The 141499-nt window shown below is 40.9% G+C and overlaps 11 protein-coding genes and 2 long non-coding RNA genes across 17 annotated transcripts in view; 7 read left to right on the top strand and 6 right to left on the bottom strand.

Annotated features, from left to right (window-relative positions):
* Positions 1-210: 210 nt before the first annotated feature.
* LOC108267490 (low-density lipoprotein receptor-related protein 8) lies at positions 211-33478 on the bottom strand. 2 transcript variants are annotated; one of them, XM_053681155.1, is made up of 18 exons: positions 33315-33478; positions 32534-32653; positions 20276-20398; positions 18853-18972; positions 13710-14102; positions 11853-11975; positions 11635-11757; positions 10451-10570; positions 10123-10248; positions 9175-9346; positions 8392-8619; positions 8059-8177; positions 7773-7912; positions 6589-6730; positions 5022-5174; positions 4495-4743; positions 3687-3755; positions 211-2817 (listed from the first exon to the last, which is right to left on the bottom strand). In XM_053681155.1, the coding sequence occupies exons 1-18, from the start codon at positions 33379-33381 to the stop codon at positions 2519-2521; spliced, it is 2886 nt and encodes a 961-aa protein (XP_053537130.1). In that variant the 5' UTR covers positions 33382-33478; the 3' UTR covers positions 211-2518. The 2 variants fall into 2 exon arrangements, with proteins under 2 accessions (XP_053537130.1, XP_053537129.1); XM_053681154.1 differs by having other exon boundaries at positions 18853-18975.
* A 3109-nt stretch (positions 33479-36587) lies between these two features.
* On the top strand, positions 36588-39864 carry LOC108268280 (doublesex- and mab-3-related transcription factor 3). The gene is made up of 4 exons (XM_017473141.3): positions 36588-37127; positions 38495-38703; positions 38928-39051; positions 39779-39864. The coding sequence occupies exons 1-4, from the start codon at positions 36671-36673 to the stop codon at positions 39835-39837; spliced, it is 849 nt and encodes a 282-aa protein (XP_017328630.1). The 5' UTR covers positions 36588-36670; the 3' UTR covers positions 39838-39864.
* An 870-nt stretch (positions 39865-40734) lies between these two features.
* Positions 40735-44996, bottom strand: ebna1bp2 (EBNA1 binding protein 2). Its single transcript, XM_017473140.3, has 9 exons — positions 44817-44996; positions 44045-44128; positions 43788-43963; positions 43475-43598; positions 43213-43302; positions 42950-43025; positions 42754-42844; positions 41980-42145; positions 40735-41263 (listed from the first exon to the last, which is right to left on the bottom strand). Exons 1-9 carry the CDS (start codon positions 44889-44891, stop codon positions 41216-41218), a joined length of 930 nt encoding a protein of 309 aa, XP_017328629.1. The 5' UTR covers positions 44892-44996; the 3' UTR covers positions 40735-41215.
* A 65-nt stretch (positions 44997-45061) lies between these two features.
* On the top strand, positions 45062-59981 carry cfap57 (cilia and flagella associated protein 57). The gene is made up of 22 exons (XM_047156718.2): positions 45062-45597; positions 46598-46908; positions 47618-47877; positions 48205-48367; positions 48930-49082; positions 49167-49306; positions 49492-49657; positions 50096-50209; positions 51068-51280; positions 52230-52403; positions 52843-53004; positions 53410-53565; positions 53869-53962; positions 54775-54965; positions 55976-56149; positions 56242-56400; positions 57103-57246; positions 57530-57646; positions 58358-58492; positions 58568-58711; positions 59273-59399; positions 59540-59981. Exons 1-22 carry the CDS (start codon positions 45441-45443, stop codon positions 59722-59724), a joined length of 3639 nt encoding a protein of 1212 aa, XP_047012674.1. The 5' UTR covers positions 45062-45440; the 3' UTR covers positions 59725-59981.
* A 407-nt stretch (positions 59982-60388) lies between these two features.
* On the top strand, positions 60389-62521 carry LOC128633050 (transmembrane protein 125). The gene is made up of 2 exons (XM_053681630.1): positions 60389-60626; positions 61455-62521. Exon 2 carries the CDS (start codon positions 61481-61483, stop codon positions 62084-62086), a length of 606 nt encoding a protein of 201 aa, XP_053537605.1. The 5' UTR covers positions 60389-60626; positions 61455-61480; the 3' UTR covers positions 62087-62521.
* A 719-nt stretch (positions 62522-63240) lies between these two features.
* LOC108262064 (cilia- and flagella-associated protein 57) lies at positions 63241-70319 on the top strand. 2 transcript variants are annotated; one of them, XM_053681632.1, is made up of 7 exons: positions 63241-63405; positions 67415-67558; positions 67842-67958; positions 68670-68804; positions 68920-69063; positions 69625-69751; positions 69892-70319. In XM_053681632.1, exons 1-7 carry the CDS (start codon positions 63397-63399, stop codon positions 70074-70076), a joined length of 861 nt encoding a protein of 286 aa, XP_053537607.1. In that variant the 5' UTR covers positions 63241-63396; the 3' UTR covers positions 70077-70319. The 2 variants fall into 2 exon arrangements, with proteins under 2 accessions (XP_053537607.1, XP_053537606.1); XM_053681631.1 differs by lacking the exon at positions 63241-63405 and adding an exon at positions 67136-67204.
* Positions 70320-77615: 7296 nt separating this feature from the next.
* On the top strand, positions 77616-78751 carry tmem125b (transmembrane protein 125b). Its single transcript, XM_017471503.3, has one exon. It carries the CDS (start codon positions 77711-77713, stop codon positions 78314-78316), a length of 606 nt encoding a protein of 201 aa, XP_017326992.1. The 5' UTR covers positions 77616-77710; the 3' UTR covers positions 78317-78751.
* Positions 78752-78821: 70 nt separating this feature from the next.
* LOC108267270 (uncharacterized) lies at positions 78822-84189 on the top strand. Its single transcript, XR_001813046.3, has 3 exons — positions 78822-79654; positions 82293-82350; positions 82514-84189. It is a non-coding gene; the product is annotated as an uncharacterized LOC108267270 (long non-coding RNA).
* Positions 84190-87951: 3762 nt separating this feature from the next.
* On the bottom strand, positions 87952-95830 carry LOC108268078 (putative ferric-chelate reductase 1). Its single transcript, XM_017472764.3, has 11 exons — positions 95705-95830; positions 95321-95412; positions 95035-95226; positions 92327-92431; positions 91975-92134; positions 91250-91356; positions 90530-90706; positions 90127-90240; positions 89495-89621; positions 88431-88580; positions 87952-88302 (listed from the first exon to the last, which is right to left on the bottom strand). Exons 2-11 carry the CDS (start codon positions 95408-95410, stop codon positions 88241-88243), a joined length of 1284 nt encoding a protein of 427 aa, XP_017328253.1. The 5' UTR covers positions 95411-95412; positions 95705-95830; the 3' UTR covers positions 87952-88240.
* Positions 95831-100048: 4218 nt separating this feature from the next.
* On the bottom strand, positions 100049-107691 carry LOC108267713 (putative ferric-chelate reductase 1). Its single transcript, XM_017472058.3, has 11 exons — positions 107551-107691; positions 107192-107283; positions 106808-107008; positions 105467-105562; positions 105024-105189; positions 103773-103870; positions 103381-103560; positions 103168-103269; positions 102949-103081; positions 101967-102071; positions 100049-101732 (listed from the first exon to the last, which is right to left on the bottom strand). The coding sequence occupies exons 2-11, from the start codon at positions 107279-107281 to the stop codon at positions 101689-101691; spliced, it is 1215 nt and encodes a 404-aa protein (XP_017327547.2). The 5' UTR covers positions 107282-107283; positions 107551-107691; the 3' UTR covers positions 100049-101688.
* A 15892-nt stretch (positions 107692-123583) lies between these two features.
* Positions 123584-127856, bottom strand: LOC108267715 (uncharacterized). Its single transcript, XR_008396684.1, has 6 exons — positions 127806-127856; positions 127516-127607; positions 127116-127322; positions 126666-126757; positions 125481-125646; positions 123584-123666 (listed from the first exon to the last, which is right to left on the bottom strand). It is a non-coding gene; the product is annotated as an uncharacterized LOC108267715 (long non-coding RNA).
* Positions 127857-131366: 3510 nt separating this feature from the next.
* Positions 131367-139293, bottom strand: apol1 (apolipoprotein L, 1). 3 transcript variants are annotated; one of them, XM_017472062.3, is made up of 14 exons: positions 138942-139293; positions 137653-137777; positions 137295-137369; positions 136852-136932; positions 136711-136773; positions 136508-136567; positions 135772-135831; positions 135624-135683; positions 135285-135335; positions 133886-133948; positions 133766-133805; positions 133598-133649; positions 132998-133451; positions 131367-132839 (listed from the first exon to the last, which is right to left on the bottom strand). In XM_017472062.3, the coding sequence occupies exons 2-14, from the start codon at positions 137659-137661 to the stop codon at positions 132312-132314; spliced, it is 1596 nt and encodes a 531-aa protein (XP_017327551.1). In that variant the 5' UTR covers positions 137662-137777; positions 138942-139293; the 3' UTR covers positions 131367-132311. The 3 variants fall into 3 exon arrangements, with proteins under 3 accessions (XP_017327551.1, XP_017327550.1, XP_047012676.1); XM_017472061.3 differs by having other exon boundaries at positions 133886-133951; positions 138942-139292; XM_047156720.2 differs by lacking the exon at positions 135772-135831 and having other exon boundaries at positions 133886-133951; positions 138942-139292.
* A 761-nt stretch (positions 139294-140054) lies between these two features.
* The window catches only part of LOC108267718 (adiponectin), a 3695-nt gene continuing 2250 nt past the window's right edge, over positions 140055-141499 (top strand). The window contains exon 1 of the mRNA XM_017472063.3: positions 140055-140249. The gene's annotated coding sequence lies outside the window, so the exon portion shown is untranslated. The remainder of the gene's footprint in view (positions 140250-141499) is intronic.

Below are 141499 nucleotides of genomic sequence, written 5' to 3' on the forward strand. Positions count from 1 at the left end.
GTGTGTGTGTGTGAAGTGATGATTCCAGATAAAGGAGCTGAAAGAAAATGGAGGCAAGACATCATTAATGTATGGCTTCAGTGCACACGGTGTGACATTGTTAAATCCGTAGCACCATCACATCTTATTAATTTTACAGTCAATAGAGATTTCTGTGAGACGCTCGAGCGAAAGAAGAGAAGACACGCGGCTCTGAATGTTTTTTTATAACAATCCACAGAGAGAGAGATTAAAGAGAAGCTTAAAGAGGAAATGCACTGAGATTCAAATAAAATAAAAGGAGAAACGTACTGAAGTAAGGCACTAAAACAAGAATGTTCATTAAAATAAAGCTGCTGCACAAAATAAGTGAATAAATGCATTAGTAAGAAAGGGGGAAAAAAGAAGACACAAAACAACAACAAACATCAATAAGAAGACAAAACCTTTGGAACATACTTTATATTTAAGAAAGACCTCATTGTTTTTATACAAATAAATTAAATGGCCAACGTCATCTAAAATCTTATGTACATTTACTTTTTTACACAATCGTATCAAAATTATTTGTATGAAAACTTTTACAGTAAGTTCAGCTTTCACACAAACAGGCGCACACACTCTCTCTCTTTCACACACACACACACACACACACACCCATCCATGTTGTGAATATTTGATGGAGAGAAAAAAAAAAAAAACTATTGTTTTATCCCCAAAGTTCTAAATTCAGATTGTGTAACTCCCTGAGACAATACTGCACACTCCAGTCCACACGTGAGGTAAAGAACCTTGTGTACTTCCTGTTTCCTGTAAGCAGGTTTCACCAACACAACACACGGAGTGTTCCACTGACTAATAAACAACTTCTTAGCTTCATTTTATTACAATGCTAACGTAGCAGTTGATGCAGCGCTGATTTTCCCTCCTTTACTGCAGTCTGGAAGAAAGGAGAAATGAGTGAGACAATAACAGAGCGAGAGTGAGAGAGAGAATTCACTTCGACATTGATAAATTCGAATGTCCAAAATGCGACCTCAGGCTGAACTAATTGTCTTTAGGGTGAGGGTTCTATACCCCCGCCATCTGATTACCATAATGGACTGTTCCATCCAGTAAAGCTGAAGAAGCCTTAGTGAGTATCAGAGGCAAAGGGTGTGGCTCTCTGTGTAGCAGTGTGTACTAGTGTTGTCAAAACTCACAGTTTGAGCATCGATGGTTGCTGAGGTCAGAAATAACTGCCTTATTGTTGTTGCTGCTGAAATCTGAGTCACTAAGGCTCAAAACTAAATAAATAAATAAATAAAATAATAAAGTACAAAACGTAATTACACACATAATGTGATAAAATGAAAACGTGCTCGGAAATGTTTGCGAAATTTCCTTTTTTCTTTAACCAGACGTTTTGTGATTTAAAAAAAAAAAAAACTTTATGTAATGACTACTTCCTGCAGCAGCCTGCTGTTGCATAGGGTTTTATTATTATTTATTATTATTATTATTATTATTATTATTATTATTATAAAAAAGTAACATTTGGCACGTTTCCATGAAGACTTTCATGTTTATCATAAAACTTCCTGTCTTTTTTTCCCTTTACAACGTATTGCGATGATAAAAACAGAACAGACGAATTCTGTGACGTCATCGCGACGTGCATTCAGCCGACGCCCTCTTTGATTCATGTGCGTCGAACAAGAGCACAGCTAAAACTCTCATTTACCAACAAGCATCTCTGCGAAAGAGCGCGCAGAACTATTTTGTGCGATTGCAATTTTGCCGATTCAGGTAGTTTATTGCAAAAAAAAAAGCAGCAACGTTTTCAAAAAGCTGCAGCAAAATCAAGTGATTTTGGCCGCAACAATCACAAAAAAACAGCAAAATCCTGTACGGAAGTATAACTATTGACTCGCTGTCTCCATAAACACGAACACCTGTCTGTTCTGTCTCAGCGAGAAACAACATGTACACGACGGACAGCGAGTGAATTGATGTTTTTATACATAGTTATCTTTTATCACAGAGAAACTAAAGTACGATTATATAAAAGATTTTAAATCACTGCGCTTTCAGGAAGTGTCTGGGACACGACCTCAGTGTTCTCGCTATCTGCAAAACGTGCACTTTTTTGTTTTAGGAATATTGGATGTACAATAGCGGTATGTTGCATAAATATTCTTAAAACTCAAAATAATACGGTGTTAAAGTCCTAAACATGAAACACTGATATTTTCTGTGCATCAGTGACAGTGAACCGCCTCTGTGCTCAGCTAATTTAATTATTTATTTGCCTTAGCACTTTCTCTGTCTCTCTCTCTCCTTCCTGAGTAAAGGAGGCGGGGTTTCTGCATCTCTACAGCACTGCGTCTAATTGCATCTTTACATTACTGCTTCCTTTGAAATTCATCATTCACGCATCGGATCGTTCGAGATGTACACGCCCCTGCTACGTATGATCTAGGGGGTGTACAAACTTTCGACACTCGGCCACAGCTTGGTGTCTCGTCACGCACTTTAAACATCGAGTCCTTGCCGCCTTTCACTTGGCGCTGGTGATGGTGGGCGGCTCCGTGTACCAGTGCGGGACTGGATCCGTGACGGCACCACCCAGAGGCAGGGCGATGAACGGTGGACACGTCGCCGTGCCGACCACAGGCACTGGGTATGGTGGGTGGTGCGTGGCGAGCCCCTCGCTCCTCCCGATGTGGATCTCGTCCTCCTCGGTTTCGCCGGTGCTCTTCCGGTACACTGGGTTATCAAAGTTCATGCTCTTGGTGCTCCTGAGTCTCCAGTTACGATAAATCAGACAGGAAGCGGAGAGAATCAGCACGAACGCCACTGCACAGACAACAGGAAGTGCACATGAATACAGGAAGTGCATGTAGCCACAGTGGTGCTTGAAATTTTGTGAACCCTTTAAAATTTTTTTAAAATTACACTTCTGCATTGATATGATCCAAAACATCACCAGATTTTCACACAAGTCCTAAAAGTAGAAAAAGAGAACCCAATTATAAACATAAGACAAAAATATTATACTTGGTTGTGTATTTATTGAGGAAAATGATCTAATATTACATCTCTGTGAGTGGCAAAAGTATATGCACCTCTAGGATTAGCAGTTAATGCAGGTGAAATTAGAGTCAGGTGTTTTCTATCATTGGGATTTGTTTAATCAGGTTTTCTTTGTCTACTTTTAGGACTTGTGTGTAAATCTGGTGATGTTTTAGGTCATATTTATAGAGAAAATGTAGAAAATTCTAGTAATATTAGTGTATTAATTGAAGTTAGTTAAACTGCAGCACTTTGCGAGTTAAACACTCAGAAGGAGTACAGTACGAGACACTGAAAGGTTCTGTCTGACATCTTGAGTAAAAAAAAAAAAAAAGATTTACTTTATTATATAATTTTAATAATGTTATAATGAGGACCAAGACTTTATGAGAACCTTCTTCTGAATCGTATCATTCCAATATCTTTATTATTATGTTTAAACGCGCGAGAGTGAGAGAGAGAGAGTGAGAGAGAGACAGGGAGATGAATGGATGATCATTGATCTGCAACTGTGGTGTGAGAGAGCGGAGGGAATTTACAGGCAATAAAGAGAAAAGCAGTGTCTCACACACACACACACACACACACACACACACACATAGCGTTCAGTGCACTAAAAATAATCTGGTCAGCAGCTCCTGGGGGGGACGTACCAATGGGAATTCCAACTCCGAGCACAGCCACGGGCACACTGTGTCCAAGGAGAAACACCCCGTTTCCAGCTAGGAGAGAGAGAGAGAGAGAGAGAGAGAGAGAGAGAGAGAGAGAGAGAGAGAGAGAGAGAGATATGAAGAGACAGAGATGCAGAAAGAGATAGAAAGAGGACGATGAGTAGAAAGGCAGTTAGACAGAAAGAAAGAGAGATGGAAAAAGAGATGCACAGAGAGATGGCGGGAGAGAGAGACAGAGAGAGATACAGAGAGCAGGATGAGGAGGAGAGAAAGGTGGAAGAGGATAAGGAGAGAGAGAAGTTGAGAGAGAGGGAGAGGATAAGGGGAGAGAGAGAGAGAAGTGGAGAGAGAGGATAAGGAGAGAGAGAAGTTGAGAGAGAGGAAGAGGATAAGGGGAGAGAGAAAGAGAGAAGTGGAGAGAGAGGATAAGGAGAGAGAGAAGTTTGGAGAGAGGGAGAGGATAAGGGGAGAGAGAGAGAGAGAGAGAGAGAGAGAGAGAGAGAGAGAGAGAGAGAGAGAGAGAGAAGTGGAGAGAGAGGATAAGGAGAGAGAGAGAAAAGTTTGAGAGAGGGAGAGGATAAGGAGAGAGAGGGAGGATAAGGAGAGAAAGAGAGAGAGAGATTAACAGACTAAATGTAATAAAATGGAGTGAGAGTAAAATGAGCTTGTAGTGTTTGTCATGTTTCATTCTCACAGTGTTTTATATTCTAGCTTTTAAAATGTCAGGTTACCATGATGACACACACACACACACACACACACACACACACACACACACACACACACTCACAGTGATGGGACAGGTTGTTGGTCTCGCCTATAGACGTGCTCAGCAGCACAGTTGGGATCGGACTGGACTCTGCTGTGATGTTCAGCATGGGCTCTGATGGAACCATCTTCTCCTGAAAGGTCACGATCTCTGAACTCAACAAGACTTCTGAGGTCACCATGTCCACTCCTGCCTTCGTCACAGACTCTGACTCCACGGTGCTGTTTGGAGGAAAGCTGGCGAACGTTGGCGCGACTGTGACGTTTTGAACTGGAAGTGGAAGACGTTACAATAATTATTATTATTATTATTATTATTATTAGGATTTCTCACATTTAACACACAACAGCCATTAAACAGGAGCGCAACATCATAAATAAAGAAATAATAAAGTCCCCGTTACTATAGAAATGATAAGGTACTACAGCGAGTTTAATAAACTTGTGCTACTCTGTAGACAATTAATCAACATTTTCTGACCAATCAGAATGCAGATGGTGGCCACAGTGTGGCGATGTAGGCTAGTTAGAGGGTGTGTGAGGACTCACTGGGGACACACACTCGCGTGTCCGGACTCAGCTCTTCGCCGTTGGGACAGGCGCATGTGTATTTGGGTGAGTGATCGCTGATCTGAGGAGCGCGCAGGCACAGGAAGGCACAGCCACCATTACTCACGCCAGCCAGGTTACAGCTATCTGCGGCTACACACACACACACAGTTAAACTTAAACACTGTAATGCTTGAAAAAGCACCTTACATGCACCTGCTAAACCGGTGTGAGCCTGTATTTACACATTTAACCCTCTTATGTTTGATGAGAATTGACGTGTGTGTTTCTCAGGCACACATTTATATGAGTTGTATTATTTTTTGTTTTATTAATATTTTCATTTACTCCGTTTTTAACTCTAGTTAAGTTTTTGCTAAGGTCACGTGAAGTTTAACCCAACACTGTCTGTGTTATCAGCTGTTCATATTCACTTCTTATTCTGCAAATAAATCACCCAAACAGCATAAACTGTAACCTTCGTAGCTTTATTCATAGTGCTGTCCTTTTGAAGAAGAGCAGAGCAGCGCGGCGCTATAATTAGCACGTAAAGTCTTCCAGCGTTATCGAGTGTTCAAGCTGAGATGCAAATCAAGCTGCTGGAAGATCAAAGTGAAGAATAATTTAAATAATATTACCGGATCAGCAAGGTTCAGCCGAAAGGGTTCGGCCTGCACGGACAGATTGTCGCCACCTGCTGAGCTGCCTCTTAACACCTTCAGGACTTCAGGGACGACTCTGTGCCGTTATTTGACCTTTGAGAAAGTGAGTCTTCCGGCTTCTGCCGAGTTCCACTCACCTTCGTCTGACTTTCCTGTTTCTTTCCTGTGCCGCAGCAGCAGGAGCTTACAGAGATCTGTAGAAGGTGATCCGGGTCACGCCACCAATTAAATCGCAGGGTTTGAACTCCTGACCTGCTTCATTATATCCTCTATAAAAATACAGCAGTGTCACGGCGTCGAATAATACATCACTCTTACCTAAGTCTGTTAGACTGGGCATCTATCGCCAGCTGCGCTGAAACACACATACTGTAGGAAATAGAACGTACAGTGCAGTTGCAGTATTGGGCACGATGTAATCCAGACTGGATTATAAACCCGAAGATATTATATATTACACACAGTACACTAAAGCAGCACTTAATGTACAACATTGTTAATTGGTTAATGTTCGACCAGATTTGAACATTTTCAGAATGAACTTTAGATAAAATTATGAAAATAGTGATACAAAAGTCCAGCGTGACCTGTAGTGAATTAGTGTTTCCACCATTTTTTTAAATTAAGTAATTGGAAATTATTATTTTTTAATTTACCAATTTTTTAATGATTGGTAATTAAAGTAATTAGGTGATTAAATAATTAGCAATACTGTAATTGGTAACTAATTTATTAATTGGTCATTACGTTATTGATAATTAAGTAATGGGTAATTAATTTAAGTAATTAAGTAATCGGAGAACGTCTCTGAGAACAGGGAGCCGGCGCAGAATAAAGGATGAGATATTTGAAAGACATGTTGTGTAAACAGTAATAAACGGATGGATAACAAGACTCCACCGAACCTTGGGGCTGACTCAGCTGGTGGAACACCACTATATCGTGCGGATCTTTGAGCCGTTCAGCGAGGCTGGTTACATCCTGCCCAGTGAGCCTGTTCGCACTGTACACGGCCCCCTTCTCACGGTCCGTCCAGTACACACGATCCTGAACAAAAGATCAGAGACAAGATCTGAGAAAGTAAATGGAGACGAGGTGAAGTAACGAGCAGCAGCAGCTACGGTGCATCGAACCTGAACACGGGCCACGTCTCCTAATGCCGCATTCATCCGGTTCATCTTTTAGTTAGCAAGTTATTATTCTCCAAACTAATCGATAAGGATGTGACTATCAACAGAGATTTTAGGAAGGAAGGAAAGAAGGAGACCCTCAGGGGGTGATGCGAATCAGACAACTGATTATTTAAGGTTCATCCCTGAATGTTTTTTATTAGGAGTAATAATATGACTCAGGAGCTGAACTACACCACCACAGTGTACTGCGGGATTAATCATCACTTGATGACCTACTTATCATTTAAGTCCAGGAAGCACATTGACATAAGTCGGCTTAACGCTGTACGAGTTCGAAATCAGCGTCGGATTTAAAGGCGTAAGAGCCGCTACGACGCTCGTCTAAAATCCACCAATAGGAGGACGGCAAACTCTCAGGACTGTTACAAATAAGGTAAAAACCATGGCAATAAATGAAAAACGCTCACTCTGAAGAAGGTTTGTGTTTGTGCGAGCCTGTTTTCCTGAATCATGTTTGAAGACGTAAGTATTAATATTTTTTGGGTCTATCACCACACAGTCTGTTGTAGAGTTCAGAACAGAGTTTATTGAGATTCTCGTACAGTCCTCATCATCGCCTCGATCGCTTTAATGAATAAATCTACAGGGGAAAACGTAGACCAGTTCCTTTAAACAATGTGAAAGAACGACTGAAGTGTCACCACAGACTCGGACGAATGGCTGTAATTTGATGTGGCTCCTTTGTACAGAGACTCTCGGAGCTGTCGGATCCTTAAATGCCTTTTACACTCAAACGCCGTCGTAAAACTCCAAGTGCCTGGACCCACAGATGCAATGTTTCTCTCTGTCTCTCCTCATCAGGTTTTCTCCTCATTGCTGGTTTCGACTTACGCTGGGCTTCGATCGGTACCATTCGTCCCGGGAACATAAATCAAGACACACACACACACAGTTACCTCGAAGACGGCGAGGGTGTAGGGATGGCTGAGTCTCTCGCTGGAGGACAGGATCACTCTGCGCTGAGCTCCGTTAAAGTCCACGCTGGAGATCAAACGTAGCTTTGAGTCCACCCAGTACAATCGTTTCCCAACCACATCTACACAAGAACAGACACTAGATCAGACTTGGTCAGAACTGTAGCAAAAACAACTGCAGCAACACCAACGGGACAAAAACGAACCCAGATGAACCTCAAGCAGGCGCTGTAGGAGGTAAACAGCTGATAGTGTGTGTAGCTCATACCCAGCGTGATGCCGTTGGGCCACTCGATGCCCTCGGACACCAAGACCTGTCGGTCCACTCCATTCATCCCCGCCTTCTCTATCTTGGGCCTCGATCCCCAATCAGACCAGAACATGAATCTGAGGAGAAAACAAAAAGCAAACATCAGAGAGTACATCATGTGCTTGTTGTGAAACTGTTTTTTTTTTTTTTTTTTTTAAACAGAGAACATTTTAATGTAAAAACAATTGTATGCTTGTTTTTACTACTGTTATTTTATTTTGTGGAGTTACTATTAATAATAATTAATGATAATCCTATGCGTGAAAGCCGTTAAAGCACTTTTTCTCTCACCCTTGCTCTGGAGCCACGGCGATGGCCCTTGGTTCAGTCAGATCGGTGTGGATCAGGACGCGCCTCCTGCTGCCGTCAGACGAAGCCACCGAGATGGTGCCGTGACCAGAGTCGGTCCAGTAGAGGTTGTGCTGGACCCAGTCTAAAGCCAGACCCTCTGGGGAGAGCAGCTCCGAGTCGATCAGGGTCATGTGATGGGCCGGGTCACTCGCCTCATGAATGTAGGCACTGAGTACGTTGGGGGTAAGGGTATATTCGAGTTAATCGTTAGTTAAAATGACTTCTCGTTGTATAATACATTTAAGTAGCAGTTACTTCTATTCTCATAAAGGCTTCATTACACATTTATAAGCACTTAAATTATTATGGACTCACACAGGAGAACAGATTAACTGTCTAGGGTCTTAAAATTCCTTAAGCAGATAAATCCTTCCTGACATAAACAAGTCACATTGTAATTTTGCACTAAGCTTGTATTACAAAACACGCAGCTTGCTCTTCTATTATTAAATACATCTTTTGGAATAAATAAGAATAATATGTACAAGATTTGTAATCCACTGATGATGCGAAAAATAAAACAGTATAAAAATCTGAGCTCTTGTGGCCTCCTGCAGTCCTGGGATTTGAACTCAAACCCTTCTGATCACTGCTACACAAGCTGCATTGCTGGGCAACACTTCTAGAGAAGGTTATTATAATTCATATAAGCGGCGTACACCTTTATTCCTTTGGGGATTAAATACAGGGACGTGAGCGTTTGAGAGTTGGGGGTCGGGTCACCTGTAGATCTTGCGCTGGAAGCCGTCGCTCCAGAACATGCGGTTGGCAGCGACATCCACGTCAATGGCCACGGCGTTTTTCTGAGTGGGAACAACCTGCGTGTAGTCCCGCTTCACCAGGTCGATGCGCCGGATCTCGTGGCGGTTAGTGAACATCAGGTAGGGACTTTTTCCTGCACGGCACACAACAAAATGGCGTCCAGCTCATCGTATCTATGCCGTTACATTCCTGATACTGATTGGTCACAATTTCATATAAAAAATTTCCAGCTCGGTTTAATTGCGGATTAACACGCTCGTTCCAATACTTTATTGATTCTACGGCGAAGTTTTATTTGATTTTATGGAAGGAGTCTCCAATGACAGAGGTAAAGCTGTAACTTAAGTTTTCCGACTTCTTCAGGACAGTTCTTTGCGGTTTCTCGCCAACATGACAAGCTGTTTTTTTCTTCTTTCAACTAAATAAATAGATAGATAGATAGATAGATAGATAGATAAATAAATAAATAAAGAGGCTGCTGAAGGAACGACTGTTTACAGCTGCTGAAACGTAAGCAAGAACTATCCTGTAACTATAAACAGTTAAAAAGTGTGACTTATCGTTCGTTAATGAATAGAAAACTAAACGGTGGAAAATTTGCAGTGTTGTAAGAGGAATAAAAACACTGAGATGCGTGGTTATGGGTAAATAATGAACACACACACACACACACACACACACACACACACAGGATTACTCAGAATTTATTGCATCTACGCTGACTGATTTAATTTTGATCTCTGGTTGATTGGATTGGTCTGATTAGTGTGGGCGTCCAGACTGCAGGCTCAGGCAGTTCAAGGCACGCTGATGCAATGACTAACTCAGCATCTTTTACAGCTGCTGTATCTCAACCTGAAAGCCTGCGACGTCTTCCGCAGTCAAGGAGCTGAAATGACTGATTCTCACCCTCGGCTTTGCAGGTTCTGCTCACAGGGTCCGTCTCGTAGCCCAAGTGACACTCACACTTGAAGTCTCCTTTGAGGTTGATGCAGATCTGACTGCAGGCGTCCGGGTTCTCACACTCATCGATGTCTGTAAGGAGAAACACACACACACACACACACACACACACACACACACACACACACACACACACACACACACACCTTTTTCTAATCCCTGCCGCTTATATAAAACCGTTATGTACAAATGTTAGAATTAATTTGGACAAAAATGAAAGGGATGAAAATATGTTTTACGTTATTACTAAGAGTGTTTTATTGATAAATTTCACCTCCACATGTTCTTTTATCCAGGAGTTTGTATCCGGCAGGACACTGACACTCGTAGCCGATGGGTCGATCCACACAGATATGAGAACAGCCTCCGTTGTTCATCGTGCATTCGTTTAAACCTGCAGATAAAAAAACCCCCAATGTACTATAAAAGTATATCACACTTTTAAAGCGTCTTTCATACAGCACACTGATTGGTTGGTGACGGATCAAGATCGTCTCAGATGTTGAGAGAAACACACACTGTACTGATGCGCGTTTTGTTGCTTCTAGAGCTTGAGGCTTGTGGGAAGCTCTGTGTGAATCCCAGTTTAATGAGGCAAAGGAGAGCCTGATGATGAGATGGCTTTCTTTTTCCTTCCTTTTTCTCCATGCAGTTCTTCAATCTATCTCTCTTTCTTTGGCTCAGGGTGAGGCGCGAGCCAGGTGTTCATTATGAGGAGTTGGCGTCCTGACAGTAAACAGGGAAATGAAGGATCAGGGCTGGGAGGCTTCGGGGCCGCCATATGTCCCACATTGTGAATGAATGAGAGAGAGAGAGAGAGAGAGAGAGAGAGAGAGAGAGTCCAGGAGTAAGCAGTATATGGAAATGTGACGTGCTTTAAAATAAGAGCAGGAAATGTCCGCTCTTCACTCAGTCTCCCTGTGTTTATCAGAAGAAACCTGTTTGACTCATCCTCAACTTTACTGAGATATTTGATTCAAATAATTAAAGGGTGTTAGTTATTATCAATATTACATTATTATTAATAGGGAATTAATGTTCAGATGCATTAAAACATCTCATTTGACATCTCGATTCCTCTAACTTCCCTTTTATGAAGAAGGCGTGGCCTCTGTGCAATTCGGTTCTACTGAAGGGGGTGTGGCCTCTGTGCAATTCAGTTCTACCGAAGGAGGTGTGGCCTGTGTGTGCCAGTCCCAGTGAAATAGGCGTGGCCTCTGTGCCAGTACTGCATAAGCAGGTGTGGCCTCTGAGTCAGTCCTACATAAGGAGGCGTGGTCCATGTGCCCTTCAGTGCCAGTAAAGGAGGCGTGGCCTCTGTATCTTGATGGTTTTGTGTTATTGATTGGCTGCAGTTTGATGGTTTTTATGCGCAGAAACATTTTACACAGCACTAGTTCTACACTTTTGCTCTAGCTGGCTGCAGGCTCCTAACTCCCCCCTTCTAAAAATCCTCACCGCATTCCCTCTTGGGCTCGTCCGATCGGTCCTTGCAGTCCTTCACATCATCACACACCTTTGCTCCGTCGATACACTCTCCGTTTCTACAGAGGAACTTCAAAGGTCCTTCACACTTTGTGGCTGCAGAGAAGAAGACAAAAAGAGACAAAAAAAAAAGTATTAAACACAAATGATTATAGCCATTACCACACACCCACACCCCCACACCCACACACCATTAACACAGCCAGCCTCATCACTCCGGTCGAGACAGTCGAAGGCTTTATTGCACTGCTTGATGCCGTGGATGCAGGAGCCGTCTCCACACTGGAACTCATCAGGCCGGCACGTCAGGAGAGCTGCAGACACACACACACACACACACACACACACACACACACACACACACACACACACACAGCTTAGAGCAGGATACACACACGCACACATTTTTCCCCTGGAGCACACCATAATCTTACACTGATAATCAGAGAAAACATCAAAGAGAAGGAAATTAGCTGTGCATTTAAGGGGCTTTTTATCGTAACAAGCAGCAAGCAAATACGCTTCATTAAATAAATGAATTAACAAGCAGCACTTGTTTACACACACACACACACACACACACTCTAGGAGAGAAATGACATTAATGACTTAATAGCACATTTTTTCCATTTTCGAAGAGTTCATTATCTACAGGACATTTGACACACTTGGGCTATACATACATTTAATTTTCTTCCTCTGTTTCTGTCTCCTGTAGATCGCTGTTTATCTGTCTGTAGCGTTCACAATCAAACCCATCAATCACGTGAAAATAAAAATGATTTTACTCATGTTAGGTAATGCTTGTATTATTGTAGTCAAGACCCATTTAAGACCAAAACCCATATCTACTGAGGACCAAGAATTTTAATGACCAAGACAAGACCAAGCCATCACTACCAAGACAAGATTAAGACACATAATGTACCAACCAAGACCTAATACAAGACCCAGACTAACTCAGACCAAAAACAAGACCTATACCAACTAATGCAAACACCTAAAAAGCCATACCAACCAAGACCATAACCCATATCAAACAAAACCAAAACCTCCAATGCAATACATACCTACCAATACAAAGACCAAAAACCATACCAAGGCCAAGGCATTTAATGATCAAGACCAGGGCAAGACCAAAACCAACACTCTCAAGATCAATACCCATATCAACCAACACCAAGACTAAAACCCATACCAACCAAGCTGATTTAACTTTTTTTTAAACTACATTACTCCTTTCCTATTAATTCCTACATACACTTTAGCAAGCATCTAAAACTGCATATTATTCCTTACAGCAGCTATAGTCAGTTTCTTAAACGTAGAAATATAAACCACATCATCAGGTTCACCTTGCCACTAAAAATAAACGATAGGAAAATTTCACACTTCAGTGTGTGTGTGTGTGTGTACGGTGACTAATCCCCGCTCTCTTCCCAGTCTCTCTCAGCACTTCATCTCAAACCCACATGGTGCAAGAGTGGTGGGTGAAAATAAACCTCCCCTGCAGGCTGATGTGACCTTATCTACAGCTGCTTCTGGAGCCCTCAGTCCTGTTCTCCGCTACTCGTTTGTAACATTTATAAACAAACCGAGAGCTGAATGAAACGTCCAATCCATCACGTGTACGTTTCCCGACAGACGTCTCTGAAGCCAATCGACTGAGCAGAGACACGGAGCGCTCTGCCGTGTCCCTGAGCACCTGATAAAAGCACACAGCAGGAAATTCCTGCAGGTTATACAAGTGCACACTTTACAACACATCAATCAACTCAACCCACTCCTGTGCTTAGTCATCTCTGTGAAGTTACACAACGGCTGCAAGAGAAATGAATAAAACCTACATCAGTGTTCGCGCTGGTTGATGTGAACCTTAAGCACAAATTAAGTACGGTAAAAAGAGTAGAAGAAGGAAAACAGCTCATCAACGGTCATATTGGTGGACTAGCCAATCCTAGCGCAGGAGGCAGAATTTATCAGAATCATGAATTCTTTACAATTTCTCGACGGCGTAAAGGAACAGAATATCAGACTCTGTGACTTACGGCAGTCGGACTCGTCCGATCTGTCCATGCAGTCCGGATCTTTATCGCACCTCCATGCTAGCTTGATGCACTCTCCGCTCCCACAGCGGAACATTCCGGTGCCACACTCGAGCTTGAGACTCGTCGGCGGTAGCGTTCGCCCGGCTCCGTCGCCGCACAGCCCCTCCCATTCATCCGATCCATCAAAGCAGTCTGGGTCTCTGTCGCAGGTCCAAGGCTGCGGAACGCACTCAGAGCTGTTACAGCGGAACTGAAGCGGGCCGCACGATGGCGGGGAACACTGCTCCTCATCGGTGCCGTCACCGCAATCGTCATCGCCATCACACACGTACGCCGGAGACATGCACTTCAGGTTACGGCACTGGAACTCTCCGGTAGCGCACGAGCGAGCGTCTGTGAGGAACAGAGCAGGGGTTCCAGGTTTAAAATGTCACAAATTAGCTTTTAAGACGGCGCACAAGGCAACAATTTACTCTGGAGAACATATTAGTTAAGTCTAAAAAAAAACTTGGATATCGCTTTCCATTACGGTTCTCAGAACCAACATGAATTTTACTGCAACATATGTTAACATAAATAAAGAAACGTGGTTGAGTGCTTGAATCTGATTGGTCAGAAGGTTCTGTGCAACAGCACGACTCGGACGGTAGCTCCAGCTGTAATGTGAGCAACAGGTTTCCATTAATGTGCTCATTTGAATACGTTATCGTTTCTATAGTAACAGCTCATACACGGCGATGTGTATGGCGGATGGATCAGATTTTGCGGGAACTAATAGCAGGAGTGTGGAAATGGAGAAACGTCAGACCGCACGCTCCACACGCATAGGACCGGTCCAAGGAACCGTTCGAGCCGATCGTTTGGATTTGTCGTTTTGTCGAGAAGTTGAGAAGATCTCATGCTGCTTTGTTGCTGAAATTGTGGTGCCATGGTGCTCACGTATACGTAGATGATGAACGGTCACCTGTTGCTTTGAAATTTGAGACGGATATAAATATTCCTTCTTCAAAAGTGATGGGAAAACACAAGTCATTAAAGGAAATTGAAGGAAAAAAGAAGTCTGTTTATGGTTTTCGTTTTTTTATGTAACAGGTTAAAACATATAAACATTCGGTGTACTAGTACTAATATAACAACATTTCAATGGATGTTACTAGACTTGAAATTAATTACGACTATTCACTATTCTCTTCGTCTCATTTGCATATTTTATTAGTCAACATTTTGTCTGTTGCTTTTATGCTACATCATGTATCAGTCTACGTTTAATTCTCCGACTCTGGAGGCAACATCAGGATTCAACTCTGTGACAGCTGCTCCACTCAGATCCATTCAACGGAATCTATGAAATCATTACAGAGAACATGGAGATAACCACAAATCTCCTCACACAACGTAAACATGACCACAAGTTGAAACCGGTGCCTGGAGATCTCTCGGATTTTGTGCCGCTGCTTCACCATCACTGATTCAAAAAAAGGAGACGTGGTGTCTGAAAACCTTCCGACACGTTTCTTCTCTCCTCGCTCTGCCGTAACGTAAACACGTTGTGGAAATGCTCCGGTGGATGAACAGCTTCATTAGAATAAAAGGGTGCTGCATGATGAGATTAGTCAGGAGGGAGCTTATAACGGCGTGTAGGAGGAAGCGATTATCCTCACCGCCGCTAATCTGAAATCTGACTCTGCCGAGATGCCTCATTGATCACGCTGCGGCACTTGGAGCTTCGGCTAGATCCAACGATCACGCAGAGTAAAGGAATAGAATACAGCGCAATATTTCACACAGCGTGAGGGCTGCTGCATCTATTAAACCAGTGGTCACCAACCCTGTTCCTGGAGATCTACCTTCCAGAAGACTTGAGCTACAACCATAAATGGCGTCTACCTGACCAGCTAATTATTGCCTTAAGAAGTTCTTATCAAGTAAAGCAGGTGTGTTAGATTTTAAAAGGAGATGAAACCTGCAGGAAGGTGGATCTTCAGGAACAGGGATGGTGACCACTGCATTAAACAGTAACTTCTCACATAACAACTTCAAACAAAAGTCTAAGACGAGTCCAAGAGCGCTTTCAGGAGCTTCGAGTCATGACCGACTGATCTACCATTTGTTAGTTAGCTATTGTGATCGCTCCTCTTCGTGGTGCTCTGATGACCTAGCTCAGACACCTGCAGTAACTTAAGCATCTTAATGATTACATGCTCTTTCATGTTCTGCTCGGAAAGTGTAAGCTATTAGCTAGGCAAACTAATATTGCATCTTCAAAGGAGCTAGTTAACGAGTTAGCTTAGGCATCAAGATGAGCAACCTCGGTGCTGGACGTGTCAGAAAGTGCATGCGCATCCTTGAGGCTTGGCTAAGAGTTTCTGAGATTGCTGACGAACAGGTAGAAATGTCAGTCACCTCATCGACCACGCCCTTTTAATCATCATCATCATCGAATTAACTCGCAAATAATTTGTGGAGATGTAACTCAAGTTTGAACCATCTCCGTTCAAGTCCGTGGGAATATGTGGGGTTAAATATTGCACTGCAGCCAGCCACTAGAGGAACTCACAGACGTTTTGGCTTCACTTCTTTGATTTTGCTATCTTTTGCTGTTGTTATCCTGGATGGATACGAGTTAGTTCTCTGAGATCCACAGCAAGGTGATGAAATGTTCTGAACAGCTGAGATGAAGCCATGAAGCGTGCTATGGCTGGAAGGGGAGCAACGTGACCTGCAGTCTCAACATGTTACCTTCTCATAGTGCTGCAGTGGGTCTTTAAATGACAGCTAGGAGAAAGTGTGTGCGTAGGTGTCAGAACAGAGTGTTCTGGTCTTATCCGCACAGTACCACACACACACACACATTTTGACAGCAGCTTAGCACAACTGACTTCGCGCTTGACCTGTTTCTTCAGTATTAGTTCCTGTTTACACCACAGCACTGATTGGTCGTCAGGTGTTGATTAATTCTTTATAACAGCAGCTCCAACAATAGTGCAGGCTTATATTAATGGGCTCGTTTGAAAACTTTACCGTTTCTATAGTAACAGCTCGTTCACAGGGACTTGTAAAGCGAGCGCTGCACATAAAGATTTTTTTAAAAAAATCTTCAGGACACTTTCTTCTAAATTTCGACGTGTGCAAGGCATCACACAGGTATATACACAGCTTCCGCCTACTACACACCCTGTTTAACGCAAATCTGGACACACTCGTGAATAATTCATCAGGTGTGCGACTCGATTATCTCTACGCTAAAGAGAGACCGACTTTTTTAACATTTCTAATTACACAGCGTCGATGGAACGGAGTCAGAGCTGCAGTGGATTAAGTTTCTGATCAAGCGCTACATGTAAACTCGGGGTGTGCGGGTGTGCACGTGTGCGTGTGTGTGTGTGTGTGTGTGTGTGTGTGTGTGTGAGATAAATCGAGGGGGTAGAAGAGAGATCATTTATCATTTAAGAAATAACCAAAAGAGAAGTGAAAGTTTTAGCACCCGGGTGTCACGTTTTGAGTTGTTGTCATATTGATAATGAGACGTGTAATTACAAGCTTGGCTCATGTTTAACAGATGATCAGGAGGACACTGTGTGTCATCATCACACCATCATAATGTCTCACATCATCTGAGTCACTAATGCTGCACTGCATTACATTTACCCATGATTCACTGCTGCATAAGTCAGGCTGTATTATGAAAAAGATATATCTCTCTGTAATAAAGCAGTACAGTACATAGGTTTCCATGGTGAAAATCGCAACAGGCCTATGACTTTAGTTCTGTTCTAGCCCTGTCTCCATTTCACTGGTTTGTTATCTGATTGTGTTCACCTGTTCTGTAGTAGTTCCAGTTCTGAGTATTTCCTGGTTTGGACCCTCGCCCGTTTCCTCTCGTTTATCCTCGTTCATTTCCGGTCTGTGTTTTCAGCACCGCTTTGGAAGCCGACTACGATTCTTCAGTTTTTAAGACTTAAAATGACGATATGAGAAAGAGATAGAGAAAGCTAACCCAAAGAGAGTGAGTGAGGGATAGAGAAATAATCTAGCACAAAAAAGCTGACCTAATGAGCGAGTGGGAATTTGCTACTTTAACCAGTACCAGGGCAATCTGCATAACTTAACTTTGTTTTATTTTAAAGGCTTTCATGACATCCTTTTATGGATGTCAACTTATTTTCATGAAAGTTATTAGTATAGAGATGTCAAAACATTTACTTTACACTTTAAACTTTTTTTTAAAACATTTTATTTGTATTATATATTTAATTTTAATATGTTATAACGTTTTCCCCTCGTTTTACCAAAGTCATTATTAACATTTCATCTCCATTACTTATTTATTTTTAGAATTGTTTATACTAAAACTTAATTTCTATTACATTTTCTCCATTTCCTGCTTCTTTCTTTATGCTACTGCTTATCTGTATTTTTTTTCCTTCAAGGCACTTTGAGATACATGTTAGTGTATGAAATGATGAATGTTATTTATTTAGAACATCATTTTTATTTATTTTTTAATGAGAGAAAGAAAGAGAGAGAGAGAGAGAGAGAGAGAGAGAGAGAGAGAGAAAGAGGAGATGTACAGCAGCATGACAGGAGGAAAGCACGTGAGAGAGGGAGGAGTTTGACTCTTTCTCTGAAAAGTAGGACAGGACAATGCCACCATTTTGCCAGGAAAACCCTGAACACCTCCTCCTACATTAACCCTGTTTATCACTGACCTTCAGCTAAGGAGACAAGGTTGTGGAGCTTCTCTCCATCTTTGATTAATTAGCTGCTATTAATCGTTTTCCCCAGCATCAGAGTGTTATGTTATCATCAGACGTGTCTCTTCTCTGGTCTGTGCGCTGAAGTTAGAATATATTTCACAGATTTGATAAAGGAATCGTTTACATTTCTGCTCATTGTCCTGTTGTGTGATGATCTTGTAAATTAAAACAACGATTAAAAAACAGAATAAATACTAAATAAAATCTTTAATATTACAGATTGTTAACAATTATTTCCCTTTAAACAGATTTTTATAACAAAAGTTAATTAATTAATTAATTAATTAATTAATATTTGATTTCTAATATATTTCTAGTATTGTGTTTGTTATAAAATCAGTAGAGGAGAAATAAATGAATATAAATAAAGAAGTAAAGTGTCTGACCGGCGGCGCAGTCTTCTTCATCCGCTCCACTTTCACAGTCTCTCTCTCCGTCACACCTCCACCCTGGAGACACACACGTCCCTCTGCAGTCAAACTTATCTGGAGGACACGTCTGTTTCACTGCTGAGGAGGAGAGAGACCACACACACACGCTTAATACACAACAATATCTGTCCGAAACGGTCATGTCATGGCAAACTAGCAACTCTATTTCCCAGAATGCAACGCAAACTACAAACATGGCCAACAACAACTACAACTCCTAAAATACACACAGACACATTCACGTTCTTTATACTGGTTCCGATTCTGCTTTGCACTTAACTGATTATCTGTCTTACTTGCTCTAGTCTGTGTGCCTGATCGGTTAACCTCTGCCTGTCTTCCTTGTTTATTTTGCCTTGCCCTTACGATTATATTCCCTTCTATTAAAGCTCTTAACTGCACTTGTATCCGTCCTTAACCTCATTACATGACAAACACACACACTAATGTTTGATACAAAACATCTATCTCAAACTCTCACACACTATCCTTTAATACACATCTGTCTGAAACACACACACACACACACACACACACACACCCCTCTGAGAAACACATATGTATCAGTAGATGAGATTTTTTCTGTGAGTGGACAGCATGCACAGAGTGTAAGCATAAATCCGAGAGAGAGAGAGAGAGAGGAAGAGGGTGTGGGAGGAGGAAGCGAGTCTGTACGAATGAGTGAGTGATTAAAAGAGATCGAAGAGGAGAGGAGGTGCTGACCGGTTACACTGCAGTGCTGCAGTGCTTTTTAGCTCCTAATGAATAAAATAAAAAAATAAAAAAATAAATAAATAGATAGATAAATAAATAAATAAATAAATAAGCAAGCAAACTCATTCCTCTGGATAAACAGGTGACCTTTAAAAAAAATCTCACCTTCAGCACCATCCACTGTCTCGGCTCTTTTCCTTTATACCTCCTGTATACTACACACCACTACGGTTTCTCTGGTGTGTGTGTGTGTGTGTATTTGTATCTGAGAACTGTGTATGTTAGTGTGTGTTAGTGTATGTGTGCTCTGAACTCATCTCATGGTGAGAGGGAACACACTGAGATGGAGAGTTGTATCTCTGAGGTGAAACACGTCGTCACCATGGAAACTGAGACCTGTTTTTTCGTGCCACTAAAGAACTCGAGTCATTACTGAACCTACAACTGTATCATTACACGCCGTTAATAATAATAATAATAATAATAATAATAATAAATATACTGTCTAATAACACACAGCTTTATAACATTTTCTCTGATGCACAAAAAAATAAATAAAAGACTAAAAATTTAAATAAACAAACATTTTACATGTTAACACACATCTACAACTCCCCAAAATGGAGTGCACTAGGTGGTGAAGTGCACTAGGTGGTGTGCTTACTGCAGGTGGACTCGGCCTCGTCTGATCCGTCTGAACACTCGGGTTCTCCGTCGCAGAGCCAGCGGCTGGACACACACTGTCCGTTCTGACATGCAAACTCCGCCGGGTCACATGTGCTTTTCACTACACACACACACACACACACACACACACACACACACACACACACACAGAGTGAGAGAGAATAAACATTACATACATGTCAGCTCTGTATCCATTCCTGTGTTCTAGGTACAAATCCATCAGTGATAACTGCATGTGATTGGTCATGTGACATGGTTTGTAGTTCGTTGGCTTGTTAAGGATTATGGGAAGTATGGTTCATCTTGTAATCCAACTTCTACCTTTTTTAAATATTTACCTATTTAAAGATTATGAGGATTTTACAGAAGCTATGGAGCATCTCAGATATTCAACAATCACCACTGTGTAAACTTCTACAGCAAAAAAAACCCTGTTTCTGTCTCTCTCTCTCTCTCTCCACCCAACTGCCTGTCTCTCTCTCCATCTGTCAGTCTCCCTCTCCCCCCATCTGTCTGTCTCTCTCTCTCTCCCCAACTGCCTGTCTCTCTCTCCATCTGTCTGTCTCTCTCTCCCCCATCTGTCTGTCTCTCTCCCCAACTGCCTGTCTCTCTCTCCATCTGTCTGTCTCTCTCTCCCCCATCTGTCTGTCTCTCTCCACCCAACTGCCTGTCTCTCTCTCCATGTGTCAGTCTCTCTCTCCCCAACTGCCTGTCTCTCTCCCCAACTGCCTGTCTCTCTCTCCCTCCATCTGTGTGTCTCTCTCTCTCCCCAACTGCCTGTCTCTCTCTCCATCTGCCTGTCTCTCTCCCTCTCTCTCTCCCCATCTGTCTGTCTCTCTCTCTCCATCTGTCTGTCTCTCTTTCCCCAACTGCCTGTCTCTCTCTCCATCTGTCTCTCTCTCTCCCCCCAACTGCCTGTCTTTCACTCCATGTGTCAGTCTCTCTCTCCCCATCTGTCTGTCTCTCTCTCCCCAACTGCCTGTCTCTCTCTCCCTCCATCTGTGTCTCTCTCTCCCCAACTGCCTGTCTCTCTCTCCATCTGCCTGTCTCTCTCTCTCCCCAACTGCCTGTCTCTCTCTCCATCTGCCTGTCTCTCTCTCTCTCTCTCTCCCCATCTGTCTGTCTCTCTCTCTCCATCTGTCTGTCTCTCTTTCCCCAACTGCCTGTCTCTCTCTCCATCTGTCTCTCTCTCTCCCCCCAACTGCCTGTCTTTCTCTCCATCTGTCTGTCTCTCTCCCCATCTGTCTGTCCCCCTCTCTCCCTCCAACTGCCTGTCTCTCTCCCCATCTGTCTGTCCCCCTCTCTCCCTCCAACTGCCTGTCTCTCTCCCCATCTGTCTGTCTCTCTCTCTACCCAACTGCCTGTCTCTCCCCCAACTGCCTGTCTCTCTCCCCATCCTTCTGTCTCTCTCTCTCTCTCCCCATCTGTCTGTCTCTCTCTCCCCAACTGCCTGTCTCTCTCTCTCCATCTGTCAGTCTCTCTCTCTCTCCATCTGCCTGTCTCTCTCTCCCCAACTGCCTGTCTCTCCCCATCTGCCTGTCTCTCTCCATCTGTCTGTCTCTCTCTCCATCTGTCTGTCTCTCTCCATCCTTCTGTCTGTCTCCCCAACTGCCTGTCTCTCTCTCTATCTGTCAGTCTCTCTCTCCATCTGTCTCTCTCTCTCCCCCCCCATCTGTCTGTCTCTCTCTCCATCTGTCAGTCTCTCTCCCCAACTGCCTGTCTCTCTCTCCATCTGTCTCTCTCTTTCTCCATCTGTCTGTCTCTCTCTCCCCAACTGCCTGTCTCTCTCTCTCTCTCTCTCCCCATCTGTCAGTCTCTCTCTCTCCCCATCTGTCTCTCTCTCCCCAACTGCGCCTCTCCCTCTCTCTCCCCCCCCATCTGTCAGTCTCTCTCTCTCCCCAACTGCCTGTCGCTCTCCCCCCAACTGCCTGTCTCTCTCTCTCTCTCTCTCCGTCAGTCTCTCTCTCTCTCCCCAACTGCCTGTCTCTCTCCCGAACTGCGCCTCTCTCTCTCTCTCTCTCTCTCTCTCTCCCCCCCCCATCTGTCAGTCTCTCTCTCTCTCCCCCCATCTGTCTGTCTCTCGCTCTCCCCAACTGCCTGTCTCTCTCCCCAACTGCCTGTCTCTCCCTCTCTCCCCCGCCAACTGCCTGTCTCTCTCTCCATCTCCCCCCCCCATCTGTCAGTCTCTCTCTCTCCCCAACTGCCTGTCGCTCTCCCCCCAACTGCCTGTCTCTCTCTCTCTCTCTCTGTCAGTCTCTCTCTCTCTCCCCAACTGCCTGTCTCTCTCCCCAACTGCCTGTCTCTCCCTCTCTCCCCCGCCAACTGCCTGTCTCTCTCTCCATCTGTCTGTCTCTCTCCCCAACTGCGCCCCCCCCCCCTCTCTCCCCCCATCTGTCAGTCTCTCTCTCTCCATCTGTCAGTCTCTCGCTCTCCCCAACTCCCTGTCTCCCCCCCCCCCAACTGCCTGTCTCTCTCCCCATCTCCCCCAACTGCTTGTCTCCCTCCCCCAACTGCCTCTCTCCATCAGTCGGTCTCTCTCTCTCCCCCAAACTGCCTGTCTCTCTCTCCATCTGTCTGTCTCTTGCTCTCCCCAACTGCCTGTCTCCCCACCCCCCAACTGCCTGTCTGTGTCTCCCCACCCCCCAACTGCCCGTCTCTCTCTCTCTCCCCATCTCCCCCCAACTGCTTGTCCCTCCCAACTGCCTCTCTCCATCCTTCTGTCTCTCTCTCTCTCTCCCCCCCCCCCAACTGCCTGTCTGTGTCTCCCCCCCCCCCCAACTGCCTCTCTCTCTCTCTCTCCATCCGTCTGTCTCTCTCCCCATCTCCCCTCAACTGCTTGTCCCCCCCAACTGCCTCTCTCCATCCTTCTGTCTCTCTCTCTCTCTCTCCCCCCCCAACTGCCTGTCTGTGTCTCCCCCCCCCAACTGCCTCTCTCTCTCTCTCTCCATCCGTCTGTCTCTCTCCCCATCTCCCCTCAACTGCTTGTCCCCCCCAACTGCCTCTCTCCATCCTTCTGTCTCTCTCTCTCCAACTGCCTGTCTCTCCCCCCCGCCAACTGCCTGTCTGTGTCTCTCCCCCCCCAACTGCCTGTCTCTCTCTCCATCTCCCCCCAACTGCTTGCCCCCCCAACTGCCTCTCTCCATCCTTCTGTCTCTCTCTCCCCCTCCAACTGCCTGTCTCTCTCTCCATCCTTCTGTCCCCCCCCCCAAACTGCCTGTCTCTCTCTCCATCTCCCCCAACTGCTTGCCCCCCCCAACTGCCTCTCTCCATCTGTCTGTCTCTCTCTCTCCCCCCAACTGCCTGTCTCTCTCTCCATCCTTCTGTCTCACTCTCCCCCCCCCCACAACTGCCTGTCCCTCTCCCCATCTCCCCCCAACTGCCTCTCTCCATCCTTCTGTCTCTCTCTCTCCCCAACTGCCTGTCTCTCTCTCCATCCTTCTGTCTCTCTCCCCCCCAACTGCCTATCTCTCTCTCCATCTGTCTGTCTCTCTCTCTCTCCCCATCTGTCTCTCTCTCCCCAACTGCCCCTCTCTCTCTCTCCATCTGTCAGTCTCTCTCTCTCTTCATCTGTCTGTCTCTCGCTCTTCCCAACTGCCTGTCTCTCTCTCCATCCTTCTGTCTCTCTCTCTCTCTCTCTCCCCCAAACTGCCTGTCTCTCTCTCTCTCCCTCTCTCCATCTGTCTGTCTCTCGCTCTCCCCAACTGCCTGTCTCTCCCCCCCCAACTGCCTCTCTCTCTCTCTCTCCATCCGTCTGTCTCTCTCCCCATCTCCCCCAACTGCTTGCCCCCCCAACTGCCTCTCTCCATCTGTCTGTCTCTCTCTCTCCCCCCAACTACCTGTCTCTCTCTCTCTCTCTCTCCCCCGCCAACTGCGTGTCTCTCTCTCCATCTGTCTGTCTCTCGCTCTCCCCAACTGCCTGTCTCTCCCTCTCCCTCCCCACAACTGCCTGTCTCTCTCTCCATCTCCCCCCAACTGCTTGCCCCCCCAACTGCCTCTCTCCATCTGTGTCTCTCTCTCTCCCCAACTGCCTGTCTCTCTCTCCATCCTTCTGTCTCTCTCCCCCCCCAACTGCCTATCTCTCTCTCTCCATCTGTCTGTCTCTCTCTCTCCATCTGTCTCTCTCTCTCTCCCCGACTGCCCCTCTCTCTCTCGCTCTCTCTCTCTCCATCTGTCAGTCTCTCTCTCTTCATCTGTCTGTCTCTCGCTCTCCCCAACAGCCTGTCTCTCTCTCTCCCTCCCCACAACTGCCTGTCTCTCCCCCCCCAACTGCCTGTCTCTCTCTCCATCTCCCCCCAACTGCTTGCCCCCCCAACTGCCTCTCTCCATCTGTCTGTCTCCCTCTCTCCCCAACTGCCTGTCTCTCTCTCCATCCTTCTCTCTCTCTCTCCATCTGTCTGTCTCTCTTCCTCCTCAACTGCCTGTGTCTCTCTCCATCTGTCTGTCCCCCCCCCAACTGTCTGTCTTTCTCTCCATCTGCCACCCCCCCAAGTGCCTGTATCTCTCTATCTGCCTGTCTATCTCTCCATCTCTGTCACTCTCAGCCCATCTTGCTCTCTCCATCTGACAGTCTCACTCTCCAACTGTGTCTCTCTGTCTCTCTCTCCCTTTCTCTCGGCCTGTCCCTCATCCCATGTGACTTTCTATCTCACTCTATTTGCCTGGCTCTCTGTTTGTCCATGTCTCATTCTGTCTCACTCTCTTTGCCTCTCTCTCTTTCCATCAGTGTTTTTCTCTCATCTCTGACAGGAAGCCATGTTTGTTGTCCTTCCTCTCGAGCAGGTGGTGAATGAATACGCGACTTGAAGTAAAAAACGAAAAGCTGATCAGAAGTTCAGACCAGTCCCACTGGTGCTGAGAGCAGCTTACACAACATGAACAGAGCAGGCAGTTCGCTGAGCTCGCGAATGCTATACGTGTAATTAGCGTTAATGCCGCTACGTTTCTTCACGTGGAATTGGGGGTGTAATTTCACTAGCGTGACGGTGTCATGCTCTCCCCTGTTAATTTAACATCACCCTCACGACATCGTTTACTCACTGATCCTATTCCCTCCGCTTTCATTAGCGTACGGCGAAGTCGTTCCATCGCGCTGCCTTCGTTTCCGGGCCCTGAAGCGTTCTGCTTGATTTTCTGCTTTCCATTTAAGAACGGAAAGCAGCTGGTTCGTAACAAGGTGTTCTAGAGAACCGAACCAGGTGTGTGTCCTCCATCTCATTCATATTCAAAAATAAACTTACACTCGTGAAGAAAACGTATTCAGTTATCATAGTGTTGTAGTTTAACCTCAGAAACAGAGCAGCGGGATGAAGGGAAACGTCACCGTGGTCGGTTCAGTCTGTCCGTTACAATTTACTGGATAATCAATATTCAGTCTCTCTGGGAATTTGAGGCTTTCACTCAGGAAATGACTCCATTAAGGGAAATAATAAACCAGATGTGTCGAATGTATCAGGGGATATTTATTTTAAAAAAGTTTCATTTCAATCCAAAAATGTCATTTATTTTCAGAAAACACAACTTTAATACTGTGGACACTAACACTGTGGACAGATTTTGTATTTAATTAGGGGGCCAAGCACCAAAGGTGTGTAAGTAACCTGTTGTAATTGTATGTTTTTCTTCTTCTTCTTATTATTATTATTATTCCACAAGAACGTCTACAGCTGTTTATAGAACGCTTCACATGCTTTTTATGAAAGTTGGTCCAGTGATGGAGGACAGCCTCAGCTATCTACACACCAATGTTGGTGTATGCCACTCAAGCACTCTAGCACCACCAACAGAGCAAATTTGTACATGTGTTTTCAATAGCAACTCTGCAGCACAGTATAGAAATTCCTCTGATTCTTTGGGTCATTCCGAGTTCAGCGTATACGATGATGCTCATTTCTGACATTTGGATTTTTTTCCCAACCATTTCATACATTTTTAACATGTTTATTTCCTGTTCTTCTCTGACAAATTTTGTCCAATCTTGTTAAATTGTCCAAATTTTCACGAGACTGAGATGAGACGAGTGCATCCATAACATGTAAACGAATTTGACAGCGATGTCACCAAAGTGGGGGCAAGTCATAACATACTCAGACCAAACTTTGTAGACAACTGAAATCATTTATGTCCTCACTCCTGAAATATTTCAGGAAGTGAGGAAATTTCTCAGCAAAGCATTCATGCTATCTTATGGACATTAGTGGATGGACAGCTCTGGACTATGTTTTTTGGGCTTTTTTGGTTACAAATAATGTGCGTGTGTTGCGTTAAAGCGAATCATTTCCAGTGACGAGCTGCACGAGTTTAACATTTAGCTACTAACTAAGAGCTAAAAAAGTCAAGAGAGCTTAATTTACTATTCAGATTTATAATAAAGCGAACATTAAAAATTCACCCATTATTTAGCGAGCTGTACCCTGAGGGAAGATTACATGAATCGCTCAGATTGCAATTGGCTCACGCTCCACATCGTGGGCTCTCTGAACAGAGATGCTTTAATATTTCTCTGGCTTTCTGTGATTCAGCATGAACAAAAGACACGTACACAGTATACACAAACCAACACGGAATATCCCTACTCTTTCAGAATAAATGCTGCACTCCTGCAATAATCATCATCATCATCATCATCATCATCATCATCATCATCGTCCACTCGACCTCCATGATGATGGAGTAAATAAACCGTGGCCTCTGTGTATCCTCTCTGAGCGAGATCTCACCCGGCGCTGCGTTAAACCCGATCTATTTATATCTCTGCACTAGTCGGATCATTTCCTCGCTCTCTCTCGGATGAATGAGAATGAAAGACGACGGAGGAGGTTTTAAAATAATCCTGAGATGATATCTGGTGATTATGAGGACTCATGGACACACATTAGAGTTTTCGAAAACGCTGTGCTGTTGTGGTGGAAAAGTGTTCGTTTTTCAGATGGGACACCTTTCCGAACTTACGTAAGCTGGAATTCATAATAAGGAATTCTTTGCGGGCAGTTAGAAGTGATCATGTTGGTTCGAGGAGCTCCAGTTTTCCCCGCAGCACCCATTACATCTCGGCCAATTAGCTAATTGTGATGGTGAATTCGGCTTGCTAGCTAAGAATTCAACAGGGTTAGCAAACATGCCGAATTGATATCGCGTTAACAAACCTGCGTATCTCACATAAAATCTACTAGATGTCTAGGTCACGTTCTTACTGAGGAGTTGGCCATCGTGGACACGTTTATCTAGCTGAAATCTTTTTGTTCGTCTGTTTGAGCAGCACCTCAGCTTTTAAACACGACTTTTCAAAGTCCTCCACATTGTAATTACATCGTGAACGCAAACAGACACCTCTCTCCAGTATAAACGCTCAGGTACGTTTATGCTAGGTCAACACTGACAGAACAGCAAGCTATAAGGATCTTCTAGAGATACACCATGGTTCAGCCTGATTTATTTTAGCAGTAATCCATAATAATAACTAGGTAACATTTTAGCTAATGTATAAAATTCCTGACTGATTCTTCAGTCAGATTATAATATTACTATAATGCTATAACTAGTGAATCAACTAGCTTACTAACCAAGGTCTCTTTTAGAGGGGTCTATAAAGACCTGCCCTTTCACGTTGCTGTTTTTTTTTCCAGATTAGTTGATGTTGGGGTTTTTTTTGTTTTTTGTTTTTTTTGGGGGGTGCTGGTGTGTTTTGTACTTTCGGACCACCGTAGAGATGAAGAAAGAAGAAGCAGACGGTGGCAAGAGAGAGAACAGAATGTCAGGGGATTACAGCGTAAGGGAAAGGTCAGCTTTTTTGTCGAAAAGCTACAGGATACAGATCCGCAGACGCTGATAAACTGACCATGAATCAGGAATCCGTTAGCGAGGCTGAGTGGGAAGCGGAAGCCTCGGTGTCTCATGTCCTTCTCACCCAGAGGTCCGATTAACCCGGCTGAACAGACGAGCTAATGAAGCGTGTGAATCTGGACTGCGGAAAATAAGACTTGAACGCGTCTGCTGACGAAGTGCTGTCTGTTCGCTCCCTCAGAAACCATTTGGATAAACTTTCCGCTGTGGTGTTAAAGGTGTTATGAGCGTGACTAACATCTTCATTTTTGTTTAAATGCTAATAACAAGATTAGCATTGCAGAAGAGTTTGCGTGTGTTTTGGAAAGCATCCGTTGAGATAATTATCATATCAGAATCCTCGAAGGCATTTCTACCATACACAACATTCAGGTCTGCTTACAAACTGACAACATAGTGTTGCATCTTTAAAAACCTGTTATAAGGAAGAAGAAGAAATATTTTACACTCAGAAAGAATACTATTTAAGTACAATTCTAGACCTTTCAACATCAAATAAGCTGCTTCCAGTCAGTTTGTAATTAATTTTTTTTTAAATAAATGTAAACAAGATGACGATATTTCAGAAACGTGTCTAATTTAAATCATAATATGGATATTTTATTGTCGTATTGCTCGGATCTTTTCATCTCCCGACTCCCTCAGCTCAAACGTACAGCAGACTTTAAGCCGTGTGTGTGTGTGTGCGAGTGTGTGAGATAATAAGAGCGTGTGAAGCCCCACAGCGAGAGTCGCTTGGACAGTCGCCATGTTGTAATGTGTGTGTAACCTGCTGCTCTTAATAGCTGGAAATCTACCAAGTGGTCACACGGAGTACAGGAAGTGTGGTGAGACGTATTCATCACACACACACACATACATACACACACACACACACACACACACCCACACACACACACACACACACACACACACAGCGTGGCCAGAAAGTGGTCTAGCTCTTGAATAAGCTTGCAGGTGGAAAGGTAAGTCTGTGGGCGGGGTTTTGTTTGAGGTGTGTTTAGTCTACAGACATGGGGTACTAGAGCAAACAAAGTGGAAGTAGAAGTGCAGACAGTGAGCCTCGTTTATCGAGCTGAATACGAACAGATTCATTTGTGAATAGTTTGTACGAGCACTTACACGAGAACGTCACACTGAAAAACGCTGCCGAGTGTCCGCAGAAGACGACGTAAACCTCGACTTCAGGTCATATAACCTGCGTGGATTACTGCACTTTTATATCTGAAACATACTGCAGGTTTTTAAACTCTATTTTTAGGATGTTTACAGCGTTTAGCCGACGCCCATATCCAGAGAGACCTATGGTACAGAAGAGCTGTGGAACACATCCTCATGCTAGTTCACTTGCTCAGAGACCAAGAGCATCATCCAGAATGTTTAGTGAAAACCAGGCACTTTATTTTATTGGCATTAATAAAAGAAAACAAAAAGTAAAGAAAGCGAGCCGACACACAGCCATGAATTAAGACGAATAAAACTAATTCATTTATGATTTAAAAAAAAAAGAAAAAAGGCAGTGTATAAACGGAGGACAGACCCAGTCTGTGTCTGTGCAGAGCCGTAAGATATACACAAACACCTCAGCTGATGGAAGATTTAGCGCTCTTATTTTATTATTATTATTATCATCATCATCATCACCACCAATATTAAAAATTAACGATTATATTTATTGGCCTAGAAGTGAGGCAAAATAACTTCCACTTCTGTTTTTCAGCCTTTACCCTGATCGCTCATTTCATGCTCCCAGCTCTTTGTGCACATTACCTTTTATGGAGTTTTGTGGGCGTCACTAAATGCAAATGAGCTGCGTCAGGAACACGATATGCACTTAATGGTTGATCAAAACACGTTTACACACAACTTACTACAGCCTGAGAAAATCACATCTCCATTTCCCAATGCCGAAATTTTTGTGGGGTTTCTGAGACATAACAGACTGTCATGTAAACAACTGTTTTTAATAACGAGGTGAGAAGCTGAACTGTTAAATACTCCAATGTAACCATTCCGTAATCAACAGCCAAAACCACTGATTAATAAACATGCTTATCTTAAAAGGTCTAAAGTTAGGGTTAGTTAATGTAACTAACTGCTGCCGTCCAGCAGATTCGAGTTTTATCAGGGAGGAGAAGATCACGTTATCCAGTGAAACTAACCCCGCCCGAATAGGACTGACAGAAGACATCTGCTTGTATTGACATGCAAAGTCTTTTCCCCTTCATTAAGAATGCTATTAGTAATCTGATGAATATTCATGAGCATAAGGGGTCTGCCATATGAATGGAAAAAGATTCTACAGAACATATTTTAAAATGTTTTCAGAGTAAATAAAAAAGTGCTTTAGATGTGTTTTTCATGGAAAAGACAAACAGAAGCTTTAAATAGCGACGTAGAGAATTCACACACGTTACGAACGAGGTCTCCAGGCACTATAATTAATCCTGACAGAATTATTTTTTAAAAAATAAATATATAATCTCAGCATAATGAAGTGTTCTGATTAAGTTGGGAAGATTTCCGCTCTTTTGTTTGTTTTTGTTCCAGACAAACGTAGACCGCGTGCTCCAGAGAGGCAAGAAGAGGACGTCTGAGGCCAAGTGTAAAATGACACCTGTCATGATTATCGCTTCACAATTACCCCGAGGGCAGGAGGAAAATGAGATAGACGTGCAACACAAAAAGAGAACACATAGGAAAATACTCTCTCTACTCATCACGTGAATCATACGTGACCCAGGAGTGATAAAATCTTAATCGTACCCCAGAAATGTCGAATGTAAAAGAAGCTAAACAGTTGGCGCCGAGCTAAACGAGTGCCAAGCGAATGCCAAAGCCATTACCATGACGATTAACGTGATGAAACTCCATTTAAATGAGACAGCATGTTTAACCTTGCTTTAAATAATGGCTGAAACCAAACAAAACTAACGTTTTATCTCCGGATAAATCTATTTTATTTTAGCGTTCTCAAACTTTTTAGGCAAAACTTTTTAGGCAAACGATCCGAAACGGACATGAATCTCCCCCCCCCCCAGATGTGTAATACAGAACTACTGTAACATCTGAAAATTTTACAATAACTAAATAATCACAGGTTTTCTCTTCAAACATCCCACCGCGATCGTCTTGACTGCGGTAATGATCTGCGTCTCAAATCGAACACCCCGACCTCACGTTCAAAACTGTTTACAAACCTAGAAAATTGAGAACACATAAAGCTTTCGGTAGGTTTCAAAGTGACTTCAGAGCTTTTTAAAATTAAATACACCAACTATGATAAGAAACCTGGTTAGCATTAGTGCTCAATAACGCTCTAGAATCGTGCAAAATTTTAGCGCGATTTGAGACACAACGCTAGCATGTTTAGCGGAGGTAGACGAACGGGGAAATCTGTCTGTTCGACACTAAAAAAAAAACTAAAAAAAACACATACGCTGTTCATTTAAACGTGGCGTGCCTGACTGTCACGCCTAGCAACGGTTCAAAAATATCAGCAAAATATGTCTTCAGTGTTTCTAGTGTTTACGTGTATAATAATTACACGAAACAATTTTAGAGAAGATTGCGAGTTTGTCTCGTGACCCGTCCCGTTTGTAAAAATCAACCGACCCCTAGTTGGGGAAATCAAAGCGGGAATTTACATCTCGTACAGGATTCCCTATCATGTTCTTATGAATAAACGGAATATTACGGGATTGCTTCATGCGACTTCAACAACAACAGGATTTCCTCAAATGTTTTGCATTAAAGTTTCGTCGTTTTGTTTACTCTGTCCGGTCCGATTAGCGAATCGATGACATGGATGGTTTAAAAGAGGCGTGAACAGCGAAAAAGACGTAACGCTTAACGACACTTCGAATTCGATTCACGTCGTGGTGTTAAAAGGTCAAAACGCACCAACCCATGTCCACTTTCATTATTGCGAGTTACAGCGTTACACGCGCCTGAGCTGAGGTCGTCGAGCGTTATGATATTACAAAGAGCTGGACACACCCCTGGGAGCGGGACATATACTCGTTCTAGAGTTTTATTGGATGAACACAAGACTACTACAGGATGAGTCATCAAAAAAAAATTTTTAATTATATAGAACATATTTACTTAGGAGTGACGCAGTATAAAATGGAAATTGCTAAACTATATTTTCTGTATTTATTTATTTTTCAACATTAAGTGACAATTACAAAACACCAGTTCTCATTCCCAGGCCACGCCCAGATTCCTGCGACTGATTGTCAGTTAATTAATCAACTAATTAACAATATAATGCGCTTCAAAACGAGTAACTGAACAACATGCCTGAGGTTAACAGGTACTACGCAATCAGGATAGTCCTGGGTAGAGACGTAATAAGGTTAATTGGGTCATTCTAAGATTTTCCGATACTTACGACAGTCTTCCTCGTCGCTGTTGTCGGAGCAGTCGTCGTCGTCGTCGCATCTCCATATAGTCGGGATGCACCTCTTGTTCTTGCACTGAAACTGTCCGTCCTCGCACTCCGTTTCGGACCCTGCTCAATTCCCAAATACAAACCGCGTAACAATATATATATTTGTTTAAAATCAATCAATTAATTAGTGAATTAAAAGGCGACCCGGGTAGTTTTTTTTTTTTTTTAAATTATGTATTCAAACGCGAACGCCGGCGCACGCGCGCAGTTACGGCGCGAGACCTTCTCCATTCCACTACATAACGGCTTTAGCTAGCAGGCTAACGGTCACAATTTACCTCAGGAGCTCCGACGGAACCCGGTGAAGCCACACTGCACGCGATATCGTTTTCTTAATAAAAATGTCATGTCATGTTACGATATCTGTTCAAAATGAATAAAAACATTAACGCGTATGCTTAATATTTCCGTGGAGAAATTCTGAGAACAATAACGCTGAAGTGTCAAATCACGTCAGGTGCACAGACCCTGATTCAAACTAGCAATTTAACGCGCAGCTATATATATATATATATATATATATATATATATATATATATATATATATATATATATATATAATAAATGTATAAATATATATATATAAATGGTTGAAATAGATTTATTTTCACCATCACGTGCACTACAAGAAGCCCCCCCAAAAATCCCATCTTTTATATATTTATTTATCCATGTTTTACAAATCATAATTTCTTTTTTTTCTGTTGCCATGAAAACGAACCTTTTCCGAAATAAGGCTGCGCGGTGAGCAAGTGGAAAAATATTATTCGTCCTAATATGGTCCACATCGCGTTTTCACAGCGTTCATCCACAAAACAAAGGGAGAAATCCCGGATAGACCTCCGTCTCCTCCACCTTTTTTTTTTTCTCTCACTCTCTCTCTCTCTCTCTGCCAATTTGAAGCAGTGACGATTACACACGTGGGCGTGGTTTCGCACAAATTCTAAATTTCAACGCCAAACGGTCGAATCCCAAACAGTACCGTGCTCACTTCACTAAGCGCACTACGCAAGTATAAATAAACCCCGCTTATACACCCTACATAGTGCGCTATTTATATGTGTGTGTCTGTTTGAGTCGCAGCCATGAATAATGTAGAGTGTGATTACTGCTCACAGGAGGTTCTACTGTTAGTGTTTGCAGGGAACATTTCTCTATAATCCACATATAATCCTGCAGTAAAACTGTAAATGAGGTAGAGATGTACACAACTTCACTGTAGTTATTTATCAGCGTGGACAGGGATAACCACACTTTCCTGATCAAATTAAAGATCATGTCGTGCTTTATTTCACATTTTCACATAAGGACATTACCAAATATTTCTTACAGCTCTACTGTAAATAGTACAGTTTATTAAAGCAGTCTTGTCTTCATCTGGCATCTGAAGTTAACAAAAACTAAAGTTAATCTTCAACTGGAATGAAATAACAAATAACATGGGCTAATTCAAATGAAAATCTTTTTTTTTTTTTTTTAATTGTATACCAATTATAAATACTGGCAAACTGATATAAAGATAAGTAGCAGGTGTAAATTAATTTCATTTAATCGGGTAGATCTGGAGTCTGTTTCCTTCTGTCCTGTCTGTTTAGTCCAGAGCTGTCTCTTCTTTCTTATCGTGTCTGCCCTATCCTGTCCATTTCTCCTGTCTGTTACATTCTGTCCTAACCTCTGGTACCCTTTTCAGAGTGTATAAACATGTTACGGAGATGTTTGCTATATCTTAATCTTGCAGTGTTGTATGTTTATTTACTCTCCTATAAAGTCTCTCTGTCCTAACCTATCATCACTGTCCTAACCTGTTCTCTCTATCCTGTCCTCTGTCCTAACCTGTCCTCTCTGTCCTGTCATCTCTGTTCTATTATCTCTGTCCTAACCTGTCCTCTCTATTCTATCATCTCTGTCCTACCCTGTCCTCTGTCCTAACCTGTCCTCTCTGTGCTGTCCTCTCTGTCCTACCCTGTCTGTTTTGTCCTATCCTGTCCTCTCTGTTCTATCCTGTGTGTTTTGTCCTCTGTCCAAAACTCTCCATTATAATCTCTATAACTTCCTGTTATATCTGTCTTGCATGTCTTGTCCTGACCTGTTTGTCACCCGTTTGTTCTTTCCTGAAGGTTCTTCTGTTCTGTCCTGTTGTGTCTTGTCTGTCCTCAGCTGTCTGCCTCATCCTGTGATGGCCATTATATCTGCCTGGTCAGTCTTTCCACTCTGTTTTGTTTTGTCCTGTCTGTTGTTTTTTCCCTAGTCTGTCCTGTCTTATCTGTCCTGGAACTTCAAAGCAGCATGGATCTGGCTGGGAAAAATAAAGAAAATGAATTTGTCACTAAAATGAAGGCAGTAAATTCTGAGCTCTGATTTGATTACAGGGTAAACAGGGGGTTGGGGAGAGCACTGAGCAGCTGAGAGCTCCACAGCCAGAACATCATACATCTGGATTTGCTCACCTATCAGTGCTCTGGAGTGTTTATTATTCCAAGTGAAAATGCCACACTCTCATTCTTTACACATCACTGCCCTTTAATGTTAAGGTTTACTACAGTGGACAAAGTCCCAGGCTCAGCTAATTGGGCTTCAGAAATAACTAAATAAATAAACAGCCAACTCCTCCTTCCCTTTGCATCAACCATGCAGAAAGTACAGTCACGTGCAAAAGTTTGCACACCCCATGTTGTTTGAATGGATTTTTTAAAATCATTTTTATTTATTTATTTATTTATTTATTATTTTATTTATTTAGTTATTTTTACGAAAATCAACTATTTAAATAAGTTTAAACTTGACCTGAAATGTGTATGGCGTAGTGTATGGTGTCTGGCAAATGTTAGTCCCTTCATGAAAACTGTCGAGGATTTGCTTTGTGATAATAAAGGAATATCTGTGAAACCTAACATGCTGGATAAGCCTTGTTGGTATGAATAAAATTTTAAGGTTATATTTTGCACATAACTTGTCTTATTAAATGTGTATAGAGAAAAATAAAAAAGAAGAATAAAGCATGGAAGGATGTAGAAGAGATCATCTGTGCTTTTGGTGAGTGTACTGTACGTAGCTAGTACAGTCCACGAAGCTAGCACGAAGCCAAGCACCATCCATCTATCCATCCATCTTCTATACCGCTTATCCTTCCTTCAGGGTCACGGGGAAACCTGGAGCCTATCTCAGGGAGCATTGGGCACAAGGCGGGGTACACCCTGGACAGGGTTCCCACGAAGCCAAGCACTCAACATCTAAATCAAACTTAAATACGTTTTAAACAGAAGGGGTGTGTACAAGTCGTGTAGTGGGCTGTAGGCTACACATCTCTCATCGAAGCTAAGAAAAAAAACAAGCAGGACAGGGCACGCCCACAAGCTACAAAAGCTGCCTTTAAAGTTTCATAAGTTTGTGCGGGGTCGTAAATTTGCAGATCGTAACTACAGCACGGTGTTGTGTGTTTACGTGGTTTTAAATGGGAAAATGGGCACTGCAAGAAAACTTTAATCTTTTCGGGGGAGGGGGGGGGGGGTTGTATCATCAACGACAAGACGTTTGTTTTTGTCCTACTGAAAGAAACTACTGAAAGAACTGAACCGTTACAGTGCGAAATCGTCAGGGATTCGTTGAAAAATACGAGTTCCTGGGTAGTGATTTCGATATTATCGTGCCGTTCACTTCACAATTACGATTTTTCTGACAGGCGGCAAAACTAGCGACACTAATGACTTGTGGCTGTAGGGTGAAGGTACAAAAAGTACCCTTGGTACCCTTTTCAGAGTGTATAAACATGTTAAACATCTCTTAATCTTGTAGTGTTGTATGTTTATTTACTCGCCTATAAAGTCTTATTACTTTTATTTGTGAGGCCCCATGGAGCTGGAGGCCCCATGGAGCTGGACCCCCCCCCCCCCCCCCCCCCGGGAATTACAGAATTTCAATATTCCCACGCGCAAAAAAAAACAACAAAAAAACGCTACATTGTTTGCTCTGACGTCACATCTCCTTAACCGTCGCCTGACTGAGTGATTGTTAGGTCGCTTTAAAAATTCGATCCACCATTAACGCTACTGTTTCATGCTTATTAAATAATTCATTTAAATGGAAACCGTTTCGAGCCAGAGAGTCTCGCGGACCCCGAAGTGCGCGCGATGCCGCAATCACGGCTTCGTAGTGGTTCTGAAGGGTCACGCAGGCCGCTGCCGGTTCTCGCAGTGCAGCTGCTGGAAGTGCACGCTCATCTCCGAGCGCACGAGGATCATGGCGAGGCAGAAGGGGATCAGAAAGGGTCAGCGCGCGCAGGAGCGCCAGAGACGCGCCGCCGCCGCCGCCGGTGAAAATGGAAACGGGATCGGTGCCTCCTCAGAGGTATCCGGCGCCACAGAGCGCGTCACAAAGAGCGCGGCGCGTGGAACGGACACGGAGGACAAAACGTACACGGAGTTCGAGGTGGCGGTACCGGAGGCGAGCGGCGCGCGCGATCCGACTACAAGTCCGGAGATCCCGCAAAACTCCTCTGACCAATGGAATGGAACTCAAGATAACGCGATTTTAAGAGGTAAAGAACATTCTGAAGTAAATTACATATCTAATAAGGTCTAATCTAACCAGTTAAAAAATAACAATGCTAATAATAATTGATTAGAAGATGGTTGTGTAACGCACGTGCGTGTTATAAAAACAGCTAGCATAAAGGCTAGTCAGTTGAGTGAGACCTGCTAGCGACGCTTTCTTTTACAAAAAGTGTCAAAGAAAAAAACGTTTACGAGAAGTGCATGTATTTATGAATACTTATATTTTATACAACTTAATCTTGTTTAAAATTATTATTAATAATAAGAATAATAAGTGCAATCCTGTTTAAACATGATTCCTTAAAAATACATGATTAAAAAAATATTATATTTCAAAAGCAGGAGCATTAAAATACTTTTAAAAAAACATGAAAAGTGTGATTGTGACGTTAAAATCGTAAAGAATTTCAGATTTTCTGGAGTTTTGCTTTTTTTTATTCGGCGTGGTCACTGTGGAATGGAATAAGTTTCAATGAATAATTTCCTGAATCAATACAAATAAATCCTTTTAAATTAACTTTATCTAAACCTAAGAAATGTCATTCATTTTTCTTTTGTGATTTTTTTATACATTATTATTTAAATAATATATAAATTATTCTATAAATATATAAATTATTATTATATAAATAATAATAATAAATAATAACAACAAATTAAATAAATTAATTTGTTAAATCGTCAGAATTCACACATGTTCAATAATATTTAATCAGTAATATTTCTTGAAATAATGTCTCATTTTTTTGAGTAGATCCATGAAATATATATTTTTTTCTACAGAGCAGTATCGGGGATAAGAAAAAAAACCTTGCTAATTAAAGTTTAATAAAATCCAAATTTATTATTAAAAATATAAAAATATTAATATATGGGATCAAGCCTGAGGGTGGAAGTAAAAAATATTCTTAGTTAAAAAGGAAAATGCTTTTTAACTAATTTACACAAAATGTGGAAGAAATATTGAGAAAAAAATGTACACAAAATATGGATTTTATATAAAGAGATTTATATAGTGATATGAGCTTAAAGGTATAGAGATACTATAAAAGGTTTCACTAGTTTTATATTATTGGCACCCTTTCAAAATAGTAATTTTATTACATGAGGATAATTTAAGCGCAAAAGTTTTTATTTTCCCTGTTGTTGTTTTTTGGAGTGAAATGTTTTGAAAATGTTTATGATGTGTGCCAGTAATTCTGTAAGGTTCTGTAGGTTCACTGGTGATAAATACATAAACATCTAAACTGGATGTTAACGTGAATATAAATTACAGTTTGGATGTATCTGCTAGCTGCAGTTTGTTTATATACTTATTGGTTTCAGAATCTCTGTATTATGTATTTTCCAGGGCATTTGCCATTGGACTGCTTTGTATCAGAAATACCCCTGAACACAGTGAACTCGAATAATCTAGCCATGGCGATGCCCTTCCACCTGCACGCCCACTACGCCAACGCCTACACACATCCAGCGTTCCTGTTCAGCTTCGGCGCACCTCCACTCGGACCCGTCGGGTTTCCCTACGTTCCCCAGGCTGCACTGATGGAGTCCAGACCGGTGAGGACGAAACCTACTAAAAATCATTTCCCAGATCGACTTAAATACGTGTAGAGCGTGTAGTTTGTGGAAAAAAACGCATTTTTATGTATTAAAGAATGACACGTCAGCGCTTACGTTATAGCAGCTATAAACAGTCAAATACAGACTCTGTGATGCACAGGGATGCTGTGGATAAGAAAATGAGTACCACAACTCGATATTTGTTCATTTATTTATTTTAGGAAGGTCCTGCTTTCTTCTACACGCCGTATCTCTTTCATCCGGAACCTGATCGCTACCAACATTACATCAACGAGAGAGGTGACGCAGCCGATGTGTCTCCTCTACGACAAAGGCATAACTTGGGTACGAGTGATTAGCGGGTCAAAGGACCCCACCTGAGATTATTAACCTTCGTAAATATGCTGTTATTCTATAACGATGGTCGATAGTGATTTATTCAGAGCTCATCATTTAATTTAGAAGCAAGTATGCGTTTGTTAGTTATTCAGTGATTCCGGTCCGGTAGCATTTCAGTTTTTTCCCCCGTTGTGAAATGGGAAGCCAGCAGAGGGCGCACTACTGAAGATAGCTTTCACTTCCTCACTTTACTTTGACATACGTGACATAAGGAAATATATTTTTGGTGTGGAGAACGATGTCTAATTTCAGATTATTTTCTTAACTTGATGTTTACAACTTTAGTGCCACAAAAACAGCGACTTTGCCAGCCATCTCTGATTATATTTGCAATAAATAACTAAATAAATAATATAGTATTTACCTTATAATAACATGCTGTGGGTTTTTCATTCAGAAGAGTAATTATGGTGAATTTGGGGCAGTTAGTTATTAACCCGAAGGCTGTGGGGTTGAATCCCAGCCCCATCAGAGAGTCGGTTGGATAAAAGCATCTTCTTAAATGAATAAATGTGTCCACGTAGTGTATGTGTGTGGAATATTTCCCGTCAAATTGAGTGTTTTACAAAAAAAAAATACACACAAGTTGCTTTTGCATAGTGAAGGTTTTGAAGCTGTACTTTTATTTGATATATTAAATGCACTAAATTTGTTGTCTTTTTTTCTAACTCAGGAGGAATTGAAGGCAGCCAGAGACAAGCATCCAGACCTGCAGAGGGCGCTTTTCCATGAACGAAAAAATAAATAAAAATCAAGGACTCCTTTACCTTGCTTTCACTCCTGAACCTGACGAATCAATATTCATTATTTTATGCAAATTCATTAGAAGCGAGGACTGGTGCATTATTGTATGTATAAAATTATACAGGTTTTATTCCTACACCGTTCCTAAAATGTTCTGTTCATTGTTCCTCTTTTTTTTGCCATTTACATGTTAATATTTTGAGCTGAAAGTTTTCTGGAGAATCTGTTGATGGATTTACTTTAAATATTGTCTCTGTAATATTAAAAGTCTGAGTTTATGAAAAATAAATTTCATTGTGCTTCTTGACATGATGTTTGACTTTTTAATATACAAAAGTTTACAATATTTTCACTTGTGACTTTTCTTCTTATAGATGAAATTGTTCCATTAAATCTTAAAATTATTTGCATAACATTTTATAAAAATAGTCAAACGAATCCTACCCGAGTCGAACGCACATCGGATGATTCACACTAACAAAGGAAAAAAAAAAAAAAAAAAAAAAAAAAAAAAAGACATTTCCATGGAAACATTTTGACGAATTACACTTGGTGAGTAATGCCTACAAATACGACAAAAAAAGAGGAGCAAAGTAGGAAAAGAAAAACCCCACTTACGTATAGGCGAGACCGCTCTTAACGTTCACTGAAGAGTCATCTCGCATATATGAATTGTTTTAACATTTATTTTGCTAATTATAAAGTAAGACATAATGAAACAATTTCAGCTAGTTAGACGGAATAAAAATAATAATTACAGGTTGTGATATTGGTTTGGGAGGAGGGGTTGGTAGGGGGGAAGCAATGATTCATTTGGGTGACAAAAAGAATCGTTTCTTATTAGTGAGCTGAATTATGAAATCAATTAGAGAAGATGGGACTCCATTTAAAATTTTTTTTTTTTTATTCCTTGTGCCTGTCATTAGTCACCAGAGAAACACTTCCTACGGTCACAGATAACACTATGACACAGATTCAGAGTCCTCGGTTCTGATTCGTCACAGAGCCTCCATGTTCGTTGAAAAGTCACAGGAAATCCACGCAAACTGTGGCACTTGGAACAATATGGCATTACAAAAATCCTGGATAGAAAAATAATAAGCCAACATAATGACACATTGATCCAGTCTGCACATCATTCACAAATTATGAAGGAAATAAAACATTAAAAATATATTTGAGAGAGTAAGAATCTCTTTAAAGTCCTCCTCCTCCTCAAAAACAAAAACAAAACACACACCCTACACCAAGCTTCCACCGTGTGTGTGTCTGTGTGTGGAGTAACTCGTGCCAACATGGAGGTCCACTGAAGTCCATGCAAGTCCAGTCAGATCTCCATGTTAAAGATGTTAACCACGATCACGTCTCACTTCCGCGACTTCATCTTACGCCGTGCTTCTTTTCCTGGACGCTTCTGTCAACAAATATTGGGGGGGGCCATTAAGTTAATGCATCTTATAAAAAGTAAACATAATGTTACTGAAGTGATAATATTTAGCAAAAATGTTCACATTTGTGGTGGGAAAACCCTAGTGGTAGAAAAGTGTAAAAAAGCTCTCATTTCACCTTACTGACAGTCATATCAGCATAACTAAAGAGTCATTACTGACTTTGGTGCATATCACACATGTCTTACACACACACACATCTTATATGCATTAACAAATCACTCATGCTGCAATACGCCACATTTCCAAATACAGCCACAGAAAGGACGACAGCAATGAAGGATTTCACGCCTTCGCAGGTTTTTATAAATATAACTGGGGCTTCATATGTAGCCATAAACATTATTTTGCATTTATTTTACTTGTAAAAGTACCAAATAAAACCATTTTTGTTTTACTCTAATTTGTACAACATTATTTCGACTTAGTTGTCTGTGAAGTTTATCTGGTTTGACCTTTTGTCCTGCTCAGAGTCATGACCAGGATACTGGGCTTTTCAAAAGGGAAGTTGTTCACCATATATGGGATTTGGGGGCGTGTCTTTTATGCAAATGAACGTGACTGTACACACTTAGAATTTCCTTTTCTTTTCTTCCCAAGCATTAAACATCAATTTGGCGTATTAAACGTAAAATAACTGCATTTTTAGTCCAAAACATAAATATCTGAAGAAGCGTCTTACGTTCTTCTTCCCTCCTTTGCTGAACTTCTTGCCCGCTTTTCCGTGAGCGATTTTGGCCCGGAATCCTGACACGTCGTTGTGGCTCTCTTTCGTGTTCCACTTTGAGCCTTTCTTTCTACCACCGAACCCAAACTTCGAGTCCTTGTACTTCCTCTTAGAATTAGGGCTAAAAACAGAGAGTGGGGTTTCATTTAGTGTTAAAGAAACAGGCCTGGAGAAAAAACAAAAAACTAAACCAAACATAGACAATTTACTCTTTAGCGCCCGCCTATAAAAGTTTAAAAGTTAAATTGTAGCAGAAACGAAGACGATACGACGTTAACGATGAACACTTTTAACTTAAATTTGTAGATACAGACCATTGCTATTACTAACACACACACACACAAATATCAGGTACTTTAGTCTCTAGCACGAAACTAAACACACCTGAAGTTAACAGAACTTCAAAGTGAAATTATGAGTCGACTGAAAACTGAATCAAGATCAGAGTACAAGGGTTAAAAAATATTTTTTAAAATATCACATCACGTCACTTTTATACAACACAAATGATATGGATCATAATTGTAGAGCTGTACTAAAAAAAAACTGGAAAAAAAAAAAAAAAAGACTGATTATACTTTTATTCAATGTCTAGAAAAGATGTGTCCAATCAGAGCATGTCATTATAAGCAACTGTGATAAAAAGATCATGTCACATATCATGGGTATCATGATATTGAGATATACGGTCATACGGTACAGTATCACCCAGCCCTGCTGCATCCTCACCCTTTCTTGTTGACGTGTGGTTTGGACGGTGCTCCTTCTGCTTTCTTCCCCACGGCATCTCCTTCCAGGAAATCCAGTTTATCAGTCATACCTGATAAACATCAACAATCCATCATTGTACGGCTAACAAAAAACAAAACAAAAATAAGTTGAAAAAAAAAAAAATAATAATCAGTGAAAAAGAAAGAGACGTAACCTTTCTGATATTTCTTTACCGCCGTCATCATGGACTTCTTCTCCTTCTGCCTCTTCTGCAGAACCTCCACCTGGACCTGGAGAGTAAAATAAAACAAGGATGTGACAAAGTAAAAAAAAAAAAAGTAAACAAATACAATTCAAATGAATTTAAAAAAGAGCATAAATATATATACACACACACAGAGAGAGAGAGAGAGAGAGAGAGAGAGAGAGAGAGAGAGAGAGAGAGAGAGAGGGGTTGGGTTTGAGGTAAATGATCACCTGCTTGCCGTACTTCCTCTGTTCTCTCAGCTTCTTGGCTTTCTCTGATTTCTCCATCGCCATCTGCTTCTGGATCAGCTTCTTCCTGATCTACACACACACACACACACACACACACACGAAGGATTCACCATAAACTTTAACAACAATGTACCAACATTGCTCAATGTGCTGTCGGATTTTTATATTTCTTATTGAAGTGAGACACACCCAGCCACCCAGCCCCCCCCCCCCCCCCCCCCAGCCCCCCCCACACACACACCTTCTGCATGTGCTGATCAGATTTGGCCATCTCCGCAAAGTAATCCTCCGGCCGTTTGGTGGGAATCTGTAACTTCTTTAACTTGGGCAGTGCTTTGAGGACACTCGCCTGGGCCTGTCGATAACTGGAGCACAGCAATGAAGAGGATAACGGATTAGAGAAAGTGTGTGACATTGTGTAAAAAAGTGTCCCTCCAGGATTTCGTGATACTGCGATGGCAGACATGAACTCAAAATCAAGCAAACGCCACAATATTTGGAGGAGCTCCGAGGATTTTCGAGAACCCACAAACTTTGGAAATCAAAACACTCACAAGTACATCTCCCTTTGAAAGTCGTCATCTGCGTTGATCTCGTCTCCATCCTGGCTTGGCTCCGCCCTGCCCGCCACTTTATCCACGACGTTCGCTGCGGGCGGAGTAGTAAGGTCCAGCCTCTCCACCCAGGCCATATTCCTCTTAAACTCCGCCAGGCATTTCTTCAAACCCTCCTGATGAAACGAGAACGTGCTTATAAAACTACAGCACTGATTTTTCTGATTTGTCACATCTGAACATCTTTATAAACTCACCACGTCATTCTGTGCTTTTTTAGGTTCTTCTAAAGGAATGTTCATGCCAGGTTTGAGGAGCCCTTTGGAGAAAGCTTCTTGAAGCTTGGAGATAAAAATAAAAAAGTGAGCAGAAATGAGCACTGTAGTCACATCAAGCCGCATTATCTTAAACTAAGCTCTGCACCTTTCATAATCACATCATGCCATATACCCCTGATATAATTATCAATTCATGTGTTCTAAACTTTATAAACTACATTAACTAGTTAGAGTGAAAATAAATGAAAACCACATTCAAACTTTGGGAATTTCCCAAAATGTTGGATTTCATCCTGACAAATAATATAATGTTAAACATATTGGGTCTAATACACACACATTTTATATATATATATATATATATATATATATATATATATATATATATATATATATATATACACACACACATACATACATACATACATACATACATACATACATATACACACACACACACACACACACACACACACACACACACACACATATATTAAAGTTTATACACAACACTCATTTATAAAGTAGCAAAAAAACAAGTGAAGACTATTTTAAGGAGAATGTCAAACAAAATTTCAAAAAATCACAATTTATTAAAAATGCAGAGTAGAAGAATAATTCTGACATGCTATAATATAATAAGACAAAGTGTGTTTTTATCTTTAACTAAAGCTAAATCCCCCTCTTTTTTTTAGCCTAAAGCTAGCAAGACGCACAAAAACTACAAATATGCTTAAAAATAAATCTTCACCTCTCCATCTGACAGCTCAGAATCCTCCTCTTCAGATTCCGCTCCCATCTGAGATTCCTCTTCTACATCCGACATCTTGAATAAAAATAAAAATAAATGTTTATGAAGTTTATTTTCGGTTCTCACGTGCGTTCCTCAGTCGTGGCTTGCTGTACGACTTGGCGCACGCGCATTAAAAAAAAAGGTCCGGGTAGCGCATTGTTTATCTCGAACAAACGTTCCGGTTAACGCCATGTCAAATTGATCCTTTATCACCGGTGATAAGCGTTAACGAAATAACTAAACATTTTATAATAAAATATTTCCGTAATTTTAAATAATAATAATAATAATAATAAAGTCACGTTCTGACTTTATTTTAAGAACAAGCACTTGGTGATACTATTGTGTGGTTACCTAGGAAGGTGGAGGAAGGGTTGGAGTTAGAGTTTGCCGTAACCCTGGTTACTGTCAACCGTGGCTGGATGTTAAAACATCTCGAGCTTTGCACATACAATCGTAGTTAATTTAGTTAATGAACTAATTAGCCTGGTGCACGGATTAACGCAACACGCACCGCATCTATGACTTAAGACTTCCTCTCTATTGCTATAAGATTGATCGAGCTTGTGAACTGGAGGAATAATGGCTGAAGTCCAGGTACACCCGCACCGCGTTTTCGGTGTGCGCGCAACAGTGAGAAATAATTTGCACTTTCTTGATGAGCAAACGGTTGTTTTTCCGTGCGGGAACAACTGCGCGCGCTACAACCTTCACCAGAGGTGCTACAGGTTCATTGCAGGTGAGTGTGTGCGGTAAACGATGAATAAAACAACCTCTGTGCTGAAACACTCGGGTTACTGTCACTATAGCACGTCCCCATGTGTTTTATTCTTCTTATACCACTTACGCTATAGCAGCTACAAACAGTCGTTCCTTCACCAGCTACTCTTTATTCTCTGTCCTCAAGTTCATAAGACAGAAACTTAAAGTTCACCTTCACCTCTCACTGTTACAAAGCGCTGACACTGGAGACTCCTTCATGAATGTTAAACAAATGACCGAAAACTCATCATAGCAATAGTGGAGCACTCCTTGTACACATCCTTGGTGTGAACAAGCTGTTGCTATAGAAACAATAACATATTAGAACATATTTATGGGTGTAACGCCTCCCCATAAACAGTAGTAGAATCATTCATTAGGTTCTACGTGACGTTTTAGGTAAAAGAATGTGCTTTTTATAGCGCCGCTAAAGATGGGAGAAAAGTTTGTGCAAAAAATGCTGACTGAAAAATATAAAGTTGCATTTTAGTTACATATTATTGCTTAACATCATAAAATCAAGGAACTGGCCACTGAAACCCCTTCTTAGGTGTCGGTACTCACTTTTGCTGTTTGCTAACAAAGTGTCAATGGAACACCATGATGATAAAATACATTCAGAGATGTTTTAGACAAAATTTTGAGAAATATTTATGCATTTAATGAGGAATAGGAGAGAAAATGAAGCTGGTAGAAAAATTATGCGTTAATATTCACTCACTCCTGTAACCATTATATACTTATAGAAGCAGTGATGCTTGAAAATATCAGCAATTATCAGAAAAAAGGTATCATAACGTTCATATATCACAATATGAATATCAACATTGATTTCATATTATCCAGATCATAAATGAAGTAAATAAAAGTTATAGTGCAGTATAGTATCTCACTTTTATCCCTGGATGTGACCCAAATTTCCAATATGGAATTGTATGTTAAGGGTTGTTTTTTTGCCTGCATATGTTGCCCTACAGGTACGGAGAAGACCCAGGGCATGCAGGCGCTTGCCATCAGCCCCAACTGGCGCTATCTGGCCGTGTCAGAGCGTGGTGAGAGAGGCACCATCACTGTCTACGATCTGCAGCACGAACAGAGCCGTAAGAGGAAGGTGTTGACGGGCGGCGACGTCAGCGTGCCGGAATTTGTCTGTATGGCATTCTCTCCCGACTCTAAGTACCTGCTGGGCCAGGGTGGAGGACCTGAGTGGACCCTCATCTACTGGCTGTGGGAGAAGAATAAGGTCATTGCTACGGTGAAGAGCACAAATTCCGGCCCTGTTTATCAGGTAAAAATTTTAGAATGTCCAGAAGACAAAAGTCAGTCTGAGTCGAATTCTGAAGACGTTATGCTGCTTATCCGAGCTTCTTTATCAGTTCTGCTGAAAGTTCTCTGATGTTTAAACACTTTATGATTCATGTCATGTAATTACTTTCAAATGTGGTGTATCAGATTTACCCCACATTTTCAGGGATGGTTCATACCAGATGCACAAAAATGGCTTCCTTTACACTTCTTCTGAACCACAATTTTGGCATTTTTCCCTTTAAGTGTGCCTTGTGCTTTAGAATCTGATAGACCACAGATTTGGTGAGTCATGTGACATCTGTGCCTGTCAGCCATGATAAAAGAGGTGTAGCCTCTGTATCTTCAGTTTCAATGAAGTAGGTGTGGCCTTTATGCTTGTCAGTCATGGTGAACTAGTCGTGGCCTCTGGTCCTCTCAATCTCAGTAGTATAATGGTGGCATGCCCTCAGTCCTGATGAAAGAAGCATGGCTTCTGTGCCAGGGGAATTGGAAATGGGTTACCTAAACCTTACCCAGTTTCAAAAACAGTTATTACATTGGACTAAATATAGCAAACTCTGTGCTTTAAATTGCTTTATATCTGTATAAAAAATTTTTTAAAGCGCAAGTGTGAAATACAAATATTAGCATTTGATCAGCTGAAACGTGAAAACATTTGTACAGATGATTTTCTTTCCCCACTTCTCCAGGTCAGCTTTAACCCGCAGGACAATACACAGGTCTGTGTGAGCGGGAGTGGCATGTTCAAACTTTTCCGGTACGTCGACGGCACACTGAAACAGACCAACTCTGCAAAGTTGGAGACACAGAACATCCTGTCTCACTCATGGATGTCTGAGGAGCGCATCATCGCTGGAACAGAGACAGGACGACTGCTGGTGTTTGAGTCGGGAGACCTGCGTTGGGAGATGAGCGTGGCCAACAAGATAGCTGAACAGGAGAATAAGGGGTAGAGATTCAAGATGGCTGGTTTGGCTTTTGTTATCCTGAAGTAGTTTGTATTTCCCTTTGCCAGGCAGTCTATTTCAGTGAAGGTGCAATATTCTGCAAGTGTAAAGTTTTAATCCAAAGTGTGTATTTCCGAAAGTGCGTAAGATGTTTAGAAGGCAAAGTGGTAGGAATGAAGACAGGGAGAAGCTCTGAACCACTGAAGGTCGAGGATGCTGAAACACAACCTTACTTAGATCTCAGGCAAGGATATTCCAGGAGATAGTGAGTAGTGAGTGGGTGTAGTTCATTACAACATCATTTCAACTGGGCTTTCATTTCCCCACAGACAAATGGAAGATGAGACTCCATCAGCTCCAGTCTTGATGCCACGAGTGACCGCCATCAAGGCTTATTCTAAAGGCTTTGCATGTTCAGCAGGTCCAGGAACTGTGTGCCTGTTTGAGAAAACTGAGGAGAAGGACGGCTACAGACAAATCAGGGAAATAAGGGTGAGCACAGACTCTCTAAATCTACATCCCCAAAGTACTATCTGGTCTGTGGTGGTCCTGCAGTGTACACTCTGTATGTCCAGTTGCGGGGTCGGCTTCTTGTGCTTGAGACACGGAGGTAGATTTAACCCTGTGTAGCACAGGCCAGGAGAATGTTAGCATGTGGATGTTATCATTAACTCCTGTTCGCTGCTGCTGAAGTTGATGTACACTTTTATTAAATTCAGTTCCCAATGAGCGTCCAGCCAGGTTTAGTCCGAGAGATCACATCCTTCCAACTGTGTTTGTGCTAAGATTCAGTCCAGACATTCCTTTGCCCAGGACGTCCATTGGTCTAGAGCTTGTATTGCAAGTCCTCCACTGTCCACTTGATTCTGTTCCACTGCTCCTGGTTAGACCTGAAAAATGGCGCGGCAAAGGATAACATATTAAAGACAACTCATCTATGCCAGGGGTGTCCCGTCTTCTCCAGAAAGGGTTGGTGTGGATGCGGTTATTCTTTCCTAAGCGACAGCACCTTTCGAAACTCTTTGTAACTGTTTGGTTTTTAATGATATTTCAGATACCTCCGGACCCGTGCAGCAATGAGCCAAGTCAGGCAGAGCAGCAGGAGATCACCACGATGTGTATCAGCCCATCAGAGGAGACTCTGGCCACCAGCACTGACCGAGGCCAAATTTACCTGATCGCACTCGCCTCGGCTGAGATCAGCAAGGTACCATAGGAACACAATGTGTAGATGATGACGCTTTGTGTCACATGGGTGGAGTGTTTCTTCATACACTGTGTTTGTTATCAGGGCATGCAAGCGCACTTTGAGTTTCTGTCCCACTCTTTTCACTCGGGGGTCATCACCGGTCTGTCCGTCTGCATCCGCAAACCGCTCATCGCCACCTGCTCCGTGGACCACTCCATACGCATCTGGAATTACGAGACTGGGTAAGACCTTCTGCTTGTGTCTTCAGGAAGGTAGATCTCCAGGAACACAGTTGGTGACCACTAGTATATACCATCGTCATCATCATCATCATCATTGTTACATTACCAGCTGTTTCACAGAGCTGTGGATGTTTTGGGACTGAATGACAGTGTAGTAGTTCTTTCGTTTGTTTTTTTTACCTCAGTGTTTTGGAGCTGTATAAGGAGTTCCAGGAGGAGTCATACAGCGTGGCCTTGCACCCGTCTGGCCTCTTCATCCTGGCGGGCTTCTCCGACAAGCTCCGCCTCATGAACCTGCTCATCGATGACATCCGCACCTTCAAGGAGTTCACCGTGCGCAGTTGCCGAGAGGTGCGTCCCCACCGACCTGCCACGACAAAACACTTGTCGTGCATGTGCTGAGCATACGATGTAAAATGAATCCCTGTCCGAATGCAGTGGTTTGAATTGTAAGATACTGAGAAGTACTTCAATTTTACGAAGCTTCGAAGAATTATGAAATTTTGTCTTCAGACGGGCTCGAACAAACTTAATACCTGCCCTTCAGTCATGCTAATTTACATACAGTTGGTCCTGAAGTGACTTTCAAGCTGCATGTGGAAAAAAATGAATATATTTGTATTGAATCTGCCTATTTTACACGCCTGTATAGAAACACCCCAAATTACATATTCATTAATTTAAAAAAAAAAAAAAAGAAAAGGAAAGGATGTGTTGTTTTGCACACATGAATGACACAATTCTGAAGAAATACAGTAGTGTGGGAAATAACGCTTTGTGTGTCCTCAGTGTGTGTTCAGCCATGGGGGTCACATGTTCGCCGCTGTCAACGGTAACGTGATTCATCTCTACTCCTCCACGACCTTCGACAACATCCTGAATCTGAAAGGTCACAGCGGCAAGGTCAGTGCAACTCGAGTTTCCACCGTCAGCATGTAAAGTGTGTTTCATATGTATATGGAAATGAGAGGGTGTGGTCTTGAAGGGCATAGATGGAGAAGTGGCCGTGGCTTCCTGTTTATATACGGAAGTAGAACGTAAGTTGGAAGAAGGATGTCATATTGCACATGTACAACAAGGTTGTTGTTGTTTTTTTTTTTTAAACCAGTGAGCTTACATGAGCTAACCTGACAGAACATCTGAGTGAATTTAAATTATATTTATAAATCTTCATAACCTTTACTGATAGCACTGACTAAGTTAGCTAATAGGATACTATAAGATAATTTTCAAGCCATATTTTTACATGTTTATAATGTAAAAGTACTTACAGAAATCTTTTGGATAACATGGGCTAATAAGCGGACAAGATTCCTGATAGATAGATAGATAGATAAATAAAACCAAATCAATAACGAACTAAAAATACAAATAAAAATATTATTCACTGTATGAATATACAACAATTTAAGTAAGACTATCTCTTATTATTGTGTGTATTATAAAATAATAACATGGAAAAATACAGAAATGTAATTTCATATCAGTATGATAATCAAAAATTAAAAACACATTGCAGTTAATATTACGTACATTAAAAATGCGTAAAAATGTCAAATAAGTATTTACGCTCACATGCAAAATAATTTCCATGGAAAACAAATGTACCTGAATAAAAAATAGTCAATAAAAGCATTTTTATGTAAAGCATTTTTATGTAATTATATGTGATATCATAATAATAATAAATAAATAATAAATCCATGAATGTGTATGTGTGTACTGTGTAAGATAATGATGACCCCAGCTCTGGCCCAGCAGGTGCGTTCGGTGGTGTGGAGCACTGATGACAGTCGTCTGGTGTCATGTGGGATGGACGGAGCGGTGTACGAGTGGAACGCCCTGAGCGGCCAGCGTGAGTCCGAGAGCGTGTTGAAGTCGTGCAGTTACACCGGCGTGGCGCTCTCACTCGACACCCGGAGCATCCTCGCTGTGGGCAACGACTGCACGCTGAAGGAGATACAGGACTGCCAGGCAAGTCCGGAAAACTGTTTTTTTTTTTTTTTTTAAAGCGCTTGAACAGAAAGGCGAAACTACAATTTACGTTGTAGCTATCTATATAATTAATAATTATTTAATAATTTAATATTTAATAATAAAAATTATTGAATGTTGTGCATTCAATAATTAAATGCACAACAAGAAGTGACAGTTTTGTTTTTTAATTTGTTATTTCTATTTTTAAAAGGGGGCGTGGCATATACTCCAAGTGCGTCTTGTGCAATTTTATCTGCAAAACTAAGTCTACATATTAAAATACATTATACAGAAGTAGAAATGGAGGGTACGGTGACTTAGTGGTTAGCACATTTGCTTCACACCTCCAGGTTTGGGATTTTGAATCCCTCCTGGAGTTTTTGCATGTTCTCCCTGTGCTTCAGGGACTTCATCCAGGTAATCCTGTTTCCTCCCCAGTACTAAGATATGAGTTGTAGGCATATTGTCTGTCGTGTGTGTGTGTGATTGTGCCCTGGGCGTCAAGGGTATCCCCCACAGGCTCCTCTGCGTCCGTGTGTAAGATAAGCGGTAAGGAAAATGGATGGATAGATGGATGAATGGACGGTAGTAGAAATGTTGGCAGAATCCAGTGCATAGGAATGGAATTTTTTCCTTATGATTTAAGCAAATGAATAAAGAACAGTATTTTGGCGATGACACGGCTCGAATACGAAAAGAGAGAGATGATTGTAGTTTTAGCTTATTCAGCAAAGAAAAAAGAACGAAAATTGTTGTTTTCCATCAAACGTATCTCACAATTGCAAACGAACAAATAAACAATTAAACAAACGACCCAGAAATCGATCTGTCTCTGGGCTTGTAGCCTCTTTATTGTCTCGTTTTCGCCATATTTTCTTCCACTGTATGTATTTCTATCGTCTATATATGAATAAAGGTTGCTTGTATTTGTATTTTTTGTATTTAGGTCCTGAGGGAAGTGGCCTCCGAGGATGTTATCTACACAGCTGTTGTCATGACTCGCTCAGGCCGAGCACTCTTCACCGGGACCTCCAGTGGCACCATAAGGGCCATCAAGTACCCTTTACTCATGCAAAAAGACTGGAAAGAGTACCAGGCCCATTCTGGTCCCATCACCAAAGTATGTGTGTAGTGTAGCACTGTGATGATATGTTTAGATAAAGAAAACGGAAATAGATTTACTGTTAATGACATTTTATATAGAGAGAGACTGTAACAAAGCACTGGAACTGGAGACTCCTTTCTTAAATATTAAATAAACATCTCCTTACGGAAAACTTCCCCATACCAGCAATTACACATGCTGTTCTTTTTTTAATCCATTTCTTCTTAGGCTTTGATTATGTAGCGTGTCCGCCATGCAACTCCCTGTGAGTTAGTGCTCTCTCATTCTGTGATAGTGCATGAGCAACAGTTTGAAAAGATTTTGGCGTCGGAGGCACATTTCCCAGAATGACTACATTAGATAAGAAAATGGGATAAAACTTCAAAGAAACATTAATTCATACTCATCCAGCCCTAGTGTGGTGAAAATGTATGTTCCTTCCTCACCTCCACAGATGGCGATCACGTTCGATGATCAGTACCTGCTGACCACTTCAGAAGACAGCTGTCTCTTCATCTGGAAAATCATTGAGCAGGAAGGACGCGGGCTGAAGAGGGACAAAGAAATAAGCTACGCAGAGGAGATCCTCATCACCAAGCCTGATCTAGAGGAAAAGGTATAAACATGAGCAATATATTCTCATAAATCAAATGTGCTGATGTTTTATTTAACTTAATAACCGTCCAAAACAAATTATTACAACTGAAGGGCAGGTATTAAACGTGTGGAAGCATTCCTCAATACTGCAGTAACATTTTTTTGATATAATTTTACCATTTTACTTTATGAACACACTCGTACACATGCCCTCTTTACACGTCTCATTATCTTTAATCAGTGTTTGTACTTGAACGTGATTACAGATGATGTGCAGTGCGTTTTGGTTTCAGTTTCGCTTTTCCAGGAGATCTGAACTCTAAGAACACGACTATAAAGTTCAACTATCTCATTTTAAATATCATTATCCTCCAGAATTTGTAATATGACATCGAGTTAACTCATTTATTCTGTTACCGTCCAGAACCAAATCATGCTGGAACTTAAGATGCGGGTGGAAGAGCTGCAAACGGAGAACGAATACCAGCTGCGTCTTAAGGACATGAACTACAACGAGAAGATCAAGGAGCTCACAGAGAAGTTCATCCAGCAGATAGAGTCGCTTACAACCCAAAACCTGGTCAGAGCTTCCTGATTAGCAAAACAGATTAGCAAGTCCGGGAGGGAGGGGTGTAACAGCTTTACTGATACTGACACTGGAGGCTCCTTCCATAAACGTTACATAAACATTTTCTTACAGAAAATGTCACCATATCAACGATTTTCTTTGTTAAATAACAATATTTAGCATGTCCAACATTAATCTTGATATTGATAATGAGTTTAGATTTGAACATTTGTCTGGTTTTAATATATTGAAAAAAAAAGTAAATTATGGAAAATAAACAAAATCGAGTTGTATATGTTGTATCTCACACTACAGGAGTTTAAATCCGAGAAAGAGAAGCAGGAGGTCACACACAAGGAGGCGCTAAAGGACATCATAGAGAAACACGCTAAAGAGCAACACGATCTGGGTAAATACACTCACCCCGGGTCATCTAGGTTAGGGTTAGGGTTAGGTTTTATATTTCACAATACAAACCTGAAACGTCTGCTTCAATTCTGCTGGAATTTTTGATTTTCCTTAGATTTATGAAAATGACACAAACAATATTATACTAATCCATACTAGTTGAATGTTTGTACATCCCATAAGGATTCTTTTGGTTGTCCCTCTAAGGGAACCCTTAAAGATTCTATGTAGAACCCAGCAACAGAATAATTCCCTATCATGAAATGATGCCTGACAATGAAATGTCACATGCATGCAACGTCAAATATATTCCCCAGGGAAAATACCCAGTTATATTTACCCACTTACCCAGTTTATACTTACACGCTTAGAAAAAAGGGTTCTTCAAGGGTTCATCTTAAAGGGTTCTCTTTAATTAATACTTCATTGGATTATTAAGGGCTCTTGACTTGAAAACCCTTTCTGATAGGAAAAAAAAAAAGCGTTTTGAGTACAGCTAACTAAAGATCCGAAGCGTGTGGGGTCATAAAGTTTTAAAAGAACCTCAAACAGAAATGACCGGTAGTCACATCATTCTGTAGCAGCCTCTACAGAAATCGTCCACTCTCAAAAGTTTCACTTTGCACAACAAAGACATTCAGTTTACATTTGTGTACATCAGCCTTTAAAAAAAAGCCAAACTGCCATGGCTACCGATGGCCCCGTCCACTTTTCAGCTACGCTAGCCTGATATTAATAATAAGCGACAGCACGCTGTATTTTAAGACTTTGTTCACTATAAAAGTATGCGATTGGAGATGAATTTGCTCTCAGAATCCACCAACAACCAAAAGCTGATGCTGGAGTACGAGAAGCACGAGGAGCTGCAGCTGAAGTTGCAGAGGATGCAGGAGAGCTATGAGGAGAAGCTTCATGATCTGGAGGACGAACGTCTGCGTGCCCTGGAGGACATGACGCAGTTCTACGAGGCCAAGCTGCAGGAGAAGGTGCTCGAGCTGGGCCAGGTGAGGAAGTTGTACTGCGGAACCCTTCATTTCCTTCATGCGCCGCCCCTGACCACACCCATATTACTCTCTGCTAATTAATTGGGATTAATTCTGCAGCTGTGCGATTATCTCAGTGTTTTTTCCCACTAGTTTTCTTGCTTTTTGCTTCTCATTAGAAGCATAGTCCATGTTTAAATAGTCAACTACAATCTGGAAAGATATTATACCCTAAATAACTTCTAATTTACTGATTCTTGGGGAACAAAAGGATAAAAAGTGATTCTTGATATCCATGATGGCCACTCCCATAAATAATACTCCAGTGTTCAGTTATAAGGTAACGTTTAGTACATGTTTATAGATCATCACTGAAAAACCGGGTGTGGCTTTAGAATTTGAGCCCTGTCCACACATATAGGGCTATCTTGTTTGTCCATGCATATAGGGCTATCTTGTTTGTCCATGCATATTGGGGTATCTTGTTTGTCCCCACATATAAGGTATCTTCTTTGTCCACAAATATAGGGGTATCTTGTTTGTCCATGCATATAGGGGTATAATGTCTGTCCACACATATAGGGGTATCATGTCTGTCCACACATATAGGGGTATCTTGTTTGTCCACACATATAAGGTATCTTGTTTGTCCACACATATAAGGTATCTTGTTTGTCCACACATATAGGAGTATCATGTTTGTCCACACATATAGGGGTATCTTGTTTGTCCACACATATAAGGTATCTTGTTTGTCCACACATATAAGGTATCTTGTTTGTCCACACATATAGGAGTATCATGTTTGTCCACACATATAGGGGTATCTTGTTTGTCCACGCATATAGGGGTATCTTGTTTGTCCACGCATATAGGGGTATCATGTCTGTCCACACATATAGGGGTATCTTGTTTGTCCACGCATATAGGGGTATCTTGTTTGTCCACGCATAGAGGGGTATCTTGTTTACATGAAACCGGCATTTTGGGTCACACCTATTTACACGCCTGTTTTTATCTCGTCTCATCAGTGTCAGGACGAATCTCAGCAGCAGTTGCGAGAGTTTGAGGAAATGAAGAAGCAGACAGAGGAAGACGGCGATCTCGAGCTCCACGACATCCGCGTCAGATACGAACGCAAGCTCTGGGAGGAAAAGGAGACCAACTTGAAGCTCAATGGAGAGACGAGAGTCATGAAGAAGAAGGTGCACAACCACGTTAACACATTGCCCCACCCGCAGTTCTTGTTCACGTGCTCCATGTTACGATGGATTAATGCGTGTACGTGTCACTGCAGTTCGCCAGTTTGCAGAGGGAGATCGACAGCCGCGACCTGGAGATTGAGAAGCTGAAGGTGGAACAGCAGAAGCTGCATGGCATCATCAAGGCTCTGGAGAAGGACATCATGGGACTGAAGAGGGAGATCCAGGAGAGAGACGAGACCATTCAGGACAAGGTGGGGCTCGAAATGAGACGTTCATTAATAATTACCTAATGGAACATGAGGGAGAAGGATTTGTGTAAAGATCAGTTTGTCAATCGGTTAGTTCCATAAATATTGGCACCCTTCATGAAAAGGGCAATCTAATCTAAACAGTGGGATTCTTTATTGAGTTAGTTTAATATAATATTTATTTTAAAAGTTTACATAAGTGGTGTATTTTTTTTTTGGGGGGGGATTGAAATTATTGGCACCACAGCCCAATTACTATGTGGTATTTGTAACTTTTTCTGTAAAGTTTGGAGTCTCTTTTTACAAGATACATTTTTAACTGTACTGTAGCTGCATTTTTCATAGATTTCTCAAAATCCAATGATGAAAGAAAGTCTCTTTTGTACTAAAGTAGACATGGTCAAAAGTAAAAACGGAATTTCTGGAGCAAGCCTGTAATAATAAAAAAAAATAATAATTAAAAAAAACAATGACTAATGTGTGTAATGTTCTTGTTCTAGAATTATAAAATTATATACAAATCTGGGAATTATTATGAAGCGAATACCTGGAAATAATACTGGCACCCCCTCCCCCGTATAGTAGCTGCTGATGATGCTTGCCTTAGATTTCTTTCATGAGTTCTCAGGTGTAAATGCATTACTCGATTTAAGACTGATTGATCGGACAGTGTAATGAGATGGACGTCTGGTATTTTCTTTGCAGGAAAACCGCATCTACGATCTTAAGAAGAAGAATGATGAGCTGGAGAAGTTCAAATTTGTGCTGGAATACAAGGTCAAAGAGCTGAAGAAGCAACTCGAGCCACGAGAGAATGAAGTGAAGGAGATGAAGGAGCAGGTCCATGAGGTGAGAAGTATAGTTTTAAACCTGCACACACGGGCAGATATATAGTATGTACGGTATATAAATTGAACTTAACTGTGTCGTGGACATGCCTACTAAATCCTCCACATTAGCCTTAAACTGCAGTTTAAATGCTGAAGTATTGTTCTTTAATGTGAAGTGCTTAAATTTAGAAAATTAGTTTTGCTATATAAATAGTTTATTTTGTAATTATTACACAGTGCACACTAATATCACAAATGCTCGGTGTTTATGACTGTCTGACGAGAGGATACTGTTGTTTCAGATGGAGGCTGAGCTGGAGCAGTTCCGTAAGAAGTGCACTCAGCTGGATCTTACCATCTCTGAGCTGAAGCTGAAGCTCAAAGCCACGACCAAGGAGAGGCAGAAAGAGAGGCAGAGGGTTTGTTTGGGTGTTTCTCATCATTATCGTCATTAATATAATAGCAAAGCTGTTTACCGAAAGGTGTCGAGTGACATCAAATGCGTTTTGTTTTTTTCAAACCTCTGGACCAACGAGATCGTATGTATTTTTGGGATACCCATCGGTACGTGAATCCCGTTTGAACTGAAATGTGATGTTGCGCTAATCTGTAAATGGACTTCTAATTATGACTGCGTTACTTATAAAGGATGGCTGCTATCAGCCAATCAGCTTTTAGCAGGCATTTGACAGGGCTAGCACTAAACGACCGTCATGAAATGTATCTGTGTTCTGTGTAAATCGGGAAGAACTGGTCACTGGGGCTGCTGTTGGTGAAGAGTGTTTGGACCCTGCAGACCGCTGCTTGCAGCTATATTGTAATTATTGTTATACTTGTCAATATTATACCAGTATGGAACGTACGACGATTGTGAAATTGTTTCCGTTAGATGACTTGCATCCACTGTGCAGCAAAAATAGCTTATTTTTATGTAGCGGTAAATACAAACGTAAGACCTACTGTTAAATTTGTTTATGTTTCTCGCGACCTGCCGTTAACAATCTGTGAAATCTCAGTGTCAGGATTATTATCATGAACGAGTTTTTGACGAACCAGGTAATCCTTTTGCATTTACCTGTAGATAATTGGGTTTTACGGTGTTGAATGTAGTGTGGATTCTTTCCCTGCAGGTCCAAGATGTACAAGCCGTACTGCACAGGTTTAAGACCGATCTTCACAACTGTGTGGGCTTCATCCAGGAGCCTAAGAAGCTCAAGGAGAGCATTCGAGAGATCTATGACCGCTACGTCCAGCAGTCAGATGTGGTGAGAAGGACACACACACACACATATACAAACCCCTGTATGTTCACACCTGACTGAGTATGATGACTGTGACAGGTGGAGATAGTGGGAGTGGACGCTGATGTCCAGCGAGAGTACAGCAGGCAGAGGGAGCACATGGAGAGGAACGTGGACTCGCTCAAAAAGAGACTAGGAAAGGACATCAAAGTGCACGAAGCGAAGAACATCAAGCTCATGAAGGTTGGGTTTCAATTCATGCAAAACACGCAATCGGCCTGGCTAGTCTAATCTGAGAAGGAATATTAGTGTTAGGTAGAGTTAGAAATAGCTACTCACTGGAACAGCAGCAAAAAAAAATGCTGGACAGGCCACACCCACTAGTGACACAAGCCACCTGTACCTGTTTTTTCCTCGGTTTGAATCTCACAATTTTGCAATCAGAGCTCAGAACTCTGACCCTGAGCCTCAACGGTTCCTGTATCGCAGTGTATTCTCTACAGCCATTCTCATTTATACAGTAAACCACGTTTAAGCTGATTACATTTTTTTCAGCCCTACTTTGGTCATATTGGAACAATAATAAGAGCTTCCTTTCCAACAAAAAGCTGTTCTTGTTTCAATTTGCTCAACAAAATATAAAGAATATTAAAAGTTTCTTGCTAATATTCCGTATAGTGTATTTGGACATACATTTTTCAGGTGTATTGCTAAAAAAAAGCTCTAAATGTAAACACACATCCTAGTGAACTGAACACGTGCACATGAGCGGTCTGACCTTCTGCTTGTGCATGCGTGCTGTAGGAGAACGTCTTCCTTATTAAAGAGGTTAACGATTTGAGGACGGAGCTGAGGCTGATGCGAGCGCAGATCCATGAGTACGAAACCCAGAGAGGCTTCAGTAAGAACAAGAGCACCACGCGCATCAAGTGTGAGTCACAGAGGACGACTTAACGTCTGTTATTGTGTTATTATACGAATTAATTTCACGGAAACCACTGAGTTACTGTTGCTCTGAATATTTATTTATTGTTCATCCTGTATAACTCGGTTTTTGGTTTATTCCGGCAGCGCCGTCCTCGGATTCATCACGGCTGAACTTTGAGGGCGAGGCCGAACGCATCATCCAGCTGCAGCGCCTCGAGATCCAGCGGCTGAGGCAGGAAGTACTGCAGGGTGAAGATGAAGGTCAGGATCAAAGTTTTGTCTTGCCGAGCCTGCCAAGCAACATCAAACTACCTGCCCTTACCACATAAACACTCATTATACCGTGTACACACTCTTCACACCATTTACACCCTCATTCCACCACATAAACCCTCTTCACACCACATACACACTCATTATACCACGTACACACTCATTACACCACGTAGACGCTCATTACACCTCATAAACACTCTTTATACCGCGTACACACTCTTGACACCACATACACACTCATTACACCTCATAAACACTCTTTATACCATGTACACACTCATTCCACCACATTTAAATAAAATGAAGTTGGATATTGATCCTCGTTTGTGTCCTGGGTTTTTTCTGTAAGTTCTGTTCTTGTACATGAAGTGTGTGTGAATGTGTTTCAGAATAATCTCTGTTAAGATCATGCTAAGATCAGAGCGTTAAAGTGCTATTTAAGACTACGAGTGATGTTAAAACCAGTGATGTCATGGTTACCAGTAATAGCACTGGTTCTGTTGTCGGAGAGAAGATTAGATCACGTGGATGACATCATTGCCACACTGACAAAATGGCCTTTATGCACACAGTGTCACAGCGAGGCCAATCCATAACGAGGCGACTTCTTCCACGTGGTCTATTGTGCTTCCTACAATGACCTGTCAGATGTCTCTGCTACTCCATGACCATACAACTGTCCTGCAGCCCTGAAAGCCATCTGTGTGTATGTGTGTGTTCACTGTTCAGGGACCACGTCAGCGAGGCGGTAACACATATATCATGGACGGTCCTGAAGAAAAGATGATAGGATGGGTGTTAACTCTGAATTATAAATTGTATTGCACTTAACCTTTAAAAACAGGAATTTAGATGAAACTGTGTATAAAATCCCAATTTGTGGAAATTTCTTGGCGTCTACTGAAGAGGAAACGGACCAGAATGAATGACTAATCTGAAGAAGGAACGTCCGAAGGTGAGGAGACACTATAACAAGAAATCAAGGATCTCATTTAGCTTCGTGCAATTACACCACACTGCTGTTGGTTTCTCGATTCTGATTGGTCAGAAGGTGGTTATTAGTTCTCTATAACAGCAGGTCTGACAGTAGCGCAGGTTTATATTAATACGTTATGGTTTCTATAGTAGGCTCGTTCACAGGGACGAGTACGGCAGATGCGCCACATAAATGGATTCAAAAACGTGTGTAAGCGTTAATATGGTGACGTTTTCTGTGATTTATGTAACGCTTATGAAAGTCTCCAAGTATGAAAGAGTCTCCAATGTCAGAGGTAAAGTTGTAACTTCACGTTTTCCGACATCTTCAGGACGGAGGAGTTTATGCTTCTTTGCGGTTTCTCTGTAACATGCGTAACAAGCTGTGTTTTTTCGATCTTATTAACTTCTAGAGAGGGAATAAAGAGAGAGAATAAAGAGTTGGAATAGAGATTGGGAATAAAGAGAGGGAATAAAGAGTGAGAATAAAGAGAAATAATAAAGAGAGGCTGGTGAAGGAACGACTGTTTATAAAGAAGCAACAAGAGGAACTAAATTGTTTCATGGACGTTCCACAAAACAGTGCATCTATAAACGTTGTTCTTTAATAAATAAAAATATTTAATTGTTGATAAATTGCTGCAGAATAAAACAATTCCAGGTGTGCTGTTATAGGAAAATAATCAACCACATTAACCCTACCTTATCAAACCTCTCCAAATGATTATAAATGATGAAGATGTGAAATGAGGTCCTGGAGTGATTTTTTTGTTTACGTCCACTCTAATGTCTGCTCCTAATCCCACAGTTTGAGGTGTGTGAGCTGGTTATAAGATGTCTGGGCTCATGTTCCTGCAGCAGGATGTTGAGGATCAGGTGGAACTGTGGTGGTTTGGTGAGCCATGCATCTCCCTGCTCTGCTACACCTCCTCTGTTGCCCTGGTGCTCGGCCTCGGGACAGGCGGTGTGGCACTCTTGTCTTCAGCCGGCTCTGCGGAGGTGTCCTCGGCTGTGTGGCGCCTCACCGTGGGCTCCGCCCTCTGCATCCTGGCCCTCGTACTCGTGCTCAAGCAGTTGCTTAGCTCGGCCGTGCAGGACATGGGCTGCGTGCGCAGTCGGCGACGCATAGTGCAGCTGCGCAGTGGTGGGAGCATCGATCCATCTCTGTTGCTCGCCATCGGCCTGGCGCTGATGCTCGGTGGTGCCACGGTGCTGCTGTGCTTGGCCTCGTCACATATGCTGCTCACAGGGACGCTCCTCTTGTCTTCTGGTGGCGCCGTGGTGCTGAGCGTTGTGGCGTACGGAGCGATGAAGCATGTGTGGGAACGGAGAGAAAGGAGAAGGAGGAGGATACATAGAAGGGTGAGGGTGTACACAGTGGCAGGACAGAGGAGTCACATGTGGAGAGACTCCGCGTCGAGTCAAGCTGGTCTGATATGAACGGAAAAGAACGGAAATGAAAAGCTGAGGATTTCGTTGGCAGGAAGTCAAGGCTGAATTTGTAGTTTAGAACAGAAGAGGAACCTGAGATCCAAAGCAAATCATCTCCAGTCCAGTCCCCATTGGTTTACTTCTAGAGGAGAAGAAGTGGTTGCAGAATCAAGTGTAACTGTCAAAGAGTGTTTGAATCATTGGTCTTTGTTTGATTTACACAATCACTCATTTCACACACACCATCATCGCCATGTGCCATCAGACTGTAGGATCACGTGACCTCTCACATTTTTTACACACTGCCATATTGCAATCGATTTGCTGGTCTGTGTCGCGGGCATTTTTTTCTCCTAAAAACATAGCAAGATAATGAAATATCTACACCCCCTCTCTGATCTGATCTACACCTACATCTGAGCCGGTCCAGCTGGATCATGTCTCAAACACTAATACAAACTCTGGAGGGGGAGGGGGGCGGGGGGGGGGGGGGTCTGGGAGAATACCGTGTGCACATTACAGTCGTTTATTTAATTTTAGCAATCAATAAACAGTTAACAAACAAGTAAAGACTGAAGCGACACACAATATATTTTATATAATATAATTAATACGTTATAGCTTTAACGTCTCACATAATGAAGTGTGTGTGAAATGTAATATACTGTAATGTGTTTACCAGTTTGTTTGTTTTATCAGTTAATTATTTGGACATGGAAATGATTCAGAGACTAAACCGCTGCATGTCAAAATATCAGTTTTAAATGAGACTTTTATTTAAAAGATTTCATGCCAGTTCATGACGTTATTACAGTTATAATACTAGACAGATTTAAATATTAACTCAATAAAACTCCTGAAATATCACAGTATGAAATTGTATAAACTTGAAATGAGTAAAAAAAAAAGTCAACAAATTAAACCAACCTCTAGCCTAAGCAGGAAAAAGTGTAAAATTACATTTCATGGCTTCTAACAAACATTACACACACACACGCACACACACACACACACAGACTGAGTAGGAAAAGGAGGAGTGTGAGAAGAGAATAGGGGGGGCGTGTGTTTCATGATGAAGAGTACGTTTATCCTCTCAGAATATCAGCCCACACAGATCTCTCTTTCTCACACACACACACACACACACACACACACACACACACACACACACACACACACACACACACACACACACACACACACACACAAAAACCAGGACATCAACTGTGAAGGTGTGTGTTCTTCCATTGTCCATTTGATCCTGTTGGAAAAATAACCTGATCCCTGCATTAAGGACTGACGAGACATTGGACACGAGTATGAGTGAGGTGAGCATTGGATTTAATATTTTGGTTGAAAGCACTGGAGTTAAAAGTCACCTCCTGTACCCTTGGTATTGTTACTGTGTCTGTATTTACATTTACGTGTTCTGTTCAGCGTCTGTATTTAGGAACGCCATACAGTCTGTGTTTCATATTAAACGTAATCGAAGCCATGGAAATAAAGCAGACGGCATTAGTATTTACCTTTATTATTATTAATATTATTATTATTATTATTCCTCTTAAAGTGGATTTGGGTTCATTATCTGTAACAGCAGCTCTGACAGGTTTATACTAATGCACTCGCTCTAATGCAATATCGTTTCTATAGTAACAGCTCATTCACCGGAACGTGCACAGCAGATGCTCCACATAAACAGATGTGGAGGCAGATATGAAACGTGCGTAATTGTTGGTACCATTATGTAAGGAGACGTTTATGTACTGTAACGTTTGTGGAAGGAGTCTCCAGTGTCGGAGGAGTTTACGAGTGTTTGTAACTGCTATAACGGACAGTTTCACTGGTATTCCACCACATTAAATATAAATGGATAAAACATACGATGTGTTCTTTCATAAATAGTAAAATGGAATCGTTGCCAGATCACTGTGGTGTAAGCGGAATAAAACACATACAACCTTCAAATACTAAACATGTCTTGGTGGATGAACTACACTGGGGGTGAAGTGAAACGAAGTATTTGTGTACATTTCATTTCGGCCTGAACTCCGTGTCACGAATAGTGACGGAGCAGAGATAGGACGGATGCAAGTGCAGGCTGAACAGTTGTTATTTGAAAGACAGACAGGCAGACAAATCCAAAACGTGATCCAAAACGTAATCCATAAACATGCAAGAGGTCAGGTGATTGGCAAACAGGCATACACGGGGCAAGGCAGGAATCTAGGTCGTGGTCACGGAAAACAGGGTCGATAAACAAAACAAGAAACGAACTATGACGAGGGACTGGAAGCGGATAATCCAGCGCGAACTAACTCTAAACATGGACCGTGACTATGACTATGATACGAGCTAAACTAACTCTAAGCATTTAATCTTCCGCATTGTGTGCTGGGAGGCGCGCAGTATATATGTGGACATGATCAGCGTCTAAACCACTAGCAGCTGAGAGCAATTCAGACCCACGTGAAATCCCAGCCAATGACAAAACAGGGAGGAGACAGAAACATAAACAAAACACACGTGTCCAGATGTCATTACAGTCAACAACGGAAAAGCAGGTGCTCGCGCATTCGTGCTTAGAGCACGCTGCTTCAAGGGGGAATTGTGACAGAACCCCCCCCAAAGGCACTCCTCCCGGAGTGCCATGAGTCATCCCACTTCATTGGTGGCCCTGGCCCTCTGGGCTGAATGTCCCAAGCAGAGCCAGGAAATGGCCCAGTGTTCTTGGCGGCGTAGGGAAGCGGAGCGACGACCCTGGCTGAACAGAGAGACTGAGCGACGTCCTCAGCTGGACAGAGAGGCTGAGCGACGTCCTCAGCTGAACAAAGAGGCTGAGCGACGACCTCAGCTGAACAGACAGGCTGAGCGACGACCTCAGCTGGACAGACAGGCTGAGCGACCACCTCAGCTGGGCAGACAGGCTGAGCGACGACCTCAGCTAGGCAGACAGGCTGAGTGATGACCTCAGCTGGGCAGACAGGCTGAGCGACCACCTCGGCTGAGCAGGGAAACAGAGCACTGTACTCAGCAGAGCAGGGAAGCAGGGCGACGTCCTCGTCGGAGCATGAAGGCAGAGCGACGTCCTCGGCGGAGCAGGGAAACAGAGCACTGTACTCAGCGGAGCAGGGAAGCAGGGCGACATCCTCGTCGGAGCATGAAGGCAGAGCGACGTCCTCGTCGGAGCATGAAAGCAGAGCGACGTCCGCAGCCGGGCAGGCAGGCTGAGCGACGACCTCAGCGGAGCATGAAGGCAGAGCGACGTCCTCGGCGGAGCAGGGAAACAGAGCACTGTGCTCGGCGGAGCAGGGAAGCAGGGCGACGTCCTCGTCGGAACAGGAAGACTGAGCGATGTCCACAGCTAAACAGAGAGGCTGAGTGACGTCCACAACTAAGCAGGGAGGCTGAGCGACGCCCACAGCTGAACAGGGAGGCTGAGCGAAGCCCACAGCTGAACAGGGGGGCTGAGGCTCTGAGGTCACCAGGTGAACCTTGGGCATGGGCGGAGCTTGGGTGGCCGTGTCAGCAGACTCGGGCGTGAGCAGAACTTGGCTGTCCGTGTCAGCAGACTCGGGCGTGAGCAGAACTTGGCTGTGCGTGTCAGCAGACTCGGGCGTGAGCAGAACTTGGCTGTGCGTGTCAGCAGACTCGGGCGTGAGCAGAGCTTGGTAGGGCGTGTCAGCAGACTGGGGCGTGAGCAGAGCTTGGCGGGGCGTGTCAGCAGACTGGGGTGTGAGCAGAACTTGCCGGTGCGTGTCAGCAGACTCGGGCGTGAGCAGAGCTTGGTGGGGCGTGTCAGCAGACTGGGGCGTGAGCAGAACTTGCCGGTGCGTGTCACCAGACTGGGGTGTGAGCAGAGCTTGGCGGGGCTTGTCAGCAGACTGGGGCGTGAGCAGAACTTGCCGGTGCATGTCAGCAGACTGGGGCGTGAGCAGAGCTTGGCTGGGCTTGTCAGCAGACTGGGGCGTGAGCAGAGCTTGGTCGTTAGGCTTAGATATTAGCAGAGCTTGGTCAACTGGATCAGCAGGCTTGAACGTGAGCTCAGGGACGTGAGACTTGGCTTGGACTTCAGAGCCTGGAGGCTTGACTTGGACTTCAGAGCCTGGAGGCTTGACTTGGACTTCAGAGCCTGGAGGCTTGACTTGGACCTCAGGGACTGGAGGCTTGACTTGGATCTCAGGGACTGGAGGCTTGACTTGGATCTCAGGGACTGGAGGCTTGACTTGGATCTCTAGGACTGGAGACTTGACTTGGATTTCCGGGACTTGAGACTTGACTTGGACTTGGGCTTCAGGGACTTGAGACTTGACTTGGACTTGGGCTTCAGGGACTTGAGACTTGACTTGGACTTGGGCTTCAGGGACTTGAGACTTGACTTGGACTTGGCTTCAGGGACTTGAGACTTGACTTGGACTTGGCTTCAGGGACTTGAGACTTGACTTGGACTTCGGCTTCAGGGACTTGAGACTTGATTTGGGCTTCAGAGCCTGGAGGCTTGACTTGGGCTTGGACCTCAGGGACTTGAGACTGGGCTTGGACCTCAGGGACTTGAGACTGGACTTGGACCTCAGGGACTTGAGACTGGACTTGGACCTCAAGGACTTGAGACTTGACTTGGATCTCAGGGACTTAGGACTTGACTTGGACTTGGACCTCAGGGTTGAGCTCTGGTGCTATGACCTCCGACGGGCGCTCCAAGGTCACCCTGTTGATCCCGGGCTGGGTCTCTGCACGGGCTCTATGGTGGAGTTTCTTATGCTCCCGCCAGCTGCTCTTGAAGCATTCCTGAGAGCAGAGGAGTTTAAATAACAAACATGATCACGCTTGAGTACAGACAGCTGGAACCAACAATGACACACCCTCGAACATCAACCAATATTTGAACAGGAAGAGAACAAAACCAAAACAAAGGCACGTGTCCATAGGAAACTGTCCTTGTTACGTAATCTCGTGCACACGCGCCCTCCAGCTCTCCGTGCACGTCACAGCCGCAGTGCCATCTGCAGGGGAGATCGTGACAGGGTGTAATGTTCTTGTTCTAGAATTATAAAATTCTAGAATTGTGAATCCTAGGAAAGTGATAGCCAGATGGATTATTGGGTGAAGCAACAAGATAACGTTATGGTATGGTATCTATACAACGATACAAATCTGGGAATTATTATGAAGAGAATACCTGGAAATAATATTGGCACCCCCTCCCCCGTATAGTAGCTGCTGATGATGCTTGCCTTAGATTTCTTTCATGAGTTCTCAGGTGTAAATGCATTACTCGATTTAAGACTGATTGATCGGACAGTGTAATGAGATGGACGTCTGGTATTTTCTTTGCAGGAAAACCGCATCTACGATCTTAAGAAGAAGAATGATGAGCTGGAGAAGTTCAAATTTGTGCTGGAATACAAGGTCAAAGAGCTGAAGAAGCAACTCGAGCCACGAGAGAATGAAGTGAAGGAGATGAAGGAGCAGGTCCATGAGGTGAGAAGTATAGTTTTAAACCTGCACACACGGGCAGATATATAGTATGTACGGTATATAAATTGAACTTAACTGTGTCGTGGACATGCCTACTAAATCCTCCACATTAGCCTTAAACTGCAGTTTAAATGCTGAAGTATTGTTCTTTAATGTGAAGTGCTTAAATTTAGAAAATTAGTTTTGCTATATAAATAGTTTATTTTGTAATTATTACACAGTGCACACTAATATCACAAATGCTCGGTGTTTATGACTGTCTGACGAGAGGATACTGTTGTTTCAGATGGAGGCTGAGCTGGAGCAGTTCCGTAAGAAGTGCACTCAGCTGGATCTTACCATCTCTGAGCTGAAGCTGAAGCTCAAAGCCGCGACCAAGGAGAGGCAGAAAGAGAGGCAGAGGGTTTGTTCGGGTGTTTCTCATCATTATCGTCATTAATATAATAGCAAAGCTGTTTACTGAAAGGTGTCGAGTGACATCAAATGCGTTTTGTTTTTTTCAAACCTCTGGACCAACGAGATCGTATGTATTTTTGGGATACCCATCGGTACGTGAATCCCGTTTGAACTGAAATGTGATGTTGCGCTAATCTGTAAATGGACTTCTAATTATGACTGCGTTACTTATAAAGGATGGCTGCTATCAGCCAATCAACTTTTAGCAGGCATTTGACAGGGCTAGCACTAAACGACCGTCATGAAATGTATCTGTGTTCTGTGTAAATCGGGAAGAACTGGTCACTGGGGCTGCTGTTGGTGAAGAGTGTTTGGACCCTGCAGACCGCTGCTTGCAGCTATATTGTAATTATTGTTATACTTGTCAATATTATACCAGTATGGAACGTACGACTATTGTGAAATTGTTTCCGTTAGATGACTTGCATCCACTGTGCAGCAAAAATAGCTTATTTTTATGTAGCGGTAAATACAAACGTAAGACCTACTGTTAAATTTGTTTATGTTTCTCGCGACCTGCCGTTAACAATCTGTGAAATCTCATTGTCAGGATTATTATCATGAACGAGTTTTTGACGAACCAGGTAATCCTTTTGCATTTACCTGTAGATAATTGGGTTTTACGGTGTTGAATGTAGTGTGGATTCTTTCCCTGCAGGTCCAAGATGTACAAGCCGTACTGCACAGGTTTAAGACCGATCTTCACAACTGTGTGGGCTTCATCCAGGAGCCTAAGAAGCTCAAGGAGAGCATTCGAGAGATCTATGACCGCTACGTCCAGCAGTCAGATGTGGTGAGATGGACACACACACACACACACACACACACACACACACACACACACACACACACACACACACACAAACCCCAGTATGTTCACACCTGACTGAGTATGATGACTGTGACAGGTGGAGATAGTGGGAGTGGACGCTGATGTCCAGCGAGAGTACAGCAGGCAGAGGGAGCACATGGAGAGGAACGTGGACTCGCTCAAAAAGAAACTAGCAAAGGACATCAAAGTGCACGAAGCGAAGAACATCAAGCTCATGAAGGTTGGGTTTCAATTCATGCAAAACACGCAATCGGCCTGGCTAGTCTAATCTGAGAAGGAATATTAGTGTTAGGTAGAGTTAGAAATAGCTACTCACTGGAACAGCAGCAAAAAAAAATGCTGGACAGGCCACACCCACTAGTGACACAAGCCACCTGTACCTGTTTTTTCCTCGGTTTGAATCTCACAATTTTGCAATCAGAGCTCAGAACTCTAACCCTGAGCCTCAACGGTTCCTGTATCGCAGTGTATTCTCTACAGCCATTCTCATTTATACAGTAAACCACGTTTAAGCTGATTACATTTTTTTCAGCCCTACTTTGGTCATATTGGAACAATAATAAGAGCTTCCTTTCCAACAAAAAACTGTTCTTGTTTCAATTTGCTCAACAAAATATAAAGAATATTAAAAGTTTCTTGCTAATATTCCGTATAGTGTATTAGGACATACATTTTTCAGGTGTATTGCTAAAAAAAAGCTCTAACTCTAAACACACATCCTAGTGAACTGAACACGTGCACATGAGCGGTCTGACCTTCTGCTTGTGCATGCGTGCTGTAGGAGAACGTCTTCCTTATTAAAGAGGTTAACGATTTGAGGACGGAGCTGAGGCTGATGCGAGCGCAGATCCATGAGTACGAAACCCAGAGAGGCTTCAGTAAGAACAAGAGCACCACGCGCATCAAGTGTGAGTCACAGAGGACGACTTAACGTCTGTTATTGTGTTATTATACGAATTAATTTCGCGGAAACCACTGAGTTACTGTTGCTCTGAATATTTATTTATTATTCATCCTGTATAACTTGGTTTTCGGTTTATTCCGGCAGCGCCGTCCTCGGATTCATCACGGCTGAACTTTGAGGGCGAGGCCGAACGCATCATCCAGCTGCAGCGCCTCGAGATCCAGCGGCTGAGGCAGGAAGTACTGCAGGGTCAAGATGAAGGTCAGGATCAAAGTTTTGTCTTGCCGAGCCTGCCAAGCAACATCAAACTACCTGCCCTTACCACATAAACACTCATTATACCGTGTACACACTCTTCACACCATTTACACCCTCATTCCACCACATAAACCCTCTTCACACCACATACACACTTATTATACCGCGTACACACTCATTACACCACTTAGACGCTCATTACACCTCATAAACACTCTTTATACCATGTACACACTCTTCACACCACATACACACTCTTCACACCACATACACACTCTTCACACCACATTTAAATAAAATGAAGTTGGATATTGGTCCTCGTTTGTGTCCTGGGTTTTTTCTGTAAGTTTTGTTCTTGTATATAAAGTGTGTGTGAATGTGTTTGTCACGTTTCAAGGTTGATGCGGAAGAAATCGCAGATTTTCAAACAGTTTAATAAACGAACAAACAACAAAACAAATAGACTAAGACAACTTGGCAAAATACTGTGGCAAAAACTAAACTTGGAAGCGTGGACAAAAGCATAGAAGACAGTTACGTGAGACAAGGAAGCAATACAAACAATGGCTATATATAGGAATGCTCGTTAACACAAACGTGATTCAGGTGCAGGTGGTCATGTGATATATTGTAGTATAGTGCAGTGGCTGATGGGAACTGAAGTCCAGAGCTACCTCCTTGATATATGACAGAGCCCCCCCCCCAAGGCGCTTCTCCCGGCGCGCTGAAAAAAAAATGCATTCCCTCTGTGTTGTGATCCTGGCCCCTTGGGCAAAATGTCCCCAGCAGAACTAGGAGACTGAGCAGCGTCCTCAGCAGAGCACATAAGCAATTCAACATCCTCAGTGTAATAGGTAAGCAGAGTGTCCTCCTAAGCGATACAGGTAAGCAGAGCGATGTTCTCAACGGAACAGGTAAGAGAGTGACGTCCTCATCGGAACAGGAAAGCAGAGTGAAGTCCTCAGCAGAACAGGTAAGCAGAGTGACATCCTCAGCAGGGCTGGCGCTCAGAGCGATGACCTCAGCGGGGCTAGAGCTCAGACCGACGTCCTCAGCAGGGCTAGAGCTCAGAGCAACGTCTGCGTGGCAGGACAGCGGGACAACTTCCTCCGCAGGACAGGAGAGGGGAGTGATGTTCTCCGCGAGGCCCCAGGGAAGCTCCAAGATTTCTGCGAGGCCATAGAGGGGAGCTAGGTTCTCCGCGAGGCCAGGGAGAGGAGCGAGGTGCTCCGCAAGGCCAAAGAGAGGAACGATGCTGTCCACGGAGCATGAGGGGAGAACGATGTCCTACATGGAGCAGGAAGGAGGACTGACATACGGCGCGCAGCAAAGAAGAGGAACGACGTCCTCAGCGAAGCAGGAAGGCAGAGCAACGTCCTCAGCCGAGCAGGAAGGCAGAACGACGTCCTCAGCCAAGCAGGAAGGCAGAGCGACGTCCTCAGCTGAGCAAGAAGGCTGAGTGGAGTCCTCAGCCGAACAGGAAGGCAGAGCGACGTCCTCAGCCAAGCAGGAAGGCAGAGCGACGTCCTCAGCTGAACCGGCAAGCATAGTGGCGTTGTGCGCATGGTTGGTGAACAGAGGGGTTCACTTGGGTATGTCAGGACACGGAGCAACGTCTTCAGCCAACCTGGGTGACTGAGCAGCGTCCTCAGATGAGCAGGGAGGCTGACTTTCATTCTCCGCTGACAGCGTTTGCTGAACTAGATCCATTATAGGGGAGGGAAGGTGGGAGATGTTACTAACCACGACCACAGACTCCCACTTGTACTCCTGTTGGCATGGCGTGGCGTAGTCCACCACGAACATAGGTGGTAGAGTGAAGCCCAGGTACTTCCTAGCGATCTGCTGCTTACATGGCTCAGGTTGGTACTCCTCCTGTTGTTGTGGAGTGGCATAGTTCTCCGTGAACATGGGTGGTAGTTTGAAGCCGAAGTACTTCCTGGCGACCTGCTGCTTACGTGGCTCAGCTTGGTACTCCTCCTCCTGTTGTTGTGGAGTGGCATAGTTCTCCGTGAACATGGGTGGTAGATTGAAGCCGAAGTACTTCCTGGCGACCTGCTTCTTACGTGGCTCAGCTTGGTACTCCTCCTCCTGTTGTTGTGGAGTGGCATAGTTCTCCGTGAATGTAGGTGATAGATTGAAGCCCATGTACTTCCTAGCGATCTGCTGCTTACGTGGCTCAGCTTGGTACTCCTCCTCCTGTTGTTGTGGAGTGGCATACTTCTCCGTGAACATGGGTGGTAGACTGAAGCCGAAGTACTTCCTGGCGACCTGCTGCTTACGTGGCTCAGCTTGGTACTCCCCCTCCTGTTGTTGTGGAGTGGCATACTTCTCTGTGAATGTAGGTGGCAGATCGAAGCCCAGGTACTTGCTGCTTCCGTTGTAGGTCTCACGTTCTGTCACGTTTCAAGGTTGATGCGGAAGCAATCGCAGATTTTCAAACAGTTTAATAAACGAACAAACAACAAAACAATAGACTAAGACAACTTAGCAAAATACTGTGGCAAACACTAAACATGGAAGTGTGGACAAGAGCATAGAAGACAATTACATGAGACAAGGAAGCAGTACAAACAATGGCTATATATAGGAGTGCTTGTTAACACAAACGTGTTTCAGGTGCAGGTGGTCATGTGATATATTGTACAGTGCAGTGGCTGATGGGAACTGAAGTCCAGTTACCTCCTTGATATATGACAGTGTTTCAGAATAATCTATGTCATTATGAGAAGATCAGAGCGTTAAAGTGCTATTTAAGACTACGAGTGATGTTAAAACCAGTGATGTCATGGTTACCAGTATGAGCACTGACAACAGAGAGAAGATTAGATCACGTGGATGACATCATTGCCACACTGACAAAATGGCCTTTATGCACACAGTGTCACAGCGAGGCCAATCCATAACGAGGCGACTTCTTCCACGTGGTCTATTGTGCTTCCTACAATGACCTGTCAGATGTCTCTGCTACTCCATGACCATACAACTGTCCTGCAGCCCTGAAAGCCATCTGTGTATGTGTGTGTTCACTGTTCAAGGACCACGTCAGCGAGGCGGTAACACATATATCATGGACGGTCCTGAAGAAAAGATGATAGGATGGGTGTTAACTCTGAATTATAAATTGTATTGTACTTAACCTATAAAAACAGGAATTTAGATGAAACTGTGGATAACTCTTGGCGTCTACTGAAGAGGAAACGGACCAGAACGAATGACTAATCTGAAGAAGGAACGTCCGAAGGTGAGGAGACACTATAACAAGAAATCAAGGATCTCATTTAGCTTCGTGCAATTACACCACACTGCTGTTGGTTTCTCGATTCTGATTGGTCAGAAGGTGGTGATTAGTTCTCTATAACAGCAGGTCTGACAGCGCAGGTTTATATTAATACGTTATGTGTCACAATTCCCCCTTGAAGCAGTGTGCTCTAAGCGCAAATGCGCGAGCACCTGCTTTTCCGCTGTCGACCGTAGTGACATTGGGACACGTGTGTTTTGTTTATGTTTGTCATGTCTCCTCCCTGTTCCGTCATTGGCTGGGAATTCACATGGGTCTGTATTGCTCCCAGCTGATAGCAGTTTACACGCTAATCATGTCCGCATATATACCTCGCGCTTCCCAGCACACAACGCGGAAGATTGAGAAGTCGTAAATAGTAAGTAAGTGTTTAGCGTTAGTTTAGTTCACGCCATAGCCATAGCCATAGCCATAAGCGAGTTCGCGCTGGATTATCCGCTTCCAGTCCCTCGCCGTAGTTCATGTCTTGTGTTTAACGACCTTGATTCCTGCCTTGCCCCGTGTATGCCTGTTTGCCAATCGCCTGACCTCTTGCATGTTTATGGATTACGTTTTGGATCACATTTAGGATTTTTCTGCCTGCCTGTCTCTTTAAATAAACAACTGTTATCCTGCACTTGCATCCGCCTTATCTCTGCTTCGTCACGATGTGTGACAGAATCTTCCGCCCTAACATGGATGCAGCAGGAGGACTAGAGAGAAGGCACGCCACAGCAACCAGGAAAATCGTAGGACAATACCGCATCGGGGAACGCTCGGATTACTGGCCGCATTTTTCATCCGTGCAATTTCCCCAAAGGTACGCCATTGAATTGCCGCCAGAGACAGCGGGATTGGGAAGCTCCCCGCTGGAGTTTCTCTTCAGCTGCCAGGAGTATTTCTGCAGCTTGGCAGTTCCCAAGCCTACTAAGAGAGAGTGGATCGGGTTCCTGGTGTCCAGGTTTTGCGGCCTGGCCCGTGACTGGGCGGAGCAGCTGGTGAGTGCTGGGTCGCCAGCCCTCCATGATGTCACTCAGTTTACAGAGCTGTTTATGGAGGAGTTTTCACAGCCTGGACAACTTCGTGGTCTTGATTTACTGGGGTGGAGAGTCAATGGACAGCCCCAGGTGGACCCACCATTCAACCTCTATTATGAGGAGATGGACAGGGCAGTAACCAGCGATCCACTTCAGTTTCCGGCCAACACGGGGGCGAAATCCCCGAGATGTATGACCGAGGGCTGCGTGAGAGAGACTCAGCTTCAATGTCCCACTTGCAGGAAGCTGGGCCTCCAGGAAGCTTTCTTCTGCTCTCAGGAATGCTTCAAGAGCAGCTGGCGGGAGCATAAGAAACTCCACCGGAGAGCCCGTTCAGAGACCCAGCCTGGGACCGACAGGGTGACCTCAGAGCTCGAACCTGAGCCCCACGAGGTGGGCTCACCCGCCGAGCTCCAACAAAAGGTCCAAGTCCAAGTCAAGTCTCACGTCCCTGAGATCCAAGTCAAGCCTCCAGTCCCTGAGATCCAAGCCAAGCCTCCAGTCCCTGAGATCCAAGCCCAGCCTCCTGTCCCTGAGATCCAAGTCAACCCTCAAGTCCCTGAGATCCAAGTCAAGCCTCAAGTCCCTGAGATCCAAGTCAAACCTCAAGTCCCTGAGATCCAAGTCAAGCCTCCAGTCCCTGAGATCCAAGTCAAGCCTCCAGTCCCTGAGATCCGAGCCAAGCCTCCCGTCTGTGATGTCCAAGTCCAGCCTCCAGTCCCTCAGCTCCAGGTCCAGCCTCCAGTCCCTGAGCTCCAGGTCCAGCCTCCAGTCCCTGAGCTCCAGGTCCAGCTTCCAATCCTTGAGCTCCAGGTCCAGCCTCCAGTCAGGAAGGTCCAGGTCAAGTCTCACGTCCCTGAGGTCCAAGCCAAGCCTCCAGGCTCTGACGCCCAAGCCAAGCCTCCAGGCTCTGACGCCCAAGCCAAGCCTCCAGGCTCTGAGGCCCAAGCTCTGCTAATATCTCAGCCTAAGGACCAAATGCTGCTCACACCACAGTCTGCTGACACGCCCAGCCAAGCTCTGCTCACGCCACAGTCTGCTGACATGCCCAGCCAAGCTCTGCTCACGCCCCAGTCTGCTGACACGCACCACCAAGCTCTGCTCACGCCCCAGTCTGCTGACACGCACCGCCAAGCTCTGCTCACGCCCCAGTCTGCTGACACGCACCACCAAGCTCTGCTCACGCCACAGTCCGCTGACACGCACCGCCAAGCTCTGCTCACGCCACAGTCTGCTGACACGCACCGCCAAGTTCTGCTCACGCCACAGTCTGCTGACACGCACAGCCAAGCTCCGTTCACGCCCCAGTCCGCCGACACGGCCAGCCAAGCTCCGCCCATGCCCAAGGTACACCTAGTGACCTCAGAGCCTCAGTCTCCCTGTGCAGCTGTGGACATCGCTCAGCTTCCGTGCTCAGCTGAGGTCGTCGCTCAGTCTCCCTGCTCAGCTGAGGTCGTCGCTCAGCCCGCCTGCTCAGCTGAGGTCGTCGCTCAGCCCGCCTGATCAGCTGAGGTCGTCGCTCAGCCCGCCTGTTCAGCTGAGGTTGTCGCTCAGCTCGCCTGTTCAGCTGAGGTTGTCGCTCAGCCCGCCTGTTCAGCTGAGGTCGTCGCTCAACCCCCCTGCTACATGGCAAATAGTGTTCCCCCCTTCTGCTTCGAGGAGACCCACGCTCCTCTCCCTGGCCGCACGGAGACCCACGCTCCTCTCCCTGGCCGCACGGAGACCCACGCTCCTCTCCCTGGCCTTACAGGGGACTTCGCTCTGCCTCCCAGTTCAGCTGGGGACGTCACTCCGCTTTCATTCTCCAACGAGGACGTCGCCCTGCTTCCTTGCTCCACCGAGTACAGTGCTCTGTTTCCCTGCTCCGCCGAGGACATCGCTCTGCCCTCATGCCCAGCTGAGGTCGACGCTCAGCCCCCTGTCCAGCTGAGGTCGTCGCTCAGCCTCCCTGTTCAGCTGAGGTCGTCACTCAGCCCCCCTGTCCAGCTGAGGTCGTCGCTCTGCTTCCCTACGCCGCCAAGAACACCGTGCAGTTTCATGTCTCTGCTTGGGACATTCAGCCCAGGGGGCCGGGGCCGCCAATGAAGTGGGATGACCCTTGGGGGGGCTTCTGTCACGATTCCCCCTTGAAGCAGTGTGCTCTAAACGCAAATGCGCAAGCACCTGCTTTTCCGCTGTCGACCGTAGTGACATTGGGACACGTGTGTTTTGTTTATGTTTGTCATGTCTCCTCCCTGTTCCGTCATTGGCTGGGAATTCACGTGGGTCTGTATTGCTCCCAGCTGATAGCAGTTTACACGCTAATCATGTCCGCATATATACCGCGCGCTTCCCAGCACACAACGTGGAAGATTGAGAAGTCGTAAATAGTAAGTAAGTGTTTAGCGTTAGTTTAGTTCGCGCCATAGCCATAGCCATAAGCGAGTTCGCGCTGGATTATCCGCTTCCAGTCCCTCGCCTTAGTTCGTGTCTTGTTTTGTTTAACGACCTAGATTCTTGCCTTGCCCCGTGTATGCCTGTTTGCCAATCGCCTGACCTCTTGCATGTTTATGGATTACGTTTTGGATCACGTTTAGGATTTGTCTGCCTGCCTGTCTCTTTAAATAAACAACTGTTAACCTGCGCTTGCATCCGCCTTATCTCTGCTTCGTCACGATGTGTGACATTATGGTTTCTATAGTAACGGCTCATTCACAGGGACGAGTACGGCAGACGCGCCACATAAATGGATTCAAAAACGTGTGTAAGTGTTAATATGGTGACGTTTTCTGTGATTTATGTAACGCTTATGAAAGTCTCCAAGTATGAAAGAGTCTCCAATGTCAGAGGTAAAGCTGTAACTTCACGTTTTCCGACATCTTCAGGACGGAGGAGTTTATGCTTCTTTGCGGTTTCTCTGTAACACGCGTAACAAGCTGTGTTTTTTCGATCTTATTAACTTCTAGAGAGGGAATAAAGAGAGAGAATAAAGAGAGAGAATAAAGATTGGGAATAAAGAGAGGGAATAAAGACAGAATAAAGAGAGGGAATAAAGACAGAATAAAGAGAAAGAATAAAGAGAGGCTGGTGAAGGAACGACTGTTTATAAAGAAGCAACAAGAGGAACTAAATTGTTTCATGGACGTTCCACAAAACAGTGCATCTATAAACGTTGTTCTTTAATAAATAAAAATATTTAATTGTTGATAAATTGCTGCAGAATAAAACAATTCCAGGTGTGCTGTTATAGGAAAATAATCAACCACATTAACCCTACCTTATCAAACCTCTCCAAATGATTATAAATGATGAAGATGTGAAATGAGGTCCTGGAGTGATTTTTTTGTTTACGTCCACTCTAATGTCTGCTCCTAATCCCACAGTTTGAGGTGTGTGAGCTGGTTATAAGATGTCTGGGCTCATGTTCCTGCAGCAGGATGTTGAGGATCAGGTGGAACTGTGGTGGTTTGGTGAGCCATGCATCTCCCTGCTCTGCTACACCTCCTCTGTTGCCCTGGTGCTCGGCCTCGGGACAGGCGGTGTGGCACTCTTGTCTTCAGCCGGCTCTGCGGAGGTGTCCTCGGCTGTGTGGCGCCTCACCGTGGGCTCCGCCCTCTGCATCCTGGCCCTCGTACTCGTGCTCAAGCAGTTGCTTAGCTCGGCCGTGCAGGACATGGGCTGCGTGCGCAGTCGGCGACGCATAGTGCAGCTGCGCAGTGGTGGGAGCATCGATCCATCTCTGTTGCTCGCCATCGGCCTGGCGCTGATGCTCGGTGGTGCCACGGTGCTGCTGTGCTTGGCCTCGTCACATATGCTGCTCACAGGGACGCTCCTCTTGTCTTCTGGTGGCGCCGTGGTGCTGAGCGTTGTGGCGTACGGAGCGATGAAGCATGTGTGGGAACGGAGAGAAAGGAGAAGGAGGAGGATACATAGAAGGGTGAGGGTGTACACAGTGGCAGGACAGAGGAGTCACATGTGGAGAGACTCCGCGTCGAGTCAAGCTGGTCTGATATGAACGGAAAAGAACGGAAATGAAAAGCTGAGGATTTCGTTGGCAGGAAGTCAAGGCTGAATTTGTAGTTTAGAACAGAAGAGGAACCTGAGATCCAAAGCAAATCATCTCCAGTCCAGTCCCCATTGGTTTACTTCTAGAGGAGAAGAAGTGGTTGCAGAATCAAGTGTAACTGTCAAAGAGTGTTTGAATCATTGGTCTTTGTTTGATTTACACAATCACTCATTTCACACACACCATCATCGCCATGTGCCATCAGACTGTAGGATCACGTGACCTCTCACATTTTTTACACACTGCCATATTGCAATCGATTTGCTGGTCTGTGTCGCGGGCATTTTTTTCTCCTAAAAACATAGCAAGATAATGAAATATCTACACCCCCTCTCTGATCTGATCTACACCTACATCTGAGCCGGTCCAGCTGGATCATGTCTCAAACACTAATACAAACTCTGGAGGGGGAGGGGGGCGGGGGGGGGGGGGGGGGTCTGGGAGAATACCGTGTGCACATTACAGTCGTTTATTTAATTTTAGCAATCAATAAACAGTTAACAAACAAGTAAAGACTGAAGCGACACACAATATATTTTATATAATATAATTAATACGTTATAGCTTTAACGTCTCACATAATGAAGTGTGTGTGAAATGTAATATACTGTAATGTGTTTACCAGTTTGTTTGTTTTATCAGTTAATTATTTGGACATGGAAATGATTCAGAGACTAAACCGCTGCATGTCAAAATATCAGTTTTAAATGAGACTTTTATTTAAAAGATTTCATGCCAGTTCATGACGTTATTACAGTTATAATACTAGACAGATTTAAATATTAACTCAATAAAACTCCTGAAATATCACAGTATGAAATTGTATAAACTTGAAATGAGTAAAAAAAAAGTCAACAAATTAAACCAACCTCTAGCCTAAGCAGGAAAAAGTGTAAAATTACATTTCATGGCTTCTAACAAACATTACACACACACACGCACACACACACACACACAGACTGAGTAGGAAAAGGAGGAGTGTGAGAAGAGAATAGGGGGGCGTGTGTTTCATGATGAAGAGTACGTTTATCCTCTCAGAATATCAGCCCACACAGATCTCTCTTTCTCACACACACACACACACACACACACACACACACACACACACACACACACACACACACACACACACACACACACACACACACACACACACACACACACACAAAAACCAGGACATCAACTGTGAAGGTGTGTGTTCTTCCATTGTCCATTTGATCCTGTTGGAAAAATAACCTGATCCCTGCATTAAGGACTGACGAGACATTGGACACGAGTATGAGTGAGGTGAGCATTGGATTTAATATTTTGGTTGAAAGCACTGGAGTTAAAAGTGACCTCCTGTACCCTTGGTATTGTTACTGTGTCTGTATTTACATTTACGTGTTCTGTTCAGCGTCTGTATTTAGGAACGCCATACAGTCTGTGTTTCATATTAAACGTAATCGAAGCCATGGAAATAAAGCAGACGGCATTAGTATTTACCTTTATTATTATTAATATTATTATTATTATTATTCCTCTTAAAGTGGATTTGGGTTCATTATCTGTAACAGCAGCTCTGACAGGTTTATACTAATGCACTCGCTCTAATGCAATATCGTTTCTATAGTAACAGCTCATTCACCGGAACGTGCACAGCAGATGCTCCACATAAACAGATGTGGAGGCAGATATGAAACGTGCGTAATTGTTGGTACCATTATGTAAGGAGACGTTTATGTACTGTAACGTTTGTGGAAGGAGTCTCCAGTGTCGGAGGAGTTTACGAGTGTTTGTAGCTGCTATAACGGACAGTTTCACTGGTATTCCACCACAGTAAATATAAATGGATAAAACATACGATGTGTTCTTTCATAAATAGTAAAATGGAATCGTTGCCAGATCACTGTGGTGTAAGCGGAATAAAACACATACAACCTTCAAATACTAAACATGTCTTGGTGGATGAACTACACTGGGGGTGAAGTGAAACGAAGTATTTGTGTACATTTCATTTCGGCCTGAACTCCGTGTCTAATTCCTGTTTTGGATTTGTGTTAAGCTGAAACCTAAACAGATTAAGAGTATATTAAATTAGCTTTGGCACAATTTGCCAGTTACTCAGCTGCTCCCAGACGGCTTGACCTTGCTGAAATGAGCTTGGTTAATTAGCAGATGGAGAGTGTGTGTGTGTGTGTGAAGCTGTGAAAGTGCAACCATGCGATGTTTCTTTCTAGACTAGCTCTCTCGCCCTCATTTTCCCTTTTTAATTCCAATTATATATATTTATTATTATAAAAAGGTGCCAATTATAGTCCCATGCCCTACTTTGAATCAAAAGGTAGCATGAAACATTACACCATGTATGATTACGTACTATATAAGGAGTAAAACAGGAACGTGGTGCTATTATGGTAAAATAAAGTGGCGAAGCAGTGGTCCTGTTACCACTCTGACATCAGTTATTTTCCTTAACAGCTCTTACACCATACCAATTTACCAACGATTACAATTTTCAACTTATGACGCATCGTTTGTTTTTTTAACTGTTACTAAGTGATGACACTGGAGACTCCTTCCATTACTGTTACGTAAACATCTGCTTCCAGAAAACCTTACCACACTTTTTTAATCCATATATGTGGAGAGTTTGCTGTACAAGTACCTGTGAATGAGCTGTTACTATAGAAACTATAACGTATTGGTAGCTCAGTGGTTGGGTTACTGATCAGAAGGTCATGAGTTCAAATCCCAGCACTGTCAGGCTGCCACTGTTGGGCCCTTGAGCAAGGCCCTTAACCATCTCTGCTCCAGGGGTGCTGTATCATGGCTGACCCTGCGCTCTGACCCCATCTTCCTGGCATGCTGGGGTAATTGTAACCAATAAAGACTCATTATCATAAATGTAAAATGTAAATTATAAACCGTGTATGAACTCATTAGTCATTATTCTGTATCCAGGCCATCGTCTGATCTCGAGGCTGATTTCACTTTTCTCTTCATAATTCACACACACACACACACATACACACACACACACACAGCTTTGCTGCAGTGTAAAGAGGATGTACAGTATCTCACAAAAGTGAGTACACCCCTCCCATTTTTGTAAATATTTGATTATATCTTTTCCTGTGACAACACTGAAGAAATGACACTTTGCTACAGTGTAAAGTAGTGAGTGTACAGTTTGTCTAACAGTGTAAATTTGCTGTTCCCTCAAAATAACTCAACACACAGGCATTAATGTCTAAACCGCTGGCAACAAAAGTGAGTACACCCCTAAGTGAAAATGTCATTAAAAGATATAATCAAATATTTACAAAAATGTGAGGGGTGTACTCACTTTTGTGAGATACTGTATGTCTATACAGCAAACCATTTCTAATTCACTCTTGGCGTGTCCCAAAGCACACAGCATATTTATCTATCGCACAATGCATCGTGGGTATTATATATATTTCACTGTGACGCCAGCCCTTTACATTGCATTGTGGGATTTTATAAGTGCGCTGTACATGGTCCACTATGCTGTGGTCGTTGTGGTAGCACAGCATTTAAGGTTATGGGTTACGACTGGGTTAGCTTGCTTCAGTACCTTTTGCTCACTAGGTTACATTTGCTCTCTAGGTTCGCTTTACAGTTGCTAATTTGCTTCCATTTGTTTTGTTTTTTTTACTAGGTTGCTTATAGTTACTAGCTTGACTTCACTTGCTAGATTAGCTCTAACTGACTAGGTTAGCATTTGCTTGTCAATTTGCTTTCTCTAACAGCTAGTTAGTTGTGGTTTGCTATATTGGGTTGGTATGTTTGTTTGTTTGTTTTGCTAGTTTGCATTCAGTCACGGTGTGTGGTCTGGAACATATCCATAGACAGAGTTAGGCTTATAATAATGTGCACATCTTTAAACATTTATGTGAATTTTATCATTTTTCCTTCGCAGATTGGTTCCTCAAAAACTCACAGCAGCACCAAGGAGCTGATGGATGATGGGAAAAAAGGTGTGATTTTACTGTTAATGTAAACACAGACATATAATAAAATAAACACACTTCATCTACTTCATCTAGATATTACATTTAATGCTTGACCACAAAAACGTGGTGAATATATATATGATATATATATATATAATATAATTTATTTTATTTTTTTTATTTATAGCCCCTGTGGAAAAGGCGTCTAAACCCCCAGCTCAGGATGACGAGGAGGAAATTGACATCGACCTGGATGCGCCCGAGACGGAGAAAGCAGCTCTGGCCATTCAGAATCAGTTCAGACGCTTCCAGAAGAAAAAAAAGTAGACAAGAAGCAGAAGAACGGCAGGACGGAGGAGGAATAAAGCTGCGATGGGGGAGGTCGAGGGGTGTGTGGGTGGAAAATTAGGGGTCTCAGAATACCAAATAACAGTCTTTCACACTGACGCAGTGACAATTACAGCTCACACACTCTTTGTCTTTCTTTTTATTTCTTTTTCACTCTCTTTCTTGAAATAATTCATGCAATAGTAATAATTTCAGTGTGCTGTAACAGCTCCTGCTCATAAATAAAATAAAATAAAAATTAAATAAAATTTAAAAAACATACCTTGAGAAATTAAGAAACTGAGTCAGCATTAAAAGTCACAATAAAACACAATGAAATATCGATCTCATAGATTCAATATTTTCATTCATTCATTAAGACTAGTAGGTGATAAGTATTATCGATATCAGATAATGTATTATTAAATTATATAGCATTACATTTACACTTTCTTTCTCTCTCTCTATTTATCCATTAAACAATAATTATCCATTAAATAAATTTTTTGCATCATGTTTATTACCTTAAACGTACCACTGATTTGTTTTTTTAAATCCTCAAAACTAAGTCATGTATTAAAATTTCAGTCAATAAACCATTAAATCAATACGTTTTATTACTATAATATAATACATCAGTGTATGATTTGATCAATTTATCAGGTACTATCAGGTATTTCTTGGAAATTGACATAAAAAATAAATGTATTTGTTTCTGTACAGTGGGATATAGATTTCTATAATTAGAGAAAGAAATGAGGAAAATAAAAATAAGTTCATTTTCAGCTGTTTTGACAAACACTCATTGCTTTATTGAGTTAGATGGTTAATTTTAGCTAGAAGGTTTGGGTCTACTCGCTGTGTTTAAGCTTGGTGGCTAATGTTAGCCACCTAGCCCACTAAGTTATCCAATGCATGCTGCTAACACAGTAAGAGATCTGTTAGCTAAAATGAGCTTGTGTTAAAATGAAGAGGTTTTTCTCTTACACTCAGTATACTTGTACTTTTTTTGTTTAAGTTTCAACAGCAACTACCAGAGAGGGCACCAAATCCTTAAATCCCCCAAACCCTACATCCAGCAGCTTTCATTTACAAAAACAATATGACATGAAGAAATTTTAGAAGTCAAGTGACCTAACATATGACTGTATACACCGTAGGATAACCTAAACCATGTATCCATGTAGTGTTACAACATGAAATTTTCAGCTGTCTGCTTCTAAAAGAAGAGAAAAGCAGAAAGTAGCATAGCACAGGATAATGGCACTGTTTTTTACATCATTAAAACCTATTCTTCGAAATTTGTAAGGAGATATTTATCAGCTTTAATTAGTAATAGAAAAACTCTTCTTCTTTTTCTTCTCATTATTATATAACAATTCTCCGAAGAAAGTATGGAAATTAGTATATATGGAAAGTATGGAAAGGAAATTAATATACATCACAACTATAACTTTAATAAACTATTGTGCTAGCTGATTTGATGGCAATTGGATGACATTAACATTTATTTCTAATAAATGATACTAAACTGGATGTTGATGTTTATTTCACTCAGTAATATTGTGTTATCAGGTATCTTACACACATTCCTTTCCTAAATTGTGTTCTATTATAGTGTGTAAACAAATTACATTTGTATTAAAACACAAATGATGATGATGATCTGAATCCTCTGTCAGGGGTATTGGGGGAATTTTCTGAGGTTTTATAGCCATAAATGTAAAATACGGTATGTAATAGAGTAGCTATTCAAGTAATAATCATTTACAAGTATAATTGGAATCAGTTGGAGTTTGGGAAAGTGGTACATTCAATCTATTTCTAGTATCTTTTCTCTAAAGGCGTCTAAAGATAATTCCCAATGAGGGCAGATGACAGTGAGCAGAATATCTATGATCAAACCTCTGCGCGAGACAGTGAGAGATTATTAATAACAATAACAATAATAACAACAACAACAACAACAACAATAATAATAATAATAATAATAATAATAATAATAATAATAATAATAATAATAAGTTAGTTGTACTTTATTGTTCAGCCTTGGCTGAAAATTGGTCTTTGGCCTCACCATACAATCACAATATAATTAACAATACAATGATTAATGTCCCAAGACATTATTTGTGGAAATAAATGTTGAAGCACAGACACACCATTTACAAAAATACCATACATAACGTAAATGCAGAGATTTTTTTTCTCAGTATGCAGTTCATTGCTGATGTAACTACTTTTAATAGATTTTATAAAATCAAATACAAGGTTATTTTGTCAATTATAAAGTAGAGTGAGATTTAATAAAACAAGTTTCAGCCACAGTTATGCAAAGAACAACAATCACGGCTTCATCCGTTTAGAGAAATAAAAAGGCAGTGTGCCGTTTTCGAGCCGAAAGAGTCGACTCTTCTTGATCCGACTCAATGAAAAGAGTCGAAATTCCTAATCACTTGTTGCTGGGCAGAAATTGTAGGTAAAGAGGGCGGAGCTTGGGTTTGGCTAATTTGCACGGGAAAAGAAGTCAAGTTCATTTTCAAAATGGCTGCCTGAACTGGACAAGAAAAGCGAAATAAAAGATCAGGAAAAGAAGATGGCTGTCAATATTTCAATTTGTATAGCACTTTGAATAATGGACATTGTCGCAAAGCAGCTTTACACACATATATAAATTCAGGATATAAAATTTAAATAAAAAAATTATACATAATACGCAAACAAGAGGTGATGGTCAAAAAGTGCAGTTGTGCAATTGAGTGCAGGACTGTTCATGGCAGTTGCAGTCCTAAAGCTATGGGATTAATTAATATACACACCTCTACAATGTTCGTAACCACTGAATGACAAAAGCATATATCATTAGCTCCTACGTGAAAAACTATCTTTGAAAACCTATGCTCGCCTAAGAACCTAAGATTACCTGCTATGTCCGGTGCCCTGGCTCCTGGTACAGTATACACCTAACTAGTGCTACTGGTACCCCTAAAGGCCTAGCTAATTTCACCTGCCTTAAGGTAGTCTCCTATAACCACAGCTCTTTCGGGTTTCACAGTGAGTGCCTCATTAAGGAGAGCAAACGCTGACATGGGTACGAAACTCCCAGCAAACAATTTAAAACCAGCAACTATCTCACAAGAACTATGTCACAGACACCTGACCAACGTGTCTATATATAAACCTGTAAATAACCCTGTGATTTGCAGCGGCATTAAAAAATACAGTAATTTTCTTACGTACGTGTGTATATAAACACAATAAACTTTCAGACTGCTGATATCTGAGTGATTATAGCTTTGAGTTTCTTCCTCTAGATGGCGGCAGCTGAAAGTATTGTTTTCCAGGGGACGTGTATTTACATGCACATTCTTAGTTGATCACCTTGTTTACTGAATTTGCTCACCTGTGGTTTATAAGTAGTAAGTCTTCTTATAGTAAATACACCTCCACCTTTTGGTAAACCCTGTCAATAAAAAAAAGTCTTTCCTACTTAGGAGTAACAGGTAACAATCATAATCCCTTACTATTCAGCATTAAACTGATTGTTTTACATCATTTATTCAATCCATAAACAGGTGCTCTAATTAAAATCCAGAAAACAAAATCATATACAGTTTATTTAAAAGATTAATAGAATGAATATAAAAAAGTGAAACACAGTACAGACCGATTGACATATTAGTTTGTATTTAAAATTATTAAACATAATTTATTTAACCTTACTAATGTGGAAATGCCATTGGTTTGGTTGCTTTGTTACCCTTAGTTTTAAGGGTACAAAATGGAATAAACATAGCTAAGGTGTTGAAATCAGATGTTTTGAAGGCAGTGCGCACAATGTGGATATGGCAATGAGAGAGGCTGTTGGTATGGACAGTGCTACAAGCTATATGGAGGTAGCAGTAAGAGAGGCTGGGCCGCTACCATACAGAAAGTATTCTGCTCACACTGAGTCTTCAGGTATGTGCCAGTTGTTTGACAAATCGGACCTGCATACAGACCTGAGAAGGAACAACCTCGTCTCAAGAAAGTAGAGGTGGGGTTCTTTTTGAGTCAATAAGGACAGTCCAACAGTCTGATGGAAGCTGAAATGGACACATACAGAAAATAAATTTCTATTCTATTCTAGTGACTATCTGTTCTCTTGCTAAAATACTCAATTGTACTCGCTGCTCTCCTCTCTGGCCAAAGCTTACATTTTAATTTCAGCAACCTCAAGTACACTGAGTAGTTCTAGGGATAAATGGGGCTTGTAACAGTACTGTCCAACAGTTGATGAGTGTAGGCAACCAGCAACCAAAAGGGTTAAACACACACAAACACAACAGAAGAATGCATCTCAAAGTATTTAATGTGCACAATGAGCTGTTTTTTTTTAACGCCACATGGTCAGGCAACAGAAAAGAAAGCACATGACACAGTACATAGAACAGTAAACAGTCCTGAACAAAAACAAACAGAGGCTAGATTGTGGTTATTGACAAAGGAAAGAACAAAGCAAAACCAAAAACAAGCTTCCCTAAAGTTAAGCATTATATATCTAACTCTAACCCCTAACCCTAACCCTAGGGGCAGTGGTAGCTCAGTGGTTAAGCACGTTGGTCTTTTCACCAGAAGGTCAGTGGCTCAAGGGCCACTGCTGGGCCCCTGAGCAAGGCCCTTAACCCTCAACTGCTCAAATGTATAAGTGAGATGAATGTAAGCCGCTCTGGATAAGGGCATCTGGCAAATGCCGTAAGTGGTGCTCGAAAATGTCAACCAAACAACCAAACTCTCCCACCAAAGTGCCTCCAGCCAAACTTTCTACAGTGTGATGATTGGCAGTGTGATGAGAAGCAGCGTACAGGCACACATCATATCAGGCATTCATTGACCTGCACACACCTGGAAAACAAGCAGAGCATACCTACCTGCTCTTGCATTCAACACTATTAATATTAGCTATTGCTAGCCATATACTTGTAGCTATATTAATAAAGGGGGAATCTCTCTATCCTTGCTTAGGCATGTACAGTAGGCTGCGATATATTTTCTAACTAATATGATGAATCAGTTTAGTGTACTCATCCATTTATTCATTCATTTTCAGAAAGTCCTTCATCGTGGTCAGGGTCACAGCGGATCTGTCCTGGGAACACTGGAAATAACTGAATGCACCATGGAAATAATAATTATGGCAATTGAGACTTGACTGCAAATGTTTTATGTGCAAATTTAGTACCACAGCCGCTAGTATAACAGTTACTTACTCTAGTTATTGTGGGCATTAAATCTGAATAATTAACAAACAGCTGAAAGTCGTAAGAAACATACTTTAATAATTCAGTACATTTGCATTCTAATTCACAATTATAAAGAAAAAAAAGAATCTGATTTGGTGTAAATTAATGTCATTTATATATTCCAAAAAGGTTTTCTTTTTACATTTTAGCCACAGTTCAGAAATCTATTTACAAAACAGAGTGCCAATATATAATTTAGGTTACAGGCTTGACTTCATGTTCAGCCAATTAAGGATGGTTTCATATTTTACCCACACACACACATACACACACACACACTTGTGACTTTCAACACACATTTATACTTAATTTATACTGTGTGAAGTGACGAAGTGGAGACTCATTGCGCTGAGAAGCACAGCCAACACTGAGTGAGAGAGGAGAAATGTACAATGTCATCAAGAGCGATATATACACTATATATATATATATATATATATATTATATATATATATAATATATATAAAATATTACTTGTGTGTGATGTGTGTTTACCATGAGTCCAGAGGCTGACTACTGAGTTACAGCCATTTGCAGGATTAGTCTGGGGATTCTGGGTGATCAGGATGAGTGGTGCACTGGAATTAGACAGGTCTAAACCTACTCTGGTGGCAAGCAGTGTTGTTGCAGTTCCCATTTGTGTTCCTGTAGAAAAAGAGTGGAGAACCTTACTAAAAAACCCATAATTCAAGGTGGGATGGCTTGATAAAATGAAGCTGCTGTTCCCACTCGAAAGTTGATTTCAATAACATCACATCCCCAAACGTTTTTGTACTTTCTCTGAATGCACACGTGACAAATAAACCTTTGAACCCTGAATCTTAAATCTTTATTAAATCTTAATTTATCTTTCATGTTTAAAGCATTTTTTAGTAGTGTAAGGACAGTACATGACAGCTGCAGCCAGTGTGGTACTGCGCCGTGAGGAGAGAGTACGGGAGTACTCTGGAGTATGGGAGTCCATTGAGGGGTAAGGGCTTTGCTCAAGGACCCAGCAGTAGCAGCTTGGTGGTGCTGGGATTTGAACTCATGACCATGTAGTTTTAACGCAATCGCCTATGGTTTATAGTTACACTTAATGTTGTGGAACATCTGAAATGTGTTAGAAAGCTAGCATGACGTAGCAGCTGTAAACACGTTTGTTTTCTCTCTTGAAGATTAGACAAAACCAGCATGTCCTGTTACTGAGATAAATGCTAAATTATCCTCTTACAGAAAACTTCCCCATATCAATGATTACACACCTATTTTAATTCCTTTATGTGGAGTGCCTGTAATACAATTCCCCTTGAAAGACCTGTTACTATAGAAACGATAACATATTAGAACGATTGCGTTAATATAATATAATAGAATAGAATAGAATAGAAACAGTGCTATGGTATAAGTATATATAGCTAAACTACCAGTAAGAAATAGCAGTGTGTACAGGATATGTATGATTTATGCTGAAATCACATATATGTTAAGTAAAGGTCTGAACAACACCAAGGTTGTTAAAAAAAAAAACATCTATAACAAACAGAGAAAAAGAATATATTGTAACAGTTAAAGCTCACCGTTAGTGGTTCCACTGAAGATGGTGATGTTGTACACGTTGTCACTGGCATTGGTGGTGATGTTGAAGATGCACTGAATAAAACTCTTGGTTTGTGTTACTTCACCCTGATAATAGTATACATTAGACTGAAAAAAAATACCAACAAAAGAAAGACATTAATTATATTATGGGATGTTAATGGAATATTAACCTGGTTCAGGTAATAATTGCAATAACAAGGGCATTGGTGTTTCAGTGGGTAAAGGCTCTGGGTTACTGATCAGAAGGTCAGGAGCTCAAGGAGCAGGTCAGGAGCACTGCCAAGCTACCACTGTTGGGCCCTTGGGCAAGGCCCTTAACCCTAAACTCAAGCTCAGTTGTATAAATGTAAGTAGCTCTGGATAAGAGCGTCTGCCAAATGCCATAAATGTAAATAACAAGTTATACGACTGGTTAATGTTCCTGTGCACTTTATTAGGAACATCAAGACACCTGCACATTCTGGCAATTAATAAATTGTTCTTACTAAAATAAGCATATATAGGCGGAGACAGACATACATAGACAGATAGGCAGGTGGGGAGTGCAGAGAGATTGGTGGCTTGGTGATATTGCCAGAATGTGTTCGTTTTAGTCAATCTGCACACATACCACGCTAGCAGGAGTCAACACTGTGCCGTTTTGAGTGGCTGTTTGAAAGAAAAAACTGCTGCTGTTGCTGCTGCTGTTGTAGTTGTTGCCACAGACAAACACATAAGTGGAATTCTAAAAGGAAAAGAACATTTCATTAAAACTGCAGCTAACTGGATGTCATCATTTAAATAATAATAATAATAATAATAATAATAATAATAATAATAATAATAATAATAATAAAGGATTTATAATTATACAACCAGGAGCATTATTTAGATTTATTTAGCTCTGTTGATGACAACTAAACAGGCAAGTCTAGAGAATGTCATCTTCACTACAATCTTACCTAAATGGGTACAAAAAAGCCAATCAGATTCTGTTTATTTTATTTTATTTTATTTTCAGTTGTTCTCGTTACCTGTTTCGTGAGTCCCAGTGCGACATATCCAGACGTTCGGCCGCTGAGCTCAAAGAAAATGGTTTGGTTGTTCACTTTAGAAGACATGAAAGTGCAGCCGGATCCTGCAGGTTCGCAAGCAGACGGCGTCGACAAACACATTTTCAAGCTGCCACAGCCATTACGACTGATGTTGAGCTAAAGATTAAAAGAGAGGAAACAAATGACATCATTCATCACATTCTGGTCACTACAGAATAATTTTCTGTCCCATCGATCCTGGTCATACTCTGAGATTCATAGCAATACAATTGTATATGGTGTCTCTTTCCATCTGCAGGGTTGAGAGGAAGTAAAATGGCATTCATGTCAAATTTAAAGAGAAGGTCTATGTCCATGGTTCTCATAGTGGGGCAGGATTTGAATTTTATCATAGTGGTGGAAATCACAGTCTAGTGTTATCTAAGGTTTCATAATGATTATCATCTATTATTAGTATGAATGGAAATGTAATGATAATTTAAGTGTAATGTTTAGCTAAATAAAAAAGCTCCATGGCTCAGGTAAATAGCCAGAATATTGTCGTGCATATTTAAATAATTAAGCTAATTTTTGAATAGTTGTTCAGGAAATTAATTTGTACTTCAAGGGTATGAGAATTTATTTGAGGCAGAGCGTTTGGTCTATAGTCATGGATACAATACTGTGAACATAGATGGTAATCATGAATAGTAAACTCACCGGTGATTGAACGGTGTAGGTGCTGCTAACAACGTTCACTGTGCTGTTAGTCAGGACTAATGGTGCGCTGTAATTAAACACCACAGTTGCATTGTTCAGCGTTGTTCCTGTGTGAACAGAGTGTGAAACTTTACAAGAAAGTAAACGGAGGTTTCCTTGATTAGTATTAGATTAACTAGTACTGTACATTCTCCAATCGTATTTGTCTCAGGTGTTGATTAATGAACTTTGCAGTTTCTCCCTAACATGACATGGTACTTTTTTTGTTGTGTTAACTTCAAGAGAGAGAAAATAAAGGCTGGTAAGGGGAAAATTGTTTATACCAGCTTGAACATGAGCCATATTGGCGAATAACCTTTTTTTGTGGTAGTTCCACAAAATTAAATATAATAATAAATAGTTCCACAGCATTAAATATAACTATAAACAGGTAAATGATGTATGATGTATACTGTTTTTTAAAAAAATGAATAGTGATTTGCAATTATTGGCCAGTTGCTGTGGTAAAAACTAAATAAAACTCTTAGGAATGTACTCTTATTGGAAAACAGTCAGCTGTGTGGTAGTAACAGTGTTGAAACGTCACCAACACACAGTTTTATTACTTACATAAGCCACAGATACGGTCTATACATCTCAATTCGAATATATTCTTTTTGAGAAGTCATGAGAGAAACTGTGATAAATTGTAGAAAAGCAGGATACGATAAAAGCTGAAAACTTACCGTTTGAGCTTCCGTTCATGATGGTGATGTAAAAGGTGCTGGTGTTACTGATTATCAAGTTGCTGCTGTTGTTGATGGTCAGATTGGTGGTGGTGTTGAAGGTGCACTGAACGAGGCTCTGGTTTTGTCTTAAAGCACCCTGAACACTGTTTACAGTGGACTGAAAAGAGAAACCGAAATGGAGTGGAACATGTCCTGGATTATTACGCTGAGGTGCAAAATTGTCAGTGTTGAAATGTTACATGTGATTTATGATAGATGGCATCGCTCTTGCGGCTGTTGTGTTAGTAACATTACCAACATATTTTGTTTCTTTTACTCACAATCACAGCTTTTTATGTGATAAACTTACCACATTAGCAGACGTCAGCATCGTGCCATTTAGAGTAGCAGTGTTAAAAAAGAAAGTGCTGTTTACGGTGTTGCTGTTGCCGCAGATGAACACAACAGCACCTCCCTAAAACAGAAAATGGAAATAATTACCATACTAAAGTAAATAGGAAATCAAATTCAATTCACAAAAGCTTTCATTCTAATTTATTTGTAATGTTTACAAATTAGTGTCACCTGATGCTTATAACTCTTATGTCTTCATCAGCGACATTTTTACTGAGACTGCAAATTAAGTATGGTGTGGTGTCAACATTCATTTTTAGCTGTAATTAGTTTACAGATTTACCGTGTGACATAAAATGGAAGGAAAACCTAACTGTTCTTTCATCATATTCTGTCATACCACTTCACATTGAATGTGTATAAAGACATTATGAAGACAACAAAACTTGAGAGGAAGTAGCAGAGATACTACGTCTGGTAGGTGTTTGCTGCTAGTAAAGCTATTTGCGTTTGTAATCTGTCAACAAAGCTAGCGTGACACCTAGAAACATAAATCTAAACTCTAAACTCTCTGTCTTGAAGACTCTTGAGAACATTCTCTAATAGTAAACGTATCTATGAACAGGTGACTAGTGCAATGCGTCATCCACTAATAAAAAAAAAAAAAGGAAATAAAAAAGAAAACTTAGCTTCTGATTAGCCTTCAACATCATTCTTATAATGTCACTGATGGAACTTGTAAAATATGTATATATATATATATATATATATATATATATATATATATATATATATATATATATATATATATATATATATAGTGTATACACAGCAAAATCACCAGTGTTGATTTAACACCCACAGTGTTGAATTCACACCCTACAGTGTTATATAAGTCCATTGGACTCAAATGAACACTCTGGGTGTTAATTCAACACTAGGGATTTTACTGTGTATTCTATTTATATTTTTAGATTCTAGCCTCACATCTAAACATCACTACCAGCTATTACTACTTGTCACATCATGAGGATTAGGGGAGAAACAAGAGCAGGTGTGGCCATTTAATAAAATGGCCATTTAATAAAAAAGGCGATCAGTGCAAATAAGGGAAGGCAAAAAGACAAGGTCAAAAACAAGAACAAAGTCAATACCAGAATAAACAAGCACTGTATCAAGACTCGGTAACGGCAGAGACGAAATGTAACTGAGTGTATACTTCACAATGAGAGTCTAAGTATTAAGTGTGGTGTCACTGAGATTGTAATTAGGAAAAGGTGTGTCTGATTAGTTCACAAGAGAAGGTGACGGGACAGTGTGTAGTTTTGGGAGTTGTCATGTTTGTAGTTTGTGGTGCATTCTGGGAAATTTCGTCACTGGTTTGCCCTGAATACTGCCCTTACACTACTCCTATTACTCCCAGTTCTTGAGAGGAAGTAGCAGAGATACTACCTCTGGTAGGTGTTTGCTGCTAGTAAAGCTATTTGCGTTTGTAATCTGTCAACAAAGCTAGCGTGACACCTAGAAACATAAATCTAAGGGTGATCTTGAAACCAGAAATAATACAGAAATGGTGAAGGTTTTTTTTTCTTTACTGGGAGACTTTTGATTAACATTTACGGAAGCAGTATCAGCAATGTGTATAAGTCAGCCAGTTTTCCCAACACGGGAGTTAAGTCCTGTTCTCACTTGCTGTTATAGCGGGTATAAACAGTTGTTCCATCAACAGCCTTTATTTTTGTCTTTCTCTTGAAGTTAATGAACCAAAAACATGCTGCTTACACATCAACTGGAAAGCCTAAACTCTTCTGTCTTGAAGACTCTTGAGAACATTCTCTAATAGTAAACGTATCTATGAACAGGTGACTAGTGCAATGCGTCATCCATTAATAAATAAAAAAAATGGAAATAAAGAAAAAAACTTAGCTTTTGATTAGCCTTCAACATCATTCTTATAATGTCACTGATGGAACTTGTTTTATATATATATATATATATATATATATATATATATATATATATATATATATATATATATACATATATATATATATATATACAGTGTATACACAGCAAAATCACCAGTGTTGATTTAACACCCACAGTGTTGAATTCACACCCTACAGTGTTATATAAGTCCATTGGACTCAGATGAAAACTCTGGGTGTTAATTCAACACTAGGGATCTTACTGTGTATATTCTATATATATTTTTCGATTCTAGCCTCACATCTAAACATCACCACCAGCTATTACTACTTGTCACATCATGAGGATTAGGGGAGAAACAAGAGCAGGTGTGGCCATTTAATAAAATAACAAGTCCAAGGGATCAGGCAGAAGCCAATAAACAAAGACAGGCAGAGGTCAGGCGATCAGTGCAAATAAGGGAAGGCAAAAAGACAAGGTCAAAAACAAGAACAAAGTCAATACCAGAATAAACAAGCACTGTATCAAGACTCGGTAACGGCAGAGACGAAATGTAACTGAGCGTATACCTCACAATGAGAATCTAAGTATTAAGTGTGGTGTCACTGAGATTGTAATTAGGAAAAGGTGTGTCTGATTAGTTCACAAGAGAAGGTGACGGGACAGTGTGTAGTTTTGGGAGTTGTCAAGCATGTTTGTAGTTTGAGGTGCATTCTGGGAAATTTCATCACTGGTTTGCAGTTTTGGTAAGTCATTTTTTCCATGGCCAACATTAATTCTGAGTATTACATTTACCTCTGATTGGTTACTGGCAGTAAGTCCCAGTGCGACATATCCAGATGTTGTACCACTGAGTTCAATGGACGCAGTTTGGTTGTTCACTTGAATGGAACTGAAAAAGCAGCTGGAGTTTCCTGAAGGATCACAATTAGGTGCACTTGACACACATAGTTTAGTGCTTCCACAGCCAGTGTTAGTGATGCTAGTCTAAAGACCAAAAGAGAAATAAACCGTTTTGTTAAACCAGACACTTAAGAAGAATGATGCTGAATTTAAGGATAAATGCTGTGGATTTTCTTACGTTAACAATCATTGGTGTCTGCAGATTGGCTTTGATGCCGTGACAAACAGCACAGACAAACATAACCACTACAATCAGTTTGGCCTCCATACCTAATAATACAAACATACAGAGATGGTTTTACAAATCTTCACAAATTCATTCAAATGTGTCCGTGGACATTAAAAATGATTTACAGTCCAAACCTGAAACTTAATTAAAATTACAGTGAATTCATGACACTGGATTCATTTGATCAAGTCATTGGGAGTGTTCATTTTAGGTTCATTTAACATAAACATATTAGGTATTAGGTATATCTAGACAAAATGTAATTACTCTTGTAATATAAAAACAATATATACTTTTAAATTAAAGTTAAAATAATAATTAAAATATTTTTACCTGTAATGAAATGATCGGCGATTTTGTATGAGGAAAGATATTTAATGGAGTTGAAGATGTTGTGTGACTCTTTTTATACGAAGAGGGCATGGCCACTGCATCATCTGCATCATGGAAAAAAGCAGGTTGATTTGCAGGTTTTGGATGATTGTATGCTGAGAACAGTAGAAACTGGACACACCTTCAACTCTCACGATTAGCATTACTCATTGTGCTCTCATTATTTTTATCTAGTTATATCTATAACCAGATACGTTCTCTTTGAGTTTTTAAATAGGTCTTTCTTGTTACTGCCATTTTTTTTCCATTATTGAATGCTTCATTCAAACCTCTGAGAAATGAATAAATTTTATGCTTTTAAATGCTGTGACAATGTAGCACAAAACCTGATTCTTTCTGTTAAATCTCACGACAAGAACAGGTAGGGCTTCCTGTGCTGATGCCTAGTAAATAAATAAGTAGATTATTCAAATTAGAATGCAAGTAAGTCCAATTTAAGGCTATCCCCAAACAATAAACCAATAAACTTTGATTTCTGGTCATAATCACGTGAAATATAATAAATAATAAGAAATGTTATGTAATTATTTATACCACAATTCTGATTGGGAAGAAGGTGCTGATTAACCGTAAGGGCATTGGCTCGATTAGCTGTCACAGCTATCTAGCTATAAAGTATTTAGTTTACATAAAAAGCTAGCTAAAATAGTTTATATTCATATATCCATGTATTCCCTGACTCAGCATAGTCTTGGAGTCTCTCAAAAGACAACGTTTGCCAATAGACATTTCCACCTATAGACAACTGACAAGCAGTTCTCCGTTTGTAAGGCGTGACCTCATCCTCATTGAACCTTCCTTCTACAAATGAAACACAACCACACTGGTATGTGCTTTGAAACAAATTCTTTGTTTCTCAATTGTGTAGCCCTGAAATATCTTCCCTGTTGCATCAAGCAGAATATTTCAATAAATTCCAGTGTTTTGGTCTGACACTGAACACTGTCAGTACCATACTAATACAGTGACATGAAAAAGTATGTCAACCTTTTGGAATTTCATGACTTTCTTAATAAATTTGTCTTAAAATGTGATCTGACCTTCAACTAAGTCAAGGGTATTGACAAGTATGATGTGCCTAAAATAATAACACAAAATAAATTCTGATCCCTCATGTCTTTATTGATCACAGTCATACAACATTTAAAATGGCAGTGGAAAAACTAAGTGAACCCTTACAATTAATAACTGGTTGACCCCCCCCCCCCCCCCCCCCCAAAAAAAAAGAAGAAGCGTGTGCTTCTTGTTCAGAGCAAACTCCAAAAGTTTGGAGTTTTTATCAGTCAAAGTAGCTGTAGCTCATTTTCTTAATGAGACACCCAATGAGCTTTTTTGAGGTCATTAACTCAAGGGTTCACATACTTTTTCCACAAGCACTATGAGGTTTTTTTGGTTGTTCTCAATGAGGGATCAGGACTTTTTTATTATTATTATTTTAGACACATTATATTTGTCAATACCCTTGACTTAGATGAAGATCAGATCACATTTTATGACCAATTTATTCAGAAAACCATGAAAACCATGAAATTCCAAAAGGTTCACATACTTTTTCTTGCCACTTTATATGGGACTTTCCATAAAAGCAGGTTAAACACATCTATCAAACTATCAAGCAATTTGTTAGCCCACAGATTATGTGTGTATATAAACATGCAGACACACACACACACACACACCTGAGCGCACACACTGTATTTGTTGTTCTTTTGTGATCTTTGTGAGGCCCTCCCATTGACATAAAGATTACTGCAGCTGATTAATGCTATGCCTAGACCTAGGCCCAACCTTAACCTTAGGAAGGGTAATACTTTGGATCTTTTCATTTTTATACATTAAAAAAATGTAAAACACAGTATTTGTGTATGGATATATGAAATACGCTTGCTAGAAATGTTTCCATGGCATCTGGTTGGGATTATAGGCGTGGATGCGAAAAGTTATGCAATTGGGAGATTTTTTTACGTTTAACTGAATGGTTAGATAAGAAACTCAGAATGACCATGTTCACTCTGAAATGGTGAGTCCATACCAGTCTTTATCCCACCAGTTGTGCTTCAGCTTCAGGTCATGGTACAACACAGAAGTGGTTTCTCTTTTGACAGCGTGGATCAGGTCAGCTGGTTACTTCGTGACTCACCTGAACATTCCGACTCAGCCCCTGCAGCACCCTCTGCATATCTATGCCATTGACGGTGGGCCCATCGAGGGAGGCACCATCAACCTCTGCACATGGCCCCTCCTCTTACGAGTCAGTGTACACTATCAGGAGCAGATCTCATTCCTGGTCAGAGTCATGTCTAAGCACCCCATCATCCTAGGCTTCCGATGGATGCAAATCCACAATCCGCAGATCTCCTGGTTAGACAAGCTGATCACTCACTGATCTTCTTATTGTCACCACCATTGCATTCAGGCTCGCCAGCTCACCGTGGCATCTACAGAAATGGAAAGTTCAGAGGACCATACTCCCATCATAATCCTCTCTGAACACCTCGATCTGACGGAAGTCTTCAGTAAGACCCAGGCCATTGTTAAAAGCGCTATACAAATAAAATGTAATTTAATTAAGCCTGTTTTTTCAACCCTGATCTTGTCTCACGTTTTGGATTTTCAAATATGCCAAGCTGTTGGTAAAATACTATAGCATGGAGGTGTTGGTAACGTGCTAGTGTATGTATGCCATATATTGTATTTATGTATGTATGTAAGTAGCAAATAAAATGACTAATTACTGTAAATTATAATCTGGTCATTATAAAGTAGAACTTGGAATGCTGCAAATGAACCATATTACATTGTTTAAATTCCAGAATGTGATACTGGAAATTGTAGTCTGGTTTCACACATATACGTTTAACTTGCAGTGTTCGAGTTGATGACTACCTGACAATTATTTGTTCAAATTGACACTGACAATTATTTGTTCAAATTACCTGTTCAAATTGACACTGTAAAGACTGCATTATATCCTGTATAAGCGATCTGCTGTATGAATAGAAGCCAGAACAGGAGACGGCACATCTTGAAACACAGTCATCTGGTCTTCTCTGTTTACCTCATCAATATCTGTGACCTCACTGAAGGTTTAGTTACAGTTCTGTAAAATTCTGATGAGATGAGATGAGATATCAACATTTCAGAATTGAACAACCCTACATTGGTAAAACACTTCTCTGAAAAGTGCCAGTCTCAACAAATTCCACCATCATCCAAGTGAATAAACTCCAACCGTTTCCCCTGGCAGAAAACAAAGTAGTCATTATGAAGAATATGCAAATAAATAAATTTTGGACCAAAATTATCCAACAACCAAAAATGTTCCAAAAGTCTCCATGCTTAAGGGAAATGAAGTTAGCAAAATGTATCTTTGATCTACAAAACATCATCATTGTAAACGCATCTGGTGTGTTATATGTAATCTGCATGTCCATCTCAGCCTTGCGATAGATTCCCGATCCAGCCATGAGAATTATTTCAATACTTTCTTCTTTTTTGTCAAAGGCATTCTTAAAGGCTATATGAAACAATATATATATATATATATATATATATATATATATATATATATATATATATATACACACACACACACACACACACACACATATATATATATAATATAACAAAGTGTGAAAAATTTTGGAAGATATTTTGCTGAAAAGTGTTATTTTCTCCTATATATGTAGACTTTGCACACCCTTTATTATAATGAGAAATGGTTACGGTGAGACATAACTCAAATTCATTTGAAACGTTAATGTGTTTTCAACAGGAATTAAATTATCTGTGTCAACCTGAAGTCAAAACAGAACATGAAACCTCACATCCGTGTTTAATCACATCCAAGCGTAACTGTTCCTGAGTGTGACGCATATTCTGACGCTTAGATGGATGGGAAAACATATAAACACCCAGCTGGTCAAATAAATGTAACAAGACTGGATATCTTCCCATTTACTGGCATTTTTGAATAAACCTTTTTACTTCTTCTTGCTTTAAATATTACTCAGTCAGATCTGTGTACTTCCTGTATGCTAATGCAGGGCTGGAAGGATGAGAGAAGAGAGGATTAATGTACGGTAATTCCCAACTGTTTCATAAATAAGGTGTGGTCTTGGGTTACTCCAGTTCAAGTTCTCAGGGATGCCAAATAAAGAGTATAATTAACATTATCTTTCAATCCACTTTCAAGGGTGGTAAAGCAATCACAAGGCTTTTAATGGGATTTTATTTAATTGAGAGATTTTTGTAAACAAAGCCGGTCCCGGATAACACACAAACTGTAATGAACAGCAATATTTCACACTTTATTAATATACCATAACCTGATCTACACATTGTGCATGAAGTACAGCTTGCGTGAGGATTGAAGAGTTTGAATTTGGGTGTTTGAGAAGGGTGTATGGTGTGCTAGTTTAAGGGTGTGTTGTTTAAAGCATTTCTTCAGCATAATGATTAGACAACAAAGATGCGAACACACTAGTATCAGTTGATATTGAATGTCTGGCTGTGCTAGTCAGGTGTGTTATTTGAAGCCGCACATATACAGGTGTGTCACATATCAGAAACCCAGACAGTGAGACTAGACGTAGAGTACCGCACAAAATTTTTTGTCATTGTAGAGCAAAGATGTCTTGAAAATAATGAAATGGAATGTTTCTACATTTTAAAAAAAATACCATAAAGAGCAATAAATGATAGTAAATGAAACAAAGTCAATATCTAGTGACAAAAAAAAGAAATAAAAATAAAAATAGTAGTCTCCGGTATAATTAGTGCAGTTTTATAAGGAAATGAGCTACTGGCTTACTGAGCATCTCGCAGAACCTTCTGGAGACTTTGACTGTTGCACGCACTTCTTGTTTTTGCAGCGAAACCCAGCAGCGTTCGTCATGGTTTTTTTGCCTTAAAAGTCATCTATTACCTCTTAATACGCTGCTTTCTTTAACAACTGTAAGATTTACTTTTTTCTGTAACATTTACCTTTGTGCCAGAAAACGAATGTTTGGGAATCTAAAACGTTTTTTTTTTCGTACCGACACCATAATGTAGACGTCATTAAATGAAAAAAAAACAAGCAAACAAAGTTTGTACAAAAAACAACAACAAATAGGGTGCCTAAAACTTTTGCACAGTACTGTAGTCATTATAAATGGGGCCATCTTAATAATGTGACACAACAACAACAACAAACCCACATATGACAATGTATAAATATGCTGATATGGGAATCTTTTGTAGTTAGGTATTTTAGCAGTTTAGATCATTACAAAATCGGCATGAGTGTTTTTAGACAACATTGTAGGTCAAATGTAAAAAAGAAAGAAATACACCGTTAAGGCTGCTTTCACTCGTGTGTATTTTCCCAGCTGTCAGCTCACACAGTGACTATAAAAAAGTCTACACACCTGTTAAAATAGTTTAAATGATATTTAAAAAACAACAAAATAAAATCAAGTCATGTTAGATATTTGTTTACCTTTAGTATGATATCAACCAACAAAAGAGAAAAACATATAGAAAGGTTTTAGGGGTGGAAACTTACATTCACCTAGGTGTATAAAGTATCTCAAATAAAAATGATGAGCATGAAATTACTGAAATTACACTTATTTAATAATTAAAATGATCATATAAAGTAGATTTTATTCAAAACATTTGCGCCCTCGTTATTATAAATTTTTATATTTAAAAGTCTGACGTCTATGGATGTGCAAATGAATTTCTCGTATCGACTGTAAAAAAAAAATAAATAAAATAAATAAAAGGGTGATGTTTATACTGTATATGACAGATGTGTTCCATGTTCAGCCAATTAACAGTAGCTTCATAAATGTATAAACACACATGCACAGATCAGATACTGTAACACACATTTATAGGCTCTGGGGATTTTATATTAAAATGAACATGGCAGGTTTTTATATGAGGTGTAGAGTCAGAGCGGCGAGCAGCACAGCCAACACTAAGAGAGAGAGAGAGAGAGAGAGAGAGAGAGAGAGAGAGAGAGAGAGAGAGAGAGAGAGAGAGAGAGAAAATCTTTTAGTAAAAACAGATTTACTAAATAGATGAAATAGCTGATCATACATATAGTGCATATCTGTTCAAAAATAAAATCTGCTGGATTATTGTTGTGCTTTTACACTTTAAGATGTTGTTTTTTTAAAAATCAGTAAAACCAAGTGTAATATGTATTTACCATTAGTGCAGAAGTTGGTGTTTGCAGTGTTTAAGGCACTAGGATTAGACAGGTCTACTGCTGTTGGGGAGGTATACAGTGTAGTTGCAATACCCAGTTCAGTTCCTGTGGAATTGAAGTGGAGAAACTTTATTAAAAAGGCCGTCATATTAAGAGCAAATCTTACATGAGGAATTAAGTGAAAAATGGCGATAGAAAAGGGGTTTGTGACAGACTGTAGACGTACAATTGACCTACAAGTTTCATGTCTGATGAGTTTTCCTTTCTAAAACATTGCGTTATGAAATTGATTAAACGTTTAGACTGCTTTGACCTGGCTCAGACTACACACACACTGTAAACACAACGCTCTTGCCCATCATACCTACCGTCGGCTAACAAACTAGCCTAGCTTGCTCTCTAAATGAAATTAATCTGGTCATGAGGACATTGTTGGCTTTCACCACATCTTTGGCGGCAGATGAAAAGTGAGGCGTCACATCATGTCCCGGTCCCCAAAAAAAATCCATGAGTGGATAGTTTTGATTATATTGTAATGCTCATTTTTACTTGGCACTTTGCTTGGTCCAATACGTTTGTTTTCTCTCCGACCTGCGACCTGATTGGCTGAAAGTTAACAAAGCACTCGATGGCTGTTCTAAAAAAGGAGGATTATTTGATTATATCCGTCCTGGAGGATTATTAGTAAAACATTCGCTGACAGATGAGGAAAATAAAGAAATACTCAAAGTATGAACGCAGCCTTGAACTTATTATTTACTTTATAAACGTTACATTAGTCAGGAATTACTGTTAAACTAATAAGAAAGGTGTTTGGGTTCAAGAGTGAGGAATGTGAGTCTGGAGCAAGTACGATGTACAATATATGGCCAAAGGTTTGTGGACACCTGACTATCACACTCAGATTTATTCCGATTTATTGGAATGTTGTAATAGAAGCTATAATTTAATGTGAATAAGTACAATGTAACTGAAATCTCACCGGTGGTGTTTCCGCTCATGAGGGAGATCGTGTACACAGTGTTAGAAGCTCTGGTGCTTAAAGTGGCGCTGGTGTTGAAGACACACTGAATGAGGTTTTGTGTTACAACACCTTGATAGCTGTTTACGGTGGTCTGAGAAAAGAGGAAAAAGGACAAACTAGCACGCATTCCAACCTTCTACTTTTAATGATTTAATACACCACATTTACACCACTTACCACATTTGCAGCGGTCAGAACTGAGCCGTTTTTAGTAGCCGTTTGAAAGAAGAAACTGCTGTTGTTAGTGTTGTTGGCGCACACAAACACAAAGGTAGAATTCTAAAAAAGAAATATGTATATATATAAATATATATAAAAGACACAAACTGCAGTGAAAACACACTTCAGAATATTGTATTTACATTAATAACTACATTATTTATTCTTAACCTGGGTAGTGAGTCCCAGCGCCACATATCCTGATGTCGTGCCACTAAGTTCATAGTAGATATTTTGGTTGTTCACTTGAAATGAGCTGAAAAAGCAGCTGGAGTTTCCTGCAGGATCGCAAGTAGACGCATTTGACAAGCACAGCTTAGTGGTGCCACAACCGTTACGAGTGATGTTGAGCTGAAGATTAACAGAGAAAGTAAATTAACATTATTCATTCTGTCCTGTTGATCCAGGCCTTATCAGCACTGTTTATACTGATCATCACAGAGATAGAAAAAAATTATATTGGTTCATTTAAAAAAACTAATATTAATGTAAATGAGACAGGAGGGACGTTAACAGGAGGGTCAGGAGCAGTGATGATGATTGTGAATAATAAACTCCATTACCAGTGGTGTTGTGCTGTTGCTTGGAATATTGCTCTTGGGATTTGCCAAGTCGAAAGGTCCGGTGGTAATTAATGTAGTTGCATTTCCCAGTAGTGTTCCTGTAGGATTAGAACAGAGTATCATTACTGAACCATACTGCTGGTGGAATCCCTGCCACCGTCTCACCCGTGCATTACATTATCAGCTTCAGTTCTGATGAGCATTAGATAATTAATTGAGTCAAAAAGCTTCCATCCATTGATTTTCTGTACCGCTTATCACAGGGAGCCTGAAGCCTATCCCAGAGAGGAAAACATTGTATTGAAAGTTTGTTTTTGTTTTTTTCTCCATCCGATTAATCGATTATGAAAATAATTGTTAGTTGCAGCCCTAACATTAAGTACGAAGGCAGCCATATTTTTTTTTACACTTAATGCATGATTTATTAATGGAGCGCAGCAGGGACGATGTATTTTTGAAGGCCACCCTGGAAGTTAACATCATCCCAATAGAATTGTGAATTCCACTGGCTTTTGGATTATCGTAGAAAACAGTTTATGATTCTTACACGTTTTTGATCATCAAGCTAATCCTCACAAATGAGCTCAACCTTTATGAATTTTGAAGCCTAAATATAATCGGCCGAAGTAAAAAGCTAAAGCTAGGTGATAAACAAACTACACCACAGTCTCATGACCTCAACGTCAACGCCACTACGCTTCCGTCAGATCTCTCGATCTTTATTTAAAACAAACACTACAATGGGAAAATTCTATAAATTAATAAATATACAAGTGGAAAGTTTGAATTTAATAGGTTGTAAGAGCGTGGATATAAACGCAGCGAGGCTGTAGTAGATGAGTTTTCCTGTTCGGCGTGATGACGTTTAATGTCCCCGACAACCTCCGTAGTCCCATTTAGTCACGTGTTAGCAACCGTCTTTTTCTAGACGCGTGAAAGCTTAACAGAATCATGAGTGGGGTATTACTGAGGTATTTTATGTCTTAACCACAGACCTTATTTCAGGCATTTAACCAAAAACCCATTCAAAAAACCCTGTTCATTTGTGAGTGGTTACAATGCTGTGTGTGTGTGTGTGTGTGTGCGTGTGTGTGTATGTGTGTGTGTGTGTGTGTGTGTGTGTGTGTGTGTGTGTGTGTGTGTGTGTGTGTGTGTGTGTGTGTGTGTGTGTAATTATGTTGGATTTCACATAAGTCATAAGTAAAAGTCTAATGCATCACTAAGAAGCAGGATACAAGTCTGAAAGCTCACCATTTGTGCTTCCATTATAGATGCTGATGTTGGAATACAGCTGAACAGTTGAATTGAGGAAGGTGGAATTGAGGAAGGTGGAATTGAGGTTGACATTGAAGACACACTGAACAAGACTCCCGTTTCCCAATACTGAACCCTGAACATTGGTTATATTTAAGGCGGCCTATGAAGAGGGACAGAGAGAGACAGTGGTGGAGTTAGGGTTAGAGATCTCTGTCAGTAATTTGCCTGGAATATGAACATGGAACACAATTTTTGGAAATCTTGTGGAACAGGTTAGCATTAGCAATTCTAAGTTTATTGGTTGGAGCAACTGTATGAAACTTGTATGAAACTTAACAAAGTCTCTTATCGAATTGTTAATTACTGCATTATATCTGAAATTTGTGTCTCACTTTTCACATGCACAAATCAAGTGAACTTCTATGTCAGAGTCATACCAGGATAGCAGGAGTCAACATTGAGCCATTCTGAGTAGCTGTTTCGAAGAAGGCGCTGTTATTGTTATTGTTGCCACAGACGAACACAGCAGTTTCCTAAAAAGAACAATTATTACATTTAAATAAAATCCTTCAATTTTACAGGTTTATAATTATTTAACTATATTGATCAATAAATGGCTGAGATTTACTAACTGCTTCACTGTTGCATTATTTTAAAAAAGCTATGTCCCTCTGCCAGCTGTCAAACGCGGTCTACCAGTTTGACCAGTTCGGCCTGCGTTTTGGCAGCTGGGAGCTCCTCTGCCCGAGTTGGATGTTTCAGCAGGGAATGCAAACTATCTGAGACAACATCAAAAACACACTGACACAAACAGGCGTGCACTTTCAGGGGCTGAATCTTAAATGTTTTTCTACACTATTTATGAGGGCACTATGTTATGTTGTGACTTATGTTATGTTTGCAGAGAGCAAAAAAGGTGAACAGGAAGCCATTTGTTATTAAAAGATGGGAGATTTTACCTGGGTCACTGGCAGGCAATGTAGGAGCAAAATACACAGCCATGTGGTGCATTATGTCAAAATAAATAAAGCTAAACCATCAAATTGTGATTTGAAAATTCCTGTCCTGTCCAGCAATCCACTAGAAAGCCTGTTACGGAAGCAATAGTGAAATTGTGGTGTGACAGAAGCAATCCTAGCCGATTTCACTGATCAGGTTGATATGGGACAAATATGTATGCACTATTTTTTAGCTCCACCCACCTGTCCTGGCAGTATGTCCACAAATATAGTATATGTGATATTTTTCATAAATACTGTTTGCTTAGATTGGAATGGTTTAAAAAAAAAAAAAAGCTGAGTTTTTTTGTTTGTTTGTTTGTTTGTTTGTTTGTTTGTTTGTTTGTTTGTTTACAATGTTTTCAAAAATACCCTAATATATGTGGATGCTCAAGTTTGGGGCATTTTCACCAACAGGAGCTATATAACATACAACTAAGAGCTTGTCAGTAATCACTATAATCTCTAACTGGGGTAACTTGTATTGAATGAGAACCACACTGGGCCTGGTAAATGTGAGCAAATGGATTTTTAATATTCAGAGGCATTTGCCTGTAATGCACTAATAAATTCAGTAGAAGCTGCCAAATAATTTGTCAAGACCATTTCAAGTCAACCTCTTTTAAATGTTAACAATAAGACTTATAATCACAGCTAATTAAAACAAGCCCATAGTCTACAAACGTGTCAATATTTGAATTACTTTTTATGTTATTATGACATAATTGTTCAGACTCTACTTACTGTAAAAAGCACAAATATTATAAGTATGCTACTTACATTGAAATTAAATAGGCTGCTAGTTGATGTGAGTCCCAATGCCACGTATAATGAAGTTGTGCCGGAGAGTTCCACGGTCAGTGTCGCATTATTGTACTGAGTAGAGCTGAAAAAACAGCTGGAGTTTCCTGCAAGATCGCAATTAGACGGAGTCGACACACACAGCTTAGTGGTGCCGCAACCAGTACGAGTGATGTTGTTCTGAAGATCATAAGAGAGAAAATGAACCACCGTTAACTCTCCCGTTCTGTTCTGTTCATGACCCGACCCATTTCATATCATTTACAGTAAATATTCCGACAATCAGTCAATCAAAATACGGTATAATGAGTTTTAAAACTTTTGAGTGACACGACAGCCTGAGATTCAGGTCCGAGTTCTTACAGTGAGTGTTGTCGTGTTCTGCAGCTGGGCTTCAGAGAAGCGACAAACAGCGCAGATAAACACAACCGCTACAATCAGTCTGGCCTCCATGTCTGATAACACACACACGTATAGCAATAATTTTACAACAAATTTACACATATAGTTATATAGTAATAATACAATTAATACAAGTCGTGCATTTACTAATAATTAGTCAAGAAAATTATTTATATATATATATATATATATATATATATATATATATATATATATATATATATATATATATATATTGAAATATACTTAAAGTTAAATAAATACAATCAAAAGCAACATGTGGTGATTTATTTCTTTTTTTAAAGTTTAAAACAAATTACCTGTACGGATAAGACGGATGATTATGTATGCTGTGAATAAGAAGCGCTGTAGGGTGTGTTGATGCTGAAACGGGTCCGGCTTCTTAAACTCTGTGGGCGTGTCATTTGCCAGCACCTAGATAGTAAATATAAAAGAGGCAAAGTTGAATTACAGGTTTATTATCGGTGTAAAATTCCACAAGCATTACAGGAAGAGGAATCTAGACGGGTGAGATCGTGTAGTGAAACATTTTAAGCATCAGAGCCAGTGTTTAAATCAACCTGGAGAGAGATGACCCCATGAATGTTGGTCGTTTTATATTTGTTTATCTCTTGACTAAAGAAAAGGAAGAGGTGTTGTCCTAACAAAATGATTTGTTAAGGGAAAAAACTAGTTTTTTTTATTTCAAAATTTATATATATATATATATATATATATATATATATATATATATATATATATATATATATATATATATATATATATATATATATGCAAAGGAGATGTTAGGAATAGTTTCTGGCTTTAAAACGATCACAAAAACTCACAAAATTCACATATTTCTTCTTTTTTCAGGTGACTTTTGGGGTTAAAATTAATGAAGGATTTTTAATGGGCTGGATGGCAGTAAAGGAAGATGACGGCTGAAAAAAAAAAACTGGACTTACAGGTGATGCAAGTTGCTATCATTTAAAACATCATTAGGTTTTATCAGAAGATAAAGCTGAGTGTTGTTGACATAACAATGATACGAGATAATAGCCCGCAAAGGGAGGATATATAAGAAAATAAAATAGGGCCTAATATGGAGCCTTGTGGGACTCCACATGTGATAGGAGCAGAAGAAGAGAAATTCCCAATTTCTTCTGAGGAAGTTTTATCTGTACTGTAAATGCGCTGCCCTGAATTCCAGCCCGTTGCCGTAAACACGTCAGAAGAATGTTAATTGTTTCACTTGAACACTAAATCATGTGTCGCTTTCAAGGGGCCAGACTCAGTACTTTGTCTTGTTCTGAAACCGGACTTATGTTCGTCTAATACGTGATTTTTATTTAAAATGAGGAAAGCTGAAGAAAGACGACCTTCTCCAAAACTTTTGAAAGTAAACTTTTGAAAGCAAAGTTAATTTTGTGATTATTTAAATCTAAAGGAATAGGAGTTTTCCTACTGTATTCCTACAGTTTACTATACTGTAATTAAAGTTACTATACTGTAATTACACTTACTACACTCCCTCAGTATTTCAAAGGAAACTTGGGTTGGTGAATGATGAGAAAATAACTCACACCCCGAAGCGGAGGCCATTACACCTCGAGTGTGCATTATTTTTCTAATAATTCAACAGACCAGAGTCAATGATTCCACTTATATCACAGATACAACACCTCAAGACATTGTTCAGATGTTTTACTTTAAAACATATGTCAGGTTTTTGTCCTTAAAACGCTCTCATGTGTGGAACTCATTTATTACACATCTCATCTCAAGCCTCCGCCGCTAATCCCAAAAATATATTGTTTTAGAGCTAGTAACACAGGCCTAAATAATCGATATGCAGTTATTGGAGAGAGAGAGAGAGAGAGAGAGAGAGAGAGAGAGAGAGAGAGAGAGAGAGAGAGAGAGCTCACAGTTTTTTTTAAAATTTCATTTCAGGCTAATAATATAAAAATAGAACAAATTAATTAATTAATTAATTTTTGTTACTGCAGAAAATACAATGAATAAATAAATAAACATCGATACTTGTTTACCGGCTTATCACACATGCACTCCCATGCTCTCTCTCTCTCTCTCTCTCTCTCTCTCTCTCTGTCTCTCTCTCTCTCTCCAGTAACTGCATATAATTGGCTCATAGCTGGCTCAATTACCACCTCAGGTACGCATTATTTTTCTAATAATTCAATGTCCCATCATCCAATATTCCTTATGAATTTTTGGAAAAATTCAAATTTTCTGTCATTTTGTGTGCCGTGGTGGACAGCAGGCTAACGTTTCCGTGATTTCAGTTAATTTTGTGAAGAGATATGGAGCTGTAACATGGCCAAGACCTGACTGGAACTACTTTAGCTGTGCATTTACTGAAAAATAAGAACTTCTGTCAGCCAATCAGAATTGAGAATTCAACAGCCTGAAATAATGAGCTCTGAATATCTTTTCCTGATTTTCACATAATTTTTTTTCTCATGATTAATTTATTTCCACACATGATATTGACATGATGTAACAAGTTTACTTGAGGTTACATGTACAAATTCAGGGCACAACGTATTTTCACATTTCACAGGTTAGGGTTTGGTTGGGGTTAGGGTTAGGTTGAGGTTAGGATTAGGGTAGGATTAGGGTTAGGATTATGGTTAGAGTTAGGTTAGGGTTAGGATTAGGGTTAGAGTTAGGATTAGGGTTAGGATTAGGGTTAGGATTATGGTTAGGGTTAGGATTATGGTTAGAGTTAGGATTAGGGTTAGGATTATGGTTAGAGTTAGGTTAGGGTTAGGATTAGGGTTAGAGTTAGGATTAGGGTTAGGATTAGGGTTAGGATTATGGTTAGGGTTAGGATTATGGTTAGAGTTAGGATTAGGGTTAGGATTATGGTTAGAGTTAGGTTAGGGTTAGGATTATGGTTGGGTTTGGGTTAGCTTTTAGGGTTAGGGTTGGGGTTAGTGGTTAGGGTTAGGATTAGGGTTAGGATTATGGTTAGAGTTAGGTTAGGGTTAGGATTATGGTTAGAGTTAGGTTAGGGTTAGGATTATGGTTAGGTTTGGGTTAGCGGTTAGGGTTAGGGTTGGGGTTAGTGGTTAGGGTTAGGATTATGGTTGGGTTTGGGTTAGTGGTTAGGGTTAGGGTTGGGGTTAGTGGTTAGGGTTAGGATTAGGGTTAGGATTATGGTTAGAGTTAGGTTAGGGTTAGGATTATGGTTAGAGTTAGGTTAGGGTTAGGATTATGGTTAGAGTTAGGTTAGGGTTAGGATTATGGTTAGAGTCAGGTTAAGGTTAGGATTATGGTTAGAGTTAGGTTAGGGTTAGGATTATGGTTAGAGTTAGGTTAGGGTTAGGATTATGGTTAGGTTTTTAGAGTTGTAACAAGGATTAGGGTTAGGATCATGGTTAGTGTTAGGTTAGGGTTAGGGTTATGGTTAGGTTTTTAGAGTTGTAACAAGGATTAGGGTTAGGATTATGGTTAGAGTTAGGTTAGGGTTAGGATTTTGGTTAGAGTTAGGTTAGGGTTAGGATTATGGTTGGAATTAGGTTAGGGTTAGGATTAGGGTTAGCATTAGGGTTAGGATTATGGTTAGGGTTAGGATGATGGTTAGGGTTAGGATTATGGTTAGAGTTAGGTTAAGGTTAGGATTATGGTTAGGGTTAGGATTAGGGTTAGGATTAGGGTTAGAGTTAGGTTAGGGTTAGGATTAGGGTTAGGATAAGGTTAGGGGTAAGGTTAGACATTAAAAATGAATGTATATGTGACTGAATTAAGAAGACAACAGAGATTAAAATGTTCAGCAGATTGTTATGTTGAATACAGTCTAAAGTGAAAGAACGTAGAGATGATGGCCAATCTCACACTACAGGTTGTTAGGAATGTCTTCAAGTAAGAACCACATTTTATTGTAAGGACAAACACAAGCCCAGCCATCGTTACACTTCACTTCACATCTGAAATGTTCTTCCGTCAATGTCTCAACACACGAGAATGCCATGTCATAGGGTAAGAAAGCTGGTCATATGACAGGTTTTAGTGGTATGCGAGGAAGTTGGCTGCAATTAATGGCCAGTCACAGGATCTCAAGGAAGGAACACACACACACACACACACACACACACACACACACACACAATAGCTAAAGGTTCTTTTTCTGTGTTCACTCCTGCCCAGAAAAACCCATGATGCATTGATCATGTGGAAGAGTAAATTCATTAGCACGCTATATGAACTGCTTCACTTCTTTTTTTGAAACCATTGTTTAAATCCAGTGTAAACAATAAAACTTGTTTCGCAAGGTGTTGTAACAGGATACATTACAGGCTCTGTGTTTCTAACAATAATTAAAATTAAAATTAGATGATTACTTAAAGAATTAGATGATTACTACATTCATGTACACACATCATCCACTTTATTAGGAACACTTGCAGATTCATATAGTTATCTAATCAGCCATTCATGTGGTGTATGTACAGGGTCCTGACTTTAACCGTGTCATGGTTGCTGGTACCAGATGGACGGGTTTAAGGAATTTCAGACACTCTAGATATGGTGTGAAAAACAAAACACTGAAACTGAACAGTTGAAGATCAGGTGATTTGGGTGAGCTTACATCCACGATAGTCGTAGATTCCTGTTCTTGGCTGACAGGAGTGGAACCTGACGTGGTCTTCTGCCATTGTAGCCCATCCACTCCAAGGTTTAATGTTCTGTGCATGCTGAGATGCTTTTCTGATCAACCACAGTTGTAAAGATTCTGGCCATTTTCCCATGACAAGGCAGTTCCACCCACAGAACTGTCCGTCACTCAGTGAAAACGCTAGAGAAATTCCTGGGTGGCCAGCAGTATCTGAAATTCTTACACCAGTCCATCTGGTACCAACAATACTACCATGATTAATGTAACAGAGATCATGCCAAGACCTACTGTACATGACTGCGTGATTAGATGATGAACGCGTAGGTGTTCCTAATAAAGTGGGTGGTGAGGGAATGCTGTTCTGTAATTAAAACATTAAATGGGTTAACCGGCTGTTTCGACTCTGACGTTATCTCGTCATTCATTTTAAGGTCATCATTAACAGTACTCTGACAATGAGTATGTGTGGTCATGAGAAACCCCACGGTTCAGCTTATGCTTGGAATGTCTTTCTGGTGAAACCACATTTTTCTCTTCATTCCAAACCAGAATCAGTCGTCAGATCATAAAACGAAACGTACATTCCATGTTATGCCCAAGAGGACGGTCTGTTCAGGGGCAGATTTTACCATTATTCAAACCACCTTGGGCCCCGAGCTACCAAGGGCCACCAAAACGCTGCATAAACTTATAGTTAAGAAAGTTTTATGTTTACTTTTCACTAATTAATTGTGTCTTTCTAATAATCCATGCACTAATTCCATCAGAATGCTTAATTTATGAGTGTATAATTCTCTCTCTCTCTCTCTCTCTCTCTCTCTCTCTCTCTCTCTCTCTCCAAATGAATCATATGTGAGTTTAATGTGACATGATGATAGTGTGCCATTCAGATATGAATTCATGTTCAGTGCTAGTTCAAATAAATGTGTTTAAATATTACTACAATTTAGAAAAAAGAAGAATATTATAGTAAGCTGCTGTCCTACTGTACCATACAGCGACTTACTGTTTGCTCTTGGTTAGTGGTCATAGTGAAATAGACTTATTTATTACTATAGGACTAATTTCAAGATTAATTTCATAATATATTAATAATATAGTGGTTATCACGTTCGCCTCACACCCCCAGGGTCGGTGGTTTGATTCCCACCGTGGCCCTGTGTGTGCGGAGTTTGCATGTTCTCCCCGTGTTGCAGGGGTTTCCTCCGGGTACTCCAGTTTCCTCCCACAGTCCAAAGACGTGCATGGCAGGCTGATTGGTGTGTCCAAAGTGTCCGTAGTGTATGATTGGGTGTGTGAATATGTATGTGGTTGTGCTCTGCGATGGATTGGCACCCTGTCCAGGGTGTACCCAGCCTCGTGCCCAATGCTCCATGGGATAGGCTCCAGGTTCCCCCGTGACCCTGAAAAGGATAAGCAGTAAAGAAAATGGATGGATGGATGGATGGATGGATTATTATGATGATGATGATTATGATTATTATTATTACTTTAGTAGTAGTAAAAGACTGTCTTGGCTGTCACAGTGTTCTTCTGTTTCTGTTTGCCTATTTTACAAATATGACTTGATATCTGTTCAGTGTTATGTGAAATAAATGTGTTTAAATAGCATTTGTGTTTCTGTAGGTGTGTTAGATGGGGCGTGCTGTGGGCCGGGTGTGGCGGTCCACTCTGGGCCAGAAAGTCCAGGGCCACTAAATAACATATGCTGAACATTTTAATATCAATGTTAAAACACTGAAATGAGGGCCCCATTCCTATATTTTGCCCAGGGCCCCAAAATCACTAAATCCTCCCCTGGGTCTGTTTAACTGAAACGCTATTACTGTTATTGCCACAAAGCAAGGTCATTAAAATAATGTACAGTGATGCACAGATTCTAAAAACTGTTTACACATAGATAAGTACAAACTAAGGCTTGTCTTTTATGAAAACACAGGTTTCGTACAAGGTCTAAGTACTGGAAAACCTTGAAAAAGGCCATACTTGATCTTAAAAAGTGCTTGAATTACAAAAAGTCAATAAATACAAAATCGCTAAAAACTTTAAAGTGTTTATTTTCGATAAAACACAAATACAACGAATACATCCCTTCAGTCAAAGTATGACACAAAAATATTGACATAAAAGATATTAACAGCACCATGTATAGCAAATAGTACAATGGTTTTTTTTGTGTGTGTATATATATATATATATATATATATATATATATATATATATATATATATATATACACACACACACATATATCCTACCATTGCTTGCACCATTTTCTATATGTGGTGCTGTTACTATTTTTGCCATCTACATTTTCCAAAATCCATTCTAATAAATAAAAAGATGTTGAAAAATTACACGGTTTATTTATAATTGCATTATTCATCCATTTTGTGATACAATATTGCCTAATCTCATCATCCTTTAAGAAAGGTATGTTTGTGTCGACTAAATGAAATGAATTCCCTTTACGATTAGAAACACGAGTGAGGGAAGCAGATATTTCTACTGGTTGTGTAGGTAATAATAAAATCCTAAGTGTTCTTTTAATTAAGAATCTACCTTCATACCTTACTTACAGCAGGGGTGGGAGGACTAAATGAAATTAAAATCGATGGAAATGTTCCTGTTTAATGTCAACCGGTGTGTACTGTTTTTCACTTTTTTACATTCATTCTGTTCATCTTTTCAATATTGTAGCCTACTTCTGGATTTTAATTAGAGTACCTGTTTAAGGATTGAATAAATGGTGTAACCATTTAATTTCTCCCCCCCCACTCAGTTTAATGCAGAATAGTACGGGATTGTTACTGTTACCTGTTACTCCTAAGAAGGAAATACTTTTTTTTTTAGTGACTTGGTTTACCAAAAGGTGGAGGTGTATTTACTAAAAGAAGACTTACTACTTATAAACCACAGGTGAGCAAATTCAGTTTACAAGGTGATCAACTAAGAATGTGCATGTAAATACACGTCCCCTGGAAAACAATACTTTCAGCTGCCGCCATCTAGAGGAAGAAACTCAAAGCTATAATCACTCAGATATCAGCAGTCTGGAAGTTTATTGTGTTTATATACACACGTACGTAAGAAAATGACTGTATTTTTTAATGCACAGAGACTTTTCAACACAGAAAATCAGATTTGAGTCACAATTGCACTTAAACCCAGGGTGAAAATATCACATCTTTGGTTACGTATTTAATTCTTATACGAGGATTTCTGAAGGAACCTGCCTCACAAACAACTGAAATGATCACGTAAAACAGACTTTAATCAATACATTTCATCTCTGATTAAACTGCTATATGTAAAAGTAGAATGTTGAATGTTTATAGGAGTACAGTAAATTAACATCTATTTAATGTTATATTTACAGATCAGAATGTATACAAATGAGATCTTAGTAAAAGTCAAACACATGCATGGCACAAACAAACAAACAACTAATAACCTTGAGAATTATGGTAACATTAACAAGGCTGGGTTTTATTGCAGATGGAGAGTCAGAGCACTGAGCAGGAAAACAAACACTGAGAGAGAGAGAGAGTGAGAGAGAGAGAGAGAGACAGAGAGACAGAGTGAGAGAGACAGAGTGAGAGAGACAGAGAGAGCGAGAGAGAGAGAGAGATTTATTGTACATATACATATGGCATGTTGGATGTTGGTGACAGATGGGCTTTGAAAAATCTTTAAAAAGTATTTAATATATATATATATATATATATATATATATATATATATATATATATATATATATATATATATTCTGGTTTGCAATTGATATACAAAGCTTACACACCCATGTTAAAACAGCATGTTTTTGTGATATAAAAAAATTAAACAAAGATAAATCATATCAGAACATTCCCACCTTTAATGTAAACGTTACAACCTGTACAATGCCATTGAAATCCAAACTGAAATATGCTGAACTAATACTTTGTTTGATATTATTACACCACTCGGTCATCCTGGGGAAAAGTCTACCAGTGTGGCACATCTTGACTTAACAATATTTTCCCATTCTTTCTTGCAAAAACATTTTAGATCTGTCAAATTCTCCTGTGTACAGACCTCTTAAGGTCACCTCACAGAGTTTTAGTTGGATTCAGGTCTGGGCTCGGGCTATGTTGTTCAAAAACATTGATCTTCGTTTGGTTAAGCCATTCCTTTGTTGATTTGAATAATATAGTGGTTATCACGTTCGCCTCACACCCCCAGGGTCGGTGGTTTGATTCCCACCGTGGCCCTGTGTGTGCGGAGTTTGCATGTTCTCCCCGTGTTGCAGGGGTTTCCTCCGGGTACTCCAGTTTCCTCCCACAGTCCAAAGACGTGCATGGCAGGCTGATTGGTGTGTCCAAAGTGTCCGTAGTGTATGATTGGGTGTGTGAATATGTATGTGGTTGTGCTCTGCGATGGATTGGCACCCTGTCCAGGGTGTACCCAGCCTCGTGCCCAATGCTCCATGGGATAGGCTCCAGGTTCCCCCGTGACCCTGAAAAGGATAAGCGGTAAAGAAAATGGATGGATGGATGGATGGATGGATTATTATGATGATGATGATTATGATTATTATTATTACTTTAGTAGTAGTAAAAGACTGTCTTGGCTGTCACAGTGTTCTTCTGTTTCTGTTTGCCTATTTTACAAATATGACTTGATATCTGTTCAGTGTTATGTGAAATAAATGTGTTTAAATAGCATTTGTGTTTCTGTAGGTGTGTTAGATGGGGCGTGCTGTGGGCCGGGTGTGGCGGTCCACTCTGGGCCAGAAAGTCCAGGGCCACTAAATAACATATGCTGAACATTTTAATATCAATGTTAAAACACTGAAATGAGGGCCCCATTCCTATATTTTGCCCAGGGCCCCAAAATCACTAAATCCTCCCCTGGGTCTGTTTAACTGAAACGCTATTACTGTTATTGCCACAAAGCAAGGTCATTAAAATAATGTACAGTGATGCACAGATTCTAAAAACTGTTTACACATAGATAAGTACAAACTAAGGCTTGTCTTTTATGAAAACACAGGTTTCGTACAAGGTCTAAGTACTGGAAAACCTTGAAAAAGGCCATACTTGATCTTAAAAAGTGCTTGAATTACAAAAAGTCAATAAATACAAAATCGCTAAAAACTTTAAAGTGTTTATTTTCGATAAAACACAAATACAACGAATACATCCCTTCAGTCAAAGTATGACACAAAAATATTGACATAAAAGATATTAACAGCACCATGTATAGCAAATAGTACAATGGTTTTTTTTGTGTGTGTATATATATATATATATATATATATATATATATATATATATATATATATATATACACACACACACATATATCCTACCATTGCTTGCACCATTTTCTATATGTGGTGCTGTTACTATTTTTGCCATCTACATTTTCCAAAATCCATTCTAATAAATAAAAAGATGTTGAAAAATTACACGGTTTATTTATAATTGCATTATTCATCCATTTTGTGATACAATATTGCCTAATCTCATCATCCTTTAAGAAAGGTATGTTTGTGTCGACTAAATGAAATGAATTCCCTTTACGATTAGAAACACGAGTGAGGGAAGCAGATATTTCTACTGGTTGTGTAGGTAATAATAAAATCCTAAGTGTTCTTTTAATTAAGAATCTACCTTCATACCTTACTTACAGCAGGGGTGGGAGGACTAAATGAAATTAAAATCGATGGAAATGTTCCTGTTTAATGTCAACCGGTGTGTACTGTTTTTCACTTTTTTACATTCATTCTGTTCATCTTTTCAATATTGTAGCCTACTTCTGGATTTTAATTAGAGTACCTGTTTAAGGATTGAATAAATGGTGTAACCATTTAATTTCTCCCCCCCCACTCAGTTTAATGCAGAATAGTACGGGATTGTTACTGTTACCTGTTACTCCTAAGAAGGAAATACTTTTTTTTTTAGTGACTTGGTTTACCAAAAGGTGGAGGTGTATTTACTAAAAGAAGACTTACTACTTATAAACCACAGGTGAGCAAATTCAGTTTACAAGGTGATCAACTAAGAATGTGCATGTAAATACACGTCCCCTGGAAAACAATACTTTCAGCTGCCGCCATCTAGAGGAAGAAACTCAAAGCTATAATCACTCAGATATCAGCAGTCTGGAAGTTTATTGTGTTTATATACACACGTACGTAAGAAAATGACTGTATTTTTTAATGCACAGAGACTTTTCAACACAGAAAATCAGATTTGAGTCACAATTGCACTTAAACCCAGGGTGAAAATATCACATCTTTGGTTACGTATTTAATTCTTATACGAGGATTTCTGAAGGAACCTGCCTCACAAACAACTGAAATGATCACGTAAAACAGACTTTAATCAATACATTTCATCTCTGATTAAACTGCTATATGTAAAAGTAGAATGTTGAATGTTTATAGGAGTACAGTAAATTAACATCTATTTAATGTTATATTTACAGATCAGAATGTATACAAATGAGATCTTAGTAAAAGTCAAACACATGCATGGCACAAACAAACAAACAACTAATAACCTTGAGAATTATGGTAACATTAACAAGGCTGGGTTCTATTGCAGATGGAGAGTCAGAGCACTGAGCAGGAAAACAAACACTGAGAGAGAGAGAGAGTGAGAGAGAGAGAGAGAGACAGAGAGACAGAGTGAGAGAGACAGAGTGAGAGAGACAGAGAGAGCGAGAGAGAGAGAGAGATTTATTGTACATATACATATGGCATGTTGGATGTTGGTGACAGATGGGCTTTGAAAAATCTTTAAAAAGTATTTAATATATATATATATATATATATATATATATATATATATATATATATATATATATATATATATATATATATATATATATATATTCTGGTTTGCAATTGATATACAAAGCTTACACACCCATGTTAAAACAGCATGTTTTTGTGATATAAAAAAATTAAACAAAGATAAATCATATCAGAACATTCCCACCTTTAATGTAAACGTTACAACCTGTACAATGCCATTGAAATCCAAACTGAAATATGCTGAACTAATACTTTGTTTGATATTATTACACCACTCGGTCATCCTGGGGAAAAGTCTACCAGTGTGGCACATCTTGACTTAACAATATTTTCCCATTCTTTCTTGCAAAAACATTCTAGATCTGTCAAATTCTCCTGTGTACAGACCTCTTAAGGTCACCTCACAGAGTTTTAGTTGGATTCAGGTCTGGGCTCGGGCTATGTTGTTCAAAAACATTGATCTTCGTTTGGTTAAGCCATTCCTTTGTTGATTTGAATGTATGCTTTATGTTATTGTTTTGCTCAAAGGTGAAATTCCTTTTAGCCTTCAGCTTACTAGCAAACACCTGAAGGTTTTACTCTAAAAATCCACTGGTATTTGTAACTATTCATGATTTCCTCTACCTCGATAAAAATCCCCAATTCTGGCTGAAAAAAAACAGCTCTAAAGCATGATGCTGCCACCACCATGTTTCATTGTGGGCATGGTGTTCTTTTGGTGTTCTTTTGATGAGATACTTTTCTTGCCTCAAACATACCTTTTGGAATTATGGAGTTATTATACCTTTTGGAATTGGTCTCATCAGACCATAACACATTTTGCCACATGGTTTGGGGTGATTTAGGTGATTTGGCTTGGATGTTTTTTTGTGAGAAAAGGCTTCCGTCTAGCAGCCCTACCCCATAGCCTAGACATGTGAAGAATACGAGAGATGGTTGTCACATGCAGAGAGTAATCAGTACTCGTCAGATGTCAGATGTTCGTCAGATGTTCCTGCAGCTCTTTAGGTAGTTGCCGTAGGTCTCCCGGCAGGCTCGTTGATCCGTTTTTGTCTTGTCCTTTTATTAGTTTTGGAGGGACATCCTGTTCTTGGTGATGTCGCTGTGGTGCCCTATTTTCTCCATTTGTTGATGACGGCCTTCACAGTGTTCCATGGTACGTCTAATGTTTTGGACATTCTTTTATACCCCTCCTACACAAACAGTCTTTATTTGGGGTTAATCTGAATAATTTAATTGATGACAGACGTATGATAATTACTTTAGAATATGAGATTAAATGTGATTGGTTCATTCTGAACACACCGAATTATAAAAGGATGTTCACACTTATGAATCCTGGTTATTGTAATTTTTTTTGTTTTTCCTATTTTTCCCTAAAATGTTTCTGATTGTTTTTCACTTAATTTTCATACATTGTAATTTCACATTGAGAGTGGGAAAGGTTCTGACATGATTGATCTTGGTTTCATTTTATTTATTTTACAAAGACCTGCCATTTTAACCTGCCACTGGTTTGTTGTGCATTTACACTTTAGGAAGCAAAGCATAAGTAAAAAACTTAGTTTTATGTGTGTTTACCATGAGTCCAGCGGCTGACGATTGAGTTGCTGCTGTTCTGGCCAGTGGGATCAGTCAGGTTTAATGGTACTTTGGAGTCAAACATTATAGCTGCATTTCCCAGTTGGATTTCTGTGGAATTAGAGTGGAGAACCTTTATTAAACAGTAAAAGTTCATGCTGCCATCTTAAGAGCAAATGTTAGATGAGGAACTTAGTGAGCAATGCCGATAGTTAGTATATGCCAAAGTCATTAATCTGTGATGCATTTTCCTTAATAAAACTGCCAAATTGGGGGTTTCCTCCAGGTTCCCTGGTTTCCTCCCCAGTCCAAAATCATGTATTGAAAGGATCTCTAAATTGTCCGTAGTATGTGAATGGGTGAGCAATTATGCCCTGTAATGGATTGGAAACCGGTCCAGGGTGTTCCCCGCCTTGTTCCCAGAGTTCCCTAGGATAGGCTCCAGAAAATGGTACAGACAATGGATGGGTGGACAGATGGAAATTGTCAAATGAAACTGATTTGAACCCTTTAGACTGCTTTCACAATTTGTGTTGCATTTTACATGAACATTTTCTCTGCATCCAATATAAACAAGTATGAGATAATTCCAAGATGGCACTTGTGATGTCAGCTGCTGTCATGACTGCTCCGACCACTCTTTGTTATCGTATCATTAGATACAACAGAAACACTCTTATTTCTATTGGCTTACAATCCACTCACCTATTGTTATCTTTAACACCGATTCATGCTGGCTGTCGGGTTTATGTTAATTCTATTTTTATGTCACGGACAGTCAACAAAAGCACTTCATTGCACATTGTACTGTGTATGTGACCAATGAAATTTTTTATTTGAAATCAGACTTAAAATCCTGGCTTATTATTTTTAAACTTAACATATTAATGTTGAACTAATAAGACACGTTCAGTTCGGGTTCGGGTTAGGGTTAGTCTGGATCCACCAAGAGCATCAAAGCCTGATGTATCTGTTGAATGTGAGGGTTTGTGGAACAATTCTGTGTCCACTAAACAGTACGTATAATACAGATTAAGACTTTTCCAGCAAAGTTATACTTACGCTAATTCAGTTGTTTCTTCGTTCAAGTCTTGAGAAATATCACACAGAGCCAGTGAATGAGGAAAAGCAAAGGTCCAATTTTATTTTCCCAATCACATGAGATCCAAACCGTTTGGAATATCCCAAAGAGTGATCTGATCTGTCCTGGAGCGGGGCTCCCCTTTTATACAATTTGTCCTTTGAGCCTCCGCCCCCTGTTCCTTTGTCCAAATACCAATATGTTTAGCTATTCCTGCCTCCCGTTCCCCTTATATCCATATCTGCACATCTTCGAGCAACCCTTATGTCATATCATTGTCCTTTTTCAGCAACCCTTATAATCGCGTTTTACTCATTTTCCTAAACTCTTAGGTACCTTTTATCAATCTTTTCCAATCCCCTTAAATCCGACCCAGCCCAGTTTGGGTTTTTTAAAACCATGCTCCCCATTTTGTTCAACATTTGGTTTCTGGCCGTTGGACAAAGCGGATCTCTACTGCTGTCTTTTGGATATAGAATTTAATCATTTGAATCATGGGTAAGTGTGTTATATTACCTTATTATCTGTGACTTGTGCATTTTACTTCTTCTCTTCTCTGGTTTTAGTTTCATACATCTCATCTTCTGGTTATGTGCTTGTGTGTGTGTGTGTGTGTGTTCCCAACCTATAGATAGCCTCCTGCTTTTGTCTCGTTCCCCTCCTTTTTTTGGTGGTCCATTGGCTGCTTAGTACTGTATGTCATTTTAGCTGTTAGTAATCAGGTGCACATGGTGAATTCCCCTTTTCTTACATGCCTCTCTATGTTTCCTTATATGCAGCTCACAACGCAGGACTTGGCTTCCTCTTCGCTGCACTGGAGGGACTGGAGGGCTTTGATCTCAACACTAGATACCAGCTGTCCCATTTATTTGCAGACCTCGCTCTTTTGGTTGATGTCTTATGCACGCCCTCCACGACTTCCACTTTCCCTCCTCCACTACGGTATCGGTTGAGCCCAGCTGCTACCCTTGTTGATGCTTCTACTCAGACTGGTCCTGTTGTTAATACCTCTGACCCACTGAGTCCAATTCCCTCTCCAGGACACACCCCCCACCATCCGCCCTTTTCTCCCTCTTATTCCCCTACCAGTCCCTCTTACTCTCCGACTAGTCCCCCTAATTCACAATAAATGTGGTGGTGCTTCCTACCCTTTGCGTCCTGTGGTTATTTCCTTCATTATCTTTATTTAACGTACCAAATAATTTACAACAGTAAATTATGTTGGATTTTATTGGATTTCATAAAAGTGAAGTTAAAATATGAGCTATCATTTATTGTCAGAACTCACCATTGGTGGTTCCACTCAGAATGGAGACACTAAATGAGGTCTCATCAGATTTGTTGCTGATGGTGAAACTGGCACTGGTGTTGAAGATACAGTGAATAAGACTTGGGTTTTGTGCAACTACACCTTGAACGTTGTACACAACGGTCTGAGAAAAGAGGACAAAAGAATTCATGAGCATTCCCTCCTCTTAACCTGTTATTAATTTTGAGATTGGGTTTGATAATATTTTTGAGCCTCACCACATTAGCAGGGGTCCAAATTTGGCCTTTTTGAATACCTGTTTGGAAGAAGAAACTGTTGCTGATATTGATGCAGGCAAACAAAATGGTAGTTCCCTGAAAAAAAGAAAAAAGAAAATAGTCACTCAGTGATTTCTCTTTCAAATGTGTTTTGCAGCAGCAGGTTTTAGACCCTGTGTGTGTGTGTGTGTGTGTGTGTGTGTGTGTGTGTGTGTGTGTGTGTGTGTGTGTGTGTGTGTGTGTGTGTGTGTGTGTGTGTGTGTGTGTGTTGGCACCACGTCCAGGATTTCCCCTGCCTTGCCCCAAATTCCCTGGGGAGGCTCCAGACTCTCAGCGACCCTGTGTAGGATAAGTGGTACAGAAAATGGATGCTTGGACATTAATAACTATATAATTCAAGTTTTACCTGTTTATTGAGTCCCAATGCGACATATCCAGCCGTTGTGCCACTGAGTTCAAAGAAGAACATTTGGTTTTTTAACTGAATTGAGACGAAAAAGCAGCTGGAGGTTCCTGCAGGATCACAATTAGATGGAAACGACACACACTTCTTAGTGCTGCCACAATTGTTACGAGTGACGCTGAGCTGAAGATGTTGAGAAAACAAGAGATATGATCAGTGTCATTAACATAACTCAACGAGAAATGACATGTCTGGTTAGTTCAACAGGAGAGTTAAGAAGAGTGATGATGATTGTGAATAATAAACTCCATTACATTTGGAATATTGCTCTTTGGGTCTGCCAGGTTTAATGATCCTTTGGAGTTAAATACAATAGCTGCATTTCCCAGGTCTGTTCCTGTAGGAATGAAACAGAATATCTTTAATAAACATCTCTTCTAGGTTAAATCCCTGTCAGCATTTTTTCTTCTGTGTTTTGTTTCTTTCTTGTACTTGTAAAGCAACCTTGGGTATGAGAAAACCGCTATATAACTTCTGACCATAACTCTGGAACATTCTGACCAAAGTTGGGCCAAGTGCTGCCAACGCTCTAGCACCACCATCAGGTCAAACTTAGACCTAATATGGAAGTACGTTAATGGTCATAACTTTCGAACTGTATGTCCAAAATTTAAAAGCCAGTTATCCCTGGATTCCTGCTCCACCTTGTGGTCAAGAACTGTACCAATTTTTTTTTAATTCCCTTATATCATTTGAAGAGCTTGTACTAAAAACACACTTCTTTTTTCCCATAATTCCCTGGAGTATGCTGAAGTGAACACACACCAAGATCTGAAATTCAAGTGTACTTCCTGGTGACCATCTTGGATTTTGACAAAAACTGTTTTTTCTGCTACTCCTCCTACAAATGGTGTCTAATCAACACCACATTTGGCAGTCATCATATTTAGACTAACCTGGACAAGTTATCAAAATAATGTTGAAATTCCAAATGGTTTGCCCATAATGTGCTAACAGATCCAACGGCGAAGCCACCAAGCAGGACGTGAGGCTGTAAATGCTGCTTGCGGCTTTAATTACCAAAGGTGCATAGGCACCCTTTTGTTATTCTGTTTTCTTCTTCTTCTTCTCTTCTTCTTCTTCTTCTTCTTCTTCTTCTTCTTCTTCTTCTTCTTCTTCTTCTGGCGAGGGTGTCTATGGCAGCCCATAGAATTGTTCAGTAAAAAGTTATAAAATTTGGCACACTGATTGGGGAGGGTCCAAGGAACATTTGAACCAAATTTGGGCCGAGTGCTGCCAACGCTCTAGCGGGTAAAATTTTACTTCCTGTTGACCATCTTGGATTTTCTCAAAAATATGCATATGCAATGATTTTCATGAAAGCACCACTTACTGGTCAAAAGTTACAGGAACATGCTGAAAATGCTTCCATCAAACCACTAGTTTTGCTCCTCTTCCTCCAAATTTTGTCCAATCTTCAGCAAATTTGGCTCACATCATCTTGAGACCTGTCTAAACAACTGTCTGCTGCCATTCTAGCCGTTCAGCATACTATCATACAGACAACACAGAGTGAGGCACTGTGAGGCACTCAAAGAGGATCAAATGTTTGCTTATCCAAATATGTCAAAAAAGCCAACAATTTCCATGGAGATTTCCTCATTTCCTCACTTGTAAGTCACTTTGGATAAATGCATCTGCTAAATGAATAAATGTATGTAAATGTAACAGTTGCAGCATGTCTGTGAATGTACAGCTCACCGAGTCTGGGTGCTTGGCCCCTGAAAATGCTGCTTGTGTTTATTATTATTATTAGTAGTAGTAGTAGTAGTAGTAGTAGTAGTAGTAGTATCTCACTATTGCATTGTTTTATCATTACCTTACTTTTCAAGAGAAATTTGTTCAATACACATTACATGCTGAATTGAGTCAAAATGCTTTTAAACTGTAGGTGTATAAGGTTGTTTTTTTTCAATGTTGTAAACAATCCGTCTCACTGTAGAATGGTGAATTAAATTTTTTTTTGGAGATGGTGTGGCTGTAGTAACCTTGCTGCTGTTTACTTTCTTAATGATTGGGGAAGCAGGAAGGGTGTACTTTTTCCCACCTGGGTTCTGAATGTTTTTTGAGAAGGTGTGTGTGTGTGTGATTCAGTCATAAGAAAAATTCTAATGAATCACTAATATGCAGGATACGAGTATGAAAGCTCACCATTTGTGTTTCCATTAAGGATGGCGATGTTGAAAGACAACTGAACAGTTGCTTTGATGAGGATGGAACTGAGGAGGATGGAATTGAGGGTGATGTTGAAGACACACTGAATAAGACTCTGGTCTCTTGTTACTGAACCCTGAACACTAGTTATATTTATGGCGGTCTATGAAGAGGTACAGAGAGAGACAGTGTTGGGGTTAGGGTTAGAGATTTAGGATTGGAAATTCATAGGAATTTGGAAATCTGAAAGGCATATAAAAGTTTAGCATTAGTGGTTATACAACCTCAATTCCGAAAAAGTTGGGACAGTATGTAAAATGCTAATAAATAAAAACAAAGAAGAGTGATTTGTAAATGTACTTTGACTTGTATTTAAACAAAAAACCTATAAAGACACCTATAAAGCATCAAATAACGGTATTTGATGCTTTAACTAATCAACTGCATCGGTTTTGAAGGTAAATGTTTATTTTGAAATTGATGCATGCAACACATTCCAAAAAAGTTGGGACAGGAGCAGTTTAAGACTAATAGCGATGTGAGAAGTTGAAATAAGAAGGTGATGTGAAACAGGTGAGGCAATCGTCTAATCATAGTATATAAGGAGCCTCCAAAAAAAGGCCTAGTCCTTCAAGAGCAAGGATGGATCGAGGCTCACCAATCTGAGAACAGATGCGTCGGTGAATAATCCGACACTTTGAGAACAACATTCCCCAAAGACAAATCGGTAGGATTTTTGGCATTTCACCTTCTACAGTGCTCAATATAATTCAAGGAATCCGGTCAAATCTCGGTGCGTAAAGGGCGAGGCTGAAAACCGCTTCCGAATGCGCGTGATCCCCGATCACTCGCTTTTTTGAGTGTGTTGCAGTCATCAGATTTTAAATGAGTTAAAATAACTTAAATTCACTAAGTAAAACATCAAATAATTTCAATATAGTACAGCATAAACTGAATTTTCAAATGACTCATTTTGTTTTTGGTTTTTTTTGCATTTTCCATAATGTCCCAAACTTTGTAAGTCCCAAATTGGGCTTATAATTTTATTGGTTGGAGCAACTGCATTCTTTATGAAATTTAATGAAATCTCTTATCGAATTGTTAATTATTGCATTATATCTGAAATTTATGTCACACTCTTCATATACACAAATCAAGTGAACTTCTACGTCAGAGTCATACCAGGTTAGCAGGAGTCAATGCTGGGTCTTTCTGAATAGCTGTTTTGAAGAAGCGCTGTTGTTATTGTTGCCACAGACAAACACAGCAGTTCCCTAAAAAGAACAATTATTACAACCGTAACTCGGTGGAAGTGTTGATTTGAACAAGGAAGTAAAATCCATCAATTTTACAGGTTTATAATTATTTAACTATATTGATCATTAAATATCTGAGATTTACTGACTGCCTCACTGTTGTGTTATTTTTGTTCAAATATATTTATGTAGATGGTCTACCAGTTTGACCAGTTTTGGCAGTTTTGGCAGTTTTGGCAGCTGCGTTTTGGCAGCTGGGAGCTCGTCAGACCGAGCTGGATGTTTCAGTTTACAAGAAATGTAAAGATATTTATTTAATATTTATTGCTTCTAAATTTATCAGCCAATAAAAGTGGTTCTGAGTTGATCATTTTACTTGAATTAGTTGCTGGGTTTGGCTGCTAGTGGGTGTGAGTCCCAGCGCCACATATCCTGAAGTCGTGCCGGAGAGTTCCACGGTTAGTACTGCATTACTGAGCTGAGTAGAGCTGAAAAAACAGCTGGAGTTTCCTGCAGGATCGCAATTAGATGGAGTCGACACACACAGCTTAGTGCTGCCACAACCAGTAAGAGTGATGTTGGTCTGAAGATTATAAGAAAGAAAAAGAACCATCATTAACCCTTGCGTTCTGTTCTGTTCATGACCCGACCCATTTCATATCATTTACAATGGTCTTCTGTTTCCATACAGATGATTTATACTGTCTATCAGTAACACAAAGATAAGTCCATGTTACACAACAAGTCCAGTGATCCTTAAGCTTTGTTTTTCTTACACCGAGTGATGTCGTTGTCTGCAGCTGGGCTTCAGTGACGTGACAAACGGCACAGACGAACACAACTGCCACGATCAGTTTGGCCTCCATGTCTGATAACACACACACGTACAGCGTTGCTGTCTGTTTCCAAACTCTTTCCTTCTGAACTAGTGCACTACGCTGCAATTTTCAACCTCTACATTTCAAATGAATAAATGAATCATCACAATTATTCGTATTTAGTAAACAATTCTAACATTATATTCATGTACAGTTGAAAACAAACGTTGAAAAATAAGACAACTGACCTGCTAAGATGGAATGATAAGACGGCTGATTCTGTACGCAGTGAATAAGATGCCTAGCGTGTGTGACTCGTGCCTAGATGGGTCAGTCTTTTTAAACTCTGAGGGTGTGGCATCTGCAGAAATAAAAAAAAAGTTGAAATACAGGTTTATTATTGATGTAAAATGAGCATCATAACAGAAACGTGAACCCACACTGGGGACACCTTATAGTGATCCATTCAAAAGACTGTTGAAGGTCAGTGTTCATGAATAAAATCAACACTATAAAAAAAGAAATGTAATGAATGAATGAATGAATGAATGCCTTTTATTGTCACTATACATATGTACAATGAAATTAAGAGCCACTCCTTTTTGTTCCGTGCAAACATATACATTCAATACACAAGAAGAATAAACAGATAATACACAGATAAATAAACAAGATAAATAAACAAAATAAATAAACAAGATATACAATATATGCAAGATATATGCACGATAGATAGATATTAGGGTGGATGGCAGAGGTACTATGAAATGCACAGTTTGAGACAATATATACATATGCTTTGATGCACCTGTAACGTCTCCCTGAGGGCAACAGATTGAACAGATCAAAGCCAGGGTGAGAACTGTCCTTAATGATGGTTTTTCCTCTGCTGAGGCAACGGGAAGTGTAAATATCCATCAGGGAGGGGAGAGGGCAGCCAATGATCTTCTGTGCTGCTCTTACTACCCTCTGAAGCCTCTCCCTGTCTGCTGCGGTGCAGCTACCGTACCACACCGTGATACAGTATGTCAGCAAGCTCTCGACGGACGAGCGGTAGAAGATCAGCAGCAGATTGGAGTCCAGATTGTACTTCCTGAGAACCCTCAGGAAGTGTAGCCGCGTTTGAGCCTTCTTGATAACCGCTGTGATGTTGTCCGTCCAGGAGATGTTAGCAGAGATAAGGACGCCAAGAAACCGGACGGTGTGGACCTTCTCTACACACTCCCCATTAATGAAGAGGGGGGCCAGCTCCGTGTTGTGTTTTCTGAAGTCTACAATAAGTTCCTTGGTTTTCTTGGTGTTTAGAGTCAGGTTGTTCTTTGAACACCAGGCTGCCAAGTTTAGGACTTCCTCTCTGTAGGCTGCCTCCTCTCCTTTTGAGATAAGTCCGACCACTGTGGTGTCGTCAGCAAACTTGATGATAAGATTATTGTTGTAGACTGGTCTACAGTCATCTGTGTAGAGACAGTACAGGAGGGGGCTCAACACACAGCCCTGTGGAGAACCTGTGCTCAACGTGCGAGTGGAGGAGAGGTGGGGCCCGAGTCTCACTGTCTGGAACCGGTTGGTGAGAAAGTCCTTTATCCAGGCACACGTGAGGCGGGGGAGGCCAAGGGTGACCAATTTGGTGACGAGAATGTCCGGAATTATTGTATTAAAAGCCGAACTGTAATCCACAAAAAGCATCCGTACGTAGCTCTGTTGCTGCTCAAGATGTCTCAACACGTAGTGGACAGCTACGGCGATAGCATCCTCTGTGGATCTGTTTGCACGATAAGCAAATTGAAAAGGATCGAAATCTGGGGGGAGGTAGTCCTTGATGTGCTGAAGAACCAATCTCTCAAAGCACTTCATGATAACTGGAGTGAGGGCTACAGGACGATAATCATTCAGGCTAGTGGTGGGCGATTTCTTTGGCACTGGAATGATTGTGGCTGATTTTAGGAAGGGCGGGGTGACTGCTTGGGCCAGGGAGAGATTGAAAATTCTGGTAAAGATGTGGGCAAGCTGGTGGGCACATGATCTGAGCACGTTACCAGGTACACCGTCTGGGCCAGCAGCCTTCCTGGGGTTCACTGCCAGAAACATCCGTCTAACATCGTGTTCCCTCACAGTAAGTAGAGTGGTGCAGGAACCAGAAGGGGATGGAGGCAGGGCTGGACTGGTACGGGGGCCAAATGAGGGTGGAGGTGGGGCTGGAGCAGATGAGTGCTGTTGTTGTGATGTTTCAAAGCGAGCGAAGAAGCAATTTAGCTCTTCTGCCAGAATCGCACTCAGGACTCCTGTTGTCGCCTCACGGCCTCTGTAGTTCGTGATGTTCTGTATACCCTGCCACACCTCCCGTTTATTTTTGCTGGACAGGTGGGACTCTATGCTCCTCTTATAGGCCGCCTTAGCTTCCTTAATACCGCCTTTCAGGTAATGAGAGGAACTAGCTGAAGGAATAGCTGTTTTTCCTTTAAATCTATCACTTTCTTCACTAAACTCGATTGTCCACGTCGGATTCTTCAAGTCAACTTCATCAATAAAATATCTTAAAATAGAACGTGTTTCTCTGAAAACTGTGGCTGGCTGACCTTGACCTAATGATTTACAGTCTCCTAGTTAGCTTTGACTACAGCTTGGATTTAACTGGATTCTGAACTTGACATACCGTCACATAACTAGGCCTCGACTTATTTACAAACTCCTAGATAGCACAAATGTTCAACAGAGAGATTTCTGGAATAGCTCATTGATTTACCTGCTAATCATGTAAACAGATGAGATACATTATAATCTTGGGGAAACGTGCTTGTGCGAGTCATCAAGACTTTCAAGGTGTGGCACCGTTACCCATTCTTGGTCCTCATGGCCAAAGTGAAATATGTACCTGTATATCAGGACAGCTGAAAGACTTGATCCCTGGTTAGCTTGATGGGATTGTTCTTTATTTGATTAGTTTAATTCATCCCACAGTGCTGTTGATGGCAGTGGTGGCTCAGTTCTTAAGACATTGGCTTACTCCTCAGAAGGTCAAAAGTTCAAATCCTAGCACCACCAAGGTGTCATTGTTGGGCCCTTGAGCATGGCCCCTAAATCTCAACTGCTCAGATTTATAAGTGAGATAAATATAAGGACATCTGCCAAATGCTGTAAATATAAAAAGTAAAAGTTGAACATTTTGCGACATCTTCAGAACAGAGGAGTTTCTGCTTTGTGGTTTCTCAGGTAGCATGACGAGCTGCGATTTTGTCGTAATACAGTTTTTCCCCCATCGCTTCAACGCACGACTCATAGCCAAATAATGCACTCAGAATCATTCACACAGAGCAGATATGTACTGTACACACACCAACCAACACAGCTACATATTCTGTATTTCAAAACACAAAATATGTGTAAATAAATCGTCGGCAATAAGATGTGACATTGCAGGGAATATTGTTAAATATCATACGTAATGTACGGTGTTACACCTTGAGATATACATACGATTTCAATATCATTTCAATATCATCCAGTTCCTCAATACTATAAAAATATAACGTCTTTCTAAATTCTCCCCATTAATTACTTCTCCCCAGAAATTCTGACATTCCTTACTTTACCTAATAAAGTCATTATTATTTGCTTTAATTCCTGCCGTTTCCTGTAATAAATAAATAAATCGTTATTCAGCCGATGACGATGATGGATTCGATCTAACGCTCATAAGGTTTTACTCAGACTCATGGAGTCCGTGCCAGCTCGCTGTTATTAAAGCAAAAGGCAGACATGATAAATACACCAAAATTCTGACCTCCATCCAATTATTGAAAAGATTCCACTTTTCACTCAAGTGAAGTTTATTGGCAGTAATTATCACTTGTAACAAAACAGTTTGTAGTAAACCCCACTGTGTGTGCAGTTTTAAAGACAAAAGAACAGAATTCCGACAGTTTCATCATAAGACAATACAGTAAAAACCCTGAGAAATGACAACAGGGACACGTAGACTATCTACAACAAAGCGCTCAATGTGCAAATATAAAAGACAAAACATGAGATGTCTAAAAGCTTTTTTTTTTTTTAAACAAATATACAATGTTTTCAGTACTACTGCTGAAATGTGAAACAGTCAGGACTAGGCTTGTGTGTTATAACATTATTATCATTCTTACATCATATTACATTTGATCAGCATTTATATTATATTTCCAATTTATATTATATTCCCAGACCTGCCAAAATGTATCTGTTTTTTGCATAGCAGCTCAACAAAACCATCGGAGAAGCTGGTTTTAGACAGTAAACAGTTGATATTTAGGTGCACTGCATTACAGGTAGATTGGGGATTTTGGGGTGGGGGGGGGGTGAAGCCCCGCCCCCTTCCTGAATCTCATCTCTTGCTTTCAGTCAAGGTAAAAATGGGCAATGTTTTGAGTTCCTTCGTGTGAAATAAGATCTATCAGTGTATATCTGACTTTAGACTTGTATATATTTATTCAGGTTATTATTTTTATTTAAATATTTCTGCCAACATTTTTTCCTGATTTTGATCCGAATAATCCTAACGGTGATTATTATAAGGTCATTACATTCACTGCTTTGGTTTTCTTTCTTTCTTTTTTTTTTTACCGGGAAGAGTTTCAGGAGGATGCTGAGGAGAAGGTGTAGAAGATAGCAGTGGCATTGTTAATTCTTTCTTTGCAGATAAGGACATTGAGAAAATGGAGGAGTGACGTTTGGAGATGGAAGAGGAGGACATACGATTCGTTTAAGACAGGACTGTGTCAGGACAGAGTTTGAGCTTCTGCCTGTGCTTCAGTGTTCTGTGACAGAGAAGAGGATGCGCAAGGAAAAGTAGAGGAAGAGATGGAGGTGCCAGAGGTGGATGAAGAGGAGGACAGGGCGGTTGAGGTGGATATGGAGGATGAGGGGCTGGAGATGGAGATCATGGAGGTGTTGGAACACTGCAGCTCCTCTCGGATCATATTGAGCTCCACCAGTCCTTGATGCAGCTGCTCTGCCACATCCCTGATCTTTCTGGCAAATTCCGACTTGGCTCCTTTCCTAAGTTCATGAGAGTCCTTTGCCACGAAGTAAACATCCATGGCAACAAAGAGACCGGTGAGGACGCCCGTCGCCATGGCTGCAACCTGAACTGCTCTGGCTGCTGTGCCACCTGTTGCCATGGCGACTTGTGTGAACCTGGTGATCTCATTGGCATTGATAAGCACTGCTTTGCCCGCCATGACACCATCCTCGTAGATATTGTTGATTCCGGAGAAATCGCTATCGTACGCCTTTAGCTTTTTCACCTTCGAATGAAAACGGGATGAATCATCGATTACAATGTTAAAAGGATTTTTAAAACATCAACTTTGTCATTAATTTATCCTCAGTATGTGCTGGTCAGAGTCCAATTAAACTCAAATGTTCGCTACGTGATGGAAAACTTATTGAAGGAACTCCTCACCTTGGGAGCATTTAACTCTCGCAGGTTCTCGATGCCCCGTTTGATGAATCGTGTGCATTTGTCGATGTCGGCCATCTTGCTCTGGAAGTCCTTCACGATACGCTCCACTTTCTTGCGGTCCATCGAGCCATGGACGGTGTTGGAGATACTGGCCGACGCCGATGTTAACCCGCCTGCTGCAGCCACGCCCAGGCCCACTGCTGTGACAATCAGGGATGTTCCCATTGTAACAGGCGCCAGGGCGAGGCCTGTTATAGTGGCCACACCCCCAATAGCGCTGGTGGAGCCACCTGTGATCTGGGCCACTTTGGCCCTTTTGTTGAAGCGGTCCAGACCGTCGGCGATGAGGCTGAGATCAATGATGTGCTGCCAAAGAGCTTCTGCTCGCTCTGAAAACAGCTGGTTAAACACGCGAATGCCGCGTTGCACCTTTTCAGCTGTTAATGCAAATGTCCTAAAGAGAGGAAAACAACTGTAGAATTTACTGACATTTTAAAATTTGCATTAAAACGGGAAAAAAGGATTACTAGAACGCAAAGCCTTAGTGTGAAAAAGTAAAGTAAGAGAAGTAAAATACTAATTTGTAGCTAAACAGCTTACTTAGCCTCCTCTTTTTCTGTCATATCTTCATCTTTGAACATCGGCTCCCATTCTGAACAACACAAGCAGACGCTATGGTTACCTTACCATTCATTTATATCACACGTTCTCAGCCTTAATGTTGTTACCCATCTAAAATCTGTATATATACGTTTTAAACACACTCACGTTGGACCGTGCTCCACCACTCCATGAGGCTGTCAAGATCCTGTGAGAGAAAACAAGTTGTTTACATCTACATAAAACTAACTGTAGAAAAAGAAAACGGTAGACGTATTGCTGAAAAACCTCCTCGTCTTCGCTGTGAACTCGTTCCAGACGAAACCCGTTCAGCTGCTCCATGAGCGAATTCTTCTTTACGGAAAAAAAAGACAAAATATTTTGAAAATCCTATATATAAGCTTGTCCTCACTTTGCATGTTTGTTTGTTTTTTTATTATTGCAAATCATTTTTAAAATACATTTTCAAATGCAAATCTTCAGCATGACATTTTTTTTACCTGCAAGGTGTAAACCTGCAGACCAGTAAGAGTTTGGGTAAGCGTCTAAGGACTTAGCACATTTGGTAATTTTATTCCACTCTTACTCGCAAAAATGCTCCAGATCTCTCAGACAGTGAGCGGATCTCCTGTACACACCCCTCTTCAAGTCATTCTTCAAGTCACATGTTTTTAACAGGACTTTTGCAAAATGTCGTTCCTTTGTTGACTTGGATTTGTGCTGGAAAGTGAAATTTCTGTTCATCTTCAGCTGTCTAACAGAGGCCTGCAGGTTTTCTGCCAATATAGATTTTGGAGTATTTGGAGCTCTCCATGATTCCCTCTATCTTGACTAGAACCCCAGTCCCAGCCAAAGAAAGAAAAGCAGAACCATAACGTGATGCTGCCACCACCATGCTTCACTCTGGGTATTTTGTTCTTGTCTTGTTTTTGCGTCAACAACATATCTTTTAGAAGTTTAGAAGTCCTACAGTGGTCTCATCAGACCATGACACATTTGTCTTCGCCACCCTACCCCATAGCCCAGTGAAGAATACGAGAGATAGCTGTCACATGCAGGGTGTAACCAGTATTTGCCAGATGTTCCTGCAGCTCCTTTAATATTGCTGTAGGTCTCTTGGCAGCCTCCCTGTTAAGTTTTCTTCTTGTTCTTTTGTCTATTTTGGCGGAACATCCTGTTCTTGATTATGTTTCTTTTTCGTTTTTGAATCTAAAACATTTCTATTTGTTTTTCACTCAACTTTTGTTGGTTGCTAAATTCCATTAAAGGAATAATTTTAATATTTTTACATCATTAAAAACCTGCAATATTAATAGAAATGTGTAAACTTTTTCAACCCCAATTCCAATAAGTTCCCAATTAACCTCCAGCTTTTTTTCTTTTCCAGCTTTTTGTTGGCCCCTCCCAGCTTTTCTGCGACGTGTTGTAGGTCTGAAATTCAAAAGGACCTTATTTTTTCCCTTAAAATGCCATATTTCCTCAGTTTAAACATTTGATAAGCTTGCTATGTTCTGTTGAGAATAACATCTGGGTTAAACACATTCTATGGCCTTAAAGGTACAGCCAATGAAATTGGCTACCTTTTACACATAAACAGTCTACGACTCGCTTACGTTTCCATTTACGGATTCTGCAGGAAGACTTTAATGGACAGTAATAGGCAGTAAAATTCCCCCTCTCTGAATACCTCTACATCATCAGTGCCGTCTTCTCCGCTCTTCTTCTGAACCATTTTACTCTGTAATAAATAAATAAAGAAATAGCTTAATTAATTGAATAAATGAATAAAAACAACGCATGTACAGTTCTGCTATGTAAGATAAATGAACATAAATTCACACATACAGTATACATAAGCAGTTATACTGAGCTATTCAACACCCATGGACATTGCTGTTGTGAAGGAAAATGCTGACTCAATTAACTCCAATTAACATTAACAATTAACCATTCTGATTTCCAGTGTTCTATTAAAGTGAAATGAAAAACCCCCACAAAAACGAAAGATAAAGTTTCCTCCCCCTACCTTAGCTGTCACATGAGGCATGAAGGGATTCTTCTTTTTCTTTACATTCTTTTTCTTTGGCTTTTAGTGGAGAAAGAAACCAACATTAAAAGTTTGTTATTATTTGATTATTATTGATTATGAAACGAATAAGCTATGATGATTATACCGGTATTTTTTCTCTCTCGACTGCAGAGGCTGCTTCGTTCACATGCTTGTCACTGTCATCCTGTTACACGCGTTTTACACGTGCGGTGATGAAAACAGCGTGTGAAAACATTACACAAAACACGTTCATGCAATTTATCATCCGGCTAAAGTTTCCTGGATCCAAAATCTCAAGGCTCCGTCACCAACTGGGTTCATTTCAATATCCCTACAACAAATCATCGTTTCTGCATGTGTATTATCAAATTATGATTGTTACTTTGGAGAATTTGTCAAATTGTGCGTTCGATTTTTGTCATTCTATGAATGTGCGCTTATATTTTAAAGTAAACACACTCTACCTCTACCTCAGAAGGTTGTGAGTTCAAATCCCAGCACCGCCATGCTGTCCCTTCTGGGCCTTAACCCTCAACTGCTCAGTTGTATAAATATATATATTTACTTTCACTTCTGTAAGTCGCTGTAAGTTTACCCCTGTGAAGGAAGTGGCCACATCTGGCACAGATATGACTAGCACACAGCTGTTCACCTAAAAGTGAACATAGTGTGTGCTAAGCTCAACTGCTATTGAGGTGGACAGGCATACATCACTGTCTTTCCTCCCATTTGAGGAATTCCAACTTGAGCATGTCTCTTTCAGCTATTTGGCCTACTTGTAGTTAGCCAGGTTCTCAGAGTTGTAAGCGGGAGTCAGAGAATAATCAGAGAAGAATGATGCTGAACATGTGTTTTGTTACCTGACCTCCTTCATCTTCACTTCCTTTGACCTGCTGTTTGTTGCCAGACACAACAGAATCCTAAGACAAAACAAGAGAAGGAATAAACCACTGGATGTCCAGCATGTTCACTTGATCACTCGCTAGTATGCATGTAAGGTAATAGAGAGAGAGAGAGAGAGAGAGAGAGAGAGAGGAAAAGACAGAGTAAACCTCTGCTGTACCTGATTATGATCCGCGTCGGTTGGATTCACACTCAGACGGTGTGAGATGGTCTTTCTGAGCTCCTGGTGAACAGATAAGCTGATTAACATCACAAACATCACAATCTCTGTTTTTTATAGTTATTCTGTAACACACTGTACCTCCTCACTGGGTCTTGGAGGGACGAGAGGGGTTTCATCTGCTCGGTCTTTCTTCTCTGTGATGTCTGAGCTCCCAGCACCCTGGGACACACACACACACAAACACACACACACACACACACAAAGACAGGCTGAGTCTCATGAGCGTTATTCAGAGAAGGGAAAGGGAAGGAATGAAAATAGGAAGTGACAGGAACAGGAAGAGAATAAAAATAATAATAATAATAATAATAATAATAATAATATAATATTAATAATAATATCAGTATCAGTGTTGTTAAATTGAATATTAAAAACGTTTAAAAACAAGGATAATATAAGCTGAGTTAAAAAGTGAGCAAACTTAGACTAGAAACTGAATTCTGTTGGTTTCGCTTCCACATATAAGTGCACTTTTGATTGGTGAAATCCCCACTCTGCTCATGCACAGATGTTTCTCCCACCTGGTCATGAGTGCAGTTCTGAGCCAGTTTGGGAGAGCGCCTGAAAAAGCTGCTCAGCATTCCTCCTGACTTTTCCTGTAAACGAGGAACGGATGACGTGAGACACACAGCAGTGTAGGATTCACGCGTTTACGGGACACAATTTTATCAAAGAACTTTTATAGTAACCGAAAGGATGTACAGTAACCCCTGTGAAAGCACTCCACCAGCCGTTGTCTTCTCTCTCTCTCGCTCTCTGTGGTTTAACCTTTATACTGTATGGACCATGAAAGAGAGGAACTTCTATCTCTCTCTCGCTCAGGCTACAAAGAGAAGGTTTCTCACCTCATGGTGAGACCATAAAAAGAAAATGGCTCACATCGTCCATCAGTGTAAAATCAGCCGATGCTGCCCAGTTACGAAACCGTATCCACAGACAGGTCAATCACACTGCATCACCGTTCACCTGGAGTGGAGTCACCTCACCGCCGATCAATCTGTAAACTGTACAAGAACATTGTGTCCTCACATCGACTGAACATCTGGGCAGAAAGAGATCATGTTTACTAGTTGTACTGTGCAGAGTCATTTGCAGCTACAAGCTATATATTTATATATTTCTCTAAAGCTGCTTTGTGACAACATTCACTGCTATACACAGAAAACTGAACTAAAATCAACATTGTTTTAATCACATGTAAATGTAAGCAGATCTGCACTCTCGGGTTTCCGAATGACTCTGACTGCCGGATACTCAGACCGATGTTGGACTGTGAAATCGGATCATTTAAACATAGGCAAAATGATTACTAACCAACCGGCCGGCGCTGAGGATTTTACTGCTACAGATCTGGTTAAATCTACTACATAGTTATTATTCATGTAGCTTAATAAACATGTAAATACTAATAATAATACAGTAATAAATATAATTAAGTCATCGTAAAACGATCAAAACATACAGCAGTAGTAAAGTTTACCTGAAGTTACATCATGATAAACATTTATAAATAAATAAACAAACGAACTGATTGGGAAAAAATACATGTTTATTAATTCATGTAGATTAAAAACATGTAAATAATAATAATAACACAGTAATAAATATAAATAAGTCATCGTAACACAATCAAAACATACAGCAGTAGTAAAGTTAACCTGAAGTTACATCATGATAAATATTTATAAATAAATAAACAAACAAACGGAACTGATTGGGGAAAAAAATGTAATAAACACGTTTTATTGTGTTAATGATAAATCCGTTATTTTTAGCCACGCCCATAACAATAAGAACAGCGTCGGCACCGGTCGTGGCCACGCCCACAATATCAAGGTCATTTGAGAGACTGAGGCAGGGGAAGTTACTGTGTTACACTTTTGATAAACAGGGTTTTGTTTTGTTTTGTTTTGCAACACTAAGATTAAAGTGTCTTGTTTGTCAGTTTATTATTAATAATCATTTCAACATTCAATCTTTCACTGATTTTCAAGGTTAAAGTGGTTAACGGTTAAAGTGCACAAACTGACGAAAATAGCTCCAGGTCACTTTCTTATTAAACCCGTTTCAAAGCATTCAGACCTCATACTGTTCTTTCTGACACTCAATACTGACACTTTTACAGAAAAACATGAAAAGAGAAAGAAAAAAACAACTCGCCAGCTTACCGTGTTACAACCCGAGCTCTTCCTTTCTTTTCACTCCGAGTTAAACGGTAAGTTAGTGAAACTCTTTCTCTGGGAGTGTTCTTCCCTGAAGGTGTTCCACTGCTACTCCCTTCTTCCTGAGTGAAAATCTTCCACTAGTCACCGATTCGACTGATCAGTCTGTTTGTGCTTTAGAACGCCTTCGGGTTCATGTGGAAAGCCAAAGAGGCCACAAATCATGACTGCTTGCGGTTACTCGTGTTTATCCCATTGAAGTGACTTCTTGCCATTTCCAAATCCTTCACAGTTCCTCATACAAACGAGGGCGTCCTGGCTCCACCTGACTCTGCAGCGGGTGTCATTTGTATGAGGAACTGTAAAGGATTTGGAAATGCAAGAAGAAGTCAGTGACAATGGGGTAAATATGAGTAACATGAGTCAGGTGGAGCGACGACGCCCTCTCCAAAGTCAGGTGGGGTGACAGCGCCCTCTGTAGAGTCAGGTGGAGAGATGACGCCCTCTGCAGAGTCAGGTGGAGCGACAACACCCTCTGCAGAGTCAGGTGGGGTGACGACGCCCTCTGCAGACTCAGGTGGAGCAACGACGCCCTCTGCAGAGTCAGGTGGAGCAACGACGCGCTCTGCAGAAATGGAAAGTTTTCACTGGTCAGGCGAGACGTAATTCATTCAGCAGCCATCTTCTGTACTCAATGCCCAACACAGAATAAACAGTGATACACATACTGATCTGGAGATATTAATAAGAAGCTTTATATGCATCTATACGCAATAATGTAAAATGTATTAAAATAATCTCCAAAAGACTAGCAAAACAACTAGAAAAGACAACGACAGCAAGGTATGAATCCAGTAGAGCATTACAGACATGAAATATGTGCACTGATCAGCTCAAATTTTAACTTTAATTGTGGAGCTACTGTTAGATTATTTGATTTTTTATCTCCCATATAATGAGGCCACTAGATGTGGGAGAGCTTCATGCTACACATGAGTATTCTCCATGCTGAGGAATGCGGAGGAGAGCGGAATGGACTGAATGGAGAGAAGGTTAAACGGGGAGAGCATGGATAAAGAGCAGAGCAAGAGGAGGGTAAAGAGAGGAGGAGGTGTGGTTCAAGGTGCTGGTTTATTAGCTGTAGTAATCCCCAAAGCACTATTTTGTACACAATCCTTTCTAATATTCACATGATTCCTCCTTTAGAGGTTTTTCCTGAACAAAGATATCCGGAGAATACAGCAATTTCTGGAAATATTCATTACAAATTCCACAGACAGAAAAGCTTTTAAAAAAAAAAACCTCCAACTTTAGGTAAGTAATTTAATTCCCTCTGTAAGTATTCCATGAATATTTTAATATTCTAACAAGATGATTATTTGCAGTAATTCTTCAAGTAACTGCTGTAACAATATGAACAAAAACGAATCATTTTAGTTAAAGTTTACAGCATATTTAATCTAAAAAGTTCAATAGGTGCAAAATCTGATATAGGAACAATTTAATGCTAAATAATACTTACCTTACGCTGAATTATTTAAAATGGCATGTATACCAAATTAGCTTCTAAATAAAGTAATTTTATTGTTATCATAAATGTCTGTTTCACGCTGTTAATGTGGGCTGTATCTTTATCCTCCCTCGTGCTTGGGCCTCATACCAGATTCCTGATGGGAGTTTGAGGGTGTGACACAGAGATTTTGCTGTTTTGGACAGAAATGGATTCCTTAACTTGACTTCAGTGAATGCTCACAGCCATGAGTGTGTGATTTTCTTTTCTTTCTTTTTTCACTTCTTTTATTTCATTTCCACCTTCTCCTGGGTGTTTCCCCCAACATTTTATGTCAATGCGTTTTATGGTTTGCTTTTATTGTTTTGTATAAATTCACTTTCTCTCTTGATCTAGAAGCCTCACAGGATCTTAGCTTGGCTGTTTTCCATCATTGTTGTAAGCAGATGTTCCTCTACGCAATCCCGTACCACATAATCATGCTTCTCAGTACACGCTCATCCTTTCTGCGTCTCTTCGTAATGAATCTGCTCTACTCAAGACTGCAATAAACTCTGTTCTGATCTCTGTAGCACACCGCGTGATAGCACGGGTCTCTGTGTCAGACTATATGATTGAATTCCTCTAACGAAAAAGACTGCGTAATGTTTCCCCGCACAATGGCTGAGAAAAAGAGAAAAAAATCCGTCTCTCATTCCAATACCTGAATTTTTTTAAGCTAGTTTCAGGTCTTTTGTTTGATATAGTTGGGATGGAAATGTTGGTGAAACCTGGTGAGCCTGGTTAATGATAGAAGCTCTTCATGCAGGAAACACATGTGCTGAATTAAACACAGTTCAACAAAGGTACATCTAAAATGAGCTTCTAGACCACTGTACACTGTATGATTGTATGTTGTAGACTCTAAAAGTTCCCTAGATCGACTTTAGTGTAAGTGGAGTGTGATAGCGTCTTGACTTCACTGAGTTTGAGACTTTATGTTAATGATGTCCTAGTACTAAAAAATCTAGGTTCATAAGTGAGGTTGACGAATAAAGGATGTTTTTCGGTCCAT

This window comes from Ictalurus punctatus, chromosome 7 (assembly GCF_001660625.3).
Source record: "Ictalurus punctatus breed USDA103 chromosome 7, Coco_2.0, whole genome shotgun sequence".
NCBI lineage: Eukaryota > Metazoa > Chordata > Actinopteri > Siluriformes > Ictaluridae > Ictalurus > Ictalurus punctatus.

What these genes read in the sequence shown, in the direction of transcription:
- LOC108267490 (XM_053681154.1), bottom strand. Translation starts at nt 33,381, where the DNA reads ATGTGGACCATATTAGGACGAATAATATTTTTCCACTTGCTCACCGCG. An exon ending in TGAGGCTGGCTGTGTTAATG is followed by an intron (nt 11,758 to 11,852) that starts GTGTGTGGGTGT and finishes TCTTCTCTGCAG; the next exon opens with CCACAAAGTGTGAAGGACCT. An exon ending in GCCGTGGCTCCAGAGCAAGG is followed by an intron (nt 8,178 to 8,391) that starts GTGAGAGAAAAA and finishes TTTTCTCCTCAG; the next exon opens with ATTCATGTTCTGGTCTGATT.
- LOC108268280 (XM_017473141.3), top strand. Translation starts at nt 36,671, where the DNA reads ATGGAAACCGTTTCGAGCCAGAGAGTCTCGCGGACCCCGAAGTGCGCG. An exon ending in CACTGATGGAGTCCAGACCG is followed by an intron (nt 38,704 to 38,927) that starts GTGAGGACGAAA and finishes TATTTATTTTAG; the next exon opens with GAAGGTCCTGCTTTCTTCTA. An exon ending in ACGACAAAGGCATAACTTGG is followed by an intron (nt 39,052 to 39,778) that starts GTACGAGTGATT and finishes TTTCTAACTCAG; the next exon opens with GAGGAATTGAAGGCAGCCAG.
- ebna1bp2 (XM_017473140.3), bottom strand. Translation starts at nt 44,891, where the DNA reads ATGTCGGATGTAGAAGAGGAATCTCAGATGGGAGCGGAATCTGAAGAG. An exon ending in CTGAGCTGTCAGATGGAGAG is followed by an intron (nt 44,129 to 44,816) that starts GTGAAGATTTAT and finishes TTTATCTCCAAG; the next exon opens with CTTCAAGAAGCTTTCTCCAA. An exon ending in AAAAAGCACAGAATGACGTG is followed by an intron (nt 43,964 to 44,044) that starts GTGAGTTTATAA and finishes TCGTTTCATCAG; the next exon opens with GAGGGTTTGAAGAAATGCCT.
- cfap57 (XM_047156718.2), top strand. Translation starts at nt 45,441, where the DNA reads ATGGCTGAAGTCCAGGTACACCCGCACCGCGTTTTCGGTGTGCGCGCA. An exon ending in GACAAATCAGGGAAATAAGG is followed by an intron (nt 48,368 to 48,929) that starts GTGAGCACAGAC and finishes ATGATATTTCAG; the next exon opens with ATACCTCCGGACCCGTGCAG. An exon ending in TGAAAGGTCACAGCGGCAAG is followed by an intron (nt 50,210 to 51,067) that starts GTCAGTGCAACT and finishes CTGGCCCAGCAG; the next exon opens with GTGCGTTCGGTGGTGTGGAG.
- LOC128633050 (XM_053681630.1), top strand. Translation starts at nt 61,481, where the DNA reads ATGTCTGGGCTCATGTTCCTGCAGCAGGATGTTGAGGATCAGGTGGAA.
- LOC108262064 (XM_053681631.1), top strand. Translation starts at nt 67,169, where the DNA reads ATGGATTATTGGGTGAAGCAACAAGATAACGTTATG. An exon ending in TGAAGGAGCAGGTCCATGAG is followed by an intron (nt 67,559 to 67,841) that starts GTGAGAAGTATA and finishes CTGTTGTTTCAG; the next exon opens with ATGGAGGCTGAGCTGGAGCA. An exon ending in AGAACATCAAGCTCATGAAG is followed by an intron (nt 69,064 to 69,624) that starts GTTGGGTTTCAA and finishes TGCGTGCTGTAG; the next exon opens with GAGAACGTCTTCCTTATTAA.
- tmem125b (XM_017471503.3), top strand. Translation starts at nt 77,711, where the DNA reads ATGTCTGGGCTCATGTTCCTGCAGCAGGATGTTGAGGATCAGGTGGAA.
- LOC108268078 (XM_017472764.3), bottom strand. Translation starts at nt 95,410, where the DNA reads ATGGAGGCCAAACTGATTGTAGTGGTTATGTTTGTCTGTGCTGTTTGT. An exon ending in AGACACCAATGATTGTTAAC is followed by an intron (nt 95,227 to 95,320) that starts GTAAGAAAATCC and finishes TTTGGTCTTTAG; the next exon opens with ACTAGCATCACTAACACTGG. An exon ending in AGTCAGCCTCTGGACTCATG is followed by an intron (nt 88,303 to 88,430) that starts GTAAACACACAT and finishes TCTCTCACTCAG; the next exon opens with TGTTGGCTGTGCTTCTCAGC.
- LOC108267713 (XM_017472058.3), bottom strand. Translation starts at nt 107,281, where the DNA reads ATGGAGGCCAGACTGATTGTAGCGGTTGTGTTTATCTGCGCTGTTTGT. An exon ending in TTCTGACCGCTGCAAATGTG is followed by an intron (nt 103,082 to 103,167) that starts GTAAGTGGTGTA and finishes CTCTTTTCTCAG; the next exon opens with ACCACCGTAAACAGCTATCA. An exon ending in CATGAGCGGAAACACCACCG is followed by an intron (nt 102,072 to 102,948) that starts GTGAGATTTCAG and finishes TCAATTCCACAG; the next exon opens with GAACTGAACTGGGTATTGCA.
- apol1 (XM_017472061.3), bottom strand. An exon ending in TCGAGAGAGAAAAAATACCG is followed by an intron (nt 135,684 to 135,771) that starts GTATAATCATCA and finishes CTCCACTAAAAG; the next exon opens with CCAAAGAAAAAGAATGTAAA. An exon ending in GTGGTGGAGCACGGTCCAAC is followed by an intron (nt 133,650 to 133,765) that starts GTGAGTGTGTTT and finishes TGTGTTGTTCAG; the next exon opens with AATGGGAGCCGATGTTCAAA.